General features: G+C 38.0%; 1 long non-coding RNA gene across 1 annotated transcript; it reads left to right on the forward strand.

Annotated features, from left to right (window-relative positions):
• Positions 1–30,606: 30,606 nt before the first annotated feature.
• Positions 30,607–120,548, forward strand: LOC119620824 (uncharacterized). The gene is made up of 3 exons (XR_005237377.2): positions 30,607–30,753; positions 55,674–55,792; positions 119,743–120,548. It is a non-coding gene; the product is annotated as an uncharacterized lncRNA (long non-coding RNA).
• Positions 120,549–144,179: the final 23,631 nt, after the last annotated feature.

Consider the following 144,179-nt stretch of genomic DNA (forward strand, 5'->3'; position numbering starts at 1 on the left):
TGATGGCAAACTTATCTCAAGTTTTGTGGGTTTTTCCTAGGAAGTTGTTATAATGGCTCTAAAAATTAAGTGCTTACTAAATTTATAGCATAACTTAGTATTTTATTTTATATTTTCTTAAAAGTGTTAATTTCTGTAATATTAGGAGGAAGCTTTCCATAAAAGAAACTCTTGATAATGCTTAAAATGTTATCCATTTCCTTTATCTTAGCATTTTTAGCTGTATGCAGGCTAATTACCAGGTGAGAGTATAATAAAAGGAGTGTAATTTGGGGACATTTGTTTTACAAAAACTTCACATGAAGGACAACATGGAGTTCTTAGTTTATCTCCATAATCTTGGAATTGGTCAATTACTTTCACTAGACGGCAAAATCCTTAAGGATAAGAACTGTATCTTCTTTATCTCCATATGATCCGAGAGAACTTAAAGAATGCTTCATGCAAGTAATGAAAACTAGATAAAAATCATAGAAGTAATTAGAAAAATAATTTCCCAACTGTTGGCTATCTTCATTCCTTTTGCATTCAGAAGGAGACCTAGTAGCATTAAATGTGACAGAGAACAAGTGTTTCTGACATTGAAAGTAGAGGTCTTGTCTGTATTATTTACTTAATGATAATGAATGAGTATTATTATTAATAATAGTTATTACACAAGTGACTGACATATGGTAAACTCTTAACAGTTTGATAAACAAATAAAAGACAAAGATTTATTATTGAATAAAAGTGTGAATGAAAACCATTTTCTTCAGGTAAAAGCTAGACGTATTCCCCTTGAGAACTGTAACAAGACAAGGATGCTTACTCTCACCACTCCTATTCAATATAGTACCGGAAGTCCTAACCAGAGCAGTCAGGCAAGACAAAGAAATAAAAGGCATCCGAATAGGAAAAGAAGAAGTCACACTATCTCTCTTCACTAACAATGTGATTCTATATCTAGAAAACTGTAAAGACTCCTCTTAAAGGCTCCTGGAACTGATAAACAACCTCTGTAAAGTTTCAGGATACAAAATCAATGTACAAAAATGAGTAACCTTTCCATAATAACGTTCAAGTTGAAAACCAAGTCAAGAACACAATGCCATTTACAATAGACACACACACAAGTAAAGTGCCTAGGAATACATCTAACCAAGGACGTGCAAGCTGTCTACAAGAAGAACTACAAAACACTGCTGAAAGAGATCATAGATGATCCAGACAAATAGAAAACCATTCCATGATCATAGATAGGAAGAATCAATGTTGTTAAAATGGCCACATTGCCCAAAGCAATCTACAGATTCAATGCTATTTTAATGAAATGACTAATATCATTTTTCACAGAATTAGTAAAAAGCTTTACTAAAATTTATATGGAACCAAAAAAGGAAACTGAATAGCCAAAGCAATCCTAAGCAAAAAGAACAAAGCTGGAGGCATCATACTACGTGACTTCAAACTACACTATATGGTGACAGTAACCAAAACAACATGGTACTGGTACAAAAGGATAATAGAACAATGGAACAAAATAGATTGCAAATAAATTTTGCAAATAAAGCCATACATCTACATCCATCTGATCTTTGATAAAGTCGACAAAAATAAGCAACGGAGAAAGGACTCCCCTATTTAATAAATGGTGCTGGAAAAGCTGATTAGACATATTGCAGAAGAATAAAACTTGCCTCCTACTTTTAATCATATACAAAAATTAACTCAACATGGGTTAAAAATTTAAATGTAAGACCTCAAATTATAAGACTACTAGAAGAAAACCTAGGATACACCATTCAGAACACTGGCCTTGGGAAAGAATTTATGGCTGAATCCTCACAAGTAATTGCAATAGAAAGAAAAACTGAAAAGTGGGACCTAATTAAACTAAAGATCTTCTGCATAGCTAAAGAAACTATCAACAGCATAAACAGACTACTCCCTACAGAATGGGAGAAAATATTTGCAAACTATGCATCTGACAAAGGTCTAATATCCAGAACCTACAAGGAACGTGAACAATTCAACAAGCAAAAAACAAACAACCCCATTAAAAAGTGGGCCAAAGGCATGAACAGACACCTCTAAAAAGAAAACATACAAACAGCTAAGAAACATGAAAAAATGCTCAATATCACTAATCATCAGAGAAATGCAAATCAAAACCACAATGAGATACTGTCTCATTCAATTCAGAATGACTATTATTAAAAGGTGAAAAACAACAGATGTTGGTGGGGCGGCAGAGAAATGGGAACACTTACACACTGTTGATCAGAATGTAAATTAGTCCAGCCAGTGTGGAAAGCAGTTTGGAGATTTCTCAACAAACTTAGAACACAACTACTATTTCACCCAGCAATCCCATTACTGGGTATATATCCAAAGGAATATATATCATTCTACCAAAAAGACACATTCTCTCACATGTTCATCACAGCACTATTCACAGTAGTAAAGACATGGAATAAACCTAGATGCTCATCAATGACAGATTGGATAAAGAAAATATGGTCCATATACCCCATGGAATATCATGCAGCCATAAAAATAATAAAATTGGCTGGACGTGGTGGCTCATGCCTGTAATCCCAGCACTTTGGGAAGCCAAGGTGGGTGGATCATGAGGTCAAGAGATTGAGACCATCCCGGCCAACATCCCGGCCAATAGAGTTGATGAAATCCCAACTCTACTAAAAACACAAAAATTAGCTGGGCATGGTGGTGCACACCTGTAGGCTGTGCTGGAGAATTGCTTAAACCCAGGAGGCGGAGGTTGCAGTGAGCCGAGATTGTGCCACTGCAACTCCAGCCTAGCGACAGAGCAAGACTCCATCCCAAAATAATAATAATAACAATAATAACAGTGAAGTTATGTCCTTTGCAGCAACACGAATGTGACTGGAGGTCGTTATCTTAAGTGCATTAATGCAGGAACAGAAAATCAAATACCACATATTCTCTCTTATAAGTGGGAGCTAAACATTGGGAACTTACGGGCATAAGGATGGCAACAATAGATATCAATAGGGTACTACTAAAGTAGGGATGCAGGAGTGAGGCAAGGACTGAAACTATCAGGTACTATGCTCAGTACCTGGATAACAGAATCAATCATACCCCAGACTTCAGCATCAAGCAATATACCCATGTAACAAACCTGCACACATACCCCTTGAATCAAAAATAAAAGCTGAACTTATAAAAAATAAAAATAAAATTATTTTGTTTTAGTAGAGGATGTACTAATACTGCATCATTGTTTGCATTTCTTTGACTTGTGCTTTACATTGTATTCCTGATCAATATTTATTTAAAAGAAGAAAAATGATGTGCAAGTTTAAAGATTGTATAATTACTCTAAATATATTTTTAGGAAACATCACCATTGATATATGATGTTTCTGCTTCGTTTTTGATTTATATTAAAGGAGAAACTACTTCTGAATTTGTCTGTTTATTTTAGACCTAAAGACACCAGGATGTAAAGCAAAGGTCTTGAGCTTAGTCATCCATTAACAAGAGTAAGAAATCACCTAGTCCTCCTTGCTAGAGTGATAGGGAAAGTTTCCAGGAATCTAATTTAGCGGTCTTTCACAAAGCAGATCTTTCACTTTCAAATCTAGTGTGCCAAATCAAATATCACACACTGTTTTAATCCATTTACATGTGCAAAAAACTAGAGCACAAAAATTTCTGTAACTCAGGCTCTGTTTCCAGGTTTTCAAACTCATTTTGTAACTCTGTCCTGGCAATTCCATACACAAATCATTTGGTCACCTGTTCTGTCTAGCTCAGGAGCTCCCACTGGGCCCTGCATTTTCAGCAGCCTCTAATTGGCGTAGGCACGGTACAGCCCAGCACCCAGCCAGAGCATCACGTGGCATAGAAACTCAATAAATGGATTTTACTGGATTGAATTAAGCTGTTATGATTAGATCATTAATAATTCAAAGTAAATTATATTTTCATTCTTTTTCCTTTTGCCCACACATTACACAAGAAAGAATCAGGGAAGGTCTTTTTATTCTATCCAGACAAATATATATGTGCAAGGATCATATTTTTTTGAAAAAAAAAATAGTGAAAGGGGATTAGTTCCTCTTTCATTATTCAGAGTTTTTAAAAAGTATAATGTTTCATATTATAATGAATAACAGAATTGATCCCAAGTGGGATTAAAATGGTTTAGATTTCAAGGAGACAAAATAGTTCTCAAGTTATTTTTCTTCTAGCTCTGTCAATCAACTGAAGTCTAATTTATCCCTCCATGGTTAATTTTTTAAAGTAGGATGATAAGAAAGTGTAGATCCAGGAGTTATCTTAAACTTCTCCCTCTCCCTAACCCTGTTATCTAATCAGTCCCCAAGTCCTGTAAATCCTACTTCTTAATATCTCTTAAGCCCTTTCCACTGCCACTACCTTATTTCAGAACCTTATCACATCTCAGTTGCTTTCCAACTCTTCTCCCTGAATCCAGTTTCATTTCTGTCCAATTCAGCCTCAACTGTGTTTCCAGAATGATTTTTCTACAATCAGAATCAATCACATTAGCCTTCTGGTTAAAATTTTCCAATATGTCCAGTGAAACTGTACAATACATCACCTGGAGAGATGTTATATCAGATGATATTCCAAGCCTGTAGAATGCCATAAACTGAATAGGGGAGCTGGTTAAAGCTTTCTGGGCAGGAAATGAAAGCCCAAAGCCAGAATAAGTATCCCTGCAAAGATGAACTGCTGGCCTTTCCCACATGGAAAATATTCAGTGTGGTTGACTTGTTATCAAGTAATTGGTTGTTCACTTGAAAAACAGGGCCATCAGGTCTTACCATTGTTCTTTGTTGCTGATAGGTTGGAGGGCCAGTGGTAGCAGGAGGTAGATCAGCCCTGGTAATTGGGAATCCAGGCTGTTGGGCCCATGTATAGCCTCCATCGCTGACCTCATGGCACCTCTATTAATTTTCCTGTCACATTAGTTCTGGTATGGCTGTTGACAAGGATTGGCAAACATCAACCAACCTAGTCATTTTGCCTTCCTGGGTTGTTCAGACACTCTCATGGAGGATGTTCTCTGATGGACCATAATGGGTGCGGTAAACTCTTTTTTGGTGTATCCACTCACTCCCATGTATCCACTGCTTGCCTTTACTCCAGACCTCTTGATCTCATATTCTAAGCCTTCTGCTTTCAGGAAGAAAGCAAGCATTTTTTCTTACCTTCTGGCTCTCTAAACCAAGATTTAGTTCTTCCAAAAAGGGTTTTATGATTATCTCCCCACAAAGTTGACATTCATTCTCCACCTTTTGGCTGCCATAGGATCTGTACTTCCCTAAGTGGTAACATCTACTGCCCTTTACTATAGTAGTAGGTTTCCTTGATTTATCCATTTCTCTGAGTGGGGATGTACCAACACACACACACACACGTGTGCACACACAAACACACACCCTCAGCACACGCACACGTGCACACACACACACCCTCCCATACCTCCTAACATGGTGCTAGAAGGGATGTCCAATAATGTTTGTGGATTGATTATATTTTGCACTATCAAAGTTTCATTAATTATTTATGGGACATACTTGTGAGTTACTTTAGGTTTTCTGCAAGAATTTAATGAGGTGATCCTGAAATATAATGTACTTTGCTTCACAAGATTTTTAATATCAAATATTTTGATAATTCAACTGAAGAAGTAGAGAGAAATTACCTCACATGTATTTCTTAACTTGAATGGAGTTGGAAGTCAGTGCATATTTGTTAATTGCTTATTCTATAGAGAAATATATTTTCATTTATATAGAATTCTACCTAATCCTAATTTGATTATTCATACTTTACTAAATGATAATACAGTAATCATTACTAATATATCCATTGTATTAAAGCCATAGGGAATAACTGTCAAAAATTTTAAGAATTAGATTTAAAAGACTCAATCTCATTGATGTCATGAGTTCCAATTCTGTCATGATTATTCTGATTCTTTATAATGTTTTAATTGACACTTCATATATTTGTAATTGAACTCATTAGACAACGTGTTAATCAGTCCTGGCGGCCATAACAAAATACAATAGACTGGTAGGCTTAAAACAACAAACATGTGTTTCTCATAGTTCTGGAGGCTGAAAGTCCAAGATCAAGGTGCTAGAGGACTCTGTGTCTGGTGAGGACCCCTTTTCTGGTTCATAGATACCATCTTCTCACTGCATCCTCAGATGGTGGAAAGAAGGTGAGGAAGCTCTCTGGAGTCCCATTTATATGAGCACTGATTCCATTCATGAGGGCTCCACCTTCAGGACCTAATTACTTCCCAAAGGCCCCACCTCCAAAGGCCATGACTTTGGAGGTTTGGATTTCAACATATGAATTTTGGGGGACACAAACATTCAATCTATTGTAACAATCTAAAGAAAAATTTTTATTTTCCCGGGTGACTCAATGCTCAGTGATAAAAGACATTATAGTTTATATCACTATGTTTATAACATATTATTATGATATTTCCCAAATAGTAAATCAATGTACAAATAGGGTTTCTGTGTGTCTGTGGAATTTTTAGATGATAAGCAGTACCATCTATGAATGAAAGAATAAAATTAATTTGAGTAGAGTTTTAGTATTAATATCCCACTCACCCCTTGAAGCTCACTTAAATACCAGCTTCTCCACGAAACTTTCCTGAACTCCCCATAATCTCTTCCTTCTCTAAACCAAAGGTCTCTATAATGGGCTATCTGCCCCCTCCCTGGGGGTACTTTACACACCCAAAGATGGTGTTAAGGGAATTATTTTTCAGATTCGCCTTAAAATTCTTGGGAACGCTCTAAGGATGCATCCCCCGTGGGGGTGCAGTTTCACCATTTTTTTTTTTTTTTTTTTTTTTTTTTTTTTTTTTGAGACGTAGTTTCACTCTCGTTGCCCAGGCTGGATTGCAATGGCATGATCTTGGCTCACCACAACCTCCCCCTCCTGGGCTCAAGCGATTCTCCTGCCTCAGCCTCCTGAGTAGCTGGGATTACAGGCATGCACCACCACACCAGGCTAATTTTGTATTTTTAGCAGAGATGGGGTTTCTCCATGTTGGTCAGGCTGATCTCGAACTCCCGACCTCAGGTGATCCGCCTGCCTTGGCCTACCAAAGTGCTGGGATTACAGGCGTGAGCCACCATGCCTGGCGGGTTTACCTGTTTTACTTCCCACTTCGTGATTTACTGTCTCTCACTTTACTCAAGCAGGTACACACCTTAATAAGGAGCTCTGTGCAGATGGTGAAAACCTGGGGTGCCCTAAACAAAGAATTCATTCAAAACAGTGGTGTAGGAGTTCTTTGAGTGGTAGATGGGTTTCCAAGTTAGAAGGAATTCAAGAATTGACGGGCAGGGCAATAATAAAAATACTCTATTTACTCATGAGAACTGTTTTTCATACTTTGCATCTATCTGATTTATAAAAAAGAGTAGAGCTGATGCTACATTTTGTCTCATTTTTTTATTCATGGATCCATTAACTAATTTTTAAAAAGCATTTTCACCTAACTCATCAAAAGATGCATTTCCAGCAAAATTTTACTTCTCAAGTTTTAAAATTGTTTCGCAAAATTTGTAATGTATTTATGTTATGTTGGTAAATTGTAAACTGAAATTGAAAATAAAATTGAAACTCTTAATGGTTTCAATGATAATCTGGAAGATATTCTATTAACTTTAGGTACAGCCACAAGAAATAAAAGCATTCTAGATTTTATATTTATATCTATAATTTTGTTGCAGAGTAGCAGGACAGGGTGACCAAATTCCGAACATAAAATATATTATACTAGAAGGAAATTCTGTAAAAGGTAAAATGATAATGCAAGTTGAAGAAAGAAAAAACATAGAGACTTTAAGGTTTTCTAAGAAGAATTTGTTTATATTTTGTTAAAATGGATGATGTGGGTATCAAATCAATAGATAGTTTAAATTCTTTTAGATACACTTAAAAGAGTGAAATATTTGTTTCTATTTAAAATGTCAATATTTATAATGCATTGGAAATAATATCTTTTGCTAATATTTAATCATTTGGCTGAATTTTTTAGCTTTCATTGTAAACTGTATGTCAGGCGTAAAGTGTTTTACAAAGTTATTTGGGGGATATTGAAATAAAAATATTTCCCCAAAAACCTGTTGATATAATGACTAAAAAATAAAAGAGAAGAAAATTAGAAAGATGAAAGAGCTGCTTCATTCAGGTTTCCTAACAATAACTGGCAATGAGCAGATAGAAAAATGGAGAGCAAGACAGATAAATCCAAAAAGCACTACTTTTAAGGGGCTACTTCGAACAGAAATGTTTTTAAAAAGAAAGAAAACGGTTTAAAATTCCTACTCTAATATTCTATGACATATATTGCTGACACGTACTCTGGATTTCAAATGTCTTGAATTGTCCTGGAAGGCAGGATAGCTTTGTGTCTCCACTGGGGGGCCCTGGTCCGGGAGTTGGCTGGCGGTGGAATAGTGCAGGGATCTGTGTTTTTAGGGGAATCCAAATGCAGGCTGTGGGTCGAGAGAGCTGCCCAAATAAGCCTCCCTTGGTGCTGCATCCTCGCTGGGCCTGTGTGCCTTCCTCTTCTCCTTACGTCTGGTGCCTCCTCCAACTTCCAGGTATACCCTGGGATTTTCATTGCCTGCTCCTCTCTGCTTCCTAGTATTTAAGTCCTTTCAATATCTTTCTCATCTCTCATCCTCTACTGGGTGAATTCATATCATCCCTACCATCATTCTTACTCAGAGGACATCACTAGTCAATGACAAAAACCTTCCCCATACACTCAGGCACAGCCTTAGAATCTATTTTGTCATGTGTTCCGTTCAGCCACTGTCTAATGATAATGATGGAAGTTACCCCTTGAGTTGAAGCTCGTTTGCCTTTCCAGGTTGCACCTTGTGCCTATTCCCCACCCTATAACCCCAGAATTGCCCCATTTCTATATTATTCTATTTCTCTATCTGATTTGGTCGTACTTATGAGTACTCATTGCAAGCATTGTAATAAGCTATTTCCAGCTGGACATATGGCCCTCATTAAGCTTAGAATATTTGGATCTTCTCTTATTTTTAGTGAAGTTTTCTGTTCTGCAAGTTGAAGTATATGATCACTACAGTAATATAGGATAAAATATTTTAATCCTCTGAATCACTGTGTCCTTCAAAAGAATGCAACTTTTCAAGCCTAACTACAGGACAAATGGCATTTGCCTCTGAACTGCTAAAGAGACTCAAAAGACAAAAAGGAGGAGAACAACATGGGACAATAGAAACAATTATTTTTCTATTTTATTTAAAATACCTCATGCCTTAAAGATATAAAGTATATAATGTATATTACTTTTTTAATTGGCAGTAAGGCAGATACATATTAATGGAAAAACAATATTAGAGACTTCATTTTAGAGAAGAAAATTTTCAATATTTTGGAGAATAAACAGTCACTGAAACTAAAGGACCATTTAGCAAAGATGTTTAGGTGACTTACTTCAGTGATAAGAATGATACAAAAAACAGACATTTTTCCTCTTTTTTTTTTGAGACAGAGTCTTGCTCTGTCACCAAAGCTGGACTGCAGTGGCATGATCTTGGCTCAATGCAGCCTCCACCTCCTGGGTTCAAGAGATTCTCCTGTCTCAGCCTCCTGAGTAGCTGGGATTACAGGCACACGCCACCACACCTGGCTAATTTTTGTATTTTTTTTAAATAGAGACGGAGTTCCCCATGTTGACCAGGCTGCGCTCGAACTCCTGACCTCAGGTGACCCGTCTGTCTTGGCTTCCCAAAGTACTGGGATAATAGGCAGGCACGTTTTTGTACTTCTAAGCATTGGAGAATACTCAAAATGTTCCTCAAATGCAGTCATAATTCTGTATAAAATTTTGTGGGTACAAAAAAAAAAATTCTTAGAAAACTCTTTGAGTGTGGTACAAAGGCAGATGTCATTTTAAATTATTAATGGTTAGTAACATAATCATGTCAGAATTAAAGTTCTTTTTCTGAATGTTTAATGGAAACAATTGTCTTTATTAAGGGTATAGAGAGACTGAATACTAGAGCTTGTTATTATTAAAATTCTACCTTGATTTGGACACTTGAAAAAAATATGATGAAATGTTTTCTATTGTTTTTTTCCATTTGAATCTTAATAGTTGAATATAGAGAAATTTTGTTTAGTGCAGCGATGCTGTGTGAGCTGAAGCGTGATTCCTGGAGCTATTGAAGCCTAAACCTGTTGAGTATCTGCTATGGGGCGACTTCCTGAACATTTTTTATAATTGGTCATGGCAGTGATGATTCCCATCTAAAAATGTTGTGAGGATTAAATTAGATGATGCACACAAAGAGCCCAGTGCATTCCAAAATTATCATGACACATGAAACATCAGTGCAACTAAAAACTTGCAGTGCACCAAAATAGAGAATTGGTTAAATAGATTGGCTACTTCTCAAAGATGGGATATTATGCTGACATCAAGTGTTATACTGAAAACGAATATTTAATAATCTATGAAAATGTTCACAGTATTGTTTTATGAGAAAAAAACGGGTTTTTACTTCAGATTATTTTATAATTGAATTTATAGGCATGATACTCCACAACTTTGTAATGGGCTAGGGGTTTTTGGAAAAGAAGAAAGCTAAAATTTCTGAATTGAGCAACGGGTTCATTGGAGGTACTGTTTCACTGAGAAAGGAAAGAGAAGAAGAGCAAGTTTCTAAGGAAAGCATTAAGATGTGTTACAGAACCAGTAACCCTTCCTTCAGTTCTTCAAAGTCGGTCACGGAGGAGACCCAGCTACGATGTTTTCCTTGAAAGCAAGGCTGCAAGGCTGAAACCACTACCACCTTTCAGCTACGGAAGCTGGGGAGAGCTCAGGCAGCCCAGACACAGCTGTCTGGGTCCCTGCCACATGTGCTTGTTCAAGCCCCAGCTCTGTCACTTATCTTGCTGACCTTGGACTGCTTCATTAGCTAATCTGCACCTCATTGTCCTCATCTGGAGGATGCAGGTGATAGTAACAGCACCTACTCAGAGACCTGCCATTGCAATGCACTTAGACCAGTGATTCACAACCGGGACTGATTATCCCTCTGGCGTAATCATTTGGCAATGTCTGGATGCATTTTTGGTCGTCACAACGGGGGCAGGGATGCTACTGGAATTGAGGGAGTGGAGGCCAAGGATGCTACTAGACATCCTACAGTGCACAGGAAAGCCTCCCCTCAACCACTTGTCAATGGTGCCAAGGTTGGGAAATCCTGCGTAGAATCTGTCATAGACTAAACTCAAAGAAAGTTAACTACTATTATGTTATCAGCTTGTGTACCTCTGTATATTCGTTTCCTTGCTGACATGAACACAATTCTTATCTGAGCACTCTGAAACAGTATCCATTTTTGGTTAGCAAATAATTTCACTCTTCTAGATAAACCTAGCACTCTTCTAAATAAACCTAGCACAAACAAACCAAAAAACTTATAAAATTGCTTATTGAGAATGTATTTTGGGAAGACTAATATGGAGAATTACTATGACACTCGTTATGAGTAAAACAGCGGTTTCTGAATAAAACACCTTTATGCTTGAATAAACACTGTGCATGTCAATAAAGTTTTCCACATGAAAAATAAACTTGTCTCTGGTTTGTTCATTTACATAATCTAGACTGGATTGGTGACAGCCCTTCTCAAGGGATAATGTGTATCTAAACTGTTCTTATGTTTTGTGTTAATGATTCTCAATCATAGGGACATTGCAGTCACAGAGGTATCTTTATGTAAGCAGGAGAAGAAATCATAAAGTATTTTCAGCAAGCTCAAAATACTCGTTTTTAACTTTCATGTAAAGTGAAATAAGTAACATATTCTCAAAATTCAACTTCAATTCTTCATCAGTAGTCGGTTTCAATAATTCAACCGGTAAAGATACAGTAAAATTTAAATTATTTTTTAGTAAAAGAAAGGGATTTTCTATTACATATCATCATGCACCATATAACAATTTTTTGGTCAACTACAGACAAGGTATACAGTGGTACCATAAGATTATAATACAGCTGGCCGGGCGCAGTGGCTCACGCCTATAATCCTAGCACTTTGGGAGGCCGAGGCGGGTGGATCACAAGGTCAGGAGATGGAGACCATCCTGGCTAACATGGTGAAACCCTGTCTCTACTAAAAATACAAAAAATCAGCTGGGCATGGTGGCGGGCGCCTGTAGACCCAGCTACTCACCAGGAGGCTGAGGCGGGAGAATGGCGTGAACCCGGGAGGCGGAGCTTGCAGGGAGCCGAGATCACGCCACTGCACTCCAGCCTGGGTGACAGAGCGAGACTCCATCTCAAAAAAAAAAAAAAAAAAAAAAAAAAAAAGATTATAATAGAGCTGCCCTATACAGGTATACCATTTTTTATCTTTTATACCTTATTTTGTCTGTACTTTTATATTTAAATATGTCTAGATACACAGATACTTACCATTGTGTTACACTTGCCTACAATATTCAATACAGTAACACGCTCTACAGGTGTGGAGCCTGGGAGCAATAGGCCACACATTGTAGTCTGGGTGGGTAGTAGGCTATGCCATCTACATTTGTGTAAGTACACTCCTTGATGTCCACACAATGACAGAATCACCTAACAACACGTTTCTTAGAACATACGCCTATTGTTAAATGATGTGTGACTGTATTTTCTTTTGATGGAAAGCAAAACTCAAAATGTTCCATCACTCATGCTATTTTCAACACATGGCCTTCAAAGTCACTGAGAATAGAGAAAAAGAGAGGGATTGTGTATGGAAGGATCATGGGCTAGATTTGCAATGCTGCACATCAGTGACCCACATTTTGGGGTGAGAAGGAACTACGCAGGTCCACCTGGCTAAGCATGATTAGAAACTCAAGTATTCAGGCCCACTGTTATGTGCAGTCTATGATAGAGAAAGATCTAGATTCTCTGGGGTTGCCTCCAGGGACCACGAAACCAAATCAAAATGAGAAGTCAGGAAAGGCTTCCTGAAGGAATTGATTGCTGATTGTTATGAACTAACATTCATGTCCCCCCCATCTCCAAATTCATATACCCTAACCCTCAATGAACGGTAATTAGGAGGTAGAGTCTTCGGGAGGTGATTAGGTTTGCAGGAGGTCATGAGGGTGGAGCCCCATGGTGGGTAGGATTAGTGTCCTTGTAAGAAGAGGAAGAGCCATATGATCTCTGTCTCTACCCTGTGAGGACACAGCAAGAAGGTGGCCATCTGCAAGCTGGGAAGAGAGCTCTCACCACTAACTTAATCTGCTAGCTCCTCAGTCTTGGACTTCTAGCCTCCAGAACCATGAAGAATAAATACCTATTGTGTAAGCCATTTGGTGTACGGTATTTTGTTATAGCAGCCTGAGCTGACTAAGACGCTGATCAGGTAAAGGAAATGGAGTGGGGGAGGAGGGGCAATGTGGGGTGTTGTGTATAAATTATCCCCAGTGACCCTGAGCAAGTGACGTAATCTCCAAAATTCTGTTTCCGTAACCACTCGTGTCCTCTGAGAACCAAATGAGAAAACGTATTCGATAATTCTCAGGAAGTAGAAGGCATAAAAAGGCTTGGATTATTAAGAGAATGATGTGACCTGTATTATTCCACTTACAATCCACATTTTGACACTTGTTGTACCACAAAGCAAACTGTATTTTTTTTCCCTGCAGAATAAAGGTGACTGGCAGCTGCAAAACCGAAAAACCAGTTTTAGAATAAAACCAACTTTTATTCTAAAGTTCAGTACATTCCCCTTGCAAAATAGTAACACATTAAGTCAGATGTTATTAAGCCAGTGTCCTAATTGGGGGGCCTAAATCTGCAGAAAGGATTAAAGCTCTTGCCTTTTATCTAAGATGTTGCTCTAACTTTGCAGGTGCAACTCTTTAAGCTGCCTCTGGTAAGCAGCCTAGAGTTTATTGGGTTATTTGGCAGTTTTTCCTCAAGGAGGGAAGAGCTGGACATTAACTATATCAAGATAAATTCTGTGCCTGTCAACCCTTTTGAAACTTAGTGAGCAATTTCAATAAGTCTAAACTTTATTTGACATTTGTTGCTTTTTCATTTCATTTGAAGTTTCTATTGGCTTTCTCTTCTAACACTATTTCCAACTCTAGAAACCACTTTCTGTTAAGTGAATTTGTAAAAAGAATGATAAAATGCTGCAAGACTGATTTAAACTAGATATAGAGAACCTCATAAATGTTTGAAATAAAAGGTTACTTTGCTCAAATTTTAGAGTTTTCTGTAACTGATAAAATTTTGGTCACTACGTTAAAATTATGTTTACTGCAAAGTGAATAACAAGTTGCAAATTTCCGAAACAACTGACTTCTCAATACTGCATAGACTCAATATTAGGTTTTTTAGTTAAAAGAGAAAGATGTATTTATCTACATATAGATGGTGGAAACTTTTTATGTTTAAGATTTAGGCTTAACTTGTTATTCCCAGTAAGTCATTCACTTTAGACTTGAATCCCCACCCTGCCCCCCTCACCCGAAAAAAAAAAAAAAAAAAAAAAAAAAAAACTGTATTCAATTGAATTTAGATATTAGGTACTTACCACATTCTGATTATATTTCAGATGTGTTGATGAACCTACATATCAAATATAGCTTTCAAGGAGATAAGTCTGAAAGATAATGTTCATGTTGTTTTATTTCCCATTATAAACATGAGAATCTTAATTCTAAGAGATAGAGTCTGCATAGACCAGGAATATTTATATTAGTGATGCCAGTTAGGTTGCCTAAACCTAGCTTTGAGCTTGTAAAACCAGGGCCAGCTTTTCTTGAGTCCCCTGCTTGGTGCAGCAGCTCCCCTTCTGCAAGTGGCAGTGCAGATGCCTACCTGTCTGAGTGAAAGAAGCAGACTGCGAGGAAATACCAGCAATCAGCAATGCTTCGTGAACATTTTAAAGTGTCAGCATGCCTTGAAACTGTATTTTTAATAAACTGGTTATAGTTTCCACAGAAGATGAGTGATGCCAGATAGGCTAACTAAACCTAGAACTTCATTTGAAGTTCATTGAAGAACTTCATTCTCTCACTCAGGCAGGTAGGCATCTGCACCACCACCCGCAGAAGGGGAGCTGCAGCACCAAGCAGGGGACTCAAGAAAAGCTGGCCCTGGTTTTACAAGCTCAAAGCTCAGAGAAAAGGCACAAACAGTAGACTTGGAAGAATGTCTATTAAGGAAAAGCGTATCTGCTCTATGCATCTCCTTTACTACAACTAGGAAAAATTATTCCTAGTCCTTGGGGATAGGAGAGAACCAGAAAGATGACCATGAGATGCTAGAGGATCTCCAGGGAGGAATATAGACTCTGCCGTTTCCCCCCTTGTCCTACTCATCCACAGCAGAGAAGGTCACATGGTCTTTTCCAGAGAGCTCTGAGGAGGTGGCAAGACCCTGCAGTAATAATGCTACAAGCACATGTAAGTAGATGGGGCTCTAGGCAAAGTCAGTGTGGCCATGGCCCTGGGTTGAGCATGATCAATGGAAAAATTCCCAAGGGGCCCTGGAGATAGCTGCAGAGGCTGTTTGATGGGGTAGCATGCTAAGGAATGGCCCTGGAATCATAGAAGAACTGAGATGGGGAAACCTTGTGTTAAGCCTGGGGAGTGAGGCCAGCAGTAACCTTGGATGGCCCTCCAGTGACCAGAAAGGATGACAAAACAGGACAGCCAGATGGGTGGAAAACCAGTTTCTTCCCCCTAGCCTGGTGAAGAGCACAATACAGTCTTCTCAGCATGTAGACATAGATTTGGAGAAAAAGAGGTAGAGGTGGAGACATAAACTTGAGTTGTCTGAGATTAAATTTCTACTGCCTGATGGCGCAGAGGCTCCAAACAGAATTACATTCATTTAAAAAAATAGAAGTCATAGAGCACTTGCATTTGCGATTTGAGATTCCTATGTACCTACTTAAGAATGCATTTCAAATAACGTGATAACAGTCCACAGTCCCTCCTCATGAGGGAGCATAGAATAGCTTTTATTGGGGCTAAAGATGTGGTGTTGGTTGAGTCTGGACCCTGTTCAAAGTGTCCTGGGCTGTTCCCATCAAACATGAGATGGTATGAGATGGCCATCTCCAGCTTTGAGCCTGTGTGATGAAATCTTAGTAAACACATCCTAATATATGCACTCAAAGTCCATCATTTATGGACTGAACCTTTACCAATTGATTTCAACGGAAGGCTTCGCTTTCATCCAAAATCCTCTGTAAACTCCTGGCACTGGCTGTGTTTCCTCATTGCATTTCTCTCTGATCTCAGGGCTCTGTGTCTGCCAGCTGCTTCATTCAGTCTCTTTGTGAGAAGCGGTGCTCACTTGCTCTGACAGCTGTGTTCTCTCTGTAGGATCATCAGTCTGCTGCAGGCTGTGGTGATAGGATGGATTTTTAAACTCTTTTGGCAGAAGAAGTCATTTCCTGCTTGGAGAGAAAGATAAAAGTGAACCCCACATTGTGCAGAAACATGGACACCATGACACTTCCCGCACAGCACTTCAGCCACCCCCAACCCCCACCGTGACTCAGAACCTAACTGCCTCAGCCCTTCTTGACCTGAACCGTGTGAGCTACATCCTCCTCTAAGCCGATGTCACATCCACTCACATCTGGACTTAAAGACTAGGTCCAGATACTTGGATACTCAGCTTCATAGCCTTGAAAGTTCAGATTAGTTACTGCATTTCCCACCGTTATCTGTGGAGATTTTAATACAGGATATCATCAGTAATTGAAATGTGTGCACCATACATTAAAAAAAAAAAAAAAAAAAAAAAAAAAAAAAACCTGCCCTAAAATCACAAGTGAAAATCATTCCCTCCAGCTGTATTATAGAAAAAGGTGGTAAGTTACAGTCACTGATTATTGGAATGCAAAGATCATGCAGGTCTTGATTCCTTTCTGTGGCTTGACTTTAAGTCATGACAAGTTATAGAGACATTTCAGAATTTGTTACTTGTCTCCACAGGTAGAAAAGAGCCATGGGAGATCTTTGGCATATTTTGAATAATCCAAGGAAACAGCTTGTAGCTGTGCAAAGAGTCTTAGGGAGAAATAAGGCTACCTAAGCCTCCTATAGTCATTCATGTAGACCTTTCCTTCTTTCCTGTACGCCCACTGTCCATGGGCGTTTGCGAGTTATTACTAGATATTTTCACTTTTTTTGGTGACTTTATTCCATTCCTCTCTCTCCCCATTGCTCCAAGTTGCCACAATGCCTGGTATATTGGAAGAGTTCAGTAGGCGCTTAGAAATACAATTGAATTGGAGAGGGAGCTCTTGGTAGAGCCTGTGTCTCCCTAGACACGAGTGATGCAACCTTGACCAGTGGATGTGATGCATCTCTCTGATGGTGAGAACATTGCCTGCTCTTGAACAGCAGACCCTCCACCTGTCAGGTAGCTCACCAGACTCTGACCCTCATTCTTTAGTGGGACCCTGTGACAATTTAGGAGGGCCAGGAGGACAGATTCATGCTCCATATAGAAGATCATGGAAGAGCACAAACAGCTGGTTTCCACTGAAGGCAATTCCTCCATTTAGAATCAGTTCATTTCTGAAGCTCCCAGCTTTGGCCAGACTCTAAGATGGGCTGGAAGGATGTCAGCGAAGTCAGAGGCAGAAGAAGCCAGGAAGGCAGGTGCTAGAACCATAAACCTAAAGGAAATGTAGCCACATGGAGGAAGTAACTCCTAACAAGCCTGTCTCAGAGCACTTGAGGTTAAACAAAATCTTTGCTAGTCCTCTACTGTAGCTTTGGCTCACTTCAGAGCTTTTGTCTTGTGGTGTGTGAACCAGGCATAGCTGGACCCGAAGCATAGAAAAGATATTGGGTGCAGCTATGGTTATTCTCCTTCTCCCATGGGGGGTTTGGCCTCTACTAAAGGGGAACCATTTGTTCTTTGCTTAAGTTCTGTTAAAAAGTCCCAAGTTACTAACCTACTGTGGTCAGCCCACCCGGGGCACCCAGGATGGTCATGGCCATCCCTGCTATGACCTCATGGATGTTATCTGTGTTTGTAGTTTCTACATGTTGTTTATAATGAGTTTGGCTTTTCAAACATTAATTTTAATTTTTAAGAAAGATTGCATCAAAATGTTGTTTCTGTTGATTACAGGGTTTTTTGGCACTCTCATATTTTGTACCTATATTAGCTTCTAACGGCTGCCATGACAAGTTATCACAAACAAGTAGGTGGGTTAAAATATTAGAAATTTATCCTCTCATGGTTCTGGGGGGCCGGACATTTGAAATTGTGGTGTTGGCAGGGCCACACTCCCTCTGAAGCCTCCAGGAGAGGATTTTCCCTTGCTTCCTGCAGTTTTTGGTGGCCCTTGGTGTTCATTGGCTTGTGGTGGCATCAGGCCAATCTCTGCCTTCATTTTAATCAAATGGCCGTCCTCCCTGCATCTCTGTGTGTCAGCCTGCCCTCTGCCTTCCTCTGGTAGGACACCTGACATTGGATTTAGGGCCCAGTCTTAATCCAGGATGATGTCATCTGGAGATGCTTAATTCCATTTGCAAAGACTTTGACCAAATAAGGTTACATTCTCAGGTTCCAGGGGTTAGGACTTGGACAGGCTTCTTGGGGACCACTACTCAACCCACTACAGCACAAAGAGCAGCAACCTCACTCTCCTCACCCTAGTCTTAGCCGTGCCCCAGGGATGTGTGTCCCTTGTGGATTCTGTCTCATGACTAGAGAGCCACAGCTGGTCCTTGTAGGTAGTGTGGAATGAGTGGATGGGACAATAGAAAACAGTGAACAACACACACAAAAACAATAGGGACTTTCTGTAGCCCTTTCCACCCCTACAGAGAGAGTATGGCAAGGAGAGAAGGGTGATAGTTTTCTACACTGAAGTTTTCCTTCAAGGTCTTCAAAGTAAGTTGTGCAAAAGTTACCAAAGTTCTGTCATTACATAACACACCTTTGGGTTTTGTTTGACATAATTTTATCTGTCCCTTGACTTGTTTTCTTTCAATATCTGCCTTCTTTATATATATATATATATATACACACACACACACACACACACACACACACAACTATTGATTTTTTTAAACCACAGCTGCATGGCTATTATAAACTGAAATTCTTAAAGCATGATCTTCTTCCTATGATCGTGGGAAAGAGCAAACTACTTTAAAAACACACACATGCACAGCTTCTTGAAGCCATATGGAGATTTTATTCATGCAAATAGAGGCTTGGTTTTCTCCTAGTTTCCCACAAGGCACTCGGCAGCATTGGGAAGATCTTTGCCCCTCAATGGGACCTATCAGAATGACTGCTGCTCACCTTGGCTTTGAGGTGTGTTCTCCCTGATTTCCAGCACAATGGCAGCAAGGTGCTATACAATGTGAATAAGGACTACAATCAGTTCTGTTGAGAACCTGCATTTTTTAACTTAAAATAAAACATCAGATGAATCTGGATGTAAATTCCCACAATATTAGACAAACTGTGTTATCTCAAAAAAAGAGATACAATTTCAGAATGAAGTCGTATATAAATACAGAAATACTATTTCGAATAAATCTGTAGGTGAATTTCCATGACATTAAACAAGTTATGCTATCTCAAAAAAAGTGTACAGATTCATGTGTTTGGGTAAACCTCTCATATTTAGTATGTTTAAAAATTGGCATCGTGTGAGAAAATTGTTTGCAGATTGCTAGACACAGTGAATAATCTGACACCATATGGAGACTATTTATGAACCACAGCAACTTCCACACTGTTGATCATGTGTAATATAAACAATGTAACCAAAGTGAATTATTACTTTTCCATTATTTTCTTTTTCTATTACATTTAATGTTTAATTTGAGAGAAACCGTTTTTGAGATATTCTCTTATACACATCTTACTATTCATTAACTAAGGAGAAATTGTGTTTGCCATTTTTTTACTTTAACACAAAACATGCTTTCCTCTTCCTAAGTATCAACTGATATTTCATAGAGAAGAGGATTAACTATCAGAACATTAAATGAATATGACTTTAACTCACGTAATGTAAGTCTTAGAGAATTCATTCTGAGGGAAGAAGATGTCCAATAGAGACTGTGTAGGAGTGGGTTCAGAGATGGACAAGAGTCAGAGAATATGAGGATCCTGTTTCGGCATGCAGATGCTTCTACTAAGCCACATACTCACAAGTTGTCTGAATCTGGGGAGAAGGTATCAATGAAAACTGAAAGAGCCTTTAGGGTACAACACAGCAAGTGCTAGGTTTTGAGCCTCTTAAATAGGTTTTGAATCTATCCTCTCTTCTTCAGTTTCAATGCCACATTAAAGCCTGAACTTAATTGTTTGAATAGCATATTAGCTGCTCCCTGCTCTGTGTGAACCCCCTCAAACTCAGCTTTCACACACCACCAGAATTATCTTTCCAAAAGGCAAATCTGATCGTGCCATGCCACTGATCAACATTTTCAATAGCTCCCTACAGAATAAAATCCTAAATCCATAGCATGACCCACAGGGTCATTTATGAGCTAATTCAGCCTACATTTCCAGTCTGTGTCCTACTCCTGTGGACAAATCGAATCATTAAAAATTTGGCAGTAAAGAGCAGAGACATAACAGTTTGGAAGTGGCGATGAGAAGTGAGAAGAAACAGCCTTCTTCCCAACCCGGAGGCACCTGGAGTGCAGGAGAATGAGCAACATTTACATAAATGTTTCAGGAGAGTTGCAGGGGAGAGGAGAGGGCAGTCCAGTAGGACCAGGACCTCAACCAAATCTGGAGGGTTTTTTTTTCTCAGCATTTTGTTTTCAGAGAAGGGGTTACTCTAAGTAATTCAATCTACCATTATTAAAAATATAATTCTGGCCGGGCGTGGTGGCTCAAGCCTGTAATCCCTGTACTCTGGGAGGCCGAGACGGGCGGATCACCAGGTCAGGAGATCGAGACCATCCTGGCTAACACAGTGAAACCCCGTCTCTACTAAAAATTACAAAAAACTAGCCGGGCGTGGTGGCGGGCGCCTGTAGTCCCAGCTACTCGGCTACTCTACTCGAGAGGCTGAGGCAGGAGAATGGCGTAAACCCGGGAGGCGGAGCTTGCAGTGAGCTGAGATCTGGCCACTGCACTTCAGCCTGGGAGACAGAGAGAGACTCCATCTCAAAAAAAAGAAAAAAAAATATATATAATTCTATCTTTTTTCTTTTTTTAAATTTAACTCTTATTTGAAGTTCAGGGGTACATGTGCAGGTTTGTTATTTAGGTAAACTTGTGTCATGGGGGTTTGCTGTACAGATTATTTCATCCCCCATGTATTAAGCCTAGTACCCATTAGTTATTTTTCCTAATCCTCTCCCTCCTCCTACCCCCCACCCTCCAATAGGCCCCACAGTCTGTTGTTCCCCTCTTTGTGTCCATGTACTCTCATTATTTAACTCCCCCTTATAAGTGAGAACATGCTGTGTTTGATTTTCTGCTCCTGCATAAGTTTGTTAAGGATAATGGCATCCAGCTCTATCCATGTTCCTGCAAAGGACATGATCTTGTTTTTTTTGTTTGTTTGTTTGTTTGTTTTATGGCTGCATCGTATTCCATGGCAGATAAGTACACATTTTCTTTATCTAGTCTATCATTGATGGGCATTTGGGCTGATTCCATGTCTTTACTATTGTGAATAGTACTGCAATGAACATACATATGCATGTGTCTTTATAAGAAAATAATTTATATTCCTTTGGGTATATACCCATTAATGGGATTGCTGGGTCAAATGATATCTCTGTTTTTAGGTCTTTGAGGAATCATCACACTGTCTTCCACATGGATGAGCTAATTTACACTCCCACCAACAGTGTATAGGTGTTTGTTTTTCTCCACAGCCTCACCAGCATCTGTTATGTTTTGACTTTTTAGTAATAACCATTCTGATTGGTTTGAGATGGTATCTCATTGTGGTTTTGCAAATCTGGAATTTTTAATAACACATACTTAACCCTTCAGAGATTTATCTCAAACTTTATTGCCATGCAAACTTTTTTTTTTTTTTTGCTTTTTTTACAGATATATTTGAAAAATATAGCAGATGTTAAACTCCTCTCCCCATGGGGGAAAAATTTACAGGAGCTGATTGATTAAGTTCCTGTGAATTGCAGAGACTGGTATAAGACTTAAGAACTCAAAGATGAGTTCAGACATAGCCTCTACACTTAAGGAGTTCACGGGACCTTTACAAGCTTTGGAGTTTTCAATGAGAAATTCACCTACTGCCAGAAATCATAGCTCAATATCTCCTGTAAGTTTCATATAACCAAAATCCTGGACAAGAGGAGAGAGAGGTTGGATATGATGAAAAGAAACATGTTCTGAGAGAAAGTATAATGAATGAGGTTTGGAAAGCAGAGGGCAGGCAAGGCTGGTTTTCCAGAATATGGATGAATGACAGAATGGAGCAGGCAATTATTGGAGATCTCAGTATGCAGGCACAGGCAGGCAGCAAGCACTGTCACTTTCACCTCTCTGAATCCTTCTCCACATCAATTTCCACTTTAGAGTAAGAGACAGTTTTTAGCATTTAATTGGCCCTACATCTCTGAAACCCTTACAGTAAGACTATTAGTCCATTGAACTGTTATAAGAAAGTATCATAGACTGAATAAGTTACCAAAAAACAGAAATGTATTTCTCATAGTTCTAGAGGCTTTAAAATCTGGATGCCACCATGGTTAGGTTCTGGCAAGGGGTCTCTTGCAGGTTGCAGGATGCCAACTTCTCCCTGTGTTCTCACATGGTAGAAAGAGCAAGGGAGGTCTCTGGGGTCACTTATTTAAAGTCATTAACCCCATTCATGAGGGCTTTGCCATCGTGATCTAATCACCTTCTGAAAATGCCACCTCCTAATGCCATCATCTTGGAAGTTTAGATTCCAACATACGAATGTTGGGGGAACACAAGCATTCAAACCATAGCTTGATGCTCACTGTATCTGCCCTGAGTCTGCACGAGATAAAAGACTACTTAAAAACTATCACTGGGGGCTTCTGGTTCTCCATGCATGCTCTTAAGCAGATGTTTTTCGTATGTGTAGTGCAATAAGAAGAAGCTAGGTGTGATAGTCAGTTGTCAATGATTGCCCTGTAACAATCCACCCCCGCAAACTCAATGGCTTATAACAGAGCATTTACTTTTGTCAACTACAGGTCTGAGGACTGGCTGAAATGACCTCGGTTTGGGTTGAAGTTGAGCTGTGTTTGGCCTTAGCTTAGGCTCGCGTCTGTCCCAATTGTCTTATCCTGAGAACCAGGCTGAAGAATCAGTAGCTAGCAGGGACAAGCTCTTCTTTTATTTATTTATTTATTTATTTATTTATTTATTTATTTAATATATATATATATTTTTTGAGATGGAGTCTACTCTGTCGCTCAGGCTGGAGTGCAGTGGTGCAATCTCAGCTCACCACAAGCTCTGCCTCCTGGGTTCATGCCATTCTCCTGCCTCAGCATCCCGAGTAGCTGGGACTACAGGCACCCACCACCACGCACAGCTAATTTTTGTATTTTTAGTAGAGGCGGGGTTTTACCGTGTTAGCCAGGATGGTCTTGATCTCCTGACCTCGTGATCTGCCCACCTTAGCCTCCTAAAGTGCTGGGATTACAGGCGTGAGCCACTGCGCCCAGCCCTGGGACAAGCTTTTCTCATAGTAATCTTGGGGGTGCAGATGTGAGTTATACTACACAATTTATTTAATACCTATCTTAGTCTATTTCCTGTTGCTATAACAAAATACAACAGACTGGGTAATTTTTAAAGGAAAGGTCATTTATTTTGGTTCATAATCCTGGAGGCTGGGAAGTCCAAGGGCATGACATCTGCATCTACTTGGCTTCTGGTGAGGGCCTTCTTACTGCTTCATAATGTGGCAGAAGGCATCACATGGTGAGAGGGAACAAGCATGTGTATCAGCTCAGCTCTCCCTTCTTCTTCTTCTTATAAAGCTAGTCCCATCATGGCGATCCCATCCTTGTGACTAATTCTAATTACCTAATTATCTAATTGTAATTACCTCCTACAGGCCCCACCTCCAGTCAACATATGATTTTAGAGATTAAGTTTTCAACACATAAAATTTGAGGACACATTCAAACTATAGAAATATCTCTGTTTACCTCTCATTTGCTCAGTTTCCATTGGCCAAAGCAAGACATGTGGCCAAGTCCAAAGTCAGTGGGGATGGGAAATATGCTTCATCCCAGTGGGAGTTAGTGAAGGGATATGGAACAATGCCATTCTGTCATACCAAGTGTGACTGCAACCTTTGCAATTACTACGGCTGCCATAGTGCCTAAATGCCACAGCCACTTGATCTTCCAATGTCCCACCCCACATGTATATTTCACCCTGTGCTACCACAGGTAATAATTTGAATTATTAACATGGAACTGCGTGCCATGGATTACTGGTGTCCTATTCCCCCCAAAACAAGGTTATTCAAGTCCTCGCCGGATCTTATGAGCAACTCAATCTCAGAAACACATTTTGAGAACTGTTTTCTGAAGCTACTCCTGGCACCAACTTCAGTCAGACACAGAAAATAATGCTTTACATGGTATCTATTTATAATATTTTATGAATGACCACACAGAATATCCATATTTTATACATCCTAGCTAAAGGAGATAATTAATTTCTTTTAAAGAAATGCACTCAAACTCTCTATGAATTCTGCTACTCAAAAATACACAAAAATACTTGGCATTGTTCCCCTCTCAGGATCTTTATAGCAAATATTGAATATCTTCAGAATTGTCAAAAGTTTAAAGACACAGGCTCATACAAACTGCAGACTTAGTGCTGTGTATAAAGCATGTCCACAGAAAACTGAAATGGCATGTAATATAAAAGCAAAGTAATAATCGAGAAAACTAGTCTATTAATGTCAGTCATAGTGGACAGTCACAAATCTCCCAGCAAATATTATCACTATGTCATCTTTATGAAAAGAAACAATAGAAGATGCAGGGCCTTTCCTGGTGAGACTGAAGATTTAGAATAGAGATATGAATGCTGGGCGCAGCGGCTCACGCCTGTAATTCCAGCACTTTGGGAGGCCGAGGTGGGCAGATCATGAGGTCAGGAGATCAAGACCATCCTGGCTAACACAGTGAAACCTCATCTCTACTAAAAATATTTTAAAAATAGCTGGGCATGGTCATGGGCACCTGCAGTCGCAGCTACTCGGGAGGCTGAGGCAGGAGAATGGTGTGAACCCAGGAGGCAGAGCTTGCAGTGAGCCGAGATCGCGCCACTGCACTCCAGCCTGAGTGACAAAGCGAGACTCCATCAAAAACACTAATGGAGATTCTAATTCCTCCTGGTATTAGAATAAAAAGAATAAACTCTAGATTTTAAAAAATCCTTTGGATTTTCAACAAGTTAGTTTATTTTATATCACATCTTGGATTTAAAAATATATATTGGTGCAAAATACAAGTGTCTCACATCTACAAACCGCAAGCATGAAAGTCCCTGAAAAGGATTTTCATATCAAACAACTACTAATCACGAGTATTTGTTTCTTACCCAAAGAAATGTACTGGGAGTGACAACTGAGATGATTTGCTAATGAAATCATGAAATTGTATAAAGCACACACCTGTGTTCACCGTTAACCCGCCATCTGCTCATTCTTACAGACTGGACAGTTTAAAAGTCTTAAACATCCATACATGCAAATGAAAGATGTTATGTTTTTGTCTGTATGGTGATAAACTCAGTGTTTATACCCGATGATGAAATACCTCTCCTTAAGGAAAAGAATTTAGGAGGATTTGTAGCATGATTCTGGTGCTAGCCAGCACTAACCAGCAAGGAGAACCATTTCTGCCTAATACAACTACACTCCCTATATGGCTGGAAGGGTATGCAGACTCCTCAGTGGTCCTGATCTGACCTAACTCTACCTCAGAAGCATTTGTATAACCTAGAGACTACAGAGCTAGAGTGAGAAAGGAGTGGGATGACTCCACACTCAGTCATGGTGGATATAAAGATATTATCTGGCAAGGGAATAGGACTACAGACCATTGCTGGGATGATCAAGTGTGATTATTGTGATTAATGTGATCAAATGTGATATTGGCACATTTGCAACTTCCTCAACGTCTTCTCCCAACAAATATTTCCCAGTAAGGATTAGTAATGAAATCCTTACAAAGGGAAGGATTGCATGGCAGGTATGCTTGCAGTTCAGAACTTTATTTTCCACACATCAACTTAATTTCCATTTTGGACCTCCTTTAGCAGGATAGCAGAAACAAATTTATCTTCTTTCAGGTTAGTCCTGGGATGATCCTAAGTCCTGGTTTGCCTGGGACAGTCCTGGCTTACCCTAGCATAATTATATGGATTAGTCCATTTTCATACTGCTATTAAGAAATACCTAAGACTGGGTAATTTATAAAGAAAAAGAGGTTTAATGGACTCACAGTTCCACATGACTGGGGAGGCCTCACAATCATGGCGGAAGGTGAAGGAGGAGCAAAGGCACGTCTTACCTGGTGGCAGGCAAGAGAGCATGTGCGGGGAACTACCCTTTATGAAACCACCAGATCTCCTGAGACTTATTAACCATGGCGAGAACAGCACAGGAAAAACCCGCCCCCATTATTCGATTAACTCCCACCAGGTCCCTCCCATGACACATGGGGATTACGGAAGCTACAATTCAAGATGAGATTTGGGTGGGAACACAGCCAAACCATATCATTATAAGTACTCTTAAATGTGTCCTGGTGTCCACATTTGGTCACCTTAGTGAATCACCTCCCCAGTCCTCATGCCATCTCAAAGTTCCAAGAGGTTGACATATTTTCGGAGGAAGGGAGAAGGGTCTAATTATTAAGTCACTCAGGTGTTTTCTGAAATATCTATAATTTTGGCTTGTGTGGGCAATCAGGCCTGGGGATTGGGACTTTGTGTCCTATACTTGGGTAGTGGCATCTTTCCAAGTTTGTTTATGTCCTGATGCAGAGAGGCTGTGTGGGATCTACTGCTTCCCTGATACAATGCCAAGAAATTAAACCCTAGTCCACGTGGGAGGCAGTCTGGTATCCATGCTGTCCTTGACTGTGGAAAGGATCTGCTGATACTTCTAATAGACATGATATAGCAAAAGTGATGGGCTGTCACTTCTGACATTGGATTATGGAAAATGCTGGCTTCCATCTTGCTCTCCCTCTCTTGCTCTCTTGCTTGCTCACTGATGGAAACCAGCGGCTATGTTGTGAGCTGACCTAGGGAAAGACCCATACAGCAAGAAAGGAACCCTCAATCCAACAGCTCAGCAGAGCTGAACCCTTCTAGTGATCACGCGAATGAACTTGGCAGCAGATCATCCCCCAGCCAAGATGCGAAATGACTGCAGCCATGACCGACATCTTGATAGGGGCTTTGTAAGAGGCCCTGAACAAAGGATCCAGTTAAATCAAATTTAGATCCTGACCCACTAAAACTGTGATATCATAAATCTTTGTTGGTTTGAGCTGCTAAGTCTTGGGGTAATTTTTGACACAGCAATACGTAACTAATGCAGCTCTTTCTGCTCTGGGGCCTTGCATATCTGTCTTGGGTCTTACTGATATAAAAAATTAGAGAGAAAAACCCTTCTTGAAATAACAGTGGCTTTTACTTTTTGTATCTGATGCTGTCATATCTGGGGTCCTGCTAGCCCTGCTCCTCCCGGGGTTAGCCAATACCTACAGACAGTAAGCAACTTGCCCATAGGTGTGCTTCGTGAAATGCAAATAAACCAATAAGGAGCCCATACCCCAACCACCTTTTTTATTGGGCTGGCCTCTTATACTCTGGGCCACTATCCACTGGTCCTAGTCACCCCAGAGCCAAGTGCTGGACCACCAGGGACAGCCCTTATGCCCCAGAGCCTGCTAAAATTATTCAGACCAGCCATCCTAAATCAGCTGACCCTGCTTAGCCTGTTTCTTCATTAGAAACCATGACAAAACCTCTTGCCCCATTTCCCCCCATCTCTCTGCCCCCGATCAACCCTGCCCTGTTTGGGCCCCTACTTCCCTTTGGGAAAAACTATGAATAACGAACTGTCTTTTCAACAAAAATCATCTCCTGAACTGTTGCCATTACTAGACCTCAAATTTTCTACTAATTCACTATATTTTAAAAGTCTCCCCTTTTCTTCTTTCCTCCAATCAGGAACATCTTTTGTAGTTTTGTAGGTTTAGAGGGAAGCTTCATTTTCCCTCCTGCTTCTGGTCAAATATTTTGTCTTAACCACTAAATGTCGGAGATCAGAGGTCTTTCCTGCTCTTAGTCCTGTCTGTGAGCCTTCTTTAATGTAAAAGGGGAAAAAGGAAATATTGGGTAGAAAATGCAGACGTAAAAACCACAAGATATTCTGCCATAGCTGTGCATCTGCCTTCAAGAATGAATGTGAAGCTTCTCCAAAGACAGTCCTGAAAAAGAGGACCCCAGAAAATAACTGAACAGGAAATAGACACAGAATGAATCTTTACGAAGCAGGCTGGGCCTGAAGACGACCTTAAGCATTTACATGGCAAAGAGGACCGTCAGAAGTTCAGTACACTGATCAAAAATGCACAAACAATGGGGATTCTACATGTAGGCTTTATTTTTAAAAGAACTAGTTTCTTCTGTGCTCCAACGCTAGGAATAAGCCTGTGACTAAAATAAGTTCTGCCAAATAATGTTGACTTTTGAATACCAAAAAGTTTTGAAAAAATGCCCTTGGATATAAAATTAGAAGAAAGAAAACACACAAAGGCCCATTCTAAGTGCGCATGTATTTTTCCATTTCCTCCCACCCCCTGCAGTAAACTTATATTGAGTAGTTCATTTAATAGAAGACTTCTTGAAAACCACAGACCATGTGGTAAGGTTTGTTTTACATGGGTCACTAATGTGGAAGGCTTTGATACCTTGTGTTGAAAGTCGAGCAGTCAATTAATTCCATGAGTGTGAACTTGGCATAGTATCCAATTTACCCTTAGGGGAAAACTGCCAGGATCCAAACACTGGTTTCTAAATAAAATAAAATACTCAGCTCTCGACTTGAAGCAAAAGCATGTTGCTTTAATTCATGAAGCATGAACTGAAAATTCTGTCTTTTCTCTGTTCTCTTGTTTTCCTTAAAGGAATCTTGGGCATAACTTGACTGCAGAAGGATAGGAATTCTGCTTCCTCATTCTCTGTAGAAAAATGCGTGCTCATTTTGCTCGCATTCTGTATTAGTCAGTATATTATGGGTTATGCTTCAGTAACAAACAATTCCAAAATCTTAGTGGCTTGAAGCAGAAATTTATTTCTCCCTCACACTGTATAAATGACAGAGGTTGATAGTCATTTTTGATTCTGTATAATGGCTTGTGATCTGTGCTGATGGAACAGCCACATTTCAAATGTTGCTTATGTCCATGCCAGAAAGGAAAAAAATAAACAAACATTCTGGAGGATCCAAAACCTGCAAATAAATGCTCGAGTTCTCACCCCATTGGCCAGTACTAGTATTATGGCCCCACTAAAGCATAACAGGGCCCCAAATTCAATCTATATAAGCTCAGAAGGAGAGGATAACTGGATTTAGGGGAGTTGTCCCAGCGACTACCACAGGGACATTTGAGAAAACCAACTTGAAGCACACAAATAGACACCAGGCTCTGCTGCCTTGCTTGTTGTCATGCTAGACCCCTGTTGACTTCGGTAGGGATGGTACCACATTCTAGAGGCTGAAGAAGAGACCTGGAGCCAGCAAAGAAGACATAGGGTTCATTGAGGAGACTTACATACAGGGCAGTTCAGTGGCAGCAGGCTGAACAGGAGAACCACAACCACTTGTAAAAAGCATGTGATTTATACAGCATTTTCACTTAGCATCCTCCCCCTAGCAACCTCCACCTGGCCACTTTCATTTAACCCAAAACAACAGGCCTAGACCCCTGTACAGCCTGCATTTCACAAGTTGAGCTAGAGATTCAGATGTTCCTCACAGATAAGGAATGAAACTCTGGGTTGGCCACTCCCAGATTCCTTAGCTGGGAACTCTGAGCACACATTCTTCTTAGACCACAGGGCCACTCTCAGGGTATGCTTCAGTTAAGTTATTTCTGTCAGGTGTGTCTGCTTCATGCCTATGGAGAATTCTACTACTCTGCAAATGCTCCAGGCACTTTTTTTTTTTAATCTCCATCAATTAATCCTTATTTCCTCTTTTGCTCGTTTTAGAATCCTCTTTTTAAGCACTAAACAAGTGGTCCTTACACACGGGTGCACATTATAATCACCTGGGGAAGTTTTAAAACATAGTAATCCCCAGACCCCACCCAAAACCAATTAAATTAGAATCATTTGGGTATGGGAGCAGCACCCAGTCATCAGCACTTTTTACATCTTCCCAGGTGAATCACATGTGTGACAGAGTTGAAAGGCACTGTTTTAATGCCTTAAATTAATAACCTGATTATGGCCTTCATTTCACTATTAACCCTTTGGGGGTGGCCTCAAGGGGAAGACACCAAGTCCCTGGACAAGGGGAAGACACCAAGTCCCTAGACTCAGGCCTCACATGATTGAGCGAGAGGAACTCTGCTGTCAGACCCTACAATGTACTCTTCAGTGGAGGAGGATCACACATTCCAAACATACTCCATCAGGTGACCGCCCTTGCTTTTCTTCCCACTACCATACCAAACTGCCAGAAAATGTCATTTCTAGAGGGGAAAGAAGGAATAGAGTCAATTACTTGACTTTAGAAACAGAGAGTCATCCTATTCCGGTTCATTATTGTTACATAAGAAGCATCTCTGTAATTTAAAAGCTGAAAATATCACTTACTTACTTTCATGACAAATATGGAGACAACAGTGCCCTATGCAACGTTATCCAGGTGGCTCACCTGGCGCTGAATGACTTCACGTAAATAGCTCACTCACCTGGCTGGCAAGTTGGTGCTGTGAGTTCCTCTCCATATGGGCCTCTCCAAGGGGCACGCTTACACCTCCTTACAATACAGTGCCTGGGCTCCAAAAGAGAGAATTCTCAAGAGAATCAGACTGAAGATGTATCTTTTATGACCTAGAAATCACATACTGTCACTTTTGCTGTCAATCGCAAGTCTGCCCATATACAAGTGGAGGGAACAGAGATACCATCTCTCAATGGGAGGAGTTTCCAAAACACGTAAGCAGAGCAAATGGATGGGAAATAGTATTGTGGCCATTTATCAAAATGCATTCTGTCACATATTAAAAGTTATCCTTTAAATAAGAGGTAAAATTCTACTGTGATTTACAACATTAGCTCTAGGATAAAACTTATAGGTTCTTCTTACTGGATGCAGAAACTTGGTTGCGTTTCTTACCCTTTGCACTCAACCCTGCCCATGGCTTAATTTTCAGTTGTAAAATGGATATTCTTATTAGCTAATAAGAACAGTACCCAGCTCACATACAATGTGATCATAGAGCTTTCTTTCCCTGCATTCACTATATACCTATTATCCTGACACCCATACACATTAGCATTTGCCCAGTGTGTGTGTGTTTATATATATGTATGTATATATAGATGTATGTATGTATATAGATGTATATATGTGTGTATATATGCATGTGTGTGTATATATGTGTATATTTGTATATGTATGTGTATATATGTATATATATACACATATGCATATATACGCACACACATATATGTGTATGTATATAAAATACATTTTAATTAAAATATAAAAACTTAGGGCAAATGCTAATGTGTATGAGTGTCAGGATAATAGGTATATAATGAATGCAGGGAAAGAAATATCTATGATAACATTGTATGTGAACTGGGTACTATTCTTATTAGCTAATAAGAATATCCATTTTACAACTGAAAAGTAAGCCATGGGCAGGGTTGAGAGCAAAGGGTAAGAAACTCAACCAAGTTTCTGCATCCAGGATATGCTAAGTAGACATTGATTTCATACTTTCAACTTCTTCTATGGTCTTTTCTAGTATTATATGTGAGATTCACATATGTAATGGATAGAGTATATACTGTAATATGTGTTTAAATCTATGAAATGACCACTGATATCCCATTTTTTTGCTAATCTTTTCCTATAACCAATACATTCCTTTCAAATACAGAATATAGAATAGAATAATGGCCTCCCAAAGCTGTGCATGTCCTAATTCCCAGAACTGGGGAATAGGTCACATTATATAGCAAAGAGGAATTAGGGTTGCAGATATAATTAAGGTTGCTAATCAACTGAACTTAAAATACAGCCCTTAAAATATGGGCCTCTCCATGGGGCAGCCTTGCATTTCCTCACAATACAGTGGCTGTATCATCCGCTAGGGTAATTTGGGCAGGCCAAGTGTAATAACAAATTACTGGGAGGGCTTAGTGTAGTCAGTCATAATGACTGAACTAACCACTATTGGCTTTGAAAATGGAAAGAACCATTAGCCAAAGAATATGGGCAGCCTCTAGAAGCTGGAAAACACAAGGAAATGAATTCTTAAGAGCCTGTGTTGGGCATCTCACCTCCAGAACTCTAAGATAATAGATTTTTGTTTGTTTAAGCCACTAAGTTTGTGGTAATTTGTTACAATAGCAATAAAAAACTAGTACAGTCATTTATGCTATTTAAAGCAGCTTTATTGAGATATAATTACTATGTAAAAAACTGCATATATTTAATGTGTACTGTTTGATGAGTTTGGACTGCTCACCTAAATAACAAACAGAGATAGATTCTTCAAGATAATGAGCTTACTCAGAAGTGCACAGGGGATTTGCAAATCCGGGATATGTGGGTTATGGGAACCATAGACATATCCAAAGAAATTGAGGGAAGGAAAAACTTCAGCAAAAGTTTCTGTTATGGGCTTATGTGTACAACAGTCTTCCAGAGAGGCTTTGTACTAATTCTTATCATAGGCATATGTGTGTGAGGGCCCTCCCTTCTTAAACTCCTGCCTTCACTTATTTTTTTGTTAGGATTTGATACAAGTGACACCATTTCCATCCTGAAAACTTACACAGGTCATATACACATACCTGTATCATCACCACAATCAAGGTAGTAGACATATTCAACCTAACACCCTCCAATGCTTCCTTGCCTCTCTTTGTTTTTGTTTTCTGCATGTGTGTGTCGGGGGGGTGGAGTGGGGTAAGAATTTTATTTATTTATTTATTTATTTTTGAGACAGAGTCTCACTCTGTCACCCAGGCTGGAGTGCAGTGGCGTGATCTCGGCTCACTGCAAGCTCCACCTCCCAGGTTCACACCATTCTCCCATCTCAGCCTCCTGAGTAGCTGGGACTACAGGCACCCACCACCATACCCAGCTAATTTTTTGTATTTTAGTAGAGACGGGTTTCACCATGTTAGCCAGGATGTTCTTGATCTCCCGACCTGATGATCCGCCTGGCTCAGCCTCCCAGAGTGCTGGGATTACAGGCATGAACCACTGTGTCCAGCTTGTGTGTGGTAAGAATTTGAAATGTGAGCTCTACCATCCTGATAAAGTTTGAAGTGCACAATACTGTATTGTAAACTATAGGCACGATGTTCTACAGCAGATCTTTAGAACTTATTCTAGAACTTGTGTAACTATAACTTCATACTCTTCGAATGAGCAACAACTTCTCATTTTCCCCACCTACCTGCCCCTGGCAACCACTATGGTATTCTCTGTTTCTATAAGTTTTATTATTATAGATACCTCATATTAAGTGGACTTGTACACGATTTGTCCTTCTGTGACTAGCTTATTTCACTCAGCATAATGTCCCATACGTTCATCTATATTGTTGCATATAGCAGGATTTCTTTCTTAAGGTTGAATAATATTTCACTGTATTTATGTATCACATTTTCTTTATCCATTGGGTTTTATCCAACGTTATTATCCATTTGGGTTTTCTTTTTGGCTATTGATTTGTAGAAGTTATTTCTATATTTTGGAAATTAATCCCATGTCAGATATATGATTTGCAAATGTTTTTCTCTCATTCCATAGGTTGTATTTGCATTTTGCTTATTTTTTTTCTGTGCAAGCTTTTTGGCTTGATATAATCTCATTTGCTTATTTTTACTTTTGTTGCCTATGTTTTGGTGCCATATTAAAAAAATCATTGTCAAGACCAATGTCAAGATAAGAAGATATATATCTTCCAATATATAAACATAGAATGCCTTTCCATTATTTGTGTCTCTCTTAATTGCTTGTGTTAAGGTTTTATAGTATTTACTGTACAAGTCCAACTTCCTTGGTTATGTTTACTCCACAGTAGTTAATTCTTTTTGATGCTATTCTAAATGGAATCGTTTTCTCACTTATTTTTCTAGATGCTATTCTAAATGGAATTGTTTTCTTAATTTTTTTTCTAAACGGAATTGTTTTCTTAATATTTTCTAGTGGTTTATTGTTAGTGCATAGAAACTTATTTTTGTGTGTTCATTTTGTGGCCTATGATTTTACTGAATTTATTAGTTCTAAAACTTTTTGGTGGAGTCTTTAAGGTTTCCAACAAATAGGATCATGTTATCTGCAAACAGAGATAATTTTACTTCTTCCTTTCTGATTTAGATGCCTTTTATTTCATTTTCTTTTCTAAATGCTCTGGTTAGAACTTCCAGTACTATGTTAACTAGAAGTGGCATGAGTGAATATCCTTGTCTTGCTTCTTATCTTACAAGAAAAGCTTTCAGCTTTTTACCAGTTATTATATATTAGCTTTAAGTTTAATATATATTGCCTTTATTATATTGAGATAAATTGCTTCTATACCTATTTTCTTGAGCATTTTTATCCAAAAAGTGTATTAAATTTTGTTAACTAATTTTTCTGGGTCTATTGAGATAATCAAGTGATTTTTATCCCTTATTCTGTTAATGTGGTATATCACATTTCTTAATTTGTGTATATCAAACCATCCTTGCAGTACAGTGATAAATCCCCCATTATGGTGGTATGTGATCCTTGTGTGTGTTGTTGAATTTGGTTTGCTAGAATTTTCTTGAAAACGTTAGCACTTATGTTCATCAAGAGTGTTGGCCTGTAACTTTCTTTTCCTGCTGTGTCTGTCTGGCTTTGGTGTCAAGGTAATGCTGGTCTCATAAAACAGTTTGAAAGAGTTCCTTCCCTTCAACTTTTTAGAAGATATGTGTTAATTCTGCTTTAAATGTTTGGTTGAATTTATAAATGAAACCATCTGTTCCAGGGCTTTTCTTTGTTGGAAAATTATTGATTATCAACTCAATATCTTTACTCATTGTCGATCTGTTTGGATTTTCTATTTCTTTATGATTCAGTGTTGGTAGGTTGCATATTCCTAGGTACTTATCATTTTCCTTGAGATTATCAAATTTGTTGCATATATAATTATTTATACAAGTCTTATATGACCTTTTCATTTCTGCAGCATCAATTATAATGTCTTCTCTTTCATTTCTGATTTTATTTAATTGAGTTGTCTCCTTTTTTATTAGCCTAGCTAAAGGTGTGTCAATTTTATCTTTTTAAAAAACCTCCTGGTTTTGTTGATTTTTTTCTATTTTTCTGGTCTTTTTTATTTATTATTGCTCTAATCTTTGTTATTTTCTTCCTTTTACTAATGTTAGATTTATTTTGTTTATTATTCTTCCTGTTTTTCTTTTTCCAGTTCCTTGAGGTGAAAAGTTAAATTGTTTATTTCATATTGTTGTTTTTTCTTAAAGAAGTTATTTATCACTATGAACCATCTTAAAACTACTTTTGCTGTGTCCCATAAATTTTAGTATAATTTGTTTTTAGTTTTATTTATCTCAAGATATTTTCCTCACTTTTTATCCCTTTTTGACCTATTTCATAAGTATGTTGACCCATTTCGTAAGCATGTTGTGTAAATTCCATATATTTGTAAATTTTCTAATTTTCCTTCTGTTATTGATTTCTAGTTTGACATTATGGTTAGAAAAGATGCTTAGCTTATTTTAATCTTCTTAAATTTGTTAAGAGTTATTTTGTGGTCTATCATGGTCTATCATGTGATCTGTCCTGGAAAAATTCCTGTGTGCACCTGAGAAGAATATATAGTGTGCTGCTGATGGAATGTTTTGTATATGTCTGTAAGATCCGTTTGGCCTATAGTGTTATTCAAGTCTCCCACTTCCTAATTGATTTTCTGTTGGGATGTTCTATTTGTTATTAAAGTGTTATATTGAAGTTTTCTATTCTTATATTGCTATCAATTTCTTTCTTCAGTTCTGTCAGCATTTACTTTATCTATAGGTACTCTAATGTTGGGTACATATATTTTTACAAATGTTATATTTTCCTGGTGAATTGATGTTATCATTATATTATGTCTTTTTTGTCTCTATGATGGTTTGACTCAATGTTTCTTTAGTCTGATATAAGTACAGCTACCCTGCTTTCTTTTGGTTACCATTTTCATAGAATATCTTTTTCTAACTCTTCATTTTCAGCCTTTGTGTGTCCTTACATATAAAGAGAGTCTCTTATAAATAGCCTATAGTTAGGTCCTGTTTATTATTCATTCAGTCGTTCTATGTTTTTGATTGAGAAGTTTAATCCATTTAAAGTGGTTGATATAAAAAGGCTTACTATTGCCATTTTATTCATTGTTTTCTCTCTATATTGTAATTATTTTCCTCTCTTGTTATCTTCCTTTGTGTTTTATTGATTTATTGTAATGCTGTTGACTTTTTTCTTCCTCTGATGTGTATATTTGTATGTATATTTTTGATTACTCAAAAGCTTACATAAAACATCTTATTATTATAATAGTGTATTTTAAGCTGATTAGTAATTATAATTTCTTCTTATTTTTAAATTTAGTGACCATATACTGTTAATTGGAATTAGTGTGGTACATACATAATTCATAATTGCATCTAAATAAGCTATGATATTTTATCACTCAAAATGGAAGCTGCAGCTGCCAAAAGGTATAGATATTTTGCATATTACAGTTAGAATGACCAAACTACTATGATATTTCCTCTGTGCTCAAAAACTTCAATTATTTTTTTCTTCCTAATTTCAAATTCTTCTGTCACCTGGACCAACATTCTGTCTCTCAATTCCCTGGATTTTAACCTTCCAACTTAGGATGCATCACAATCACCTGCCATGTTTGTAAAAAATGTCCATTCCTGGGCCCTACCCCTGAACTGCTGAATTATGCTTCTAATTCAGTAAGTCTGAGCTGGAACACAGGAATTTGCATTTTGGTAGGCTCTCTGGATGATCCTGATACAGTTTTATTAGTCAAGGACAAGGCATCACAGTTTGAGGAATACAACTTTAGTTTCCCTTCTTCTCCCCATTTCACGTGGCTACTAGAGTGATTCTTTCAAAATCCAAGTGACATTTCACTGCTGTTGGATTGAGTCCAAAGTTTTTAGTGGTGCATAGAAGAATCTTCAATGAAGGGGCCAATGACTGGCTCCCTCCCCTCTACCCTGCACCCCTGTATTCAGGATGCATCTGCCAAGGATGTGTGGCATGGTGGCATGAGCTGCTTTGATCTCTGCTGTGCATGCATATGGCCTGCAGAATCCACCATAGGGCAGAGCTTAGCAAGCCTTTAAAGCTCTCTTACATCCGAGAAATATCTGCTAACTCTCTGCCTGTTCTTCTGAATACTGCTTGCCCCACATGGGTTCACAATCTCATGCAAACAGAGCTGCTGGTCCTCCCTGTTCACTTACCACCAAGTTGCCCCTTTAACTGGTAATGCTCCAAATTAAATGAACCTTTTTGCCAGTAATTGGACTCTTAGGGCCCTGAACCAGGAAGGATGCCATCCTTGATCTTCTCAGCCTCCAGAAATAAATTTCTGTTGTTTATAACCGTCCTAGCCTATTACAGCAGCCAGAAAGGATGAAGACACCCTTTCTGCAGGAACGGTTAAGCTGGAGGATTTTATGAATGCCCTGCCTGCCCTGGTTGAGCTACTACACTGACAGAGTTGGGAGGCTGGAAATAGCCCCTGGGAATACAGTCACAGGTTCATTCTGTTCTTAACCAAGATCTAGTAGTTCTCATGAATAAGCCCTTCTCAGCAAGTTGCACGCTTTTGATCAGATTCTAGAGTGCTGTGAAATGGTTGTGTTTGACCATTTTGTCCACTGTTAGAGTTGCTTTTGGGGGAAAGGATTTGAATTTCCCTAGTAGGAACCACTCCCATAGCAGATCTTAAAGTCCCATGAACTTTTCAGAACAGCTTTTATGGGTGTGCACGCATGCACACACATGTGCGCACATTTGCACACGCATACACACACCCTGTATTCCCTTGGGCATGGCTATATAATACTATTAATCACCAGTGAAGCATGTGTTTGAAATTAATGTTTCCCCGGTAGTGGGGAGGACCACACAGAAATATTCACCCTCTTCTCATCCTTGTGACCACCACAATTCATTTGCATGGTGACTGTTCAAGACAAGAAGCATTGTCTATCCTTTCAGTACAAAATTCAAAGATCCCTCGCCCCTTCACCTCATTATAATTAGCAGGACATTCCAAATGCCTGAGCTAAAGAGTGCCTCCAGCTCACATGAGTTTAAGGGTACTAAAATTGTACCGGCTCAAAGTGTAACAGACCCTCTGCAATACTGCTAGAGCTTCCAGGGTGCTTTGAAATATTTTCCCTTCAAAAAAATTCACGAGCTCACACTGAAAACATTCTGAGAAAGTTTCAACAAAATAAGGATAAAGGATTGTTTAAATATAAAACACTCAAATCTTTTTCATGTATTGTCTAAGCTGATCTGATTAGCTCATGAGAATAACTCCAAACTCTTGCCAGAACATAACAGGTTTTCTACATAGGTCTAGTTGGAAAGAGAAAGAAAAACTATATACAGCTGTTCCAAGGCTGGGAAATGCTGTGCAGATCTGACAGCAGCTGTTTGCATGCCAAATAGTTCCAGCAATTTCTAATTAAATCCAGCTCAGGAGAAATTTTATGATCTGTATCACATGATTTCTGTCTGTATCTGGGATGCTTTTTCTCCCCCTATTTAAAAGCCCCTCCAGTGAAGTCTGCCTATTTTCTTAATCTTAAAGGGCTAACTAATCTAGAGGCAAAAATATTGTTTTATTCACTGACGTTAGCACATCCACAGGAGTCCATTGCCGAAGTTCTGCAGGCAGGGGATCTTCAACCTCTTAACTCCAAACACTGAGCAATTGTGGATGAGTGGGGTGAGAGTTGCTCCCTTCTAATAGCTCCTCCACGATATCTCTATTCAAAAAGTGAATGGCATGCACATTTGTGCTTTTCCAGCTTTGGTTCAAGACTCCTAACTAATAATCCTAAATTAACCATAAGAATAGGCTGATATAACATTTTGCCAAACACATTTATGTATATTAACTTATTTACAATTTAAAGCAATCACATGAAGGAAACTGGCCAGATATTTATTATCCCCATTTCACAAATCAGAACACTGACTCTCTCAAACACTAAGTTATTCCTGATAAATATTAAGGTCACATAACAGTAGTTGTCACGTAAGAACTTGGCAGCAGACTTTTCAGTCCCAAGGCCATTGCTGATTCCACATGGCCCACACCCTCCCTCACCTCATCAGCTGGACAGACATATCCATCGGTTCCTACATTCAAACGGTGTCATTTGAATGTAGGAACCAATGGAACCAGTGTCCCCAAGAATGTCTATTTATTCTGCATGAAAATTATCCATATATTTGAATACCCCTGTGACTCAAATTACATTTTTCTATCACTCAACAGAAATGTAATGTAGCTTAGTTCTATGTGGGGCTGATATGGATTGATATGGAGACACGAGACAGATCTGAGAAAGCACTAGTAGTAAATACTAAGTAGCCATAAATACTTAAAATTAAGTATTCTTGTCTGTAATTGCACAAGATTCTTGTTTCTCTGGGACAGAAGTCCCAGAACTCAGCCTATAATGTACATTTTTAAAAGCCCTGAGGCCAATGGACTAAAAGAATCTAAGCCACACTAAAATAAAAATCTGTCTGTGAATAAGATTTTCATTAAGGTAAACAAAATAACAACCCATCACCCTTTGACATGTTTATTCAGACTATTAATGCTTGTTTCCATGTGATACCACATTCCTAGACTATTGGTAAGTGTATGAGGGGCCTGTGGACACTTTTGCCCCATTATTAATGAGATCAACCAATATAAAAATATTTAATGGGACAAAATTTAATGAAAGTACTTGACTGCCAGCTTATTTGATTGTTTTCTGAGCTTATTACTCAGGATAATTAATGCTAGTTGTTGCAACAGATGAACCCACAAACCAGTGACATAATACCAAAAAGAAGTCCAGTTTTTACCCTCACAAAATGTAATGAAGTTTGGGCAGCTCTGGGTGGGTAATTCAGGGATCCAAACTGCTCCCATGGGATGTTTTAAAGCACCAAATATGGAAGTAGCAAACATCACTTACATGCACATGACAGTGGCCAGTTTCATTGCCCCAACTACACAGCAAGAGATTTAGGAGAATGTGGTCTTCCTGTATTCCCAGGAAAAGGAAGCAGTATGAGATATACAGAGCATTCTATGCAACAGGGCTTTCTCTGTAACCACATCATTCCAGAAGCACCAAATACTCTATTTTGGACAAATATCATAACCTAAGGAGAGGAACTTTGTAACCTTGTCAACAGGAAGGGTCACAAACCTTAGAAGGGCTTCTCTGTTAAAGAGTTACTCTCAAAGCCTTAGACTCCTGCTTATAAAGACTGGGAAGAGACAAGGCCAGGCGCGGTGGCTCATGCCTGTAATCTCAGTACTTTGGGAGGCGGGTGGATCACTTGAGGTCGGGAGTTTGAGACCAGCCTGATCAACATGGGGAAACCCCACCTCTACTAAAAATACAAAATTAGCCTGTTGTGGCGGCACATGCCTGTAATCCCAGCTACTTGGGAGGCTGAGGCAGGAGAATCACTTGAACCTGGGAGGCAGAGGTTACGGTGAACCAAGATGGCGCCATTGCACTCCAGCCTAGGCAACAATGAGGCTGGGTAGGCTTAGCTATCCAGACCTGTCATTTTATTTAATAATCCAATAAAGATTTTCTGCCAAAGATCTTTATATATGTATATACTTAATTATTGTTGAATTGACCAGGGGAAGCTTTTTCTGGATAGTTTGAATAAGCATCTTGGAATCTTAATTGTCCATGGAATTTGGGATTTTCACAAAGGACTACTCATGTTCAACAACGTCCAAAGGCATTGAATGAGCCAAAAAAACTCTCTTCCTTACAGCACTATTTATTCTCTTTGTGTAAAAGAGTGACAGCGGATGTACTCCTGTTCTTATGTCACAAGCAGTTGTTCATTTTTAACAGTTTTTCTCAGAACTGACGAAGAAAAGATATCAATGTGATACTGCCTGATTATACTTATCCTTTGGTCCATGTAGATGCTGTTTCTTATCTATGTAGTTGTCATAGACATTAGAATCATGATCTTCCTGAATTCAATTTTTTTCAAGGCTTAGGAAACCAAGCTGTCTAGGTCAGTTCCAGAGCCTATGCAGTCAAAATGTTTTGTTTTCTAAATTTCTTCTTGCAGAGAGGACACATCCATATCCTGCCCTCTGTTATCCCCATTTCCATGACAAAAAAAGTGAGACCTAAAATAATTTTACCAACCTTCCAGAATACATCGAAGAGTGAAGTATGAATAAAATATGGAATGCTAAATTCCAGTCATACATATTAATCTGTTTTGCAGCTTAGCTGCTCAACTTTTACAATGTGGATGTCTCAGGCTCTTTAGAAATATAGTATGCCTTCGGATTTTAAAACAAATTAAATAAGACCTGTCAGTTCTCAACAGCTCTTATCATATGTTTACTATACGTATTTCTTTCCCCAAGGGTGGAACAATGTATGTAAACCTAATAGAAACTGGATTTCAGTTTCTTATAAAGCACAGTCCATATCATGTTGACATAGACAATATCAAATTTTCTCTCATCTCAAAAACATTTCAGATTCTATGGCATATAAGCATGTCAAGAGACAATTTTCTGCCAATACCAGAGAGCTGAATGTTTCGTGTTCAAAGTAGAATTTATTGTATCTGAAGACAATGCAGTGTAGCCTTGGGAATTTTGAATGTGTTACAGACAAAATGAAAATGGTCAATAACGTGGATAACTGTATCTATTTCTCCACTTTCCAAGGTGCATAGTGTCCTTTTTGGCTTAGAAAATTATACATTAGAAACCAAAGAACACTGTTAGGTCATTTAACTACTTTGCGCACATTTCATATACTTTAAAGTTCACTGTATATTATTTAAAAATAAAGAAAAACCTTACAAGTATCAGAAAGAAAGTGACGTCCAAATTTCTTTTAGTTTTATTTCTTTTTCATGATACATTCAATTTGATTTAGAATATATTAAGAATTAGCACAACTATATAAGTATAGGGCAGGGCAACATTTTGTAAGCCTTTTGTATGGAACACTTAATACCACTAGAAATAGATCCCATGGTCAAAAATATTGAGTGTGCTTGGATAAATAAAACTGAAAAGATTTATTTTATTGAAGGATTTTTCAGACCTCTTAATAAACTAATATATATCAAGGCTCAAATGTCTAGTCCCAAAATGCTGTATTTCCTAAACTTACTTGGCCACCATAAACTTTTTTTTGGCAGACTTCTTTAACATCTTGACTCACATTAGTGTTCTACAGAAGAGAGACTGAAAAAGTTGCAATGGGGACTAAAAACTTCTCTTAAATTTCCTAGAAAATACATCCTTCCTGTATCCGCACAGTGCTGAAGGACTTTAGCAGCTAAGTGGAAAAAATCAGAACAAATTAGTTCAATGTGGAAGAGCTGTGTAGACATACCAAAAATTTATTGAGTTACTACAATGAAGTACCAATGCTATATATTTAAAATAAAAACCTAATAAAGAAAATAATCTAATTGAGGCAAAATTCAAACTTTAAAAAGTAAAGTAACAAAATAGTTATATGCAAACTAAAATATGTATCTCACACATAACTCCCATTTCTTCCTTTTAAAAATGATTAGGGAGCCCTCTGCATAGTCTAGACTTTGAGCTAGTCACCAAGGACACAGCAGTGAGTGCACACCTGCAGTTTCCTCTTGCACAAAGCTTTTGAAGGTCCCTGGTAGTGCCATCCAGCCATTATTTATATCTTTGCTCCTGGCAATATGTGCCATCAGTCTTACTTTAGGTTTACCACAATTATACTTACCTATAGGAAGAGAAATGAACACTTCTCTTATTCCACATTCTACAATAAGAGAAAGCAACATTTTTTACTAAAGAATTATACATATAATTCAGCATGTAATGATTAAGTATTTTCTTCTGAAACCTTTTAAAAATACACATGTGGTACTCTCTAGGCAATTATTGCAGTTAGAGCCAAAAATGACATTTTTTGTCTTAAGTTTCTGTTGAGTTTACAAAACAACTTTTTGCAAGTTTCCTTTAGACATTTACCATCCAAGAAACCACGAAGCTACTATGCTTAGGAAATGTCACAATATCCCCCCACACCATAAAGGAACTGCATTACTCTACTATCTCCAGGCAGACTCATATATTTTCCAAACAAAACATGAGCTAATCTAGAAGTTTGTTTTTTTTTTTTTTTTTTTCAATATGTAAACTTCCATTTTTTCCATGCTTGCCAGGTTAGAGATGGAGCCAAGGAGACTATAATATTAGTGGAATGCAACTTACTCTTGTAATATAGGAAAATGCCATCCTTTCCAACAGGTTTAAGGTCAGGATAAGGTGGGAAAGGGGATGAAATTGGATTGAAAGCTCCTCTGGAGCAGAGGAGAAGTGAAGAATCCCGGTGGTAATAGAGGAAGATGCTTGGATGTGTTTGGAGTGGTCAGGGGAGGTGCACATGCAAGAATGGCTGAGCATACACGTGTCAGTGCAAGGTGGGGATTAAAATATGAAAGCTGTTATTGGCTTTCTTATTATTTTTATTGATGTCTTCCTTCACAGCAACCATTAAACCCACCTTTAGAGTAACAAATGAGTCAGATAGTTCATAGTCTGCTGATCTCTGACAGTGTGCACCGTCTGTGTATTTGCCTTACTAGTTCAGCGACCTATGCTTTCTTGACCAAGGTGATAGGATGTCTGCTTCCTGCTTCATGGTCTGTATCTTCTCCAACACTGCATTCTCTCTTCTCTTGGTAGAAGTTACAAGCTAGTGGCCCATGGGCCAAGTCTAGCACGCAGGTGGGTCTTGTTGGGCTTGGCTTTTTGTTCCCTTTAAATGAGAACCCAAATAAAACCAGGATATTTCACATAAAATCCAAGCTTTTGGCTTCTTTTGAAAAACTGGAATGTCTCACAACTTCGGCCTCAATATTCTTACAAGGTACAACCAGCTGGGACTGAGGAGCCCCAGTGCTCTAATTCTCTCCAAGCCCTACCACTCACATAATGTCTGCAGATGCACTCAGGCAGGCCAGCTCCATTCATAGAAGCCATCTGCTTGACCCCATTAGGCAATAACCACCCACCTCCAGGAAAACTGAAACTCAACACACAGAGATGACCTCATCAAGATAATTTCTCCATCCCTGCTAACTTAGGTCCTCTTCAAAGCTCACCCAGCAGTAAATGCTCCAGTCCTCATGTCTTCAACAGTCTCCGGAACCTCAACCCAAGTATTTTTTCTTTCCTGTTTCTTCACCATTTTCCTTTTTCACAGATTCTCTCTTATCCACATAGAAAACAGTTTTTACCATCTTAGAGGAAAAACAATGCTCTTTCTTTGACACTTCATCTCCCTCAGGCTATCTACCTTCTCTTTCAGCACCAATATTCCTGAAAGAATAATTGTGTCTTGCTCTTTGCAATTCTTTACCTTCCATCCAGCTTCAAACCACTGGCCCCAGAAGACATTAGAAACTACTTTCATTAAAGGCAAAAAACGGCCTTCTATCCCTCAACCCAACAGAAAATTTTTATTCCTCACTATATCAGCCTTGCTGCAATATCTGGCACAGATGACTACTGACTTCTATTTTGAAATTATTTTATTTCCTAGCTTCCAAGACAGGACTGTTTCCCTGTTTTTATTCTCATCTTTAAACTCCAATTTTATTGGAGATTGAAAATATCTTTAAATATTTTAATATAAAATACTACATTTTTCTAGACTTAAACATCATTTCTCTAATTCTTTCCACACGCCTTTGAGTCAGACCTAATAACAATATGTTCATTTTTTAAAAGATAAAATATCCTTAAAGAGGTTGAATAAGTTTTACAAGGTAATCATTCAGAAGAGGCAGAGTTGGGACTCACATCTTAGTCTTTCCTGAAACAACACCCCAGCTGTTAAATACCACTCTGTCCTGCCTCCCCTTTCTCAAGCTTGTTGGTGACTTCTAGGTAGACCTCAGTACTTTTCTCTTCTCATCTTACATGTTTCCCTGTGCAATATCAACAATGCCCATTGGTTCATCAGTTGCCTCTATGTTGATGTTCTTAACCCAATGAACTTCCATTCTAGGTGTTCCTTTTAAGAACCAAATTAATGTACTACCCCTCATGTTCTTTATTTACCTTTATCTTAACATTTACATGGTTTCATTTAGCTTGCAGGAGTATATGGCTGTTGTCCAGTAGAACAATAAAATCCTTGAGGAAACTCTATTCTATCATCTTACATCATCTCTGCCCAGCCTAGTGCCTGACCCATAGATATTTAATGAATATTGAATGAGTGAATTACAGGATATCTAATGGCTGTCTGTACATCGCTACTTAGATCCTCCAAAGCCCCATCTCCTACCTTGTCTATATCTCAAACTCAGGTTGCTTCAAACTTTACTCTCAATCATTTAAGCCACTCTGACTCTGTCCTCTAAATTCCTTATCTCAGAGAATAATAATATCCAGTCAAAAATCTGAGTCTCAATCAGTTTCTTCATTCCCTTCCATATCAAATTGATCAAAACATTCAGTTAATTTATTTCCCAAATAGTCCACAACCCACCTGCCCACTCCCATGTATTCATGGTATCATCCATCATTCCATGTAGGACAGTTGCAACAGCCTACTCACAGGCTTCCAGCCCCTTCCAATCCATTCTAGACAATGTTATTGGGGCGCTTTGTTTGTGTCTCTTTCTCGCTCTCTCTCTCTCTCTTTGTTCTGTACCTTGCTCGAAGTTCTTCAAACTTCCCTATAGCCTACACAACAGAATGTACCTCCTTAATCAGGCATGTACTAAGGCTCTTTATGAGCATCGTTTTTCCTCTAAGGTGATAAAAACTGTTTTCTATGTGACCTTTGCTTTCTTTTCCAGCCTTCTATCCATCACACCTCTCCTAATACATCATGTTCAGTAGTTCTTGGCTCCTCCCCTTCTTCATGAATTCTCTCCCACATCTTATCTCCCTAGAAGATCTTATATGTTCTTAAGAGTCTCCGTACAAGGATTATATTCTCTAAGCAGCCCTTCCTATCTCCTCTACAGAGATTTAGATAATCATTATAACTACTGCTTCACTTGTGTATTATTTATATTTTAGTGATGATTATATTATAAAGTACATAATTACTTGTCTATTTCTCCATGAGATTTGTAGAATGCTGAATGCTAATTTTCCACAATTACAGGAAAGATTGATGAGTAAGTTCTTCAGCAGTGGTTTGTGAGATTGTGGTGCACCCATCACCCAAGCAGTATACACTGAACCCCATTTGTAGTCTTTTATCCCTCATCCCCCTCCTGCCCTTTCCCCTGAGCCTCCAAAGTCCATTGTATCATTCTTACACCTTTGCATCCTCAGAGCTTAGCTCCCACTTGTGAGCCAGAACATAGGATGTTTGGTTTTTCATTCCTGAATCACTTCACTTAGAATAATAGTCTCCAATCTTATCCCAGGTTGCTGCAAATACCATTAAATCATTCTGTTTTATGGCTGAGTAGCATTCCATTGCATATATAGACCACAGTTTTTTTATCCACTCATTGATTGATGGGCATTTGGGCTGGTTCCATATTTTTGCAATTGTGAATTGTGCACTGTAAACATGCATGTGCAAGTATCTTTTTGTATAATGACTCCTGTTCCTCTGGGTAGCTATCCAGTAGTGGGATTGCTGAATCAAGTGAAAGTTCTACTTTTAATTCTTTAAGGAATCTTCACAATGTTTTCCATAGTGGTAGTACTAGTTTACATTCTCACCAGCAGCATAGAAGTGTTCCCTTTTTACCACATCCATACCAACATCTATTATTTTTTGATTTTTGACTATGACCATTCTTGAAGAAGAAAGGTGATATCACATTGTGTTTTTGATTTGCATTTCCCTGATCATTAGTGATGTTGAGCATTTTATCATATGTTTTTTGGCCACTTGTATATATTCTTTTGAGAATTGTCTGTTTATGTCCTTAGCCCACTTTTTGATGGGATTGTTTTATTCTTCCTGATTTGTTTGAGTTCTTTGCAGATTCTGAATATTAGTCCTTTGTCAGATGTATGGATTGTGAAGATTTTCTTCCACTGTGTAGGCTGCCTGTTTACTCTGCCAGCTGTTCCTTTTCCTGTGCAGAAGCTCTTTAATTAAATTATTTGAACATAATATAGAACCCAGAAATAAACCCAAAATACTTACAGCAAACTGATCTTTGACAAAACAAACAAAAACATAAAGTGGGGAAAGGTCACCCTATTCAACAAATGGTTCTGGGATAATTGGCAAGCCACAGGTAGGAGAATGAAACTGGATCCTCATCTCTCACCTTATACAAAAATCAACTCAAGATGGATCAAAGACTTAAATCTAGGATCTGAAATCATAAAAATTCTAGAAGATAACATCAGAAAAACTCTTCTAGACATTAGCTTTGGCAAAGACTTCACGACCAAGAACCCAAAAGCAAATGCAACAAAAACAAATATAAATAGGTGGGACTTAATGGTTATTTTTTTTCTCATTGACTCTTACAACGATCACATGGTGTGGGTACTAATGTTTCCTTTAATGTTTTGACAGATGATAAGATTGGTGAGCTTCAGAGAAGGAAGCACTTGAATCCAGGTCTTGTGATCATTAACCTCATATCATTTCCATTATGTTGCACCATATTTGAAGCATTAAGCAACATTAAGCAGTCAGACTCGTGGTATACCTAAAGCATTAAGCATTGAGAGCCAAGTGTACTAGAGAGGATTCATATCAGCAGGAAAATCAAACAGTATAGAAGATAATTTCTTTAAAGCCACTCTCCTCTATGCAAAGAGCAGTCCACAGAATAAACCCAGTTGATTGACAACATGAATTCCACTGTATATAATTAAAAGCTATGTGATCATCAGCAAGTCAAGGTGGCTTGAGAACATAGAAAGTAACCACATTCAACTCTGTATTGAATAACTCCCTTCTTCCTTTGTCCCTCTGTCTCTGTACTTTAAGATCATCTGTGTGTATATAGAACAAAGGTAATGGAAAGCATCTTGCTTTTGTATCAAGAGAACACGTGGCATGATCAAAATGCAGAGCGAAGGAAACACGATTCCATTCAAAACACACCTTTTCAGTTAATTCTTACTTTCCATCACTGAATTTTGTCTTGTCTGTTTGTGTAATGATTAGATGTTTTCTCCTAGAACATTTCCTTGTATCTGAGTCTTTATGTTTTGTTTTGTTTTTTTAACAAAGGCAAGATGGGTAATGACTTTGTTGATTTAAGTACGTGTTAGCTTTCTTTGTTAGAAATGCGGAAACCTAAAATAGTAAAATTTTCATGGCTATTTATAGATAGTAATAGCCATGTGACACAATTCTGGATAATTAGTCATTCATGGAAGTCAGTGGGAGAATTTCCAAGAAAGCTTTTTAAGAAAGGAATAGACTCAGTTGCTGTGGCCCACTTTGCCTCTTCAGCTTTTTCTCCTTGTCTCTTCTGCTTCCTGAAAGGGAAATGAAAGGCTCGGAGGCATGGCTGCCATCCTGCCACAGTGAGAACCAATGCTTCTTGCTCATTATGACAAAGTAGAAAAGTAGAAGGAGCCTGGGCCCCTTGTGACATATGTAAGCCGCTATATTAATCCTGAAGTCACCTATTTAAGACCTATCATAATATGAAATAATAAATCTAATCTCCCATTTGTTTATCCTTGAAATCAGATTTTCTGTACTCTCAAATGAAGTCATTCCTGATACAAATGCTCTTATGCAAAGAGCACTCTTTCTCTTTACAACTGAATAGGAGAGGATAAATTTCAGGACTTATCCAAGGTGTCTATTTGCTACTGCTTTGGAAAGTAAAGCAATAGAACTAGATGAACTTGAAGAATTATTGAGACTACTTCTTCATTTTAGAATTTAGGAAATTAGTACTCAGAATGGTTTAGGAATTTTTTCAAGACCGCTCAACCATTGAAGCTTGAACAAGGGTACTAGTATCCTAAATTCCACCTTGGTGTGCTTTTTTGTAACTCTGAAATTAAAGAGAACTTTTGACTCTGAGACCATCAAAGTCCTCATTAGAGCCTTGCTTTTCATTAATCTACTTTTGCAAACTCAAGGTTACGAAGTAGGTGTTGAGAAGGCTTACAAGAAAGATAATAATTGTCAGGGGTGGAAAATTGAGCACATAAGGAAAATTGCTAATTAACCCAATATTGTGAAAGCCTATGGAAGAATGAGGTGAGACTTAATTAAAAGTGGAAGATAAGCTCTATTAGAGCACAGGCCTTCTTTGCTTTGTTTTTGCCTCTATTGCTTGCACCTAGAACAACTCCATAAATGTAGAGGATATTCCATAAATGTTAATTAAATGAAACAATTACTAAAGGAACGGCAAATAACCATATAGGATATAGTTTTTGTACGACTAAGAAAAAAATCGTCTTCCTAACACATAAAATATTTTAGGCTAGTTATACAGGAAGGCATTTATGACAGTGAGCAATTACACATATTGACCATGAGAAAACTGCGAAAGGGTCAGAGAGAAAGGGAGATTAATCACAAAGGAATTTAACAGGCAGTAGATTGCTCAACAGTAACAATGGAAGATTGACCGTGGTGAATTGATATCTCTAAAATGCTGTGGGAAAATAGCCATTAACTTAACTATCATTCAAGAATGAAGACCAAAAAACAGATCTTTTCAAACAAGAAACAAAAACAAGAGAATATGCCATAACATACAATGCACTTTTTAAAAAGTGCATTAGAAACAAATGAAATGATTCCAACAGGGAGGGTGGAGATCCACTAAAGAGGAGGAGCAAAGAAAATGGTCAACACATGGTTATATCTAAACAAATACTATTTCAAACAATAATAATACTTGTTCTTAGAACTCTATTGAAATAGTGCACTAGCTAGCAATAACACTTAAGGAGGGACTGGTTAGTTTTAAGCTATTCTAAGGTCCTTACGTTATGTGAAAAGAGAATAAAGATAATGATTAACTTTAGGCTGTGTTAATCAATTACTAATGTTAAGAATTTAAGGGTAGCCACTAACATGATAGAAATACAATGTGTAAACTCCAGGAAAATAAAGAGAAAATTTGAATTTAAAAATACTAATCAATTGAAATGGCAGGAGAAGGGAAAAACAAATTCCAGGTTTGTATGTTATAACAGACAAGGAATTAAAACACAGGCAAGTTGGAGTCAAGGCATGGGGAACAGATATACCAGGCAAAACCAATCAAAATAAACCTAGTATGGCTATTTAGTAACAGACAAATAGGCTTTATGCCCTGAAGCATTCTTAGTGATAAAGATTTACCATGAAGATATATATATATTTTTTTTCTTTTTATCAGTGTGTACATGTATGTACATATCTGAGATGCTATTATGGTCACTTAATGGCATAAGTTCCCCATATGAACATCAAAAATTGAGACTCACAGAGAAAAAATAAGATTCACAAACAAAAAATAACACCAACCCAGTGGAAAAAGAGAGGTTACAAACAAACAGTTCAAATAAAAGAGCAGCAATGAGGCACACAGTTATTTAGCATCTACCAAATTGATAATTCCATGTAAAAGCCCAATTTCATAATCAATTTAAAAATATAAATTTAGCCATAATGTTTCCCACCCTTCAGTCTTCATCTTTACTAATAAATTAAATATATGCCTTATTTTAAAATGCAATGTAAATTTACTTTTATAATTTCTGTTTTTAATATGGAAACTACAGATTTTATATTCTCTTCCTGTTTAGCAATTTTGATTTTGTTATGGTACTTTCCTTTTGTTTTTAACTGTACCTTATGTACCTTGTCTTCTTGTTTTCTAATATTCTGACTTCTTGATACCTGGCATGAGTTATTTTCCTGATGCTAGGCAGCATTTTGTTAATGTTAGAGTCAGGTTACCTGCCTTAGACATAATGGGTATTTCCTGTAGGTTGTGCTATTTTAAAAAAAAATTATAGTCAAAAAAAGAGAAAACATTTTGAATGTTTATTGGCCTTAAATATTTGATAAAATACACACATTCTTGAGAAAATATAACTTATCAAAGCCGAATCAACAAAAACAAAACTCTTAGTATCTTTGTAAACTTTAAGTAAATCAAATCAATAGAAATATAGCTTTCAAAATACCACCAGGTCCAGAAGGAAACAAGTTCTATCAAATATTCCAAAAGGAAATCATTTCAGTCAGTCTTATAAAAACCCTCCCAGAGAACAGAAAATTAGAGAATGCTTCTCAATTTATTTAATGAAATCTGTATTACTTTGATTCCAAAACAAGATAGAAAAGTCTTATCTACAGAATTTTGTAGCTAAACTACAAAATTACAGACTAAAAGTCAAAATCATTAACAAAATACTGGAAGGTGTATCCAACCATGTAAATACAAATAAATCTCGTTACTTGATAGCCCAGATAATCCAGGGGGTAGACAGTGAGGGTTTTCAATGGTGCCTGGACTATGTGGAGTGGAGAGGCCAAGTGAGTAGAGCTCAGACATTCCAAAGTCCCTTCTCTCAGACCACCTTCATGACGGGTTTCCTCCCTCTCACTTTAAAGTTGAGAAAACCGAGACCCAGCCTTGAGAAATGATCTTCCCAAATTAGAGAACTAGTAGGTAGTAGAGCTGGGATTCAAATTTCAGCCTTCTGATTCCATGTTTGGTTGCTTCCTTTACATAGCCACATACTAGTAAAGGTTGAATAGCCAGTTCCTCTAGGAAAAGTGCCCTCACTTGTAGCATTTGCTGATTTCTGTGGTATGAATGCTCTCATGGCTGACTTCAGGTTACCATATGATGTCACTGAACACAGAGTTAAGAAGAGATGCACAGAGTTGGCTCCAGGAGCCAGGGCACAGGCTCCAGGAGCCAGGGCACACTGGCTCCGGCACAGCACTGCCTGTCACACTTAGTCCTGGTGCCTTTACAATCTTTATTAATTCATTCTTGCTTGTTCACTGGAGATGGCTGACTTGCTTCTTTAGCAAGTAATAACCCACAGGCATCATTTATTTCATAGATACTTATCAATTATCTATAATATGTCAGTCATTTTTTTACAACTAAGAGCAGTAAAAACAAAAACAAAAGCAAAATCTTGCCCTTGGGGGCGCATACCTTGTATTGTAGAGAGAAACAGAAACTAAAATAAAAAGTAAATTACATAATGTATCAGAAGGAGATAATTGCTATGGAGAAAATCAAGTGAGAAAGTGGGATAAGAGTGACTGAATACTGTGCTTCGATTTTAACAAGCAGGGAAAGTCTTATTGGGAAGGTAATAAAGAACCCAGGCATGTGGGTATCTGATGAGGGGCCTTCTAGGCATAAAGTGGAGCAGATACAAAGACCTTGGGCATTATTGTACCCTGATGTATTCAGTGACAGCAAGGAAGACAAGCATGGTCAGTGAAGAGTGAGTGCTGCCAAGAATAAATAGATGAAGTCACAGAGGCAATGGACACATGTGTCACCTTGGGCTCTGAGGCAATTGAAGGTCTTCAGATTTTATCTGGAGTGAGGTTTCCATGTAAATTCTTCTTTATCAATTTTTTGGTTATATACCACATGTCATTTCAATATACAGTTTATTCCTTCCTTCCTTTGGGGAAAAGTTTTCTGTAAACTTATTTCTGTTCCATTAGTACAGTTCCCTAATTAAAGGAAACCAATTATTCCTATGTTGTATCATTTCTGCCTTCCATCTTTTTCATCGACTCTGTGATTATTCCTTGTCTCCTTTTTTTCTGAATTCAGAGTAATTATCTCAAGGATTTTCTCTTTGCCATTATTACATTCCTTTCCCTTTATGGTTAACTTGATAACTCTGTAATGTTTTGTCTGGTTCTCAATTTTATCTCTTTATTTGACTTTCCATGTTAACATTATTCTCCCTTTTTTAAAAAAATTCATAGGCCCGTTTTATTGAATGATTCTTATTCAATTTTTTTTTGACACTAGTGGGAAATCTTCTTTTTCTTGGTCTGTGTTTTCTTTCAAACTGAGTCCATTTTGTTATGCCTGCTGCATCTTTTTTTCCTTCCCTTCATCCTTCCTTCCTTTCTCCCCTTTTTCCCATTTAAAACATTTTGCTTTAATATATTTGCATATCTGTCATGACTTTTTTTTACCTTGCTTATTCAAAATATGCAGAGCTTACGAGCTCTAATATGGTATAAGTGAATTATCTTCCATTTCCTTCTCTTCTTATATGGGATTGATTTGTCTTTTCCTACTCAAGCTATAATTTGAGGTCTAGGAGCTGCTGTCTGTTTACTTTTTTGAAGTTTCAGTGTACAAATTGGTGAGTGTAAGAGCCTAGTTGGTTGACTCATCAAAAGGGACATGAACTCTGATTTCCTTTCCAAAATTCCATTAAAAATCCTTCACAGGGACTCATTCCACCCACCATGGATGTAGACTCCTTCCATTCTCCCAGTTCAGCAAGGGACCAGAAAACTGCAAACCCTAACTGTCCTCTCTGCCTTTGCTCTGGTCTTATAGTGACATGTAGGTGTTTCATACTTGAACACTTTTCTAATTTCCCAATATTTCCTACTCATTTCATTGACTCACATCTCTCCACATTAAAGAATAGTGATACATATTCATAAGATTTTATTAATTATCATTCTTTCATTGGTATTGCTTCTGGCTGATGATCTCACTATTGCTTAAACCCACGTAGAAACATTTTGAGATTTTTCCTTGGCTTCACCTTTAGAAATATTTGTCATAAAATTCAGTATTTTTCCTGGTTTGGTTGCTACTAGTAAATTTTTGGCTGCTTTTTTTTTTTTGGTTAACTTTTTAAATTTTATTTTGTTAAATATTGGAAAAATGTGTGTGACCCTGAATTACTTGCTGCCTTTAACCAGATATTTATTACCTTTTACTGAAAGTATTTAGATAAGAAATTATAATATTATTCTATATAATAACTGCTGTCTGTATCACCAGATAACCAGTGATTATTAGAGATGGTGGCTGCACAATTACTTTTATTACCAGTATAGAAGAATTTGAGAGATAAGTAATAAAGGCATTACCCCAAGTGCCTTGCATTCATAAGATAAATACATTCTGGGACTCTAATGTACAGTATGGTGACTATACTTAATAATGCTATAGTGTATATTTGACATTTGTTAAGAGACTAGATCTTCTGTTCTCACTACAAAATAAAAAAGGTTGTTATGTGACATGATTGATGTGTTCATTAACTTGATTGTGGTAAATATTTCATAATGTATATGCATATAAAATCATCATGTTGTACACCCTAAATATGTACATTTTTTTGTCAATTATACCTCAATAAAGCTGCTTAAAAAAAAAAAAAAAAGGAATAGTATCTGCCCACAGGTCTTTCTTTTTTCTTCATGTTTGAGAAGAATCTTGTGCTCAGGACTGGGAATGTGGATATACTGGGCCCTATAATTGACAAAAGGGATAGATAACTGCTCAGCAACAGCTCCCCTTTCTCCTCCCCCTCAATCACAGTGTTTCAAAACAGTCCAAAGGACATTTCTCATTACAGTGACCCTCCTCATTTCCAAGTAGTGTAATAATACAGCAGATATTGCCTATCTATCTAAGCTAGCTGACGGCCTCTAAGGCTCATGGTCTAGTGTATTGGTCTGCTCAACTTCTCAGCAATTTCTCTTAACAGCTTATGAGAAAGGACAAAGAAAATAAGAGTGTGTAACTAGGCTGCACCATGGAAAAGGAACTGTTTATTGAATTCAACTTATTAAATAAATTTTCTCAATATTACTACAAAACTTTGAGGGCTTTTCCATGGGGTGTGGAGTGAATCTCCATTTGTCAGTCTTCCTGGTTTTAATAAGTGGTCTCTAGGTGTCTGGTTCTGAGCACATTCATCTTGAATATGAGTCAATTAAACTTACATTGTTTAGTGATTGATTGGTGAATATCTATTTAGTACTCTTGGCATTATTAGGCATCTTTCTGAAATGAGAGTTGCAATATGGGCAATTTCCTAATCGGAAACATACTGCAATAACTCCAGTTCTCATATCATTTCAGGTCATATGCTAAATGACAGGGCTGAGACCTCTCCACAGCACATCTGATATTGGGATCGATGAAGATCAGATGTGCAAATCACAATGGGCTCCGGAAAGCCCTAGACTGTGTCATTCAAGGTAGGAGGATTTACTTCTCTGGTAAGCTGTGGAAAGATCCTCTGTGGATTAAGACCTTTCGTTTCTCTTAAAGGATGAATGGATATTATAAGTCCCAAGGATTCAATAAAACCTTTATAGCCTTAGTATAGCAGAGTGTCCGTCAGCCAATTCTGTGATTTTACTGTGTTTGTCTTTTGCAAAAATCCATGTGAAACCTCAAATGTTCCTTTTACAAGTTCTTTTGTTACACACACATGTTTTTCGTTAAATTAGTGGTGGTTCAATCTGGAAAAGATATCTGTAATTAGAGTCTTATTTTTGAAGTTTAAAAGGGGTGGGGGGAAGCACATATTCTATCAACTTTTCCTCACAGAAAAACTTACTCTATCTTCAAAAGCTGTGACCCAACACAGCAGTTTCTAGGATCCTCCAGAAGGAAAATATTCACTTACTGCCATATTGTCAGAAAAACAGGAGGCTTCTAAAAGTTTTAAAGGCTTTTCTTTCCCTCCTCAAAACTCAAGTACGTGCTTGTTAAATAATAATTCATGTAATTTGTAAAGTGTGTTAGCTTTCAAAACCCACATGTTATTAAATCTGATCCTCAAACCAGTAGTTTCACTTATGTAGGACAGGTATTATCATCATCATCATTTTTTTAGAGAGGAGTAGAAAACGTATGTGCCCTGCCTTTTGTTGAACTAAAAGAGATAAGGTGAAAACCTCCTAATGTAGAAAACTAATTCCTATTTCTTTTTCTTGTGGATCCAAGCATCAAAAGATATGATATGACAATGTCTCAACAGGCAGATGGCAGAAATATCACAACTTTAGCATTCCCTGAAATACTACCGGACTACAGAATCACACAGTCCACATAAAGAATCAGGCTACTTTACAGGCTGTGCCACATTCTCAGCAACTGAGAAGGAAGATGCTAGAAAAGGGGAACGCAGGGGTGAATTCTTTTTCTACTTTAAACAAGTCTTGCCACAGCTTTTTCTCCAATTCCCAACATAACCATTCTGCCATTACTTCCCTAATACCATAGCTTGCCTAAGATGGATGAAGCAGAAAATGGGTATCTTATGTCTTAAGCAAAGGAAAAGAGTATTATTCTCTCTGTTCTCTGTCTCTGTTTTCTATGTCTTTATCTGTAGCAGGCTCTTTCATGCCCTGTACATTTAATTCTTCAGTTGCAAAATAATACATAATAAAAAACTAAATATACCCATAACATTTTATTCTATGATCACATTTATAAAACTTAAACACATTTGAAAACATTGAAACTACTTTTTAAAAACATATGCAAGGTTGGCATCTGTTTGTCATTTTTATAAAACATTAAACCAAAATTTTTTTTTTTTTTTTTTTTTTTTTGAGACAGAGTCTCACTCTGTCACCCAGGCTGGAGTGCAGTGGCCGGATCTCAGCTCACTGCAAGCTCTGCCTCCTGGGTTTATGCCATTCTCCTGCCTCAGCCTCCCGAGTAGCTGGGACTACAGGTGCCCACCACCTCACCTGGCTAGTTTTTTGTATTTTTTAGTAGAGAGGGTGTTTCACCAGGTTAGCCAGGATGGTCTTGATCTCTTGACCTCGTGATCCGCCCGTCTTGGCCTCCCAAAGTGCTGGGATTACAGGCTTGAGCCACTGCGCCCAGCCATAAACCAAATTTTTAAAGCAGGAGAAATGTTCCTCTATTGAACTTATATCATAAGTTGAGATGAGCTATGAGGTTAATAAAGTTCACACCATGATGGAAAAAAAGCTCTATAAAAACTCTCAAATAAATTTCTAATTTCAGAAATCCCTCAAATAACAGAGTTGCATTTCTCAAAAAATGCTGAACCCTATTTAAGTGATATTTATTTTAAAATTCTGGTTATTATTATTAGTACAAGACTATATTGGACCATAAAGGTATTTTTGTGGATAATATTTTTTGTGTTTAAAGCAGGATTTCTCAACCTCATCACTATCAACATTTGGGTCAGATAATTTTTTGTTTCAGGGAACTATCCTGTGCCTTGTAGAATGTTGAGCAGCATCCCTGAACTCTACTCTCTAAATACCATGGAACCCTAAACATACACAATTGTGAAAATGAAAAACATCTCCAGATATTGCCAAATGCTCCCTTAGGGGCAAAATCATCTCCCATCAAGAATAACTGGCTTAAAGTATACAAGAATGCAATAGTTCTAATATTCACTGAGTCTAATAATCTAACATGGAGCTACATACTCAATTCACCAAATATTAAGTAAACCTCTGGCATATTGAAGGCACTGTGGAAGTTTGCAATGGTGAGTATAACAATGTTTCCTGCTCAGTAGTATATAATCCAAGAGGCAGGAAGAGTCAAGTACAATAGCCCCCCTTACCTGTGGTTTCACTTTCTGCAGTTTGTTACTCATGATCAACCCTGGTCCAAAAATATTAAATGTAAAATTCCAGAAATAAACATTTCATAAATTTTAAACTGCCATTGTTCTGAGTAACATGATTAAATTTCATGTTGTTCTGCTTCATCCCACTTGGGATGTGAATCATCCCTTTGTCTAGTATTTTCATACGGTATATACTACCTACTCATTAGTCACCTAGGAGCCCTCTCAATTATCAGATTTAAAAAAAAAAACAGTATATATAGGGTTTGATGATATCTGCAGTTTCAGGCATCCACTGGAGGTATTGGAATGTTTCACCCATAGATAAGGAGAAATTACAGTATACAAAAAACAAGAACAAAAGCAAAATATGGTAAATGACATAAACATATGCAACTTCATGAAATTAAGTAGCTGTTCATGCCTAGAAAGAAAATTGTTCACATAAAAATTGTTTAGTAATAGTAGGAAGGAGATAGTTATAATAAGTGGTAAATAAGAAAGAGTTTTTAAAGAGTTACTTCCCAGATACAAGGGAATACAGGCATTGGATAAATGCCCTCAGTTCAAATGGGAGAAATTGGCCAAAACAAAGGGACTACAGGCCCCATGCAAGTCTCAAACCCAGCAGGCCAGTCATTAAATCCTAAAACTCCAAAATAATCTCCTTTGACTCTATGTCTCATGTCCAGGGAATGCTGATGCAAGAAGAGGGCTCCTAAGACTTTGGGAAGCTCTGCCCCTGTGGCTCTGAGGGGTACAGTCCCCATGACTGCTTTAATGGGCTGGCATTGAGTGTCTGCAGCTTTTCCAGGTGCCTGGTGCTAGCTGTTCATAGATCTACCATTCTGGGGTCTGGAGAATTATGCCCCTCTTCTCACAGATCCACTAGGCAGCTCCCCAGTGGGGACTCTGTGTGGGGGTTTCAACTCCACATTTCCCCTCCACACTGCCCTAGTAGAGGTTCCATCCTTGCTCCATAAGGGCTCCATCCTTTTCCCAGAGTTCTGCCTAGACATCCAAGTGTTTCCACACATCCTCTGAAATCTAGACAGAGGTTCCCAAATCTCAACTCTTGCCTTCTGCACACCTGCAGGCCCAACACCACATGGAAGCTGCCGAGGCTTGGGGCTCGCACCTTCTAAAGCAATGGCCCAAGCTGTACCTTGGTCCTTTTTATCCACTGCTGGAGCTGGAGTGGCTGGGACACAGGGTGCCATGTCCTGAGGCTGCACAGAGCAAGTGGGTCCTGGGCCTGGCCCAGGAAACCATTTTTTCCTCTGAGTCCTCTGGGCCTGTGATAAGAGAGGCTGCTGTGAAGGTCTCTGAAATTCCCTAGAGAAAATTTCCCCTACATTGTCTTGGCTATTAACATTTGGTACCGCTTTGCTGATGCAAATTTCTGCAGCAGGCTTGAATTTCTCCCCAGAAAAAAAGGTTTTTCTTTTCTGCCACATGGCTGGGCTGCAAATTTTGCAAACTTTTATGCTCTTCTTCCCTTTTAAATATAAGTTCCAGTTTCAGAAAATCCCCTTGTGCACACATGAGTGCACACTTTTAAAAACAGCCAGGTCACATCTTGAATGTTTTGTTGGTTAGAAATTTCTTCTGCCAGATACCCTAAATCAACTCTCTCAAGTTCAAAGATCTCTAGGGCACGGACAAAATGCTGCCAGTCTCTTTGCTAAAGCATAGGAAGAGTGATCTTTATTCTAGTATCCAATAAGTTTCTCATCTTCATCTGAGACCACCTCACCTTGGACTTCATCATCCATATCACTATCAGCATTTTGGGCAAAATCATTGAACAAGTTTCTAGGAAGTTCCAAAGTTTCCCACATCTTCCTCTCTTCTTCTGAGCCCTCCAAACTCTTCCAACCTCTGCCCATTACTCAGTTCCAAAGGCACTTCCACATTTTCAGTTATCTTTATAGCAGCACCCCACTCTCAGTACCAATTCTCTGCATTAGTCCAAGTAGCATTAGGTAGTGCTATAAAACACTACCTAAGACTGGGTAATTTATGAAGAAAAGAGGTTTAATTGACTCACAGTTCTGCAGGCTTAGCAGGAAGCATGACTGGAAGGCTTCATGAAACTGACAATTATGGCAGAAGATGAAGGGGAAGAAAGGACCTTCTTCACATGGCAGCAGGAGAGAGAGAGCAGGGGGAAGCACTACATACTTCTAAATGATCAGATTTTGTGAGAACTCACTCACTGTCCTGAGTACAGCAAGGGGGAAATCCACCCTCATGACCCAATCGCCTCCAACTGGGTCCCTTCCTCAATTTGACCTGAGATTTGGGTGGGGACACAAATCCAAACTATATTACCAGTATAACAGATAAAATCCAGGTTGGTGGACATAGCTTTAGGTCTGCTGACCAAGTGGACAGGTTTTCCTCCACACATTTCATCCTCTACAGAGGGGAAGCAGAAGAAAACTCCTCCTCTCTGTGAAGACAGCTCTCAAAACAAAGAAGGGTGAAGCTAAGCTTAGAATGCCCACCAGCTATTATTCTGATATTTATCTATCAGGTAATTTATTCCATATTCTCAGTTAGAGAAAGTAAAGACATTGAAAGAAACCAAGAAAACCTCTCTTCATAGAAATCAGGAGTGAGGGAAAGACATACCTCTCTAACCATCACTTTTTCTGTTTTCTGATTCTTAAATTGATGTGAACCATCAGATTTATTCCTGATCAACTTTTACGGACAGTGAACAAAAATGTATTTTTATAAAATACTATGATCTGCAAAGTCATTTCATATACTTTTTTCTATTTAACTCTCACAAATTCATCAGGTGGTTTATTATTAAATCTATTTACATGTCCTATCCATGGTCATATAATAAACAGGTAAGCCAGGAATTATGCCAGATCAATGGATTTTAAATCCAGGAAAACTGTAAATATATACAACTACAATTTGTCTATTTATAGTAAACAAATCTAGGCTTCCTTGAGCTGCAGAGGGAACGTACTGAACACCTTCTATACTCTTGTAACAGAGGTATGGACCAATCCCTTTGGAATGAACGAAGATTGAGGGAGGGCATCAACAGGATATACATTCCATCTGCACTTTTGAATAAGTAGTATTTAATTAGGTCTTTCCAAGTAGAAGAACTGACAAGAAATCACAAAAATTCTTGACTGGTGCCAAGGAAGACCCTGTAGAAGATGAAGCTGGCCAACTAGACTGGAGCCAGAGCTTGAAAGTTCTTATATGGCAAGCTAAAAGTTTCCACTTTATTTTAGGATTTGGAGTAATTGAAAGCCACTCTAGAATGTTTAGAGGATGTTTGGAAGAAAAAGAAACTAAGAATAGAGGGCCTAGGCAAGAGACTATTTGAACATGCTGGTGACAGGTGGTGAGTGGTAACAGGTGGTGAATGGATAAGGGAAAAGAGACTGGACAGCTATTTCAGAAGAAGATCTGACAGTGGATTTGGGGGTGACTGGATATGGAGAATGAGAATGTTGACGCAACACAATTCCATTATGTGGGGCAATTTACACAGCAGGAGACACAGGTTTGGACAGGAAAGGTGAAAGGAGTAAAATATTAGTTAGAATCTATTAATATAAAGTCCCTAAAAGATGAGAAAGTTGAGATTTGCATGGAGAAAATGGAAACATAGGTCTTGAGCTCAGAGGAGGGCCCACATCTGGAAAGAGTGCCTGGGGAATAACAACATCTCGACAGTTATTGAGTCAAGAAGGTGACTGAGAAGGAGCAGGTGGAAAACTATAAAATTACATATAAGAAAGTCAGTGCAGGTGAGGATGACTTGGAGAAGTCTACCAGAAATAGTTAGGGACAAGATTGTGGAAAAATGCAGAAATGCCAGGTAAGGTGGGCTCTGGGAATAAGCCATCAGATGATTGCTTTTCACTCTCTTTCTTCTAAGCTTTGCCAAAGAGATCCAAGATTCTCCATAAACTTATGTCATTTATCTGCAGTACCATGGCTGGTTTTCTAAGTCAAAGTCCAAGGCCTGACATTTTCTTCATTCTGCAGAAGCTTCTTTTTTCTTTATTTAATAAATTAAAGAGCCATTTTCTCCTTAAATTGACATCAGTGGATAGGCAATGGTTCAAAATTCAAAACTATTTAAAACTAGTTACTTCCTAAGATGAATTCACCTATCTTAAAGGGAAATAAAAACAATTTTAAAAAAAACTCTTTACTATTTTTTTTTCTAGAAATGAATGTGTGGGTGAAAGTGAAAGCAAAAGGCAGACTATAGTGGATTGAGAGTTAATAGAGGATGATGAAGTAGAGAGTTCTGAGGAATCTTTTGGGTGAAAGGAAGAAGCAATGATACAAGCCAGTAGCTGTAGAGCATGGCAAATGACACTGAGGTACATGCTCCTTTAGACAAGGAGAAAAAGTGGCTGAATGATATAAATGGTCATGACAAAAAAGAGCTTTTTCATAAACAAAAGTCCACAGTTCAGAATGTCCCTCTGTAAGACCATGTTCACAACTCTGGCCCTGTTCCTATTTAACTTGACTATATTTGCTATTCTACTTAGACACTTTTCTTTAATCTTGTAATTCATCCGTTAACAAAAAGACCAGTCACCTTCTATTCTCAATCACTTAGCATTAATAAAATAAAATACTGTGTTTAAGGAATTTTCTCTGGTGTAAAGAACTGTATTTAAACCTTTCAGATTGAGTTCTATGCAGTAGAAATATAATAAAGTCCCTAAGGTCACTCATTACACTAAAAAGAGTTGTTGCTTTTCCTAGAATAAGTCAATTAGGTGGTTTCTTTAAAAGATGAATTTTAACAACCTTCTCCAAAGAGCTGGAGATGATCATTTGCCAAGTTATGAACATAACGGTGTTGAAGAATTAAGTCACTTTGGCTTATACAATTTTTTAAAAATGCCTTTTTGGGGAAATTTGGGTCTAAAATTGGAAGAAACATAATAGATCAGACAAATCCACTGAGAATGGCAGGGGCTGATATCCTCTGCTTACTTACTCATAGATTCCCTAGCTTGCTTACTTTTTTGTTTTTCATTTAAATTTGGGATCCAGCTACCTAAAAGTTTCCACGAAACACATTACTGATGTTTCTCTGTGTGAGAAAGAGATATTTTTCCCTTCTGTTGTACCATCAACTTGGCTCCACGTCTTGAAATTCAAAACCTCATCTACCCATTGTTGCTATGTTTTTCTAGTCCTATAATATAGCAGATTAAAGACTAAACCTGTGGGAAATGTGAAAATTAATCTTACTTGAAAAACAGTGAATTAAAAAGCACTCTGCTGAGCATTTCTAAAGCACAAAAACCTGTCTAGAATAATGAAACAAAAGCAGAAAGAATTGAACTCTTGAGAGATGTGGGTAATGTAATGAAAATAGCTGAAAATAGATGGAGGATGGAAACAGAAGAATCATACAGAGCTTAACCTTCTGTCAAAACATTCTGAATTTAATATGTCCCAACAACAAGCATATGAGACAGCAGTTTACGGCCTGCTGCCTTTTAACGTTTTATTGTGTTGAATTAATTCAACAAGCATCAGTTGAATACCCACCAAACATACTCCAGTTGCACTGGGGAATTCAAAATAAGAATTTTTTGGGGGGCTTCAAAAATCTTCCAAGCTAGTTGCACATGCTTTAGGATTAATTTGTATTTTCATTTCACTCTTGATTTGCTGTGTTAATTTTTCTGGTATTAAATGTGTACTTCAAACCCTTTTATCAGCAAACATACTGCACATTGGGTTCCTCAAAAGCCCAATGGTCTAGGATGGCCTTTATTCTATCCAAGGGAACAGAGTGATAGGCATGCTTGAGGAAAACGTGAAAAAGAAAGAATGAATGAATGAATGAACAACTGAAGAGAACTCAATTCAAAATTAATGTTAGAAAATCTAAGACAAGCTAAACACTTAAACATTGTTTATTGCCAGTGGAAACAAAACTTCAATCAACTTGGTACATAAAATCCTACTTCTAACAAACTTTCCAGAAACTGAAAAATATGTATTTAACAAACAGCTTTGCATTCTTCTTCCCATATTACATTATGTAACCAGAGGTTTCCAAGATCCCCTTCAAACACATTTTCTTGTGTGAATAAATTTCCAGAATTGCAAAGTCAGCAGAGCCATGAATGTGTTCGAAATATAGCTAACCGAAGCTGTGGTTTCTAGAAATCACTGCAGCGGTATATGACATTATTTTGAAAATCATTCTGAAAATAATGTATTAACAACTTACACAAATGAAGCCAAAGAGAAACCACCTTCTCTCTGCCTCCAAGAAACCATTCATCTTCACGTGAGGTGACCATCTTACCTTCCATTCTCCGGTTTTCATAACTCTTCCTGGGCACTGGAAGTAATTAAGAAATCTCCCCTTTCCTCTTGGGCAGGATTTCTTTCTCCATTTGGCCCTTATTAACTGCCCCAGGTTGCAACACTGAGAAAACTCACTCCAAGTTAACCATGTATAAACAAGAGCTGAAGGTATTACTTAACTATAAAAAAAGATTTCCTGTCATGATTTTGTGTGAGTTCATCTAGCTCTATTTATTGCATTTCAGTGATATTCTTAAGACAGATTTGAGTCTTACAAATGGATAGATAGATGTACAAGTGGACATATAGGTATTCTAAAATATTTTCAAAGGCTTGATTGAGTAGTTTAATTTAAATAAATTTAATTATTCATTATTATTTAAATACATTGAATCTACTATTCTACTGTATTGAGCTGTGGGGCTTTGCTTACAATGGTCTGAATTTTCTGCAGGAGACAGACTCCTGGATAGAAGTATTGAAAGCTTGTTTCTGATATTTATTGACTTTCAGACTTCACTTCTGACTTCACTTCTAGACTTCACATCCCAATCTCATACCTCAAGCAAAACTCTTAGGTCGGCCTCCTGCTCCTTCACCCTTCCCACCAGCAAACACATGATCTCACGAGAACAAGAAAACCACAGGTATCAAAATAGTACTATGGCTGAGAACATAGCTGGGTCAGCAGGAGCTGGGAGCAGCCTCTCCCCATGCTGAGCAGTGAGGAAAGAGATCAAAGTCCATGCAACATCCAAGTAAAAGTTCCCACTAGGGGGTTTCCTGCACATAACCTTCTTAGTTTAAAATAACTCACCTGGGGCCTGTAAAACAGCATTGGCTTTCCTACACTGCTTCCCTGAATATGAGGAGCAAAACACTGAGCTTCAAAGAAAGAAATAAGAAAAATTCTCAGGGTGCTTGGATCTGAGTATTAGTAGAAAACTACAAAGATTTATTAATTAAAGATAAATTTTCTTTAACAGAAACTACAATCAACAGAGCTTGGGAATCTTGTTATAAAAACTTTTTGGGGAAGCAAATATGTGTTTGGATTACAAGTCTTCCTCATTCCCAACCCCAGGAATCTGCCTGGAGAGGGGAGGTGGGAAAGATTGAATCTACCAGTACTCGAACATGTTTGCTCATGCTGCTATGGAAAATTCACTTCTTAGTCTTCTGATGTCCCTGGGTTTCAAGACACTAGCAGACTTTCAAAGCAGTTTCATTTTTACAAATGTTGCCTTTTTCAAACCTCATAGTTTAGGATGTAAGATTTAACGAAAGAAGTAGTTATAATCATGCATGAAACACTCCTAAAGGTCACTGACTTCCCTTTACAAAATGGAATAGACAGACTTACTGATTTTAACAAGGAAATCGATGTTTATTTTTCCACTCTGATGTGTTCCCTGTATGTTTAGCTATTGCAGTGATGACTGTGTTCATCAGCGAAAATGGCTTGTTCTCCGTGATAGTAAAATAATTTTTCAAGAGGTGGGTGGGGTTAATACAGCTTGTCCTGAAACTGACACCCCCAACGCTTTCTATCTGCCAACATCAGCATGTGTTCAGGGCTCCTTTCAAACAAAGAGATTTCTGATTATAATCCTGAATTGTTATTGCCATGACTGACGCAAACGGACATTTATTTTTATCCATGTGGTAGTTTTTTAAAAAAAGATTTCCAATGAAAATTCTGTTTGTGATTCAGAATGTACCTCACTGTGACAAATATATAGCACTTTGAAATTTCAATTTTACAAGCTCATTAAAAATAAAGAAATTACTTGGTATACTTCCTTCATTCTTTATTCTATCTACTTCTTCCTTATCTGAGAAAATAAGCATTAGTGAGAAGAAAAAAATCATATTTCAATTAGAAGGGTGTCAAAGCAAGATCATACCCATTTATATTTACACATAGTACCTCCTTGTTTGTTTAATGAGCATATTTATCAATTGTTTCATTTAGTAGGCAGTTCTTATGCCAATTTGTGTGATTCTTTACTTTCTTTAAGTTACATAGGGGTTAGTATAAGAACATAATTAGAATTTAAGTAATCCTTTATCTTAAGTGAAACAACAGATACGGAAAGATAAATACTACATGTTCTCTTAAGTGGGAGCAAAATAATGTGTAGACATGGACATAGAGTGTGGAATGAGAAAGAAACACTGGAGACTCAGAAGAGATGTGTGTGGGAGGGAGGGTGGGAGGAGTGGATGATGAGAAATTACTTAATGGGTACAAGGTATGTTCTGCCTGTGATGAATACCTTAAAAATCCTGACTTCACCACTACATAATGTATGCATGTTTGTACCCCATAACTTTACATAAATTTAAAAGAATTTAAATAATCTTATTATCATTTGTCTAGACTGTTCCACATGTAATAAGCCTTCCTCTTCTTCCTTAAACGTGAGCAGTCATCATTTGATGGTCTCACTACATGCATGGCACCTATAAAATAGTGGGAAAGAATTCCTTAAATCATACAAGAAAATAGTTCCTTGACTTCATTGAAATGACGCATTCTTACTAAGTACCCTAGAAAAATAGAAGATAGATTGAGAAATATATAAACAATTTTTAAAATTTACTTATCAATTTTTAAATAAACCACTCTATGGGTGTCAGTTTTTGCAAAATCCGCAAACGCAAGTGGGAGAGACCAACTGTCCAAAAACAAGAGAAACATAAGCATATAACAATTATAATCAGTGGTTATCATTTCTAATGAACCTGTGTCCACAGTCATTTTATGAGCTCTAGCGATAGAAGCTATTCTGTATTAAGGGAACTTCAAGGTCAAGAGCTTAATTGCTTAAATGTTCTATTATTTAACAACACACAATGTTTTCTTCCCTTTCTGACATTCTTCAGCAGACTTATGACATTCTCAGTTCCCTGTCACAAAAGCAAACTTAATTAGTGTTTATCCTCTCTCCTGAGTTTACTCTCCAGCATCAGAGGTGAGTAAAAGATTCCGGAACCTAACAATTTCTAGTAAATTGACATGAAAGGAAATTGGTCATTAAAAGCCAATATTTTGGGGCAGAGGTCTCTGCTGAAACAGCTTCCCTTTTTGGGTCACCTCAATTAAAAGTTAATTCCTCTGCAATACACCTAGTAAGCAGTAATCCACTCTGGTTTATAAATTGACGTAAATCTGAACTGATGGTCCTACTTCCTGTGTTTAGAGAAAGGTCAGGGGGACAATTACAACGTCAGCCAACTTTGTCTAATCTTCGCATTTTTAACAGGAAGTCTGCAGGAAATGTTAATTGGGAAAATACAATGCCTGACAAAGAAAGTCTTCTTCAGACTATTTGCCCTTGCCCTTCCAGTTCTCAGAGGCTCCTATGGAAATACATAGTAACAATTCAAAATGGGAATTTCAGTGTCCCACTGATGTGCTGAGCATCCATTTTAGTTCCTAGACCAGCTGAGAGTTCACTTAGACAAGAACATCATGTTTCAGATACCACATGTTTTGGTCCAAGTTTCCATTGTATTAAAAAAAAAAAAAGAGGGAGGCTGATATTAGCAAGATGGCAAATGAGGAACTTCCAGGCCATTGTTCCTTCATGAAAACATTAAGCAAACAACTAGAAATTGATTAAAATAATTTTATAGGAGCTCTGGAAATTTAGTCAAAGATCTATGGCAACCAAGCAAATGCTCAATCAAGAAAAAGCCACTTCAAAATGCTAGGACATTTTGTGGTATTCTACTTGTCCTTGTTCCACCTCTCAGCTGGCACGGCACAGCACAGTTCGGGGGGAAGTGGTGGCTTGATCTCCAGTTACCTTCCACCAGCAAGAGCAGAACTGAGCAAATTTGCAATGTTCTAACCTGTCTATAAGCTAACTGAGAGATTTGTGTCTATGTCACCTCACTTGGAGTTCAGCCACCCAAAATTGGCTGGGATGTCAAGCTACGGAAAGTCATGTTAAGCAGAAGACATAGCTTATGAAAACTACAAACAAAGGAAAAAACAAAAACAAAAACAAAAACTACAGACCCTTAGATGCCTGAAGTAAAAGATTGCTGATTGAAGGATTAAACAGAACAGCTAAGGCTCCAAGAAGAAGCACAGGTGAGACTCTTAAGGAAATTAAGACATTTAAAAGCAGCCATGTATAGAGAGGAACTGGAAAAAGCACAAACACAAGTTCAGGGACATAAGCCTGAAAAGGGCTAAGAAGACTTTAAGTTTTTGTTGGAATGATTTGTGAAAGGTTTCCCCTGCACAGAGCTAGCGTGCAAAGATTGGAATAGGTGGCTGTTTTTAACAAATGCCTCCTTTTCAACAAAAGCTCAAAGGTATGCAGCAAAACAAAAAAGGGACCATTTTATGAAACAAAATAAATCTACAGAAGCCGTCCCTGAAGAAACACAGGCATTAGATTTACTTGAAAAAGACATTTAAGGGCGGAGCAAGATGGCCAAATAGGAACAGCTCCAGTCTCCAACTCCCAGCGCGAGCGACACAGAAGACCGGTGATTTCTGCATTTTCAACTGAGGTACTGGGTTCATCTCACTGGGGAGTGCCAGACGATCGGTGCTGGTCAGCTGCTGCAGCCCGACCAGCAAGAGCTGAAGCAGGGCGAGGCATTGCCTCACCTGGGAAGCGCAAGGGGGAAGGGAATCCCTTTTCCTAGCCAGGGGAACTGAGACACACAACATCTGGAAAATCGGGTAACTCCCACCCCAATACTGCGCTTTAAGCAAACAGGCACACCAGGAGATCATATCCCACACCTGGCCGGGAGGGTCCTACACCCACGGAGCCTCCCTCATTGCTAGCACAGCAGTCTGTGATCTACCGGCAAGGCAGCAGCGAGGCTGGGGGAGGGGCGCCCGCCATTGCTGAGGCTTAAGTAGGTAAACAAAGCTGCTGGGAAGCTCGAACTGGGTGGAGCTCACAGCAGCTCAAGGAAACCTGCCTGTCTCTGTAGACTCCACCTCTGGGGACAGGGCACAGTAAACAATAACAAACGCAGCAGAAAGCTCTGCAGACGCAAACGACTCTGTCTGACAGCTTTGAAGAGAGCAGTGGATCTCCCAACACGGAGGTTGAGATCTGAGAAGGGACAGACTCCCTGCTCAAGTGGGTCCCTGACCCCTGAGTAGCCTAACTGGAAGACATCCCCCACTAGGGGCAGTCTGACACCCCACACCTCACAGGGTGGAGTACACCCCTGAGAGGAAGCTTCCAAAGCAAGAATCAAACAGGTACACTCGCTGTTCAGAAATATTCTAGCTTCTGCAGCCTCTGCTGCTGATACCCAGGCAAACAGGGTCTGGAGTGGACCTCAAGCAATCTCCAACAGACCTACAGCTGAGGGTCCTGACTGTTAGAAGGAAAACTATCAAACAGGAAGGACACCTACACCAAAACCCCATCAGTACATCACCATCATCAAAGACCAGAGGCAGATAAAACCACAAAGATGGGGAAAAAGCAGGGCAGAAAAGCTGGAAATTCAAAAAATAAGAGCGCATCTCCCCCGGCAAAGGAGCGCAGCTCATCGCCAGCAACGGATCAAAGCTGGACGGAGAATGACTTCGACGAGATGAGAGAAGAAGGCTTCAGTCCATCAAATTTCTCAGAGCTAAAGGAGGAATTACGTACCCAGCACAAAGAAACTAAAAATCTTGAAAAAAAAGTGGAAGAATTGATGGCTAGAGTAATTAATGCAGAGAAGGTCATAAACGAAATGAAAGAGACGAAAACCATGACACGAGAAATACGTGACAAATGCACAAGCTTCGGTAACCGACTCGATCAACTGGAAGAAAGAATGTCAGCGATTGAGGATCAAATGAATGAAATGAAGCGAGAAGAGAAACCAAAAGAAAAAAGAAGAAAAAGAAATGAACAAAGCCTGCAAGAAGTATGGGATTATGTAAAAAGACCAAATCTACGTCTGATTGGGGTGCCTGAAAGTGAGGGGGAAAATGGAACCAAGTTGGAAAACACTCTTCAGGATATCATCCAGGAGAACTTCCCCAACCTAGTAGGGCAGGCCAACATTCAAATCCAGGAAATACAGAGAACGCCACAAAGATACTCCTCGAGAAGAGCAACTCCAAGACACATAATTGCCAGATTCACCAAAGTTGAAATGAAGGAAAAAATCTTAAGGGCAGCCAGAGAGAAAGGTCGGGTTACCCACAAAGGGAAGCCCATCAGACTAACAGCAGATCTCTCGGCAGAAACTCTTCAGGCCGGAAGAGAGTGGGGGCCAATATTCAACATTCTTAAAGAAAAGAATTTTAAACCCAGAATTTTATATCCAGCCAAACTAAGTTTCATAAGTGAAGGAGAAATAAAATCCTTTACAGATAAGCAAATGCTTAGAGATTTTGTCACCACTAGGCCTGCCTTACAAGAGACCCTGAAGGAAGCACTAAACATGGAAAGGAACAACCGGTACCAGCCATTGCAAAAACATGCCAAAATGTAAAGACCATCAAGGCTAGGAAGAAACTGCATCAACTAACGAGCAAAATAACCAGTTAATATCATAATGGCAGGATCAAGTTCACACATAACAATCTTAACCTTAAATGTAAATGGACTAAATGCTCCAATTAAAAGACACAGACTGGCAAACTGGATAAAGAGTCAAGACCCATCAGTCTGCTGTATTCAGGAGACCCATCTCACACGCAGAGACATACATAGGCTCAAAATAAAGGGATGGAGGAAGATTTACCAAGCAAATGGAGAACACAAAAAAGCGGGGGTTGCAATACTAGTCTCTGATAAAACAGACTTTAAACCATCAAAGATCAAAAGAGACAAAGAAGGCCATTACATAATGGTAAAGGGATCAATTCAACAGGAAGAGCTAACTATCCTAAATATATATGCACCCAATACAGGAGCACCCAGATTCATAAAGCAAGTCCTTAGAGACTTACAAAGAGACTTAGACTCCCATACAATAATAATGGGAGACTTCAACACTCCACTGTCAACATTAGACAGATCAACGAGACAGAAAGTTAACAAGGATATCCAGGAATTGAACTCATCTCTGCAGCAAGCAGACCTAATAGACATCTATAGAACTCTCCACCCCAAATCAACAGAATATACATTCTTCTCAGCACCACATTGTACTTACTCCAAAATTGACCACGTAATTGGAAGTAAAGCACTCCTCAGCAAATGTACAAGAACAGAAATTATAACAAACTGTCTCTCAGACCACAGTGCAATCAAACTAGAACTCAGGACTAAGAAACTCAATCAAAACCGCTCAACTACATGGAAACTGAACAACCTGCTCCTGAATGACTACTGGGTACATAACGAAATGAAGGCAGAAATAAAGATGTTCTTTGAAACCAATGAGAACAAAGATACAACATACCAGAATCTCTGGGACACATTTAAAGCAGTGTGTAGAGGGAAATTTATAGCACTAAATGCCCACAAGAGAAAGCAGGAAAGATCTAAAATTGACACTCTAACATCGCAATTAAAAGAACTAGAGAAGCAAGAGCAAACACATTCGAAAGCTAGCAGAAGGCAAGAAATAACTAAGATCAGAGCAGAACTGAAGGAGATAGAGACACAAAAAACCCTCCAAAAAATCAATGAATCCAGGAGTTGGTTTTTTGAAAAGATCAACAAAATTGACAGACCACTAGCAAGACTAATAAAGAAGAAAAGAGAGAAGAATCAAATCGACGCAATTAAAAATGATAAAGGGGATATCACCACCGACCCCACAGAAATACAAACTACCATCAGAGAATACTATAAACACCTCTACGCAAATAAACTGGAAAATCTAGAAGAAATGGATAATTTCCTGGACACTTACACTCTTCCAAGACTAAACCAGGAAGAAGTTGAATCCCTGAATAGACCAATAGCAGGCTCTGAAATTGAGGCAATAATTAATAGCCTACCAACCAAAAAAAGTCCAGGACCAGATGGATTCACAGCTGAATTCTACCAGAGGTACAAGGAGGAGTTGGTACCATTCCTTCTGAAACTATTCCAATCAATAGAAAAAGAGGGAATCCTCCCTAACTCATTTTATGAGGCCAACATCATCCTGATACCAAAGCCTGGCAGAGACACAACAAAAAAAGAGAATTTTAGACCAATATCCCTGATGAACATCGATGCAAAAATCCTCAATAAAATACTGGCAAACCGGATTCAGCAACACATCAAAAAGCTTATCCACCATGATCAAGTGGGCTTCATCCCTGGGATGCAAGGCTGGTTCAACATTCGCAAATCAATAAACATAATCCAGCATATAAACAGAACCAAAGACAAGAACCACATCATTATCTCAATAGATGCAGAAAAGGCTTTTGACAAAATTCAACAGCCCTTCATGCTAAAAATGCTCAATAAATTCGGTATTGATGGAACGTACCTCAAAATCATAAGAGCTATTTATGACAAACCCACAGACAATATCATACTGAATGGGCAAAAACTGGAAAAATTCCTTTGAAAACTGGCACAAGACAGGGATGCCCTCTCTCACCACTCCTATTCAACATAGTGTTGGAAGTTCTGGCTAGGGCAATCAGGCAAGAGAAAGAAATCAAGGGGATTCAGTTAGGAAAAGAAGAAGTCAAATTGTCCCTGTTTGCAGATGACATGATTGTATATTTAGAAAACCCCATTGTCTCAGCCCAAAATCTCCTTAAGCTGATCAGCAACTTCAGCAAAGTCTCAGGATACAAAATTAATGTGTAAAAATCACAAGCATTCTTATACACCAGTAACAGACAAACAGAGAGCCAAATCATGAATGAACTTCCATTCACAATTGCTTCAAAGAGAATAAAATACCTAGGAATCCAACTTACAAGGGATGTAAAGGACCTCTTCAAGGAGAACTACAAACCACTGCTCAGTGAAATCAAAGAGGACACAAACAAATGGAAGAACATACCATGCTCATGGATAGGAAGAATCAATATCGTGAAAATGGCCATACTGCCCAAGGTAATTTATAGATTCAATGCCATCCCCATCAAGCTACCAATGAGCTTCTTCACAGAATTGGAAAAAACTGCTTTAAAGTTCATATGGAATCAAAAAAGAGCCCGCATCTCCAAGACAATCTTAAGTCAAAAGAACAAAGCTGGAGGCATCACGCTACCTGACTTCAAACTATACTACAAGGCTACAGTAACCAAAACAGCATGGTACTGGTACCAAAACAGAGATATAGACCAATGGAACAGAACAGAGTCCTCAGAAATAATACCACACATCTACAGCCATCTGATCTTTGACAAACCTGAGAGAAACAAGAAATGGGGAAAGGATTCCCTATTTAATAAATGGTGCTGGGAATATTGGCTAGCCATAAGTAGAAAGCTGAAACTGGATCCTTTCCTTACTCCTTATACGAAAATTAATTCAAGATGGATTAGAGACTTAAATGTTAGACCTAATACCATAAAAATCCTAGAGGAAAACCTAGGTAGTACCATTCAGGACATAGGCATGGGCAAAGACTTCATGTCTAAAACACCAAAAGCAAAGGCAGCAAAAGCCAAAATTGACAAATGGGATCTCATTAAACTAAAGAGCTTCTGCACAGCAAAAGAAACTACCATCAGAGTGAACAGGCAACCTACAGAATGGGAGAAAATTTTTGCAATCTACTCATCTGACAAAGGGCTAATATCCAGAACCTACAAAGAACTCAAACAAATTTATGAGAAAAAAACAAACAACCCCATCAAAAAGTGGGCAAAGGATATGAACAGACATTTCTCAAAAGAAGACATTCATACAGCCAACAGACACATGAAAAAATGCTCATCATCACTGGCCATCAGAGAAATGCAAATCAAAACCACAATGAGATACCATCTCACACCAGTTAGAATGGCGATCATTCAAAAGTCAGGAAACAACAGGTGCTGGAGAGGATGTGGAGAAATAGGAACACTTTTACACTGTTGGTGGGATTGTAAACTAGTTCAACCATTATGGAAAACAGTATGGCGATTCCTCAAGGATCTAGAACTAGATGTACCATATGACCCAGCCATCCCATTACTGGGTATATACCCAAAGGATTATAAATTATGCTGCTATAAAGACACATGCACACGTATGTTTATCGCAGCACTATTCACAATAGCAAAGACTTGGAATCAACCCAAATGTCCATCAGTGACAGATTGGATTAAGAAAATGTGGCACATATACACCATGGAATACTATGCAGCCATAAAAAAGGATGATTTTGTGTCCTTTGTAGGGACATGGATGCAGCTGGAAACCATCATTCTTAGCAAACTATCACAAGAACAGAAAACCAAACACCGCATGTTCTCACTCATAGGTGGGAACTGAACAATGAGATCACTTGGACTCGGGAAGGGGAACATCACACACTGGGGCCTATCATGGGGAGGGGGAAGGGGGGAGGGATTGCATTGGGAGTTATACCTGATGTAAATGACGAGTTGATGGGTGCAGCACACCAACATGGCACAAGTATACATATGTAGCAAACCTGCACGTTGTGCACATGTACCCTACAACTTAAAGTATAATAATAATAAATAAATTTAAAAAATAAAAATAAAAATAAAAACTTAAAATAAAAAAAGAAAAAGACATTTAAATACTTACCTTAAATATGCTCAAAGAGTTAAAGGAAAACGTGGACAAAGAATTAAAGGAAACTATGAAATGATTTATAAAAAAAGAGTATATCAGCAAAGAGAAATTATAAAGAGCCAAATAGAAATTCTACAGCTGGAAAATATAATAACTGAATTTTAAAAGTCACTAGAGGTGTTCAACATCAGACTCTAACAGGCAAAAGAAAGAAGCAATTATCTTGAAGACAGTTTATTTGAAATTATTTAGTCTGAGAAATAAAAGGAAAACAAATTTTAAAAAGTGATGGGAGCCTAAAGGACTTATGGGACACCATCAAGTGGACCTAGTACATGTTGTAGGGATCAAAAAAGAAGAGAGAAAAAGAGAAGCAGATAATTTATTTGAAGCAATAATGATGAAAAACTTCCAAATGTGAAGAAATACAAGGATATTCAAATACAAGAAGCTCAGCAAACCCCAAGGAAGACAAACCCTATCCTAAGGCACATTATAATCAAACTATTGAATACCAAACAAAAGATAGAATTATGAAAGCAGGAAGAGAAAAGCAACAAAACAAATGATCTTCGATGACCTCAGCAGTTGATATTTCAGCAGAAATCTTGCAGACAAGAAGGCAGTGAAATGATATAAAATGCTGAAAGAAAAACAATCTGTCAACTGAGAATTCCATATCTGGCAAAACTATTGTTCAAAAATGTGAGACAAAGATATCCCAGATAAACAAACATTGAGGGAGTTCATTACAATTAGAACTGTCTTGCAAGAAATATCAAAGAGAGTCCTTCAAGTTGAAATTAAGGGACATTAGAGAGCATTTCAAAGCGATATGAATGTATAAAGTTCTGGTAAAGATTAATACATGGACAAATGTTAAACCAGTATTAATGTAATCTTGGCTAATAACTCTACTCTTTATGCTTCTGCAAGATTTAAAAAGCAAAGGCATAAAAATCTTTATAAATCTATGTTAATAAGTTCAGTATATACTGTAATCAGTGACAACGTAAAGGGAAGCATGAAGCTATGAAGGAGTACTTTTTGTATGTGATTGAAATCAAGTTGGTATCAGCTTAAAATAGATTTGTATAACTTTCTGATGTTACTTGTAATGTCCATGGTTACCACAAAGAAAATATCTATAAAATATATGCAAAAGAAAATGAGAAGGAAATCAAAAGTGTCATTATAAAAATCAACTAAACACAAAGGAAGGCAGTCAAGAAGAAATGAAGGACTAAAAAGCTATAAGACATGCAGGAAACAAATAATAAAATGGCAATAGTCAGTTCTTCCCTATCATAATTACTTTAAATGTAAATAAATTAAGCTCTCCAATCAAGAGACATAGATTGACAGAACGGATTTTTTTAAAATTCAACTATATTCTGTCTGCAAGACACTCACTTAAGAGATAAGGACAAGCATGTATTGAAAGTGAAAGGATATAAAAAGATATTTTGTGCAAATACAAACCAAAGACAACAGGAGTGGCTATACTAATATCAGGTAAAATAGACTTTAAGTAAATAATTGTAATTAGTCAGACATGGTGGCTCATGCCTATAATCCCAACACTTTGGGAGTCTGGGGTGGGCAGATCACTTGAACCCAGGAGTTCAAGAGCAGCCTGGGCAACATGGTGAAACCCCATCTTTACAAAAAATACAAAAATTAGCCGGGCATGGTGGCATGCACCTAGAGTCCCAGCTACTCAGGAGGCTAAGGTGGGAGAATCCCCTGAACCTGGGAGGTCAAGGTTGCAGTGAGCTGTGATTGTGCCACTGAACTCCAGCCTGGCTAGGTGACAGATGAGACTCTGTCTCAAAAAAAAAAAAAAAAAAAGATAAAAAAGAAAAGGAAAAGAAAAATAAAAAAATGTTACCAAACCCAATAGACAAATAGAAAACTAAAGAAAATCAATGAAACAAAAAATTAGGTTCTTTGAAAAGATTGACAAAATTGACAAATCTTTAGCTAAATTGGCTAAGAAAAAAAAAGAACAGTCTTAGATTACTAAAATTCAAAATAAACGATGAAACATAAGAGAATATTATAAGACTAAGATATTGAATGACTTGGATGAAATGGACAAATTTCTAGAAACACACAATCTACCAAGACTGAATCATGAAGAAATAAAAGTCTGAATAAACATAATTAGTAAGAAGATTAAATTAATTAATTAATCTTCAAACAAAGAAAAGCCCATGACCAAATGGCTTTTCTAGTGAATTCTACCAAATATTTAAAGCAGAATTAACACCAATTCTTCTTAAACTCTTGCAAAAATATTAGAGGAGGGAACATTTCCTGACTCGTTATATGAGGGCAGTTATCCTGATACCAAAAAGCAGAAAGAAAACTACAGACCAGTATCCTAAATAAATATTGATACAAAATTACTCAACAAAATACTAGCAAACCAAGTACTTTAGTACAGTAAAAAGATTATACCGTGACCAACTGTGTTTTATCCTTGGAATACAAGGAGGCTTTTTACCATATGAAAATCAATCAAGTAACACACCACATTAACAGAATACAGGGAAAAAAATATGTGATCATCTCAATTGATACAGGAAAAAGCATTTGATGAAGTTCTCTACCCTTTCATGGTTAAAAAAAATACTCAACAAACAGAATATAAGAAAACTACCTCAATGTTATAAAGGTTACATATGAAAATCCCACAGCTACCCTCATAAACATTGGTGAAAATCTGAAACTTTTCCCTAAGATCAGAGACAAGGCAAGATACCCAATTCTACCACTTCTGTTCAACATACTATTGGAAATTCTAGCCAAAGTAACTTGACAAAAAAAAAAGAAATAAAAGGCATCCAAATTGAAAAGGAATAAATAAAATAATCCCTGTTCACAGATAACATCATCTTATAAGTGAAAAACCCTAAAGACTTCACAACACAACTGTTAGAGCTAATAAATAAAATCAGGAAAGTTCCAGGGTATAAAACACACAAAAATCAGTTGCATTTTTATACACTAACAACAAACAATTCAAAGAAATTTAAAAAGCAATTTCATTACAATAGCATCAAAAGATGATGAAATATTTAGGACTAAAATTATTTAAGGAGACAAAAGATTTCTACACTGAAAACTGTAAAATACTGCTGAAAAATGTAAAGAACACACAAATAAATGGGAAGACATTCATGTTTATGAATTGGAAGACTTAATATTGTTAAGGTGGCAATACTACTCAAATAATTCTACACATTTAATGCAATACCTATCAAAACTCCAATTATATTTTTGCAGAAATAGGAAAACCTATTCTAAAATTTATACGAAAACTCAAGGTACCTCAAATAACCAAAATAATCTTGACAAAAAGGAGCAAAATTGGAGATCTTACACTTCCTGATTTCACAACTTACAACATAACTACAGTAATCAAAACTGTGTGTTACTGTCATAAAGGCATATAAACCAATGGAATACAATAGAAAGCCTACACATAAACCCTCATGAATGTGGCCAAACGGTTTTCAGCAAGGGTGCTTCCCCATTCAACAGTCTTTTCAACTAATGGCTGTGGGAAAATTGGATATCCATAAACAAAATAGTGAAGTATTATTTTTACATAACACCTTACATAAAAATTAACTCAAAATGAATTAAATACTTTAATGTAAGACCTGCAACTATACAGCTCACAAAAGAAAACACAGGGCAATGATTTCTTGAATCTGATATCCAAAAGCACGGGCAACAAAACAAAAAAGAAAGAAACCGGACTTACCAAAATTAAAATTTTCGTGCACCAAAGCACACGATGAACAGAGTAAAAAGACAAGCCACAGAATAGAAGGAAATATTTGCAAATTACATATCTCATAAAGAGTTAATATCCAGAATATATAGAAAACTTATACAATTCAGCAACAAAAAACAATTCATTTTGAAAATGGACCAAAGATGTGAACAGACATTTCTCCAAAGAAGATATGTAAAGAGCCAATGAAAAGATGCTCAACGTTGCTATTTATAAGAGAAATATAAATCAAAACCACAATGAAATACTACTTCACACCTGTTAAGATGGCTATTAATAAAAACAAAATGAGAAAATAGTGTTAGCTAAGACATGGAGAACTTGGAATCCTCATGCACTGTTGGTGAAAATGTGCAATGGCACAGCCACTATGGAAAACAGTTGAGTGGTTCCTCAAAAAACTTAAAATAGAATTACCATATAATCTAGCAATTCCACTTGTGGGTATATACCCAAAAGAATTGGAAGTAGGGTCTCAAAGAAATATCTGTACACGTGTTTGTAGCAACATTATTCACAATAGTCGAAAGGTGGAAGCAACCCAGGTGTTCATCAATGGATTGACGGTTAAACAAAATGTGATATATACAAACAATGGAATATTATTCAGGTGTAACAAATGAAGTTCTGATATATGCTGCGACATGGATGAACTCTGAGAACATTATGTTGAGTAAAATAGGCCAGACACAAAAGGGAAAATACTATCATGATTCCGCTTATAGGAGTATTTAGAATATGTAAACTCATAGAGGCAGAAAATAAACAGATATTACCAGGGGCCAGGGGAAAGGAGAATGGGAATCATTGCTTAATGGTTAAAGGGTTCCTGTTTAGGGTAATAAAAGTTTTGGAAATAAATAGTAGTGATGGTTTCACAACATTATGAATGTAATTAATGCCACATAAATTACATGCTTAAAAATTATTAAAATGGTAAATGTATGTTAATATATTTTACCATGATTAAATATAACCCCCCAAAAAATCCACCAAAATGTCCGCACTAGTTCTGGCTAAGGGTTGGGCAGCATACGTGTGCTCAACTCTGTGAGAATTACTGGAGATTGGCTGCTACAAGGTCAAAAGAGAAAGATACTGAAGATGACCACTACTGGAAGACATTTGAATTTTCAGCCCAGCCAGCGTGGAAAGATCTGTTTACCCCATAATTAATTTAAAAATCATCTGGCTGATGGAGTGCAGTTGTACGATCACAGCTTACTGCCTCCTTCAACTCCTGGGCTCAAGAGATCCTCCCAACTCAGCTTCCCACGTAGCTGGGACTAAAGTCACCACATCCTGCTAATTTTTTGCTTGTTTGTTTGTTTGTTTGTTTGTTTGTGGAGACAAGGTCTCACTATGTTACCCAGGCTTTTCTCGAACTTCCAACCTCAAGCAATCTTCCTTCCTCAGCTTCCCAGTGTTCTGAGATTACAGCCATGAGCCACTGTGCGAGGTCCCAGTTCTATTTTTTTTTAACAGGGAAAAACTCTCCTTTTGTAGGGCCATGAATAGCTTTTACAATTCCATCTACTCAATGATGGAGACTATTCAACAGGTTTATTGAATGCCTAATAGGAGCCAGGTACTGTGCTCAGCAATGACAATACCATCATCACAAGACAGGCATGATCCCTGTGTCCATGGAGCTTATGGTCTGGTGTCGAAATCAAGCCTAAGCAGGTAGTTTTAAATGTGGTGGATGTAATGAGAGGGGACATTCAAGCTGCTGTGATGGGGCACTCACTTGCCTTGCCGGATGAACATTAAAGCCAAGGTTTGAAAGATAGATGTGAGTTCACCGGATTAAATCTCAGGGTAGAGAAAAGTCTTCAGAACTTAAAGAACAACAAATACAAACAGCCTGAGGCAAAAGCATTGGAACCCAAAAGAAGACCAGTATGGGTCTTCTGGAATGAGACAAAACATGAAACAGAAACAAAGACAGAAGTTACGCAGAGTGGCAGAGCAATCCTTACAATCAAATTTCATAATTTCATTTATCTGCTGATTTAACGATTGTTTTCTCTGAACCAGTTGAAATTTCACCCCAGATAGAATGAATATAGAGATGTTAGGATTCAAATTGATAGAGTGCCCTAGGATTACCCATTGGAGCAATTCTTGTTTTGAAGGACATTAGAGTGAATGAGATGGAAGTGTCAGTCTTTACATGGGGACACCCCTTCTCAGATTTCTCAGCAGACTAAAATCCTGCAAGTTTCTGCAGTGGTTGCTAGACCACAAACAAGCCTCCACACTCTTCTAAGCCGTGGGGAACATTGTGGATGAAGTACCAAATGTCAACCCCCTTGGCAATGGATACAATCAATTTCACTAGCTGCTTAAACAATTTATGTGAATTGAGGATTACTCAAGTGGAAAACAATCCAACAATGATTACACTTAAGCCTCTTTCCTTAAGATTTATTTGTTCCAATTTTCTTTTCTTCATTTAAATTCAATTTTGCCATGCTTCATTGAATGAATTATCTAGAAATACTTGAACTCTGATTGTACTATATTGCCTTTTGTCACCATTGTATCGCCATGTCTTTATTCTTTTAAAATAACTTTTTCATATGTGTAGTATGTGGTATGTGTTTGGACAACATAGACTATGTCAGGATGGATATACAAGAAACTAGGCACAGCCGTGCCTTTGAGGAAAAGAGAAGGGCAGCCACTTTGGTGCGTAATGCTTTTGTGTGGTAGAGATAAAAAGGATTCTTTTTCTCGGAGCCATGAGTTATAGCTTAGGCAGCAGTGCTCTGGCTAGATTACAACCACCACTCACTGCCTCAGCCAGGTGCCGTTGTGCAGCAAATGACTTGAACAATCTTACATGGCAGCCTTGGAAATGAGGAACTGAGGAACAAGGATGTGAGGGAGGCTTACGTTTAATTACTGAATAGGCTTTTGTATGATTGCATGTGCATTTCAAATTAGAAACCAAAAAGTAATATGTGCAAAATTATGGCTAGATAAGAGAAATAAATTCTGGTGTTCTATATCACTGTAGGATAACTGTTGTTAACAATAATATATAGGTTCGAATAGCTAAAAGGATAATACTGAATATCCCCAACATAAAGAAATAATAAATGTTTGAGATAACAGATATGCTAATCATCCTGATCTGATTGTTATACATTATATGTGTTGAAACATCACTATGTACCCCACAAATATGTATAATTATTATGTGTCAATTACAAAAATAAATAAAATAGTTTTAAAATTATCCAGTTGAGACAAGGAAAGGACCATCCTCAGGAAGGAGGACCATGTTCCAGAGGATGTCAACTTTAAATCCACTCTAACGAAGCCTAACATCAAACCCTAATATAATCTGCAAAGAAAGAGTTTCAAGGTTGAGTCCAACCAACCTAGAGGACCTTGGAAAATACTTCTGTCTTGTTATAGATCTTCTCTAATAACACATAATGCTAAGCCTACCCAAATTCAAATTTAGTCAATCACTAACTGATCCATGCAACAGAACTAACATCAGTGTTCTTCAAAAAGGACAAATGGACTCTGATGTCCTACAAAGTAGCATCCACAGTCTACTATACAATAAAAAAAACTTGATATGCAAAAAGAGAGGATTAAGTGTTAACCCTAGTGAAGAAAAAAATCAGTCATTAGAAGCAAACCTAAAAAATGGACCAGATATTGAACTTTGTGGTAAAAACTTGGAAACACCTATTTTAGCATACTTAAAGAATTAAAGGAAAATATGCTTGAAAATTTGAAGAAAATATGGTCTCAAATGAGTCAGCAAATAAAAAATCTCAACAAAAACCAGGATTTTTTAAAATGGTAATTCTAAAACACAGAAAGTAAAAGGAATAAAAATTTTAAATTTACAACATGGCCTCAACAGCAGATTGTAGGTAGCACAAGAGCCAATGAACTCAAGAACCAATAGACAGAAACAATGCAAGATTAAAGAAGAGGAACAGCCTGTATTTCCAGCTACTTGGGAGGCTGAGGCAGGAGAATCACTTGAACATGGGAGGTGGAGGCTGCAGTGAGCCGAGATCATGCCACTGCAGTCCAACCTGAGTGACAAAGTGAGAGACTTTGTCTAAGAAGGAAGGAAGGAAGGAAGGAAGGAAGGAAGGAAGGAAGGAAGGAAGGAAAGGCAAAGAAAGAAAGAAAAGGAACAGTATCTTGGGACCCATGAGACAATATCTGTAATAGACACAAAGATGCACTGCCCAGTTCCCCTTTCAAGGAAGGACTTCAACTATAGCTGCAGGAAATAGGATTGGCACACAGCCTCCAGCTATCAGTTCCTTCAAGATCTGCCTTATCTATAGAGAGCTGCTTTGCCTAATTCTGTTTTAAGCAGCTTGCATCTGGTGACTGAATAAGGCAGAGGTACAAAGTCCAGTTATTTCAGCCCAGCTGGGCAATATTAACTCCAGAGTTCCCTGCTATTTGGGCCAATGTTTTGTCTGCCTGGATCTCGGTTCAACTTCTTCCTCTACCTTATTGAACTTCTTCTCCCTTATTTTCCCATGGATTAATTCCTATTAAATATTTTGTATCACACACTCTGTCTCAACATCTGCTTTCAGAGAGCTCGACCTCAAAGAGTTAGTACTGACAGTGTTCTGAAAAAGCAAGTGATAAGATGAAGTTTTGGAGATGAATCATTCATTGCTCAGATGACAATGAGAATCCTAAGCTGGTTTTGGTGGAAGACCACGTGCCCTGGGCACGTGGAAGTGGATCAAATGTTGAACCTTCACCAGTAATAAATTAGAAGGGTCTGCTATTGGAAGGCAATGGATGAGAGGATGCAATGGATCAGGATTTTCAGACTCATGGATAAAACAGTAGATATAAACATAACAAGATAGGAGGGCTATTGCTAAGTGGCATTAATGCCCTACTGGAATACAACTAACAACTGACTTATCATAATGGGAAATGAAAACTTATTACAAAGAAGCTTTCATCTCCTGCAGCAGCAGAGCAGAAGATTATCAAGCCCAGAAATTAAGAATCCAAAAGGCTGAACTTCAAAGAATTTTCAATGCTCAACTAAGGTAGATCTGATAAGCCTAGATCTGAAACCCTGTTTGTAAAAATCTTGGATCCTGACACATGGGATGGGCACATCTGTTTGATACTCCAAAGATTTTGACTCTCTACACTCACTTGAATAATCTGAGTATGCATAAATTATCCACTCTTCTCTAGTAAGAGTTAGCACTCCATCCCATGCTGGAAGACAATGCAGAGTCCTCCCCCTCACAGCAGGTGCTCCACTCAAAATCTTCCTCCACCTCAAATTTGGGCCATTAAGTCTATAGGGGTAAATCACAGCATAGCTTAGCTGTGGATGAGCTGATTCTGCTAAAGGAGGAAATGGGCTATACTTTAAGGGAGCTGAAAGATTTAGCCAGCATGTACTGGCAAGATCTAGAAGGCATGTCTGTGGAAATAGACTCTGAGAATGTTAGATTAAGATATTCAGAATATGAAACTGGGTAGGAAAGAGTGTACTGACATGGGAGTGCTCTCATGAGATGCTATGCTTTAAAACCAGGCAAAGACCAAGGGAGATAGTGCAAACTGTAAGAAAGTTGACTCGTAGAATTCTGAAAGAAGCCATCGCCCTCTGATGAAGTTTAAATGCCATAATTGTCATGGAAGGTGGTAGAAAGTGATTAAAAGGCTTAGGAAAGTAAGTGTGCTGGGATGGATACATACATGTAATGGGAAAATCCACCAGATGATTAAGTTCCATGGAAAAGATCAGAGGATACACTATTCCCCAGGATCATAAGGAATGCACTGGTGAGAGAGTCACCAGTATGAATTTTAAAAAGTTCAGCAGCCACTCTCCTTTGTAGACCAGGGTTCATGGTAAGAGGTACAGTTATGGAAGAACTCTACTCACTGATAGTAAAGGGGAAAACAAGACCTGGTAATAATAGAGGCCAGGTGGTGACATTTAATCACGCAGAAATCATGAGGTCGCATTTATTGCAATAGCAGGCAAAGTCAGAGTGGCAGCCATAGACAGTTGTGGAGATCATTAATAGAATATGACATTCTGAGGGACAAAAATCAATGGACATCTGTCCAGGGCATTACTCAATGAAAAAAAAACAAAACAAAACAAAGGATGGGCCAGGCGCGGTGGCTCACACCTGTGATCCCAGCCCTTTGGGGCTGAGCTGGGCCAATCACGAGGTCAGGAGATCAAGACCATCCTGGCTAACACAGTGAAACCCTGTCTCTACTAAAAATACAAAAAAATTAGCCAGGCGAGGTGGCAGGCGCCTGTAGTCCCAGCTATTCAGGAGGCTGAGGCAGGAGAATGGTGTGAACCCAGAGGGTGGAGCTTGCAGTGAGCTGAGATTGTGCCACTGCACTCCAGCCTGGGTGACAGAGCGAGACTCCATCTCAAAAAAAAAAAAAAAAAAAAAAAAAAAAAAAAAAAAAAAAAAAAAAAACGGTGAATGATTAGGAGACTAATGGTAGGGTAGTGACCCCAATAAAATACTATGAGACTATGAGCCCTTGCCCAGTGCTCCAGCCTGTCAGCACTTTCAGTCTCAAAACCCACTGGCTAAATAGGTGCTCAGGTGTCCAGAATGAAGGACCCTGAAAATTCATGGAAATATACATGGTAATTGATTCCCCGGTCCTTCCCCCAAAGGGACCTATAGCCATTTTTAAGTAATTGGGCAATAGAGAAATTATTGTAAATTGAAAAATACAGTAGCCTCAACCTAAGAAAGGAACAGTCACTAGCTACTTTAAGGGCAATTAGTATGAATGTGAATTTTATTGAGGATTTCTTAGGATTAAACAAGAGGCAAGTTATTTTGTACTTTACCCAAAAAAAACTTTATAAAAATCTGTTTGAATATGTCTTTCACCACGTTGTTGCTGGTCTCACCCCCCATCTCCTTGTATTTACTCCTCCTTGCTTTTTGGGTAGGGTCTATGTGTGGCTAGCAAAACAGTTTCGATAAGATGAAACCCCCAGATGTAGGCAAACCCTGAGAACTTGGTGCCCCTCCCTTAGGTTTCTAGGTGGTGGATAGGAAAGCACTGATTCTTAATTTCTTTTTTTAAATTGTTGTTGATGAATATAATATTCATGTATTAATGTATGTATTAATACAACAGATTTCATTTTTGACCTTGCATTTTGTGACCTTGCTAAATTAGCTAGGATTTTTTGTTGTTTGTTTGTTTTAAAATTCCTTAGGAGTTTTAAATCCATGGGATTCAGGCATCACCAGGAAGGACGTAAATGTAGGCAAGCCAGTTCTTTCAACAGCAGCAGAGTCTGCGGGAGCTGACTGCTGGAGGCCACCTGGTGACCCCATTCCCTACAGCTAGAAGCAAATTCTTCTTTGAAGGGGGATGTGAGGAGCACATTTCTATGCCTGCCACAGTCCAGCCCTTGTGCAGGTTGGATCCAGTGCTTCATATACATTTGGGGAGCAGCTACTCAAGTATTCTGGTGGGCCCCTCTCTCTGAGAAGAAATTTAGGAGGAGGTTAGTGAAAAAGAATTATTGTTCCCTCCACTGCAGTCATTCTTAGGGCCTCCATTGACATTCATCTTCTCCTTCTTCCACTTTTAATAATAGAATGCCACCAAAGAATGCTGACCTCAGTGGTGGCTATTCCCTACTCCATGAAAGAGAATCAACAAAGCAAGCCCTAGGAAATACAAACCCTGGCCTGAGAAGGTAGATGAACACTGAGATGAGAAGTCAGAAGCTTGAAGACTGTATCCCAGATGTCAGAAGACTGTATCCCAGTCTTACCTTTTCATTACAGCTGTGTAGGGTTTCCATTCAAGGAATCAGAGCTCTGCCCATGTGTGGGTTGGGATACCCTTCCTTACACTGACCACACTATTCAGTGTCCTCTGAAAGAAGCACCTGAATGATCTGAGAAAGAATTCCCCATGTCTTATCACTTGGTATCTGGAGCACCCTTCTGCTGCCTCTTCTCGTGGTTTTCATTCCCCAAGGTTTATTAAGGCTGCAGTGGAGACAGGATTCTGCCTGACTAGCCTTCCTTTTGAAAAATCAGCAGCTGTTATAGACTGAATTGTGTCTCTCCCTTACACCACCAAGTTCACATTTGACATGTTGGAGCCCTAAAGTCCAATGTCACCGTATGTGGAGATGGGGTCTTGAGAGGGGTAATTAAAGTGAAATGAAGCCATAAAGGAGACCTGATTCAATAGGACTGGTGTCCTTACAAGAGGAGAAAGAGACACTGGAGAAATAGCCATGTGAGGACACTGCAAGAAGGTGGACATCTGTAAGCAAGGAGAGAGGCCTCAGGAGAAGCCAAACCTGCAGACACCTTGATCTTGGACTTCTAGCCTCCAGGACTGAACAAAACACATTTCTATTTTTCAAGCCTCTCAATCTATAATATCTGATTTTAGCAGTCCTAGCAAACTGTAATATAATACCCAGTCTCCTCCTATGGTGCAGGTGCTAATAATCCTCATTTTAATGCTGCAGTTCCAACTGTGGGCGTGTGATCATTGCTTACTCCATCACAAAATTCCATCCTGGGCCGCAGAGACTGGTTCAGGATTGAGTATTCAACCCAAGCCAGGCCAATCAGAACAGTCCTGGGTTTTGCCCTAGGACACTGGGAAAGGGGCACTCCATTTTCCTCTTAGATTGCTTAGCCGATGGACTATAAGCCTGCAGCTGCTGGGTTTCGTCTTTTCTACCATGAAGGAAGGGGCTGTCTGAGAATAAAGCCAAGACAGAATGCACAGAGCCAGAAGACGGGGAGAGACAGGTTCCAGACATTGCTGTGGAAGCACCTGGCTCCGTCCTCACCTCCTGTTACCTACCCTAGACTTGATGTTGTGTGAGCCAACAAACTCCCTCCATGCCTCAGACACTGAGTTTCTTTCTCTCACAACTAAAAAAAATTCCTGACTAAAGCAGGTGCCTGCGTCTTGTCCTACAGTGTGAGTGTTTGAATATGATTTGCTATTCTCTAGATAAATGCCAATATGTTATTTAAATATTTGTAGCAATTACCAGCCTCTAAGTAAAAAAAAAAAAAAAAAAAAAAAAAAAAAAAATCTTAAAAAATATTGCAAACTTAGTTTATCTTCATCCCTCATAAACTACTAAGCTTTTGCATAAACCCACAGGATATAACCATTCTATTCAGAAAAACATGCCACATTCCAAAGGTGAGATGTCCAATTTCCCTCAAACTCCTCTGATCACAAGTGAGGGTTCATCTGCCTCCAATACCAGTTCTGTTGCAGCTGCTTCGTCAGTGAGGTATGTGAAAGGTTGCAGACACTCCATTTTCTGAAAGGAAATGTCAAAGATGAGCTAAGCCTGCAAAGTAAAACCATCATCATTTCTCTCTTACTATTGACTTAACCAGCCAGATGTACTTCATAGTAAAACCATGATCCCCTTTTTTTCCCTCATTTTAAGAAAGATTTCACTTTGGATTGACTTGAAACAAAGTTGGGACACATTTTCAATAAAGTGCTTCAGGATGGCAATTAGGTTCTTTTTCTCCTGCTTCCCATGGTAGAATGAACACATTTCTTGAATGAGGTAAATCTTAGTAAACAACTTTAAATACATTTTTTAACCTGAAACATTATAAGGAATGCTCCTTGGGTACAGGATCACTCCATCTGAAAGAAAGCCTATAGAAGTATAGACTTTTTTCCAAACAAAAATAAAAATAAAATTTTCTTTATACCAGCATATGTCACTCTTAAATACATCAAGGATACTGACATGACCACAAAATGCATTTATCAATTAAAGGTTGAATCCCATAGGGCCTAAGTATATACAATTATATTTAAATTCTCTTATATAAGCCCAAACAAAACTCCAAACACAACCAAGTTATAACCATGCCATTAGGCAAAAGAAAAACTTGAATAAAATAATGGAGCATATCCAATTCATTTATATACAAAACCTATTAAATAACTCCATTTGTATGTCTAATATCCATTTCAAACTTAATATGTCAAAAATTGTACTCCTGATTCAACCCAGCCAAGAACAAAAGAAATAGAAAGAAAATTAAAAACAGAAAACAAAAATAATCCTGCATTCTTACATTCTTTCTCATCTCAGTAAATGAAAAAACAAAAATTCTATTTTACCAGTTGTTTAGACTAAAAAAATGGGTTGGCATCTACTTCAACTCCTCTATCTCACAGACCATAACCAAGCCAACCCACTCAACAGGCCTATGCAGAACACACGAGAAACGCAGATCCCAAATCTGATAGTTTCTCTTCAGTTTCACCACACCCAGCCTTAGCTAAGCTGCCATGATGTGACATCTTGGTTGTTTTTCCCAGCTGCCTATCAGGTCTTCTTGCCTTAACCTACTCTCTTACAGTCTACCCTTAACATAGAGCCATAATAAAGTTTCTTTTGAAACTTTTGTTGGATTACACCACTACTATACTCAAAATTCCACAGTGATTTTCCATCTGAGAGTAAAATCCAAATTTTTTATCTCAGCTGCATGATCATACATAATCTATACCCACTTCAACTCTTTGATCTTTTTTTCTGCACCTCCTACATATCTCTGATCTCATTTTTTGCTACTGTCTCTATGAAAGCCACCATATGGTGGCCTTCACGTGGGTTGTATAACACCATGGGGTGGCAGCCCTGCTGTTCACTTCATTCCAGCTACACTAACCTCTTGGTGGTTCCCCAAACATACCAAGTGATGCCCTGCCCACAACCTTTTCATGTGCTATTCCCTGTGCCTCACATAATTTCCCCTAGATAGGTACATGGATTACTCATCACCATATGAAGATAGACTGTCAAATATCACCTTTGCAGAGAGATTGTCCATGACCATCCTAAAACAAACAAACAAACAAACAAACAAATAGCAGCTCCCTGCCTCAGCACTCTGTAACCTCCAAGTTCTTCTCATTAACATTTATCTTATATATCATATCAAATGGAACAGAGAATATCTGTATTTTTTACTGCCCTATTAGGCATACTGAAGACCATTCTCAGCCCTTAGTGGATGCTCCATATTTTCTGTTGAATTAGTAAATATAAAGAAGCTTCCACAAAATTATTATTAAAATATTTAAAACTCAAAATACATATGCTAGTGGCCCTAACATATACTTCCACTTTATCGAAGACTGCATTTCATTCATTCGTAACCCAAAAGGTGTGGCTATGTAAGGATAATTAGGTTTTCAGAATGCAGCATTATACATGGGATGTCTATGGCCCAAGACTGATTTCCCTCCCTCCTTTCCTTCCTTCTTTCCTTCCTTCCTTCCTTCCTTCCTTCCTTCCTTCCTTCCTTCCTTCTTTCCCTTCTCTACTTACTTCCTCTATGCTCTTTTTTGCTTATGATAAATCACTACATATTTATTATAGAAAATGTAAGTAAATATTTCAAAGGTTGAATTGTTGGACTTGTATGCTTTTAATTTTCTTGATACTATTGCTAAATTGCTTTCCAATTTATGTTCCACTTTACACTCTCACCAGCGATACTTGAGGGTCTTTTTTTCTGCACTCAATACAGCCCAGACAATCATTTATTTTACTTTATCTTGATGACCAAAAGTTGAAATGACATGGATTTTAAATTTTTATTTTCTTGATTGCCAGTGGGGCACAATTTTCCTTGTTAAGAGGGTCAGGAGACAAACTGCTCTCTCCTCTTGGAATTCTGTTTTATGGTTCACAGGGTTTTAGAACTGGAAAGGGCTCAATTCCTTTATTTTACAGATGAGAAGACAAAGCCAGCAAAGCAAAGTGTCTTTCTTCTAAGTCATTCACCTAATTTGTAGCAGGACCGAGACCAGAATGACGAATAACTTGACTCTAAACTAACTCTGCCCATTTGCACCCATTAAAAAGAGGTTATTATTTTCAAGCTTCTATAATGAGGGAAGAATTTAGAAAATACTTAAAGTGACAGTCAGGGTTCTTACAAATTGCAGCTGTTTGAGATATTGAACAAATCTGATGGGTCCTTTCAGTAATAGCACCAGGAACTCAAGGACAGAATGTCAAGAATACACTGAGTTGAAGGACGTGGTCTTTTCAACATGCACAACAATAGAAGACTTTTCTATCCTGTGAAACTACAGAAGGCAAACAGTTCACCCAGTTCTGCCACTTGGCCATGTGCCCCAGGACTGTGTGATTAGCAGTGCACTTGGACTGTGTCTAAGCAATCACAGCAAAGGAACTTCAGTTTTCAAAATCAGCTCCTGGGCCTTTGTAATTTCCTCTCCATTACCATTTCTTTCAGTCTCCCAGACAGAGGAAGGAATTCTCCACCCAAAGATATCTTCCTGGCTGACTTGGTCTCTGCTGTTTAAATGCATTCTCTCACCGATTCTTGTTGGTCTTGAGCAAAGAATGATTTATCACGGCCACCTCTACAGCATGTAACACAGATACAATCTCTGTCTGGAAGACATTAAGATCTAAGTAAAATGGGCTAAAGAGTTTCTTCACAGAGAGGATCTCTATGAGAGTGATATTTCACAGGGGATTCTGGAGGGAGATTGTGTCAGTATGCCCTACAAGAGGGACCTGGGCATACACTGTATAGAGACCTGAAGAGAGTGAAACTGCTGAGGTTCATTATTTCCCAAGATTTGTCAATAACCTTTATTACTTGGCATTCTGGAATCATGCAAAGGGAGAGGAGATTAAAGGTCATTTGAAAGTCATTTACTTCAGCCAAAACAGGTGATCCATGGTCTGCTGTACTACTTTTCTGCAGGAGACAAGAGACCCCGACTGTCTCATACTTTTTGCTGCCTAAAAGATCAGTGAAGGAAGACTTGCAGCCATCTCCCAGGCTGTCCTGGCACACAACAGAAGCTTGCAGTCATTAAGGCCTTGGACCCAGACCTCCCAGGTTAAATTGATTATCTGCCTACTCTCAAGGTCTCTGGACTGACCCAACCCTGATGTCATCCATCAGAGAAGCCTAAACCTCCCACATCATCCTTGGCCTCTGTACTCCCCTGAACCTGACCCATCTTTTCAATCCTCTTCACTTTTGGCCCTTGAGCCATGACTGGTGCTCTGTTACCTGAAAATTTCTATATATCCTCAACCTCTCTGAAAATTTCGTTCATCTTCTGTCCTATCCTCTGGCAATACTAAAATTCCTTTGCTGTCCTATTTAGTGGATGCTGTTCAGTGACTGTTCACGTCTTTCAACATTGACTTTTGGACATGGCTATTCATGTCTTTCATGGAGTTGGGATAAGTTGCTTCATGCTATTCACTGCTGTTTCCAAGTCATCGTATTTCTCTTTATTTCAAACCTTGCTCTACCTGGGGAGTTTATGTCATTTGACTTTGCCACTCAGCAAACCTTCTGTCATCATCTACCAACATCCCAACCACATCTCTTATTCTTTGATAATGACTCCAGTAACACTGTATTCATTTTCACTGCTAATTCTTTCCAAAAAAAATATAAAATCCACTAAGCATATGACCTTTCTGTATCCATGTTTATCTGCATAGCTTTATGTCTTTTTTTTACCCAATTTAAATTACATGGTCCATCATTATAATCTTTTCATGAACACTCTTAATTCCTTGACTCCGCTTCTTCCATTCATAATCAAAAGATAGAAAAAGAACTCCCCCAATTCATTCCCTGAAATGGAGTGGCTGTTACTGGATAAAGCTATAAAACTATGCTGTATGGTTGCACTTTAAATTTATGATCACATATTTCAGAGGACAATTTACCATGACTCATCATTCCTACTGGACTTGCCTAATATATTTCCTTTCTCACTTTCCAAATGGCTATTTCTTATTTTCTTCTTCTTTCAAAACACTCTTTGCCACTTCTCCCTACACATACATCTCAGCTGATGAACATAATTCATATTGCATAAACTATTAAAAAATGAACTTTCTCATTTCTACTTCTGAATTAACTAATCTTCCATGGTATGTACCTGACATGTTGTCTTCTCTCTTATTACATTTAAAAGAATGTCTCCACTCTAAAGTCAGTTCCTCCACCAGCACTGTGGATACCATCATCTCTCACCTTTTCAAGGACTTTAATCCTATGGCAATTTAGTCTTCTACCCCATCGATTTCTCCTTTGTTTTTAAGTAAGTCACACTAGTATACAAATAAGCCTTGGCATATATAATTTAAAAAACAAATCTCTTCTTTGCCCTTTTATCTCTTTCCACCTACCTCCCCATTTATCTCTTCCCTTTCAAACAAAATTTCATGGAAGGATCTGTACATTGTCACCATCTCTAATTCTTTGTCTTGTGTTAACCCCTCAATGCACTACAATAACCTACCATCTGCACTACTCCAGTGACATTGCTTTTACCAGTGTCAGCAATAACTTCAATGCTGCAAATCCAAGAGTTGCTTATGTGTTCCTATTTTACTTTTTTTAACTGATTTTTTTTTTATCTGAATAGTTTTGGGGGTACAGGTAGTGTTTGGTTATATGGATAAGTGCTTTAGTAATGATTTCTGAGACTTATGCTCCCATCATGCAAGCAATGTACACCATACCCAGTGCATATTCTTTTATTCCTCACCTCCCTTCCAGACTTCCCCTCAAGTTCCCAAAGTCCACTGTATCATTCTTAAGCCTTTGCATCCTCATAGCTTAGCTCCCACTTATAAGTGAGATTAAACTATGTTTGGTTCTCCATTCCTGAGTTACTTTACTTAGAATAATTGTCTCCAATTCCATCCAGGTTGCTGCAAGTGCCATTATTTCATTTCTTTTTATAGCTGAGTAGTATTCCATGTGGTATACTCCAATGTGGTATATATTCACTACATTTTCTCATTTATTTTGCTATTATATTTATTGTTTCATTCCTTCTGCTAGCTTTGAGCTTAATTTTTTCTTTTTCTAATTCCTTGAGGTGTAGCATTATGTTATTTATTTGGGATCGTTTTTCTTTTTTAATGTAGATGTTTATTGCTATGAAATTTCCTAGAACTGCTTTTGCTACATCCTGTAAGTTTTATTATGTGGTGCTCATTTTCATTTGTCTCAAGTTATTTTTACATTTCTCATTTAATTTATTCTTTGGCCCATTGGTTGCTCAGGAGCATATTAATTTCCATGAATGCATAAATTTTCTGAGATTCTTCCTGTTAATGACCTCTAGTCTCATACCACTGTGATCAGAAAATATTTATGTTATAATTTTAATCTTCTTAAATTTGCTAAAACTGGTTTTGTGGCCTAATATATGACCTATCCTGTAGAATGTTCTGTGTGCATTTGAAAATAATGTGTATTCTACTGCTGCTAGATGGAATTCTCTGTATGTATCTATTAGGTCCATTTGGTCTAAGGTGTAGTTTAAGTCCATTGTTTTCTTACTGATTTTCTGCCTCAATGATCTGTCTATTGTCAAAATTAATGGATTGAAGTCTCCTAGAGTTATTGTATTGCAGTCTATGTCTTTTTCCAGGTCTATTAATATTTGCTTTATATATTTAGATGCTTTGGTGTTAGGTACATATATATTTATAATTGTTATATCCTCTTGATGAATTGACCTCTTTATCATTGTATAATTATCTTCTTTGTCTCATTTTACCATTTTTTATTAAAGTCTGTTTTATCTAAGTGTAGCTACCCTTACCATCTTTTGGATTTATTTGCATGAATTTTTTGTGTCCTTTCACTTTCAATGTGTATGCATCCTTAAAGGTAAATGAGTCTTTTGTAAGCAGCATATAGTTGGGTTTTGTTTTTCCTTCTTTTTTATTTAATCCATTCAGCCACTCTGCTTCTTGATATGAGATACTGGTTCATTTACTTTAAAGGTAATTATTAGTAAACAAGGACTTACTATTGCTATTTTGTTCATTATTTTCAGGTTGTTTTGGAGATCTTTTATTTCTTTTTTTCTGTTTCTATATTTCTTTGTGACTAGATAGTTTTCTCTAGTGGTATGCTTTGATTACTTACTTCTTATCTTTTGGGTATCTACTATAGGCTTTTGCTTTGTGGTTACCATGAAGCTTACATAAAACATTTTCTAGTTATAACAAGCTATTTTAGCTGATAACACCTGAACTTGGATCACATAAAAATATCTAACAACTTTACTCCATCCCCTCACACACATTTTATGTTTTAGTGCCACAATGTATGTCTTTTTGTATCGTTTATCCATTACATTATTGTGGTATTATTACTTTAAATACGTTTGTCTTTTAACCTTCATACTAAAAAAAAAGTGATTTATTTAACATCTCAGCTACATTTATCATAGTTGACCACTTCGTTGGTCTTAAATGCTTTCTTCTTTTAGCTTCATGACATCACAATCCCTAATATCCTGGTTTTCCTTGTACCAAAGAAACTTTCCTCTTTTTAGGTCTTCTTTTATGAGTTCTCATACTCTGAAAGATCTAGATATTCCGGAGTGACTGAAGAACTGGTTCTGAGAACTCTTTTCTTGCGATCTACTTCTTTCTCCCTTTAATGATTTAAAAATGCTATCTACATGTTAGGGACTCACAAACTAAGCATTATATATTACATACATTTAAAATAGCCTTACTTGGTCATAAACGAATGCACAAGTTTCAAATATGTACAGGAGTGCTGTGAACCTGGAGAGAAATAATGCCATCACCCGGGAATGTCTTTTTCTCACTTCTCAGGAATACCAAATGGAATAATAAGAATAATTAACTATCTAGTGCACATATTTTCTACCAACTTAGGGTTTTTATTCAGTGAAATCTCTGATACTATATGTGATAAAGTATATAAAGTTGTGTACATGCATGTGTTTATATGTGTATATGTGTGTCTGTGTGTGTGCGTTTCCTCAGAGAGTGTTCATAGTTTTTACCAGATTCTCTCTGGAATTAGGTATGGGTTTGTTTTCTGAAGCAGATAGTTTAAGATTTTACTGATCTGAGCTATTGCCATTGTGAGTTTATCTTTCTGGCCACTGTCTATCTCAAGCAAACACTTCCAGAGTTAAATTCATCAGGTGTAAATTTTACTGTGTGTGGAATAGTGCCTATATTTCATTTTTGTATGTCTATGTTTACTAATTCTTACTTATATAAGTTGAATAAAAGACAAATAGTTTTATTACTGCTTTGCTAATACCATCCCACTAAATTTAAAACCACTGATCATTGATTTTGCATATTGATCTTATATCCAGACACCTTAAAAATTATTTTATCTGTTCTTATACATTTTCAACAATAGAAAATCATTATTATTTTAACAAAAAAAGTTTCTTGATGATATTTTTGCCCATACTAATTTTTACACTTTAAATAAACTTGTTAAAACACTTGCAAGAATATTTTCAAACTAAAATCAGGAAAATATTAAAACAATAAGATCATTTTTGCTGATAACTTGCATTTATTTTTAAGTTCAATAATAGCTAATGTTGGCAATGGTGTAAACAACTAGCTTTATATAGCAAATTGGCCTAAACTTTTGTGAGGCAATATGGCAGAGCAAATAAATATTTAAGTACCAAACATGTTTGCCCAAAGAGTTATACCTTGAGGTATATATAATATAGAATTTCTGGGAGATATACATGAAATGATATACAGATCTTCATGGAAGACATGACACTTGAGCTGAGACTGGAAGGAAAATTAATAAAATTTTGTATGAGAAGAAGGTCAAAATAAATTTAAAAATAAATGTTGTTTTACTTTGTTTTTTGTTAAAAATCAACCTGGGCAAAAGCAGGAATTGGTTGACTCACATCACTGGAAAAGATCAGACAGGGCTGCAGAAAGCTGAAATCAGGGGCTTGAGGTTACAGGGTGTCTCAGAGCTGGTTTCTGCTTCATACCAGCTGTCAGCTTCATTATCTACTGCAGCACGTGAGCTTTCTCCTTAAGACTGGGAGCAGCTCCTAGACACATATCTTCCTGGTTTGCCACCTGACAGTAAAGACCACTCTTCTCCAAGTTAGAAGTGGAAAATTCTAAGGGAAAGACTGATCAGCCTGGTTTGTGTTTTGTTACCTCTGTCAGGTCTCTGGCAGAAGATAGGTAAATTGGCAGAGTGTTATCACTGGTCAAGGAATAAGCAGTTCCTTGAAAAGAGCTGAGTCATCCTCAAAAAGAAAGGGGTGTTCGACAATCCAACAACAAGTGCATACTTCAAAAGGAAAAAGCCAAGAGAGGTACCTTAGTCATATGGCGCTCCTTCAGTCTCACTTACAGAGGAGATACCATAATCTGCTTCCACAAAATTCCTTGTTAAGTGCTTTGGGACTTTGTATTTGAAAGTTTCCCCTTTGCTGCTTATCCTAGAGGCATGCCAGAAGACTTTCAAAAGTGAGCTAAGCATTTTTTGCTACAAATGGATCTTTTCATTGAAAACAAAATATTTGCATAGAGCATAGCATATAATAATAGCACAGCAGCATTGGAACTTATGGGTGACAAAGAGCTTGGCAGCTGTTTGTGTCTGCTATGGCATTAATTAAATATTGTAGCTCTGGTGTTTATTGGTATGTGGACAGTGTTTCAAACCTTGCAGAGTTTGAACCACCAATTTTTGCTGTAATATGCTTTTAATGTCATGAGAATTGTATCTGGTCTCTTTTGCTCTTGTACCAGACTCATACAGATTTCATTCTAAGGTACCATAATTTTGCTCAATGTATGCATTGTCAATACATAATCTTTAAACAACCAAAATATTGGCTTATCGGGATATACTAATTTTAATATTCTACATAAGAGAATGTTTTCTATGATTTTATTTAAATACAATTAACACTATTTTTTGTCACTGACAATTCATGAAATATTACTTCATGACAACAAGTGAGTGTCTTGTCAAGGACCAAAATTGGTAGAAACATTAGCAAAGAGCATAGGGTGCACAATCTGCTCAACAGACTTTGTTGGCCAATGCTAAGTGAGGTGCACATTTGATCCTACAGCAAAGGTAGATTTCACAGGCATCATTCAAGTACTTGAGAACACCTGTTTAGCATAAGGCAATGTGGGATTGTATTTCATTTACCAAAGTTAACTCAATGTCATCCATCAGCCATTTCTTGAATATCTGCTATGTGTTCTGAAGTCATTTCCTTTTCATTTTATTGAATCATCCACTCTTTTTATATTGACTTGTTCATGCCAATTTTTCTCAGAGGGATGTCTCTGTTTCTTCATCAGGCAATTGTGCCTGTATAGACTCAGCCAGAGCTCAGCTTTCAGTAGCCACTCTCCTATTCAGGAGCTCATGTCTAAAACCAAAGGAAAGACTCAAGTAGCTAGAATCAATTTGATAAGAACCCCTGCATACTTTGTCTGAGGTTTATAATCTTTTTGAATCACCACTAAAGTATGTCCTTGGAAAAATAAAGAAAAGACACCAATCAGGCAAAATTGTTCCAATTATCCATTTTACATTAGCTTTGGAGGTTTGGTCATGGTGGTTATGATGGCCTTCTTCTTCTGTATCATGGGATATAATTTCTGTCCCAGCCAAACAGCCTACTTTCCTTTTCTTAATTTTTATTTTGGACACTTGTTTCATTTCCCGGTCAGTGTCAGTGCTCCACAATAGGCTCACTTCTCCAGCATCCTCCCTCCAAGCACATGACTCTGCTTTAGGTGGTATTTAAAAATCTCTGCCTCTTCCAATGTTTAGCGTTTCCCCAGCACTACCTCTGATTACTTTCCCTGCCAATGTGTCTATTTGTTCTCTAAAGGAATGCAAGTAGTGACACAATTCTAGTTATTTTCAGATTATCTTTAATGATGTCATTTTATTTTGGTACGTAACAAAGAATAAAAGTGAACTACATGAATCATGTAACCCTACTTGAAATAAGGACCCAATGTGAATTAACTCCTAAATCCTTTTAACAACTAATTATATGTTATATTTATTGCTGTTTTTGATAGTATAAACTTCCTAGTATGCCACTCCCCCAAAGGAGACATTTTTAATAGTAGTAGAGATACATTTGACTTGGTCAAAAGTTATCTGGAAATAAACCATTCAACAATATTTTATGTAATAATAGATATTTCAGGTACCGAGATCTCGTCTCTTGAAGACATTAGCATCCTATGGAATTCAACTATCTCCCATTCATAATGAGTTTCCTCTTAAAGAAGTGATTGGCCTTGGAATTATGGTTTTGGGAACAAACGACAGCCCTTTATTCAACAAACCTAATCAAAAACAGTAAATTGAGGTATTGCATCACTAATAGTTTAGATTTCATCAGACTTATGCCACTTGCTATAAAAGTTTTTCTTTTAACATTATTATTTAACATTGTCTGTGTGTTTAGTCAATGTGCTAAAGCAAGGCAAGATAAGTATTACTCTTAGAAAATAATTATTATTTTAAAATAATATAATTTCCCTATCTAGAAAACTCAGAAAAAAAACAGGAAAAACTTTTGGAACCCATAAAATATATTCAGTATTATGGGGTTAAATATGACATTAATTTAACAAATTAATAGCTTTGTTTTATATTAGCAATAATCAGATAATATAATGAAATTAAACCCATTTATAGTAGCATCAGTTATTATTAAAGGTACAGAAATTTACTTTATGAGAAATGTGCAAGCTTGATATAAAGAAAAAATTTAAACATTATAGAAAGTCATCAAAGAAGAATTGAAAAGGTAGGAAATTATATCATGTTCCAACACAGATAATCTCAATAATATAGATCTGCCATCTCATCTAAAACGCATTCTGTAAATGTAATACGATTGCAATCGAAGTTCCAAAGGATTTGTTCCATTGGCAAATTAATCTTGAAGTTCATCAGAAAGATTTAATCTCAGATTCAATGGTAATTATAAGTGAATTAGTCTGAAAGCATGATGATAAGATTATTAGATTTTAACTGCTCCATGCAGCCGTTTATGTGATAATTATGTAAGGAAAAACTTAAATATTTTAATGAAACAGATGGGGGTATAAGGAGAACAGATGTTGAAATCTTATGCTATCTTTATCTCTTCTCAACTTTCTTCTTCTGTTCCTTTCAGTAATCAATGAATCATCTCGGGTGACATCTTCTAGTTTTGATGCTCCTAACCTCATCTGTGCATTGCTGAACCAATTTCTTTAAAATTTTCCACATCTCCATTCCCTGCATGCTTCAAAACATTCAAAAGACTGCTTTCTTAACCTTGCGCAAGTGCTTCAAAATTTGCAAAATTTTCAATGAAATTTAAATGACCACATACATAGTCTTTAGGTGTTACATCATAAAGTTAGACATACTTCACACTAACAAACAATGAAATCTTAGGTGTATTTTTAAAACCTCACTAAGCCTCAATTTCCTTAATGAGCTTTATAATATTGTCTCATAGAGTTGTGGCGATTATAAAACAATCTATTGAATATCAGTTAAAGTTTTTGTATTTATAGATGTAGAACACTGAATGGAATGAAAGATAGCCCTTCTCTCTTATGCTGAGAAGCTGGATGGACATTGTGCTATGAGTTCTGCATCTCTTCCCTTGGCAGTTTAGATCTTTGAAGTGAAAACAGAAACTTTCGAGCACCCCTAAAACCCAGGATGTCTCAGCATCTCAGTGGGCAGAAATAGATGAGCATAGAAGTAAGAGATTTTGAGAATTCTTCCTTAGGCTTAAAGGGCAGTGTATCAGTTTGTTCTCACACTTCTATAAAGATATTACCTGAGACTGGGTAATTTATAAACAAAAGAAGTTTAATTGACTCATAGTTCTACATGGTTGGGGAGGCCCTGGAAACTTACAATCATGGTGGAAGGCTAAGGGGAAGCAAAGCACGTCTTACATGCAGGCAGGAGAGAGACAGAAAGCGCAGCAGATACCGCCACTTATAAAACCATCAGATATCATGAGAACTCATGCACTACCATGAGAACAGCATGGGGGAAACCACCCCCATGATCCAATCACCTCCCACTAAGTCCCTCCCTTGACACAAGGGGATTACAATCTGAGATGAGATTTGGGTGGGGACACAGAGTTAAACCATATCAGGTGGTGGATGGGACATTTCAGGTCCACGAATAGTGGGAGCAGTACCTGGTTTCCACAAGGAAATCTTCAGAACCTTAAATGGGAAAAGCCACAAAGTACTTTTTCCTTGACAAAGATTCTTTTGCTGGGGTTTGACACAGAATATCAGAGTTACCTGTCTTCAAGGAGCCCCGTGAGCTTGGAAATTGAGCACAGCAAAGTGAACTCAAGGCCAGCAGACTCATCTCTAGATGTTCTGTTCTGGGACTCAGACATGGTCTGAGAAAGGGGAAGAGTTCCCATAAAACACAACCAAGAGAGAATTTTCCATCACCTGAGCGAGTAGGATTGGGGAGTAGATTTAAATTATATTAAAAAATTGCTTACGCCTGAAAGTCATGGAATAAAGTTTCATGCATACTACATAAAACATAATGAAAATAAGGCATTCAGCAGTAGCAGGCATAAATAAATGCCCACTCCATGGACATGGTAGTAGCAGAAACATATAAACGCCCACTCCATGTCAGCAATTATTATCATTTTTTATTTATATTTCATTCATGACACATTTTTAACCGATACCATGCAAGCCACACATGTTCCCCCATTGTGGCACCTCTACTCCAGGCAATATGGTACATCTAGGTAGGCTGTTCCTTTGTAGCTCTCACGGCTATTTACTTACTACCATCTTTGTCCTTGTTTTCACTATCTGCATTCCCAGTGCTAGGCCTTTCTGTCTCTGACATTCTGTTTGTATCCATTCTTTATAGCCACATTCAAAGTAAAGTTCCCCCAAGAAAACTTTCTTGAATAACCCTTGATAGTCTCCACTGTCCGTAGGCTTTATTTATAGAACACATGGCATCAGCAGATGCTGACCACGCCCACTCATGTCCCTTCACTCCTCACCATTTCTACAGGAAGCTGTGACTCGGCCTGAAGGATTTCTGTGGTCAATTGAACATGCCCAGCTCATGTGTAGAGGAGGAGGAAGTACTCCTCCTCCAGAATTCCCCAGAAACAGGCGGAGCAAGATGGCCGAATAGGAACAGCTCCAGTCTCCAACTCCCAGCGCGAGCAACACAGAAGACCGGCGATTTCTGCATTTTCAACTGAGGTACTGGGTTCATCTCACTGGGGAGTGCCAGACGATCGGTGCTGGTCAGCTGCTGCAGCCCGACCAGCGAGAGCTGAAGCAGGGCGAGGCATTGCCTCAACTGGAAAGCACAAGGGGGAAGGGAATCCCTTTTCCTAGCCAGGGGAACTGAGACACACAACACCTGGAAAATCGGGTAACTCCCACTCCAATACTGCGCTTTAAGCAGACAGGCACACCAGGAGATCATATCCCACACCTGGCCGGGAGTGTCCCACACCCACGGAGCCTCCCTCATTGCTAGCACAGCAGTCTGTGATCTACCGGCAAGGCAGCAGCGAGGCTGGGGGAGGGGCGCCCACCATTGCTGAGGCTTAAGTAGGTAAACAAAGCTGCTGGGAAGCTCGAACTGGGTGGAGCTCACAGCAGCTCAAGGAAACCTGCCTGTCTCTGTAGACTCCACCTCTGGGGACAGGGCACAGTAAATAATAACAAACGCAGCAGCTCTGCAGATGCAAACGACTCTGTCTGACAGCTTTGAAGAGAGCAGTGGATCTCCCAACACGGAGGTTGAGATCTGAGAAGGGACAGACTCCCTGCTCAAGTGGGTCCCTGACCCCTGAGTAGCCTAACAGGGAGACATCCCCCACTAGGGGCAGTCTGACACCCCACACCTCACAGGGTGGAGTACACCCCTGAGGGGAAGATTCCAAAGCAAGAATCAGACAGGTACACTCGCTGTTCAGAAATATTCTATCTTCTGCAGCCTCTGCTGCTGATACCCAGGCAAACAGGGTCTGGAGTGGACCTCAAGCAATCTCCTACAGCTACAACCTACAGCTGAGGATCCTGACTGTTAGAAGGAAAGCTATCAAACAGGAAGGACACCTACACCAAAACCCCATCAGTACATCACCATCATCAAAGACCAGAGGCAGATAAAACCACAAAGATGGGGAAAAAGCAGGGCAGAAAAGCTGGAAATTCAAAAAATAAGAGCGCATCTCCCCCGGCAAAGGAGCGCAGCTCATCGCCAGCAACGGATCAAAGCTGGACGGAGAATGACTTTGACGACATGAGAGAAGAAGGCTTCAGTCCATCAAATTTCTCAGAGCTAAAGGAGGAATTACGTACCCAGCACAAAGAAACTAAAAATCTTGAAAAAAAAGTGGAAGAATTGATGGCTAGAGTAATTAATGCAGAGAAGCTCACAAACGAAATGAAAGAGACGAAAACCATGGCACGAGAAATACGTGACAAATGCACAAGCTTCAGTAACCGTCTCAATCAACTGGAAGAAAGAATGTCAGCGATTGAGGATCAAATGAATGAAATGAAGCGAGAAGAGAAACCAAAAGAAAAAAGAAGAAAAAGAAATGAACAAAGCCTGCAAGAAGTATGGGATTATGTAAAAAGACCAAATCTACGTCTGATTGGGGTGCCTGAAAGTGAGGGGGAAAATGGAACCAAGTTGGAAAACACTCTTCAGGATATCATCCAGGAGAACTTCCCCAACCTAGTAGGGCAGGCCAACATTCAAATCCAGGAAATACAGAGAACGCCACAAAGATACTCCTCGAGAAGAGCAACTCCAAGACACATAATTGCCAGATTCACCAAAGTTGAAATGAAGGAAAAAATCTTAAGGGCAGCCAGAGAGAAAGGTCGGGTTACCCACAAAGGGAAGCCCATCAGACTAACAGCAGATCTCTCGGCAGAAACTCTTCAAGCCAGAAGAGAGTGGGGGCCAATATTCAACATTCTTAAAGAAAAGAATTTTAAACCCAGAATTTTATATCCAGCCAAACTAAGTTTCATAAATGAAGGAGAAATAAAATCCTTTACAGATAAGCAAATGCTTAGAGATTTTGTCACCACTAGGCCTGCCTTACAAGAGACCCTGAAGGAAGCACTAAACATGGAAAGGAACAACCGGTACCAGCCATTGCAAAAACATGCCAAAATGTAAAGACCATCAAGGCTAGGAAGAAACTGCATCAACTAACGAGCAAAATAACCAGTTAATATCATAATGGCAGGATCAAGTTCACACATAACAATCTTAACCTTAAATGTAAATGGACTAAATGCTCCAATTAAAAGACACAGACTGGCAAACTGGATAAAGAGTCAAGACCCATCAGTCTGCTGTATTCAGGAGACCCATCTCACACGCAGAGACATACATAGGCTCAAAATAAAGGGATGGAGGAAGATTTACCAAGCAAATGGAGAACACAAAAAAGTGGGGGTTGCAATACTAGTCTCTGATAAAACAGACTTTAAACCATCAAAGATCAAAAGAGACAAAGAAGGCCATTACATAATGGTAAAGGGATCAATTCAACAGGAAGAGCTAACTATCCTAAATATATATGCACCCAATACAGGAGCACCCAGATTCATAAAGCAAGTCCTTAGAGACTTACAAAGAGACTTAGACTCCCATACAATAATAATGGGAGACTTCAGCACTCCACTGTCAACATTAGACAGATCAACGAGACAGAAAGTTAACAAGGATATCCAGGAATTGAACTCATCTCTGCAGCAAGCAGACCTAATAGACATCTATAGAACTCTCCACCCCAAATCAACAGAATATACATTCTTCTCAGCACCACATCATACTTACTCCAAAATTGACCACGTAATTGGAAGTAAAGCACTCCTCAGCAAATGTACAAGAACAGAAATTATAACAAACTGTCTCTCAGACCACAGTGCAATCAAATTAGAACTCAGGACTAAGAAACTCAATCAAAACCGCTCAACTACATGGAAACTGAACAACCTGCTCCTGAATGACTACTGGGTACATAACGAAATGAAGGCAGAAATAAAGATGTTCTTTGAAACCAATGAGAACAAAGATACAACATACCAGAATCTCTGGGACACATTTAAAGCAGTGTGTAGAGGGAAATTTATAGCACTAAATGCCCACAAGAGAAAGCAGGAAAGATCTAAAATTGACACTCTAACATCGCAATTAAAAGAACTAGAGAAGCAAGAGCAAACACATTCGAAAGCTAGCAGAAGGCAAGAAATAACTAAGATCAGAGCAGAACTGAAGGAGGTAGAGACACAAAAAACCCTCCAAAAAATCAATGAATCCAGGAGTTGGTTTTTTGAAAAGATCAACAAAATTGACAGACCACTAGCAAGACTAATAAAGAAGAAAAGAGAGAAGAATCAAATCGACGCAATTAAAAATGATAAAGGGGATATCACCACCGACCCCACAGAAATACAAACTACCATCAGAGAATACTATAAACACCTCTACGCAAATAAACTGGAAAATCTAGAAGAAATGGATAATTTCCTGGACACTTACACTCTTCCAAGACTAAACCAGGAAGAAGTTGAATCCCTGAATAGACCAATAGTAGGCTCTGAAATTGAGGCAATAATTAATAGCCTACCAACCAAAAAAAGTCCAGGACCAGATGGATTCACAGCTGAATTCTACCAGAGGTACAAGGAGGAGCTGGTACCATTCCTTCTGAAACTATTCCAATCAATAGAAAAAGAGGGAATCCTCCCTAACTCATTTTATGAGGCCAACATCATCCTGATACCAAAGCCTGGCAGAGACACAACAAAAAAAGAGAATTTTAGACCAATATCCCTGATGAACATCGATGCAAAAATCCTCAATAAAATACTGGCAAACCGGATTCAGCAACACATCAAAAAGCTTATCCACCATGATCAAGTGGGCTTCATCCCTGGGATGCAAGGCTGGTTCAACATTTGCAAATCAATAAACATAATCCAGCATATAAACAGAACCAAAGACAAGAACCACATCATTATCTCAATAGATGCAGAAAAGGCTTTTGACAAAATTCAACAGCCCTTCATGCTAAAAACGCTCAATAAATTCGGTATTGATGGAACGTACCTTAAAATCATAAGAGCTATTTATGACAAACCCACAGCCAACATCATACTGAATGGGCAAAAACTGGAAAAATTCCCTTTGAAAACTGGCACAAGACAGGGATGCCCTCTCTCACCACTCCTATTCAACATAGTGTTGGAAGTTCTGGCTAGGGCAATCAGGCAAGAGAAAGAAATCAAGGGGATTCAGTTAGGAAAAGAAGAAGTCAAATTGTCCCTGTTTGCAGACGACATGATTGTATATTTAGAAAACCCCATTGTCTCAGCCCAAAATCTCCTTAAGCTGATCAGCAACTTCAGCAAAGTCTCAGGATACAAAATTAATGTGCAAAAATCGCAAGCATTCTTATACACCAGTGACAGTCAAACAGAGAGCCAAATCAGGAATGAACTTCCATTCACAATTGCTTCAAAGAGAATAAAATACCTAGGAATCCAACTTACAAGGGATGTAAAGGACCTCTTCAAGGAGAACTACAAACCACTGCTCAGTGAAATCAAAGAGGACACAAACAAATGGAAGAACATACCATGCTCATGGATAGGAAGAATCAATATCGTGAAAATGGCCATACTGCCCAAGGTAATTTATAGATTCAATGCCATCCCCATCAAGCTACCAATGAGCTTCTTCACAGAATTGGAAAAAACTGCTTTAAAGTTCATATGGAACCAAAAAAGAGCCCGCATCTCCAAGACAATCCTAAGTCAAAAGAACAAAGCTGGAGGCATCACGCTACCTGACTTCAAACTATACTACAAGGCTACAGTAACCAAAACAGCATGGTACTGGTACCAAAACAGAGATATAGACCAATGGAACAGAACAGAGTCCTCAGAAATAATACCACACATCTACAGCCATCTGATCTTTGACAAACCTGAGAGAAACAAGAAATGGGGAAAGGATTCCCTATTTAATAAATGGTGCTGGGAAAACTGGCTAGCCATAAGTAGAAAGCTGAAACTGGATCCTTTCCTTACTCCTTATACGAAAATTAATTCAAGATGGATTAGAGACTTAAATGTTAGACCTAATACCATAAAAATCCTAGAGGAAAACCTAGGTAGTACCATTCAGGACATAGGCATGGGCAAAGACTTCATGTCTAAAACACCAAAAGCAACGGCAGCAAAAGCCAAAATTGACAAATGGGATCTCATCAAACTAAAGAGCTTCTGCACAGCAAAAGAAACTACCATCAGAGTGAACAGGCAACCTACAGAATGGGAGAAAATTTTTGCAATCTACTCATCTGACAAAGGGCTAATATCCAGAACCTACAAAGAACTCAAACAAATTTACAAGAAAAAAACAAACAACCCCATCCAAAAGTGGGCAAAGGATATGAACAGACATTTCTCAAAAGAAGACATTCATACAGCCAACAGACACATGAAAAAATGCTCATCATCACTGGCCATCAGAGAAATGCAAATCAAAACCACAATGAGATACCATCTCACACCAGTTAGAATGGCGATCATTCAAAAGTCAGGAAACAACAGGTGCTGGAGAGGATGTGGAGAAATAGGAACACTTTTACACTGTTGGTGGGATTGTAAACTAGTTCAACCATTATGGAAAACAGTATGGCGATTCCTCAAGGATCTAGAACTAGATGTACCATATGACCCAGCCATCCCATTACTGGGTATATACCCAAAGGATTATAAATTATGCTGCTATAAAGACACATGCACACGTATGTTTATCGCAGCACTATTCACAATAGCAAAGACTTGGAATCAACCCAAATGTCCATCAGTGACAGATTGGATTAAGAAAATGTGGCACATATACACCATGGAATACTATGCAGCCATAAAAAAGGATGAGTTTGTGTCCTTTGTAGGGACATGGATGCAGCTGGAAACCATCATTCTTAGCAAACTATCACAAGAACAGAAAACCAAACACCGCATGTTCTCACTCGTAGGTGGGAACTGAACAATGAGATCACTTGGACTCGGGAAGGGGAACATCACACACCGGGGCCTATCATGGGGAGGGGGGAGGGTGGAGGGATTGCATTGGGAGTTATACCTGATGTAAATGACGAGTTGATGGGTGCAGCACACCAACATGGCACAAGTATACATATGTAGCAAACCTGCACGTTGTGCACATGTACCCTACAACTTGAAGTTTAATAATAAAAAATAAATTAAAAAAAAAAAAAAAAAAAGAATTCCCCAGAAACAAAGCAATCTTCAAGCAATGACATCTGAAAGTTGAAGGACAGATACTTCAGTTCTGTCAGTACGTTGTATGGGACAACTCAGTCCCTACATAGTCTAAGGGGTCCGGCATGACTCATCTCCTACAGCAATAAATAACCTGCTAATAGACGCACTCTGATTGGCATCCTTCCTTTCTCTCCCTCGCATTCCCACATCCCTAAAGATACTTTCTGGTAGGTACTTTCTAGCATCTTCCCACGCACTCTCTCCACCCAAATTCTTGGTTTATAGGTCTGCTTGTTGGGGACAGAACAGAAACAACATCACCTCCCACTTTCTTACTTGCTGCCTTAAAAATAATGATTTCCCTTCCTTAATTATTATCTTCCCAACAAGATTATAAGCTCCCCTGGTGCAGAGCATACTGCTGGTCTGTGAGCTATTTGTTGGTCTGTGAGCCGTTTGTCACTGTAATGAGATAAGTACATAAATCAAGAGTAAGTGTTTAGAAATTCTTATAGCAATTTTCCATTGCCAGAACATCCAACCATGTGATCAGTGGGCTTCCCCAGTGAACAGGCAGGGACCAGTCAGATGAGTCCCATGGTGCACGTTGTCTGCTAGTCACATGCAGGATAACCATGTAGCAGACACGAAGAGGCGCAAAATTTTATAAAAGGGTCCTTCCCCACAGATAACTTCAAAATCACCGCTCTAAAGCGTCTCTAATAGTTCTGGGCACCAACTGACCTGCACAGTAATTTAACATTCTGTTTTTGTGGACACCTTAGAATAAATATGTAGTCAGCTCAGTAGATAGGTTTATTTTTATTTGCCATTGATTCTTACACAGATTTATCCCAGGATGGACCATTTTCATAATTGTCACCATCATGCACCAGGCTTTCCAAGTGTAAGTTTTACATGGTGGGAACTAAAACAGAAACTGACAAAATTCTGAAGTGCTAAAAGAATCTGGAAACCTTGACAATTTCCCCCACATCTTCCATTCTCATTTAAACTATTGATACTAAGGTAGTCTTATTCACATTAGTGTTTGATCTCAGGGTAGGGATTTCAAAACAATGCTCCTGCCATTTGCCCTCCTCCTTCACTAGGAAGTCTCAGAAGGATATAAAGCATTTGAAAGCCAATCAGCTTTCACAGTTGTATCTCCAGGGCAAGTGTGAGGACAAATGGAAACAAAGCCAAACAAGGAATCACAACATTCATTTTCAAGTCATATATGGCCTGGCACAGTGGTTCATACCTGTAATTCTAGCACTTTGGGAAGCCATGATGGGAGGATCACTTGAGGCCAGGAATTTGAGGCTACAATAAACTGTGATCATGCCATTGCACTCCAGCCTGAGTGACAGTGAGATGCTTTCTCTATTAAAAATAATGATAGGCTGCTCTGTCTATGGAGTAGCCATTCTTTTATTCCTTTACTTCCTTAATAAACTTGCTTTTACTTTGCACTGTGGACTTGCCCTGAATTCTTTCTTGTTCGAGATCCAAGAACCCTTTCTTGGGGTTTGGATTGGGACCCCTTTCCCCTAACGTATTTCTGGTAACCAGAGAAGGGACTACGGTGCAGAAACCCTGACCCAATGGCTACCTTTGGGTAAGCGTTGGTGTCCTGTAACTTTATTCTGGTGAACACGGAAGCGGCTATAGCGTGGAAACCCCCGACCCAAAGGCTAACTTTGGGTAAGTGGTGGGTTCCGGTAACATCTTTCTCACAAACCACAAAAGGGACAATATTGAGAAGACCCCTCTGACCCAAAGGAAATAGACTGCAGCACTGATTGGATGACTTTGGGTAAGTGGTGGGGTACCCGGGTAAAGAATGAGATTGGGTTAGAGACCCAACTTAGGGGAGTTAGAGTCTCTTCTACCACTGAGTGGGTTAGAGGCCCCTCTTAATAAAAGGCGAGGACACTTGACCAATCTTGGGTTAGAGGCCCCACATAGGATGGTTAGGGTCCCTTCTAAGATTTAGGGGGTTAGAGGCCCCTCTCGGTAAAGTCCCTCTGGGCTAAGAACAGGTTTGGCATTATGGATGTCAACTGCTATTCTTTTTGGAGTAATCTGTCTTGTACGCTTTGCTGATGGCTGTGGGTGACTGGGGTAGGCAGGTACAGGATCGTGGTACATGGGGAGCTTTTTCCTCCCTAAAAGGGGAAACATGAGAGCTGATGGGACTGCTGGGAAAAAATCCCTTCACAACAGCAGCCTCAGCCGCCTGAAATTTTCAGTGTCACCGCAATGGTTGGGTCTTTCTCTGGCCTCCCTAGGCATTTCACCTTCCCCACCCTGCCACAGACAATGCTTTTCTCTCTCTCCTTTTCCTTTCTTTTCTCTTAGGGCAACCACCTTGCCCAGAGACCACGTGTTGAAACTCCAAGTCAGAGGTTGGATTAAAGATGAAGGGGCCTATCTGGGGGCAAATTTAGGCCTTGCCAGTTTGATATTGGGTGCTAAGCAGAGTAGCTAATGTCTATGTTTTATCACATGTATTTTGCTCTGGCCAGAACGAAAAAATAATAATATTCCTTATGGTGCGCCTTGGTCCCCAGGGCGATGATGCCACAAGTTGGCAAGGCAGATCAGTAGGGCTGCTCAGGGAAAGAGAATCCAGAAGCCTGGCATGCTGGCAAAAGGATAAGAATTTCTCAGCAGTCAGATTTCTGGCTTCTCTCTCTCTGTGCAAACAGTTGAATGAATGGGAAAAAAAAATCAGTGTGTATCTCCTCTGTAAAGTTTTGATTAATATGAGAAAGAATTCAAAGGCTAGCCTTAAACTGGTGTATTTTGTTCTATGAATTCGTTTTTTCATGTCGAGGGGTACTTCAGGATAAAAAACGGGCTTAGAACCCCGTCAGCCCACTTTTCAAGATGACCCAGCAAGCTGGTCAGTAACAAACTTAGCTACAGATCCCTAGAACAAACAGAAAAACTGAATGAAGTCTCCACATTGTTTTATTACCTTGGGAGCTTCACCTTTTAACCACATGGCAGTAGTTTCTTTTGGTCTCTGCCTTCAGGGAACAAGAATTTTAGGGTTCATGTCATAGTTAGCTCTAAAAATTGTATTAAATAGTTAAAAGCCTTTGCAAGCTCAAAATTAACTACTTTGACTCATGCTGGGAAAAGAAGTGGGGACTGCCCCTTGCTATGGCTCACTAGCTAAGGTTTTGCATTTTCACGGTGGCTGTCCAGGTTCGATTCCCCACCTAGGAAGTAAGTAGTTATTGGCTTAATAACTACATGACCTTGTCTAGTCTCCTCTCTGTGGACTGTCTTAAATTTTCCTTTCTCTAAGCACCTAGGAGGCGACCTTTGGTGAAGTTCAAAAGCCAGAAATATTGGCCATTTGGCATATTAAATTCTAAAAGGACTTTATTAAAGAGTGTTATGGTTAAAATCAGCTTAATTAAAAGTGGATAAACAAGCTATTGATACATTTTAAAGGCCTTTATGTTTTTCTCTTCTTGGAACTTGTCTTTCTGGAAAAAGGTTTTTTCTTCTCAGTCGACTGAATTATTTTTCTCCATTTTTTTTTCTGTCTTACCACTCTTAATGCACAAATAAGAGGCCCTAAGGTAACTTCTCGTAGCCTGGGAGTCCTTGGGAAAACAGAGGAGGTGCCACAGACCCCGTTTGGGGGAAAAAACAACAACAATGAAACAAGCTGTTTTCTTCATGAAACCCAGGGAATTAAAAGCAGATAGATCCCTCTCAAAACCAAAGGCTCTGTTCTGTTTTGCATTGTGTTATCTGATGGTTTTGAGTTTTGGGGGTATCAGAAATTATTTCACATTATGAGAGAGCTTTGGTGTGTAATAACTGACTAAGAAGGAAATATATTTTAAGGGATGGCTAATAGTAGTTATGAAGGGATACTTAACTCTTTGCATACTTGGATCAGAGAAGCATGCTTTTGGCCACCTGGAAGATAAGGAAACATTCCCACCCCCCACTGGGAGACGAGACTCCCATGAGGGATGGCTGATACAAAATGGGCTGATTGACTTTGTGTTGCCTTGTAATGAAATGCAGAGTAGAAGCACTGCACTGTCTTCTCCTGTATTATTTCCCTCCTTTTGGGAATTCAGGAACCAGTCTAAAATGGCATCCTTAATTTTGGGGATCTGTCTTTGCCTTCAGCTGCTTATTTAGCCCCAGAAATGCATGCTTTCCTGGCCCTGTTTTTCCAAGGGCTCCACCCTGAAGTCTGTAATCCAATTAAGAAACTGGCAAATGAAAAATCTTACAAGTGCTGAATCTTCTGACTGTATATGTGCTGTATGTTTATATATAAAAGAGCTCTCATTAATTGGCTTAGAAAAATAAGCACTTAAACCAAATATTTTGTTAGAACAATAGAAACCTTAATGCTTTCTGTTCACATAACTTTAGTAGTCTTTTGGAAATAAAGACAGTTTTAATGATTATTGGTAAAATAAAATGTCTTGAAAATGTAGACATTTGGTCTAAATTAAGGTCAGATATCACATTTGTTAAATGCTTTAAGGTCAAACTGTTTCTTTGACTTTTGAAAATTGTTCAATTTACCTATCTTAAAGCCCTTAGATTCTAGATAAGGCCTAGGGACATGTGGAGTTAGCCACACCCCCTAGCTATGCTGGAGAGTCAACTCTTATCTGCACTTCTGCTTGGTGTGTCCTAGGCTAGACTCCACACCTAGTGAATAATTAAAATTTCAAATTTACTAAGGTTTCTGCCAAAAATAAAAGTTTCTAAGAGTTAACATTATAACATGTAATTAAAACTACTAAAGAAACAATTTTGCATGGAAGGTGTGTAAAGAAAGTAAAATGTGTTTTGGTGAAAGATGATAAGAAGTCATGGGAATGTGGACTTTTTTTTCTGCCTAGATTAAGGTGTTAAAGGATTGTTTTAATAAGAAAATAATCTAAATATTTAAACAAGTTGTGGAAGGTTCATAAAAATTAATTGTAAGAGATTTTGTGTGTGAACATGTTGGCTAAAGTCAAAGGGGGTATTATTCAGTTTTTCCATAAATTAAACATTGGAATAAAAGCATGACAGGTTTTTTTGATCAGCTCTTTCCAAAAAAAAAAAAAAAAAAAAAAAAGTAAAGGGTTATACAAGGTTTATAAGACTCTTACCTTATGGTTACACATTAGAATTGGGTAAATATGTATATAAGGTTTTATTAAATATTGAGTTTAACATTCATAGTACATTAATGTAAAAGTGAAATTTGGCTTATTTGGTATAAAAGTCACACAGGAAGCATTATCAAATGTGAAATTATCAAATTTCTTGGAACTATATTTGCATAAATGTGTTATTGGTATATGTTCTAAAGTTATGGGAAACTCCTGTAATTCTAATATGACTTAGTATATGTTGCTAATAATTAAAATTATATAAAATTTTGTGTGCCACAGAAGTTACCCTATTTCCTTATCAACTGTGACTTTAATAGTGACTGTCCTAAAACATTTTGTCATCCACAGACAACTATCTTGTTTTAATCCGCTTTAGAAGGTGGCTTATAATCAACTATAGAAGTCTAGCAGGTGTTCTTAAATGCAGGTTTCTAATTCAAAATTATAACACTAGAATAGAGGAAACAACTTTCAGAATTCTCATGAAGATCTAGAATGTTCACGAATATCAAACAGAACAGGAATTAACTGAATTAACTGAACCAATAGAAAACTGAAGTAATCTTTTTAACTCTGCTTAAAACGTTGCTGACCCTTTATTTTGTTTCTCAGAGTCAAGGAAACTTTTTTGGAGCTATTTACAGCTTTCAGCAATTGAGTAAAGTATACTCCTGTGAACAAAATTTAGAGCATATTTGTTTCTCTATACCTGATTTCTCTGGAATTTGGAAACTAGTTGTGAGTATCCTTTTAACCTATGGCCATAAAGTTATTAGCATAGGTGCAATAAGAATCTGTTTTCTTTTTAAACAGGACACAATTTGGAGAAATTGGTTATTTTACCAAGGTTTTGACTGAAATGGTGTGTTTTCCTTTAAGGAATCAAATTTGACTTGTAGAGCCAATAAGAGACCCTTCGGAAACTGACCTCATACCTTGCCTATACAGTCCCTGTATGGGGTTTCTGACCTGTGGTAAGTATAGAATGTCACTTTCTATCAGGTCCAGGAGCCCCAAGTTATCTTGGGACCTCAAACGAGAGAAATTTACCCAACTCATAGGTATTTGAAGGTACAAACCCATAGCAGGACTCAGCTTTAAAAAAGTCTTATCTGAGATTCCTTATGAAACAGAGTTCCTTCAAAGCCAATTAAAAAGCCTATGTGAAAAATAATTATTCTTGCTGCACTTTATACAAATAATCAGACCAAATATAATAAAGAAAGTCAGTCTTACCATGATTTGTCTTTAGTTAAAATGGGAAACTGGAGACAGAAATATTATGTTCAAGAACTGTGGTACACTTGTTATTTATTAAATTCTAGTCTCATTAGTTGTTCTTAAGTTTATTTCTGCAATTTAAGATAACCCTGCTTATTCCTGTGAACCAATCAGTGATCTCTGACTGCTACTCAGAAGAAACAAGAGGGATGGGCAATGTAAAAATCTGGATCAGTATTCTAATTCTGGGCACATTACAATCAGTTAACAACCGCATATAAGCTTAGTTCCAACAGTTGCCCAGTTCATAAAAAGCCTTCTAATTTAGTTTACTTGGAATAACTTTACTTATTTTGCTTTACTTTTGTGGAATATATTGCTGTTTTACTCTTTGTATAGGAATACAGAAAAAGCTTACTGAATGTTTTCTTAAACTAAACACTTATTAATCTTCCAGATATCACCTCTTGTTGAAACTCAAGAGTCACGAATGGCCCTCGCCATACTGATGCTTTCTGAATGAGCTCCTCTCTACTCTGACTGCAAGAGACCCTCATAAGTAGGTGGGAATATCATCGCCCCTATTCAGCCTGAAGAAGTTACAGAAGATGGATCTTTGTCCCTCTGCAACCCTTAGGATTAAGACTCTCTTATAAAAGAAAGGGGGGAAATGTCAGAGGTATGCGAACCAAAGCAACTCCATCTTCAATAGGAGCCGAGTAAAATGAGGCTGAAACCTGGGCTGCACTCCCAGATAGTTAAGGCATTCTGAGTCACAGGATAAGATAGGAGGTCAGCACAAAATACAGGTCATAAAGACCTTACTGATAAAACAGGTTGCAGTAAAGGAGCTGGCCCTAAAACCCACCCAAACCAAAATGGCAATGAGAGTGATCTCTGGTCTTCCTCACTGCTAAACTCCACCAATGCCATGACAGTTTACAAAGGCCATGACAACATCAGAAAGTTATCCTATATGGTCTAAAAAGGGGATGTATGAATAATCCACCCCTTGTTTAGCATATCATCAAGAAATAACCATAAAAATGGGCAACCGGCAGCCCTCGGGGCTGCTCTGTCTATGGAGGAGCCATTCTTTTATTCCTTTAATTTCTTAATAAACTTGCTTTCACTTTGCAAAAAGAAAAATGATAATAAGATAAAGGCATATATGAGGACTCCATCCTAGTTATGACACAGGAATTCTATGTAATAGAATAAGAGTCATTGATCAACAGACTCAAAGTTAAGCTATCCTAAAATCCCAGAGGGTTCATGACAATAATGTAGTAACATTGCTAACTGCTAAGTGATATTCACTTTTCTTTTTTTTCCTCAATGACAGAACTCCTATGTGAAGGTTTGGTTGCAATGTGCCCAGCTATCAAACTTATGCTTCTCAATTTTATTTGGAAATAGGCATATCTAAGGAGACATATAAAGGAAACATTGGGTGGTGTTCTTAAGCAAGCTCCTTTAATAGAGGCCACTTTTCACGTGGAAGGCTCCTCTTGCCTTTCTCCTCTTCCTCCAGTCTGGAATACAAATGTAATGGTTAGCACTCCAGCAGCCTCTTTGTGAATATCAGAATACAGCTGATACTTTTGGAATGGCAGAACAGTGAACTGGAAGGGCCTTGAACCCTGATGAACTACAATATTTTATCAAGACTGATTGCATAACAAACTACTCCTAAAACTTGGATTAAAATAAACTCACTTGTTTAGCTCCACTTCTGCATTTTGGCAGTCTGGGTTGGGCTAAACTAGATGATTGTTTCCAACCTGGGATAGTGTTGATTGATCTTGGCTGCATTCACTCATAGGTCTTTAGTCAACTAGTAAGTCAGCTGGAGTTAGCAAGTTTTTGATGGCCTCAGTTGGGATAGCTAGGACAATAGAAGCCTCTCTGCTTATAGTCTCTTTCCAGCAAGCAGCAGAAAGAAACAGTTTTCATGTATTAGTCCGTTCTTATGTTGCTATGAAGAAATACCCGAGACTGGGTAATTTATAAAGGAAAGAGGTTTAATTGACTCAGTTCTGCATGGCTGGGGAGGCCTCAGGAAACTTACAATCAGAAGGCACCTCTTCACAGGGCAGCAGGAGAGAGAATGAGTGCTGAATGAAGGGTAAAGCCCTTATAAAACCATCAGATCTCATGAGAACTGACTCACTATAATGAGAATAGCATGGGGGAAACCACACCCATGATTCAATTATGTTCAAGAGAAGAGGTATGCAAAGCCTTTGAGGCTCACACTTGGGACTTGCTTATTGTCACTTCTGTCACAGACTATTGGTCACAAGGCCACTCTGGAATTGTAGGGTGAAGAAATAAACCTCTGATATGGTTTGACTGTGTCCCCACCCAAATTCTCATCTTGAATTGTAGCTCCCACAATTCCCACATGTTGTGGGAGGAAGCCAGTGGGAGATAATTGAATCATGGGGGCAGTTTCACCCATACTCTTCTCATGGTAGTGAATAAATCTCACCAGATCTGATTATTTTATAAGGGGTTTCCCCTTTAACTTGGCTCTCATTCTGTCTTTGCCTGCCACCATGTAAGACATAACATTCCTCCTCCTTCATCTGCCATGATTGTGAGGCCTCCACAGCCATGTGGAACTGTGAGTCGATTAAACCTCTTTCCTTTATAAATTACCCAGTCTTGGGTATGTCTTTATTAGCAGTGTGAGAATGGACTAATACAACCTCTCCTTTGATGGGGAATGTTGTAACAAGTTGTGACCAATTTTGCAATCCACAACACACACCAATCTTGAACTAAAATCTGTGCTTCTCACTACTTAGAAAATAAACCCCTTGTCTGGTTTATGATTTTCTTTGTACTTTATCAGCAGGATTAGCATAATTCCTACCTGATACAAACACTGTGAGAAGCAGTCAGACACTTGCTCTTTTTTTAAAGACAGAATGGTAGGTAGCTCTTGACCCATGAAATTAGCCTGGTCTGGCTTGAAGAAATGTTTTATTCCAGGCTGAAAATAGGTGTACATGCAGAAGTATACACAAAGGGAAGGCAAAACAAGAAATGCTAAGTTATCACTTGATGTGCTGCAATTCCAAGAAAGAAACAAATACTAATATTGTATGCATACCCCACCACCACAGGGGATATTTAGTAGGGAAAAAATGATTTCTTCTGTGGAATAGATTGATAGTCTTTGTGTTGTATCCCTCAGAGTCCAGGCAAGGGAGTAATGGGACAATCACAAAAGGATAATTTGAAGAGAATTTAATAAAATAACTAATTTAAAAGGCCTGGGCAGCAGGGAGGGAAACAACAATGGTTCATGCTGTACTTTGGGCCCTGGGACTTGAAAGAAACAGCTTTCATGTATTAGTCCATTCTTACGTTGCTATGAAGAAATACCCGAGACTGGGTAATTTATAAAGGAAAGAGGTTTAATTGACTCAGTTACACATGGCTGGGGAGGCCTCAGGAAACTTACAATCAGAAGGCACCTCTTCACAGGGCAGCAGGAGAGAGAATGAGTGCCGAATGAAGGGTAAAGCCCTTATAAAACCATCAGATTTCATGAGAACTGACTCACTATAATGAGAATAGCATGGGGGAAACCACCCGCATGATTCAATTATGTCCACCTGGTCCTGCCCTTGACATGTGGGGATTATTACAATTCCAGATGAGAGCTGGGTGGGGACACAGAGCCAAATCATATCCCTTCTCTACCAGCTTTAGGTTTGAAGAGATGAAGGGAGCTGGCAGCTACCAGAACCCAAAGGCAGGTAGAAGTCTGGGTGGAGAAGACTTTCCTTTAGGAGATGCAACCAACTCATAGTGACCCTGCAGGCAAGTTTCTGGGCAAATCAGTGCCCTGATCACCCTCTTGTCTCTCTCCCATCACCTGCTGGTGCTCCCTGATAGCCAACACAATAGAAGTCAGAGGGCGGACAAGCTGATTGGTGTGGTCTATATAGGTCAGTGTCTGAGGGCAAGAACGGGATGGAGACGCAGAGAGAGATTTTGGAAAAACAATCAGAAGACATCCAGGGGGTAAAAAAAAGAGCCATCACCTCTTAACGGAAGGAGCTGCAAAAAAAGTGTAGCCATTATTGCAAACAACCAGTGGGCCTCATATTGAAATAACTACTATTTCCTATGTTTTTGTTAATGTTTTATTACTACTTATATTAGTTAGCTAGGGCTGCCACAACAAAATACCACAGACTGGATGACTCAAACAAAATGCACTGTTGCACAGTTCTGGAGGTGGAAAGTCCCCAGTCAAGGTGTCAGCAGAGTTGGCTTCTGAGCCCTCTCTCCCTGTCTTGCAGATGACTGCCTTCTTGCTGTGCCCTCACATGGTCTTTCCTCTGTAGCCACATCCCTGGTGTTTCTTTCCCTTCTTATAAGGACACCACTGCTGTTGGATTAGGATATCACTCTAATGACCTCGTTTAACTTCACCAGTTTAAAGGGCCTATCCCTAAATACAGTCACACTGGGGTGAGAGCTTCAACCTATAAATGTTGGAGGACACCATTCAGTCCGTAACATTACTCTATGTCCTCGATTTCTGGTTCAATCTGAGCAAAAGGGTTCCTCTCTGAAGCTTTTAAACTGTAAGCCGTCCCAAACTGCTGTGGCTGGTAAATGCAATTCTGAGAAGATAAGAAGAGGCTGTTTATGAAGGAGCAAGAAGGGTGTGAAATTCCAAATAGTAAATTCATTTCAAACATCCTGTCAAAGTTGAAACCCAAAAATCTTTTAAGAATAAAATTCTGCTTGGCATTTGGTACCAGGAAAATTTCCTCGCTAGGATGTCTTGGAAGTTCCCTTAGAACTCTGTGGGCTTGAATGACTTAATGTTATCTCCTTTGGAATGAGACCACTACACACGCACACACACACACACGCACACACACACACACACACGCACACACACACACACACTCCACCTCAAAGCATTGCATGGTAATTAAATGCTGTTTTCAAACTAGCATCTGTAACTCTAAAAGCATAGAAAATCAGAGTTTTTTGTTTAACACAAGAGCCCCAAATTCTCTCTCTTCTTCCTGTGCATAAAGGAAAATATGATAAATGGAAGACAATGTAAGATTACTTATCTTAAAATATTGAGTATAAAAGATTTTGTATCTTCCCTTGCAGATGTGTGACATGGACAAAAGCTCCCCATGGTGGAAAGTGGAGTCAGAAAACACCTAGACAATGAGAGCAAGATGGGGGACCCAAAACGGTGCCCTGGCATAGGCAGGTGGTGAAACCAGCCATCTGGCCCTGTGCCCTGTCCTCAGATGTACCCCTGCCACCCCAGCAGGTACATTTGCAGGTGAAGATTTTCTCTCATTTTAGTGTCCTGGAAACCAAGTATTTTCTGTTGGTGGTATCTCTCTTGCACCAGGTGAATATTTGCCTGGCTTACCTGAGACTTAGACCATCCTAATTCCAACCTCCACTGACACAAACTAGGTTGGTTCACAACAGGCTGCCATAAAATTTCTCATTTTTTTCTGTGTTTGAAATGCGTAACTTTTGATTTACTTGCTAAGACCTCCTGAGTTGGGAGCTCTAAAAACTTCCATTAAAAAATAATGGATTTGTCAAACTTTTGAGCAAAGTATCAATGTCACTTCTAAATCTTTGAATTTAATTTCTTCTTTTAGGGGACTCTTGGAAAGGGAAAATATGATCTTACTACATTGACCATGCAAATTCTGAGGTTCATATTGAATCTAAAGTCATTAGAAAATGTAAATCTCAATAAAATCCCTAATACTAAATACTCATATATATGTATATATTGCCCATAGACATGTAGTATGTATTCATGTATCATATATGTATAGGTATATATATGTTCATATGTCATATATTAAAACATATATGAATTTATAAGACAAAGCTAGAAATTATTGACACATGTTATAACTAAATAAAGAAAATCTTTGACAACCTAAAACATGCCAATATAAACTCTCAGAATTTCTGGAAAAGTTAAATTTTCATTAACCCTGTCTCCTCTCATAGCCAAACTGTGATGATCTTCATGGATCTTACAGATAAGGAATTTTCTCCAAAGAAGGTTGTTATTTAAACTTACAAATTGGCATAAATATATTCATTACATTAGTAATCAAAGTACCCAATGCAAAAATGATTTTCTACTTGGAAACTGTGCCTTCCAAATGGAAAAATTAAAGAACTCAATTGAAGGATAAAATATTTATTTAAAAAGCAAATATTGCAAATGCATGAAGTTGCCAAATATACTAACCATAGTTTTGATGAGCTGGAAATCTTCAGCAAATAAAAGTTTGGGTTTCTCCCCACATAAAATATTAATGGCTAGATTGTTGAGACTTTTGTTATTACCTAGGGCCCTCCAGTGGCAGGACACTTGTGTGTTGCCTAATGTTGGTTTATGATTATTTTAAGCATTATTGAAGTATACCAAGGACCACGTTCACTCCTTCCATTAATTCATTCATTTAAAAGATATTTTTGCACACCAACTACATAAACGTTCCTTGAGTGTCAGCACTGTAAAAAAAAACAATGATCCTTGCCCTTTTGGATCTTATCATCAAGACACAATTTTAAAAACACAAAATATATAATTAAATGATATAGTACATTAAATGATAATAAGAACTATGGAAAAGAGAAAAAGGAATGTAGCATTGGAGGCCTCTGGAGTGTGAAGGGGGTGGAGATATGCTACAATTTTAAATAAAGAACCATTACAAGGTGAAACTTAAGCAAAAACTTGAAGGAGTTAAGACAGTCATGTGGATGTCTGTGAGATAAGCATTTACGGAGTTTGTCAAAGAAAGATGTCACTTGAACCCCACAGCCAGAGACCTTACCTAAATCCACTGATCTATAGTACTAATGTCCTCAACTGTCAAGGCCATCCATTCTGAGTCCAGGCTCCCTACTGTGGAATGACATCATCCACAGCCATTTAACAACAACTTAGCTCTCAGATCCAAGAGATAATAATCCACTGTTGTGCCAGTTTTCAGAAACTCCTTATAGACCCCAAACTACACAAACCTGGTTGAAATACCTTAAACTTCACCTAGAGTTTGTAGACAGTCAACTCTAAGCCCAACTTCAAGAGTTATCCATCAACGTCCTTGACTATTCTAAGGGGACTTTTGCCACTTAGGTGATATAGAAAATAATTTCCAAAGGATCAGCCCTCCACCTGGCTTATGTTAATGAGAAAACTTTATAACTTTGTTTTGTTTGTATCTAGGTTTGAATTTGTCTGAGGTTGATCATTGTTCTCTTAAAGTAATTTTCAGTTGGCCGGGCATGGTGGCTCACACCTGGAATCTCAGCACTTTGGGAGGCCAAGGCAGGTGGATCACATCATGTCAAAAGTTTGAGACCAGCCTGGCCAACATGATGAAACCTCGTCTCTACTAAAAATACAAAAATTAGCCGAGTGTGGTGGTGGGCGCCTGTAGTCCCAGCTACTTGAGAAGCTGAGGCAGGAAAATCTCTTGAACCCAGGAGGTGGAGGTTGCAGTGAGCCGAGATTGTGCCATTGCACTCCAGCCTGGGCAACAGAGCAAAAGCTCTGACTCAAAAAAGCACTCCAGCCTGGGCAACAGAGCAAAAGCTCCGACTCAAAAAAAAAAAAAAAAACAGTGATTTTCAGTTTTAGCCACCTTTAAAGAAAATCAAGGAACAACAAATTTGGAAACAGAATGAATGTACCAATAATCCATTATCTAAAGGAGCTGATCTAATCACTTTTCTCAATGGATAATCCATCACTACTCCTGGCCTGCCACATCGCCCGTTGCCATCCTTTGTCAAAGGGCCCTTGCTAGTTGTCTTTCATCCATTAAAGAAGGTTGATTATTCGCAATGTGTGGAGCTGTGAGCAAATGCCCCAGCAGAAGAACAACAATCCTCCATTCCTCCTCATCTCTCTGGAGTGGTCCAAAGTTTCAGTTGCAGTGTGAAGAAGATCCACTGTCATGGACTTATTAAAAATGATTCCTTCTGAAAATTAGGGGCCCATATTTTTTCTGCTACCACATTTTGTCCATTAGAGCTCAAGGACCTAAGAATGACATAGTCCTTCATTCCTCATCTCATGATACAGAGTGATATATAGGTTTCTACATGCTAATCTTCTTTCATGTGCCAACCAATGCTGAAGGGACACTATTTCACCTGAATTGAAATGAATAAAAATTAAGCCCCAAGGGGTAAAAAATTTCCCTGGTAGTTCTTCAATATTGCAATAACCTTACCTGATGCACTATTATTTTCCCACACCACTGTGGGAAACATGTAGAGTTATCCATCCTTCAATAAGCAACTCCCTAAATTGTTATGTTTTGCCAACAATGATACTGGTATCTTAGAAACTAATTGTGTCTTGGGTTGTACTTAGAAAGTAACGTTTGCAAGGTGTTTGGGGAAAAGAAAAATGTAGCTGTACAAAAGAAGTTCTGATAGGTATGGTACCTGGTGTTAAACCAAGAGACATACGTTACTTAAGGTATTGTGCTAATACTGAGAATAAAAAACTTGTTGGGTATAAGAGCAATGTTGATAAGTGATATTAAACTTATACCTATAAAAAATTGCAGATGCCTCTCATAAGATGGTAAACAAAATGTATGAATGTGTATTTAGAAGAAAAGATGTAAAAATCATAAAGTATATACTTCAGAACCAACTTTGAAATAACATCATACCAAAAAAGGCATCAAAAGGGATAACTATATAAAAACACGAAATCTTCTTACTATTTTCTTAAAGACATTAATTCCTAAATTATTTTAAGTGATACGTTCCTTTAACCCTTTTTTCCATTTTTAATCAAATGAAATCTTATATATAGCCATGAATATGCAAGACTTTGTAGTTAGCCATACTAGTATAGAGAATTCTAAAAATATGAGGTGAGGTGTTTAAATAGGTACAAGAAAGGGACAGAATTCCAAAGAGTAACAATATTAAGAAGAAATTTGTTAAAGTTGAAGACTGGAAATATTCACAAGCATTAAATTCTTTTCAGAGTTTGACGACCATGCAAGCATTCTTTTCAGGTGGTCTAAAAAATTTCCCTTGAATTCAGATGGATTTCAAAGGTTCATTGTTATTTCCCATGGAATATAAAAATATTAAATGCTAATTGACTGTCATTAGAATTGGTATCTGTGACTCCAAGAAGTTTTGATTGGCAGAAAAGCCCAGACACATTTCATCTCTTCTTTATGTGGCCACAGGAAAAGTTAACAAATGAATGACCCTTGAAGATAATGTGTAGAGGATTTGTATCACCAATTCCAAACCAGAATCACTCTTCATGCAGTAACAAGGCTAGCTAATACTCCGTATTTGTGCCTCAGGTAAGGCAACAGCTAGACTTTTGTGGTCTTATCTTTAAAATGAACTTCATCACACTTCATATTCCTGAAGGCACAGGATGGGGTCAGGACTTCCCCTAAGATGCTATAAAGCTCCAGGAACTTTGATTCCACACTTTAAAAACTTCGAAATACTCCCATTGACCAGAAAAGTCAAAAAAAAACTGCTGTGCCTGGAAAGCAATATTCCTGATTACCTGGCTGCCCACTGAAACACCCCTTGGCTGATTCATTCACTCATTACCTCCCAGTGTGAGACTCTAAACCAGTAGAAAGCTTCCTCATTGTAATGAAAGCATACTCATTTTTTTATGATCTAAAAGGTGCTTCCTCTCTAGCTATCCTAATTCTATCCAGATATGATAATCAGAAATAAGGACCCCAATTTCTGGAGCCTGTGACTACATCACTAGACAGCAAAAGGGCCTTTTCAGATATGGTTGTTAACTATCTTGAGATGGGGAGGTTATCCTGGATTAACTGGGTGGGCCCCATGTAATCACAATGATCCCTATTAGTGAAAGAAGGAAGCAGGAGAAGCAGTCAGAGAAGGACATTTACAGATGGAAATAGAGGACAAAGCTATGTGATTGCTGACTTTGAGGTTAGGAAGATGAGCCAGGAATACTGCAGCCTCCAGAAGGAACCAGATCCTCCCCTAGAGCCTCAGGAGAAATGCAGCCCTGCTGACACCTTGATGTTAGCTGATTTTGGACTTCTGACTCCCAGAACTTTAAGAATAAATCTGTGTTTTAAACCACTAAGTTCGTGGTAATTTGTTACAGCAGCAATAGGAAACTGATAAACCAGCCTTCAAGGTTCAAGTCTCACTTCCTTGGAAGTTTGACCAAAGCACTCTCACTCACTCTGCTTTTCCTTAAAAATTACCTTGAATATCTATTTGAGTGTTACCATTACACCTCCAATGTAATATGTCTGGTAGCAGTAAAATTGCATTTTGTTATATAAGTGAGAAGCTTGTGCTGAAGATCCACATAATGCTGGGAACAGGTAAGCCATTAAAATGGATAAAAGCACTTACAGTTTGTAACATAAATAGGAAAAAAGACATGTCTGTCTCTTTTTACCCTGTTTAGGAATACTTTGCCTACTCTAAAGTCAAAATGATATTCTGCTATGTTTTCTTCTAGACAATTTTTGTTTTACTTTGTAATTAATTTTAATTAATTTTATATATTACATGAGGCAGGAATTGAAGTTTATTGTTTTTCCTTACAGATACCCACTGCTCCAGAGCTTTTTGTTGAAAGGTTCCTTTTCCACATTGGATTAATTTGGTGTCTTTATCAAAAAAGAAATTTATATATGATCAATCTATTTCTGAAGTCTCTATTAATTAATTTACATGCCTATCTTTAGACCAAGATCACACTGTCTTGATTATTATATCCACATAGTAAGTGTTAAATCAGGTAGGGTAAGTCCTCCAAATTTGTTCTTTATTTTCATTCTTCCTGCTTTTTTTGTGTGTGTACATGTGTTTCTAAATATACTTTAGAAACAGTTTCTTAAAAAAGACAAACACCCTGCCAGTATTTTTAATAGGATTACATTGCATCTATAGATCAATTAAGGATAATTATATTTTTATAATATTGTACATAATAATGTCTCAACAGTTTTTTTTCCCAACAGTGTATTTGAAAATACTTGAAATAGGCCAGGCATAGTGGCTCATGCCTGTAATCCCAGCACTTTGGCAGGCCAAGGCAGATGGATTGCCTGAGCTCAGAAATTCAAGACCAGCCCAGGCAACATGGTAAAACCCCGTTTCTACCAAAAAGATACAAAAAATTAGCTAAGTGTGGTGGCATGCAACTGTGGTCCCAGGTACTTGGGAGGCTGGATGGGAGGATCACTTGAGCCTGGGAGGCAGAGATTTCAGTGAGCTGAGATTCCATCACTGCGCTCCAACCTGGGTGACAAAGTGAAAAAATAAATAAATAAATCCATCTCAAAAATTAAAAATAAAATAAAAAGTAAAAATAAAAATATTTAAAATATACAGAAAAATTGAAAGAATTCTTTTCAATCATTAATGTGTGCTGAGTTTTGTCATACTTTCATTGTACATATAAACATGGTTATGTTTTCCTTTCCTTTTATGATTAGTGTGGCAAATTCCATTGAAAGATTTTTGACATGTTAAGCCAACCTTGCACTCCGGGGATAAACCCCACTTAGCCATGATGAATTATTCATTTATTTGTATTCTTGGATTTAATTTGTAAATTTTTGAGAATTGTTGAATCTAAGTTCAAGAGAGATAATGGTCTATAAGTTCCTTTCCCTGTAATGCCCTTTTTAGGTTTTGGTATCAAGGATATATGTCCTGATGAAAGGAATTGAGGAGTGTTTTGTTTGAAGGAATTAATCTGTGAAGCCTATGGGCCAGGCAATTTTTTGAAAGATAATTTTTAACTAAAAATTCAAATGTATAAATAGACACAGGTATATAGATTTTTAATTTCTTCTTGTGCTTGTTGTGGAAATTTTTCCATCACATCTAAATTGTTGAATTTATTGGCACAAAATTATTCATGATACTCCTCTGTCATCTGTATTGCTTGCAGGATTGGTAGTGAAGTGTTATCTTTCATTCCTGATATTAGTAGTTTGTGTTTTTTCTTTGTATTTTGTTTTGTTTTGTTTTCCTTGCAGGGGAGAACAAATTTAGATAGGGTATTCTTACTTTTATTATTTTTATATCAAATTTATTGATTTATGTTTTACTCTTTTATTTATCTCTACTCATATTTATTACTTCTTATTTTTGTAATTCTGTGTTTAATTTTTTATTTTTAATTTTTGTTTCTTTTTTATGGCTTATTTTTATAGCTTCTTACTCTACATATTTATAGCCATAATTTTGCCTTTAAGTAGTGCTCTGGCTGCATCTTACAAATTTTGATATATTGTGTCTTCATATTATTTAATTCATACTTAATGAATGTTTATTTCATACTTAATGAACTATTTAATTCATAAAGAATGGTTGCTTGTTTCCCAATATTTTGTTATTTTGTAGATTTATTTTATTATTAATTGCTAATTTAATTTTCTTATGTTCAGGATACTATATTGTGTATTTCAATTCTTACATACTTATCAAAACATGTTTTATGATCTGTCATGTATTCTATCTTGATGAATGTTCCACATGTATTAGAAAAGAATGTGTACTCTATGTGATTGAGTACAATGTTCTAGATGGTATTGTTGTTGGTCATTATAGTTGTTCATCAATCTGAATGCTTTTATTTTCATATATGTCTTCTAATTATTATTGACAGTAGAGTGCTAAAATCTCCAACTATTACTGTGAACTCCTCTGTTTCTCTTTAAGTTCTGCCTTTTTTAATATCATAGTGTCTCTGTTGTAATATGTGTATACATTTCATGTTTTTATGTTCCGGATGAATTGATCCTTTTATCACTCTGAAATGACCCTCATTACCTCTACGCAATAATGTGTGAATTTGAAGTCTAGTTTGTGCAATAATGTGTGAATTTGCCGGTGTATTGTATTTTATACTTCTCCATTGGCTTTGTTTTATATTTATTGGGACTCTTTCATAAACAACATATACTTATGTGTTGCTTTTCTTACCTAGTCTGACAACCTACCTTCTACATTAAGTTTTTAGCCTATTTAAATTGAACACAATTATTAATGGAATCTTGTTTAATTCTATCAGCTTGCTATGTTTTCTTGTTATTCCTTCTGGGTTTTTTAAAATTCTTTTAGTCCTCACCACTACTTTCTTTTGGATTAATCAAATACTTTTTTAGTATTCCATTCTATCTCCTCTATTGGTTTTTTATTGGCTATATGTGTATTAAGGGATCACATTATACATCTTTAAGTTATCATAGTGAGTCTTAAATTAACATATCACTTCACTATAACAGAGTCTTACAGCCGACTAATTCTATTTGCAGCCTCTTCCATCTTTGGCTACTATTGTTGTTTTCTTTCTACATATATCAGAAACCCTTCAGTACACTGTTAAGGTTTTTGCTATAAAAAGTCAGTTCGCTTCCAAAGTTAATTGAGTACTTCAGAGTCCACTTTAATGAGTACTTAAGAGTTGTTTGGTATTTAAAGCACTGTAGTAAATGTATTAGAATAAAACATATAATCTTTTGTTAGAATTTTAACTCAAAATGTTTTCTCTTTTAGCAAGTAGAGTCATACTTGAGAATATTATAGAGGTAAGACAGGGAATTATACCAAAAATCACCTGGGTATAGATTCATATGTCTTATCTTTTCACCCATTGGTCTGTTGCAGCACAAGTTGTTCCTGAGGATATCATTTTCACTGTAGAGTGTAAAGTTTATACAAATTTTAGGGAGATGTTCTATTCCTAAATATAATTTAATGTAGTTTATTATTTTCCCACAGAATGTTTATCAAATTATTTAATGAATACCTTATAAAATTATTCTATAAGATACAGAAATTGTAAATGATTTTTCCGGAGATTTTAATCAAATCCTTTAAGGAAAGACACTGGACTTGCCTTGTCTTCTAGGAAGCTTATTGGCCCCATCTCAATGCATCCTGTGCGCACAAGGGGGCAGAGTTAAACTAGTGGTGAGAGCACAGATCTTGAGCTTTCTGGTTTGCGAATAATTCAGATTTCATATTTGATTTTCCAACAATCATTTTCTAGGTAGAGTGTTTTACCTTTCCATTGAAATGTATTTGCCTATCAGAGACAGTCTAGTTAACGAGATGACAACTGTATGTCAGAAACAAATGGTCCATATTTACATGGTCATTCTTCTTAAATGTTTCTTATTTAAATATTATATAACTCTAACTCACCATTCTTTGTCTCTGAGAAGAGTGAGCATGTAAATAAAACTTAATGACATATTCAATGAAATAAGCAACTAAAGAGGATACAGATCGTGGTTCTCTTCCATTTCAGTACCTGGGTTACAAAATCATCTGTACAACAAACCCCCAAGACACAAGTTTACCTACATAACAAACCTGCACATGTACCCCTGAACTGAAAATAAAAGTTTAAAAAGTAATAAATAAAATAAAAAGCTTTATCATCTTTTAAAAAAAGATAAAATTCAAGAGAACAAGATCTGAAAGTAAGCTTGAGAGTTTCAATCAGAACTAAATATGCTGATTTCTCAAAAAAAATCCCAACGATTTCTCAAATATGCCTCTGTTTCTCAAAGGCAAAATTCTTCATGTATCTCCTCTCTTTATCCCACCAGCATTTTGAATAGGAGTGCTCACTATGATGCTGGTCATCATTACCCATTTTAAGCATTAAATGCGTGATCATGGAGGCACTAAGGGAGACTTGATTTTCTGCTTAAAAATATGCTTCCTTTACCTATTAAGGATGTAAATGTAGATTACAAAGAAGAAAGTATTTTCTTCAATATTTGTTGCTAAGACTTCAAATGTAAGTAACCATGGGAAAAATAATTCACTGGCTTCAATTCACACAGAGTAAAATGGACTGAAATCAAAGCCCTTCTTTAGTCCATGTTTTGATAAAACTGAGAGGAAAGACAGGCTGAGAGGAAAGAAGTTCCTACCTGCCAAAGGAGAATTGAGGCAGAGACCAAGAAAATGGGAAACAAGCCCAGAAATAGAAACAAGCAGATGCCAAGACCTACTTATATCACAGTTTTGCCTTGGGAACAACCTACCGAGCAGCCTGCTTTATCCCTCATTCATTACAGGCCTCCTTTTAGGAGGAGATATTTCATTGGAAATCAGTATGGAAATCTGATATGTCTGATTTTTGACATGATAGAAAGAACTAGTATTTACTCCTTTTAACTCAAACTTTTATGTGAAATTTTTCATTAGGCACCAGTAACCTGAGTGATAAAGTGACTAATTTTTAAAACTGTGAAGAAAATTACACATAAAAATGTAATGAATATGTCACTAAAAAGTAAGACTATAAATATATAAAAGTATGCCATACTCCACCACCCTGTGTTTTGTAATTTTAATCTTGTTTCCTTTGTTCAATTAAAACAGTATTTTCACAAGGGTAACTATCTCAAACAATAGTTAATATTCTGTTACTAACTCAGGGGAGAATTTATAATGCAAGCCTCATACTTTAGTGTCATGAGCAGAAGAGCTAAAAATCAACAGTACCTTCAAAGATGAAATAAATGAAGCATAAATGAAGAAAGTGCCTACAGAAAATTCAAATGGAACTCATAAACAAGCATCACGGCTTCTGATTCTTAATTATCCACTGGTTAATAAAAATTATTTCCTGTCCCATTTTCATATTCCAAAATGTATTCATATGGAAAAGTTTCACAATTACCATACTCTTTCAGTAATTTTAACATTTTATAAATCCCATCCAACTGCTTTAAAGCAAGCTAATTAGACTTGTCCCTGTGCCAGGAAAACTAGATTAATGAGTACTTTTCACTAATTACTTTAGGAAGATCTCATTTGATATAAAATAATTTATTAGATTACATTCTTTAAACTTCTAACATTTGGTCTTTAATAGTGTCCTGTATCTTTTTCTTCAATAACAAAACAAGCTGCTCTCTTAATTCTTCCAACTAATATAGTAATAATCATGTCAACACTATGACTAAAAATGTATTCAGACAAGGTATTTACAAAGAGAATACCACACACAGGGCATGGAAATAAGAATTATTAAAATGATATTCTCCCTTTCAGGACCCTTGTTCTTACCATTGTCATTTTTGTCCTCGTGCTTGACATCACCATACGATCAGCAGGCAAACTACTATGATGCCATTGTACAGCATGAAACGGAAGCTCAGAAACATTCAGTTATGCATCTGAAATTACAGGGCTAGTGGAAGAGCTAGGGCATCAGCCTAGGTTCTCTGTTATTTGAAAATACAACTAATAATAACTAGCATTAACTAAGCTCTTACTGTGTGTCAAGCATTATTTAAATGTTTTGTGGATCTCACTACATTCAATCCTCAAAACAACCCAATTATCTTTATCTCCATCTTACAGAACAGGAAATGGAGGCATAAGGAATGGAGATGTCCTAGTAAGTGAATGATGAAGATAGGGTTTGCTTCCTATGCTTTGGCTATGGTGCTCCTTGAAACAGTTTTTAGTCCCAAATACTGCAGAAAATTTGCCTTTTTCATTTCTTTCCTGATTTTCTGTTCTCCTCTAAATCTATACTATAATGAAATGTTTGAGGGTGCCAGTCAAATGCATTAATTTACCTTCTTCTTTTTTCTCTCATATGGGGATGGGGCCCCAGCACTTGACATCAGAAGGCTGGAATTCCAGTCCCAGCTGGCCTGTACCCAGACTCCTCTAGGCCTCAGTTTCCTCCAGTGTAAAGCTCTACTTAGCTCTAAACTGAAGCAGTTAAAATCAGTGATTTATAAAGTCTCTTTCCATTCTAATGTTCTAGGAGTTATGCTTCTAGAATTTATTTCTTCCTTTTTGGAAGACAGGTGTTTTTGTTGTTGCTGTTAATTTAATCATGCTGTGGTGGTGTGTAACTTTTAAATTACACAATTACTGTACTAAGCAGTAAAGTGAAATGTATTTGATTCAACAAAACTTCATAGAGAACATAGCATCTGAAATTACAGGGCTAGTGGAAGAGCTAGGGCATCAGCCTAGGTTCTCTGTTATTTGAAAATACTACTAATAACAACTAGCATTAACTAAGCTCTTACTGTGTGCCAAAACTGTATTAGAATCACAGCTGCATAAGACAATATACAATAAACCAACCATAAGCTATCCATTCCCAAAATGGGAATGAGAAGAACATCAATAAGATACCATCAGATAAGATTTTCAGAGCATAACTTCATTTTAATGAAATCCAGATTTAGGTTTGGAACTGATGAAGTTTACTTAGATTGTCTCAAATGCAAACTCATTTCTGATGTAAACGTATGGATAAATGTGACAATTTAGGCTATTATACTAGGTCAGAGAAAAAATCATGTGTCCATAAAATAACTAAAATTTCAATTTTTTAGTTATTACATCTTTTAATCAGGAACAGTAAGAAAGAGAACAGGTTAGAATCCATTTGTACTGATCAAACTTTTCCTATTGCAGAAAGGTTTATAAAAAAGACACTGCATTATTAAAAACAAGAAAGATATTGGAAGCCAAAGAACTAATTTGAAATCCTGGCATCTTCCTAATTGCTGTCCTTTAAGCAAATTCTTTAAATTTTCTAAATCTGTTTTCTTGTTTGTAATATGCAATAACTGTCCTGTCCACTTTACCGCGTTCAATTCTGGCTCACTTTTATTTTCTTTATATATTTGGCACCTGAGAGATCTGAGTATCATGCTTTTAAATGCCATCTGTACACTAACTTGAAGCTTTATTTCCCAGCTGTACTTCTCGCTGTCTTCCAAGTACTTATAGCTGATTCTATGGCTGACATCTCCATTTTGATATCTACTGGACATCTCAGACTTAACGAATTTCCAAATCAAACCCTTTGCCTTTCCTGGAATATTTCTTATTTTTAGTAAATATTAACTCCATTTGCTCAGACCAAAAACCTTTGAAGCATCCTTGACTCCTGTCTTCTCACACCTCAAATCCATTGGCAAATCATTTTATTTCTACCTTCAAAACATATGTGAAATCTGACAACTTCTCACCAACTTCATTTCTAAAGTTGGTTTTGTTACTAAGAAAAAAAGAAGTCTCAATCTAGGCCTCAAGAGAGGTTTCTTGGATCTTAGGCAGGAAGGAATTTAAGGCAAGTTACAAAGTGCCGTGAGAAGAGAGAGTTTACTGAAAGCTACTCCATTACAGAGTAGGGTGTCCTCAGAAAGCAAAAGGAGGAGTGCACCGTTTTAAGTTTTTCTTATAAAGACAAAACTAAGCTGTCCCTATGTGCACATGGGCTGACAGCATGTCAAAATTTATTATTCTATTGATTTAAAGAAAATTATCCTTGGCATTCTACTGTTTGAATACATCAAAGCATAACTACAATTATCTTGAAAGCATATATTGTTACGGGTATTGGGACATCTGGACTTTTTGCTTTTGTAGGGGTGTGTTTTCTCAGGTATCTTAGGCTGTTTCCTCAGCTATAAACATCTTATGACCATGGGTCATGATTGGCAAGGAATGTGCCTTGTTAGTCTTTTTTTCCTTTTTTTTTTTTTTTTTTTCTTTTTTTTTTGAGATAGAGGTTTGCTTTTATTGCCCAGGCTGGAATGCAATGGTGCGATCTCAGCTCACTGCAACCTGTGCCTCCCAGGTTCAAGTGATTCTCCTGCTTCAGTCTTCCCAATAGCTGGGATTACAGGTACACACCACTACGCCTGGCTAATTTTTTATGTTTTTAGTAGAGACAGGGTTTCTTTCACCATATTGGCCAGGCTGGTCTTGAACTCCTGACCTCAGATGATCCACCTGCCTCGGCCTCCCATTGGTATTTTGATAGCGATTGCATTGAATCTGTAGATTGCTTTGGGTAGTATGGATATTTTAACAATATTGATTCTTCCAATTCATGAACATGGAATATCTTTCCATGTTTTTGTGTTTTCTTTGATTTCTTGCCTCAATGTTTTCTAGTTTCCATTATAAAGATCTTTCACTTCTTTGGTCAAGTGAATTTCTAAGTATTTTATTTTGTTTTCAGCTATTGTAAATGTGATGACTATCTTGATTTCTTTTTCAGATTGTTTACTGTTATCATATAGGAATGCTAATGATATTTGTACGTTGATTTTGTATACTGAAACTTTACTAAATGTATCAGTTCTAATAGTTTTTGGTGGAATCTTAAGGTTTTTGCAAATATAAGATTATATCATTGCAAACAAGGATAATTTGACTTCTCCTTCTCCAATTTGGATGCACTTTATTTATTTCTCTTATCTGATTTCTCTAACTAGGACTCTCAGTACTATGTTGAATAACAGTGGTGAAAGTAGGCATCTTTGCATGTTCCAGATATTAGAGAAAAGGCTTTCAGTATTTTCCAATTTTGTATGATACTAGCTATGGGTCTGCCATACATAGCTTTGATTATGTTGAGTTTTATATTCAGTTTTTTTAGGGTTTTTATCATGAAGGGAGGTTAAATTTTATCATTCTTTTTCAGTATTCATTGAAATGTGCATATAAATTTTGTCCTTCATTCTGTTGGTATGATGTATTACATTGGTTGATTTGCATATGTTGAACCATCCTTACATACCAGGGATAAATCCCACTTGGTGATGATGAATGACCTTTTTAATGTGTTGTCAAATTTGGGTTGTTAGTATTTTGTTGAGGATTTTTGCATCAATATTCATCAGTTATATTAGTCTGTAGTTTTCTTTTTTGATGTGTCTTTGTCTGGTTTTGGTATCAGGGTAATATTGTCTTTGGAGAATGAGTTTGAAAGTATTCCTGCTTCCTCTGTCTTTTTTTGGAATAGTTTGAGTAGAATTGACATCAGTTTTTCTTTAAATGGTTGGTAGGATTCAGCAGGGAAGCCATCAAATACTGGGCTTTTCCTTGGGCCTTTTTTTTTTTTTTTTTCCTTAAAAGACTTTATTACAGTTTCAATGTTGTTACTTGTTGTTGATCTATTTAGGTTTTGAAGTTTCTCATGGTTAAATCTTGGTAGGTTTTGTCTAGGATATCCGTTTCTTCTAGATTTTCCAATTTATTGACATATAGTTGCTCAAAGTAGCCACTAATGATGCTTTGAATTTCTGCAGTATCAGTTGTCATGTCATTTTTTCATCTCTGATTTCACTTATTTAGGTCTTCTCTCTTTTTTTCCTTAGTCTGACAAAAGGTTTGCCAATTTTGTTTATCTTTTCAAAAAACCAGCTTTTTGTTTCATTGATCTTTGCATTGTTTTCTTCATTTCAATTTCATTTATCTCTGCTCTAATCTTTATTATTTCTTCTAATTTTGGGTTTGGTTTGCACTCACTTTCTTAGATCTTAATTGACATGTGTTTGTATAGTTTTCACAGTTTCTCTTGTTATTGATTTCCAGTTTTATTCCATTGTAGCAGAGAAGGTGCTTGATATTAATTCAAATTTTTGAATGTTTTAAGATTGGTTTTTTGATATGGTTTATCCTTGAGAATGATCCACGTGCTGAGGAGAAGAATGTGTATGCTACATCCATTGAATGAAATGTTCTATAAATATCTGTTGGGACCATTTGGTCTATAGTGCAAATTAATTTCAATATTTCTTTGTTGATTTTCTATCTGGAAAATCTGTCCAATGCTGAAAGTGGGGTGGTGAAATCTCCAGCTATTATTGTTTGGAGTCTATCACTCTCTTTAACTCTAATAATATTTGCTTCATATTAGGGTGCTTTTATTATTTTATAGTGACAATCTTTGTCCCTTCTTATAGCTTTTGTCTTGAAATCTATTCTGTCTGATGTAAGTATAGCTGCTCCAGCTGTTTTTTGCTTTCCATTGGCATGGAATATCCTTTTCCATCCCTTTATTTTCAGTCTATATGTGTCTTTTAGGTGAAGTGTGTTTCTTATAAGTAACAGGTCATTGCGTCTTGTTTCTTTTTCATCCATTCAACCAATCTATGTCTTTCAGTTGGAAAGTTTAGTCCATTTACATTCAGTGTTATTCTTGATAAGTTAGTATTTACTTCTGCCATTTTGTTATTTGTTTTCTGGTTGTTTTGTGGTCTTCTCTTCCTTTATTTCTTTCTTCCTATTTTCCTTTTAGGGAAGGTGATTTTCTCTGGTGGTATGATTTAATTTCTTGCTTTTTTAATTTTGTGTACCTCTTGTATGTTTTTTTATTTGAGGTCACCGTGAGGCTTTCAAATGCTATCTTATAACCCATTATTTTAAGCTGATAAAAACTTAACACTGCTTGCATAAACAAACTAACAAGAAAAAATAAAACTAACAAAAATTGTACACTTTAATTCATACCTCTGCTTTTTAACTTTTTGTTGCTTCTATTTATGTCTTCTTGGACAGTCTATATCTTGAAAAGTAGTTGTAGTTACTATTTTTGATTGGTTCATTATTTAGTTTTTCTACTTAAAAGTATTTTACACATCACAGTTATAGTGTTATAATATTCTGTGTTTTTCTGTATACTTACTACTGCCAGTGAGTTTTGTAGCTACAGATGATGTCTTATTGCCTATTCATGTTCTTTTTTTTCTGATTGAAGTACTCACTTTAGCATTTCTTGTAGGACAGGTCTGGTGTTGATGATATCCCTCAGCTTTCATTTGTCTGGGAAAGTCTTTATTTCTTCTTCATGTTCAAAGGATATTTTCACTGACTATATTATTCTAAGGTAAAAGATTTTTTCCTTCAGCTCTTTAAATATGTCATATCAGTCTCTCTTGGCCTGTAAGGTTTCCACTGAAAAGGCTGCTACCAGAAATGTTGGAGCTTCATTATACATTCCTTCTTCTCTTTTGCTGCTTTTAGGATCCTTTCTTTATCTTTGACCTTTGGGAGTTTGACTATTAAATGCCTTGGAGGTTGTCTTCTTTGTGAAGACAAAAGATGCTTCATATTGGTGTTCTTGGTGTTCTATACCTTCTTGTACTTGGAAATTGATACCTTTTCTAAGTTTGGGAAGTTGTCTATTATTATCCCTTTGAATAAACTTTCTATCCCTATTTTTTCTCTACCTTCTCTTTAAGGACAATGCCTCTTATATTTGCCCTTTAGAGGCTATTTTCTAAATCCTGTAAGCATACTTCATCGATATTTTTTCCTTTGTCTCCTCTGACTGTGTATGTTTGAATAGCTTATCTTCAAGCTCACTAATTCTTCTGCTTGATCAGTTCTCCAAGTAGGAGATTCTGATGCATTCTTCAGTATTTCAGTTGCGTTTTTCAACTCCAGAATTTTTGTTTGATTCTTTTTAATTATTTCAATCTGTTAAATTTATCAGATAGAATTCTGAATTCCTTCCCTGTGTTATCTTAAATTTCTTTGTGTTTCCTTAACACAGCTATTTTGAATTCTGTCTGAAAGTTCACATATCTGTTTCTCCAGGATTGGTCCCCGTTGCCTTAGTTTGTTTTGTGAGATCATGTTTTTTCTGGATGGCAATGATGTTTGATGTTTATCAGTGTCCAGGCATCAAAGAGTTGGGTATTTACTGTAGTTTCACAGTCTGGGCTTGTTTGTACCCATCCTTCTTGGCAAGGCTTTTCAGGTATTTGAAAGGAATTGGGTGTTGTGATATAAGTTGTATCTGCATTAGGGGGTATCCCATTCCCAGTAATGCTGTGGTTCTTGCAGACTTGTAGAGGTATCACCTTGGTGGTCTTGCATAAGTTCCAGAATAACCATCTGTATTTCCAGGCAGAGGCTGATTATTTTCAAAAACCAGGAAAAGAACAAAGACAGTTATTTTCCCTAGCTTTCTCCCAAAGAAATGGGGTCGGTCTGTGCTGAGCCTCTTTGGGCTTGAGATGGGGTGACACAATAACCTTGTTTCCACCACTGAGACTGTGCTGCATCAGAACTGAAGCCAGCATAGCACTGCCTCACCCAAGGCCTGCTATTACCACTATCCCACTACCTGATTACTACCTATGTTCGCTGAAGGTCCTGGCACTCTGCAATCAGCAGGTGGCAAAGCCAACCAGGCTTATGTCCTTCCCTACAAAGTGGTGAGTTCCCCCAGGCCCTAGGCAGGTCCAGAGATGTCTTGGAGCGACACACTGGAGTCAAAACCTTAGAAGTGTACCTGGCGTTCTAGTCTACTGTGGCTGAGCTGGCCCTCAAACCATGAGATACAGTTCTTCCCCCTCTTCCCTCCCGTTTCCACAGGAAGAGGAGCCTCACTCCGTGGCCACCTCCACCACAGGTCTACCAGGAGTACTGCCAGGCTACCACTGATACTCATTTAAGGCACAAGGGCTCTTCAGTCAGCTCATGGTGAATGCTGCCAGGCCTGAAACATACCCTTCAGTGCAGTGGGCTCCCCTTTGGGCCTAGGGAAGGTACAGAAATGCCATTCAGTATCCAAGGCCTGGGATTGGGGACCCTAAAAGTCTGCCTAGTGCTCTACCCTCTTTGGTCAAGCTGGAACCTGAAAACAGCACATCTGAGCCTCACTCAAGGTCAACCATGTACTACCTGGTAATTACCATTGGTTATTCAGGGCCCAAGGGCTCTTCAGTCAGCAGGTGATGGATCCTACCAAGACAGGATCTTCCCTTCAAGGCCATGGGTTCCCTTCTGGCCCACAGTGTGTCTAGCAATGTTAGTTCTGGAACTAAGGCCTAGAATAGGGGCCTAACGACTCTGACCTCTGCCCTATCCTACTATGGCTGAGCTGATATCCAAGATGTAAGACAAAAGTCTCTTTACTCTTTCCTCTCCCCTCCTCAAATGGAAGGAGGGGGTCTTTTTTGGAGCTGTGAGCTATGTTACCCTGGGTTGGGGGAAGGGTGGTACCAGCACTCCCTTAGCTGCTCCAGCTGGTGTGTCAGTAAGTCTCATTCTCCCCAAATCCGCTAGCTCTGAACCCAGCTCAGCACTAGGACTGGTAGCCCTTGTGGCCTAGAGTGCCTTTCAAGTTTATTTAGAGCCCCAGAGCACTTTATCCTGTAGTGGTGAGACTTGCCAGAACTCACATTCTGACCACTGGGATGTGTGATTCCCCTCTGGCTAGGGCTGGTCAGAATGCTCGCTCCATGAGTGGGCATCTGCTGAGTTCAGCCCAGCTTTGCTTTCTGCTGTAACAGGGCAGCACTGAGTTCAATGCAAAGCCTCACAATCACTGTTCTCTCCCTCTCTCAAAAGCACACATTATCTTTCTCCTGCTGTACGGGAATGAGAAAGAGTGGCATCAGTGATTCAAGACTATCTTTCCTACTCCCTTCAGTGCTTATTTCAGTGATATGAAGTGAAACCAGCTACTGTGAGTGCTCGCCTGATTTCTGGCTCTTATGAAGATACTTTTTTTGCGTAGATACTTGTTGAATTTGGTGTTCCCATAGAATGGATGATTGGTAGGGCCTTCTAGCCCACCATTTGCTCCACTTCTCTCCTCTAAGGGTATCTCCTTTAATTACTTTTCATCAGTAATGGAAATGGGACCTCTTTTAATGATCAACCACTTACCCTCTCTCTCTCTCTCTTTCACCTGTGCTCTCTTTTCCTGCCTCCTTTCTCCCTTCCTCCCTCCTTCTCTTCCTTTTTCTTTCTTTTTCTATTTCCCTTTCTTGCTCTTTCCTTCCTTCTACTTCTTGCCTGCTAGAGGAATCCAAGTCCCATGACACTGTCCAGTTGAAATATTCAGAGCTCCAGTTTGAAACAGCTGAGTCCTCCAAAGTTTTGAGATTGGGTGTCATAGAGATTTCTTGGAAAGGATGCCACAGCCATTATTTTCCATTTTTGCTTTGGAAGTTTTGGCTGCACAATGTCACTGAACACCAAGTTTAACCTTTCAGTGATATTTGATATCAGGATAAACTAAATTGTCTATACAGCTTAGGCTTCCCTAAAATAAACATGTTAAATAAATCTACCTAATATGTTAGATCTATTCAAGAAGTTTCATGGCTAACATAATGGGTTGGACGCAAAGTGTTCAATGTTCCAACCACACAATTTACTGTTATGATACAGTTGTTAAATAGGAGGATAGAATAAATCTGGCTAAATTGTGGTCAGAACAAGCTTTAAGTGGCTTTAAATTGACCTGTGACCTAAAGTGAACCAGCATAACCTAGCCTGTGAACTCTTACACTTCACCAACTCAAGTGTGACTCCTCTTCTAGGAGCCTTATTGACCTCAGCTCATTCCCTCCTAGGCATGAGTTTGGGTCTCCTGTAAGAGTTACCTGCCCACCATGCTCATCGTGTTGTGTGTTGAAATGTTCTGTTCTTTGGTCTGTCTTCCTTAAAGCTCTTCAACTTTCAAGAAATGGATGTGTCCACATGTTTATATCCCTCATGCCTAACCCAGTATCACTGTGTGTCTTTCTTACAGGTGTGTTTTTTACGCACCTCCTAAACTTATGCACCTCCTAAACTCCATTGACTGGACCTGACATCCACGTAACCATAGTAGAGCACTCTTTGAAATGAATAAAAAGGCCCAATGGTGTGCACCAAATGCTTTCACAATCCTTCTCCACTTAGAGAGGATGAAATGGAAAAAGTGAAGATTGGAGAAAAAGAAAAATGAAAACAAAGGTCAGAGTAAACAACCTGAAGAGCAATGACTTTTAAGACCTCCTGAACTTGCATTTAATGCTGACTCTGACCAATGATCCTTTTGGCTTTGAAAATGCCACAGGGTCTTTTCTTCCTGAGAACAGAGTGTTCTGAAATATTCTGCTGCTCACCACAGACAGGAGCACTAGAGTTGCTGCTTTGAACCCAAACTGAAATCTGAGTTAGAGAAGCCCCAGTAAGTAAGCTGACCCTGAGAATGCATTTCCATAGGAAGTCTGATTTTTCAGAAAAGAAAGTGCTAAATATACCAAGTTACTAGAGTTCTCTGCCATCATAACAAACTAAAAGTTTCTTCTCTCTCTCCTTTTTCCTGTCTCTCTCTTGTTCGTGTGTGTGTGTGTGTGTGTGTGTGTGTGTGTGTGTGTGTGTGTTGAAACTCCAATTGGACACTCAATAGTTGTTGTATTAATCAGGGTTCTCTAGAGAAACAAAAGCAATAGTATATAGGGTGGAGGGCACATATTGGCATATTTTGAAAGACTGGGTCACAGGATTATGGAGCTGGCAAGTCTCACCAGGAGTCTGGAGGCACAGGTAAGAGTTGATGTTGCAGTCTTGATTCTAAATTGCCATCTTCTGTTCAGCTTGAGTAGGTGCTTGTTTGCTCTTTTGTCTTTTTTTCTCTTTGGCTCTGAGCTCACCCTTCTCTATCCAGCAGTTTTCCATTTGCCTCCATCCAGTTGCCCAAGGCTCTGTCCCATTAGGCCATTATTGCTCCTGACCCTGAGCCAGTAAAAGTTGGCCACATCCTGCGGATGAGACAGAGTCTGCCTCTTCCTCATCCCCTAAGAAGTGGGTCTGGGGCAGAAAATGGGCACAGCTTTCACCTCCCTTTCATACACTGTAAAGCAGCAACGCCAGTCGTAGCCACCCAGCTCACACAGAGCACTTTTATTTTCTTTGAACAAACAGGAATGGAACACATAGTCTTCTTGCCCATTTCTTCATCTGGACCTCTGCCTTGTTGGTTCTATGCTCCTGTGTCAGTTATATTTAGCTCAGCTTCAGTTCAAGACACCTCCAACTTGGTTTTCTTTTTTTTCTTTCTTTCTTTTTTCTTTTTGAGACAGGGTCTCACTCTGTCAGCCAGGCTGCAGTACCGTGTCACGATCTCAGTTCATTGCACCTTCTGCCTCCAAAGTTCAAGTGATTCTCATGCCTCAGCCTCCTGAGTAGCTGGGACCACAAGTGTGTGCCACCATTCCTGGCTAATTTTTGTATTTGTAATAGAGAAGGGGTTTTTCCATCTTGGGCAAGCTAGTCTCGAACTCCTGACCTCATGTGATCTGCCCCCTTCTGCCTCCCAAATACAACTTTATTTTCATTATGGCCATGACTTTAAATTTTTTCTCTTTGTAAATTTTATATATATATATATATATTTTATATATGTAATTTTTTTAAATTTATTATTGCTTTGGTTTGAAAAGGAGGAAGGGGTCTGTCTCAAAATATATACCTACTGTACCACCTTGACTAATCAGCTCATGAAAAATTTATTAAAATGCCCATTTGGTCATTGTTTATTGTCCATCAGAGTTGATTTGATTAATATCTTCCACTTATTAAGAAACAGAAGCCAGGTGCAGTGGCACATGTCTATAGCCCTAGACACTTGGGAGTCTAAGGTGGGAGGACCACTTAAGCCCAGGAGTTAGAGACCAGCCTAGGCAATATAGCCAGACCATGTCAAAAGGAAAGAGAGAGAGGGAGAAAGAGACAGAGAGAGAGAGTGACAGAGAGAGAAGGGAGGGAGGGAGGGAGGGAGGGAGGGAGGGAGGAAGGAAGGAAGGAAGGAAGGAAGGAAGGAAGGGAGGGAAACACATTTCTTGAAGTACTGAGAGTTTATTGGAATGATACATGAGTAATTTAAGATAAAAAAAACAGATGTAGTAATCAAATAGTCTTCCTGGAGAGCTGGATGCTGTTCCTGAAACTAAGCAAGATGAGCATCCCAATGATAGCACTGTTATCCAACAGCTTTCTTCTCAGCTTCCTCCTTCCCATTTTCTCTGGCCACTCAAAATTGCCTCTCTCTGCTTGCTGCCCTACCTCATGGGTTCTGCCAATTCATAGCTTCTACTGCATCATTGCTTTCTGGTGATAGCCTCTTCTCCCTGTTTTATTCTACTATCTATTTTGGTCTTTCTTATCTTACATTTAAACTTCCCAAAAAATAAGATCTAATTGGTTTGTTAAAGTTAGCACCAAGAAGAACAGACTGCCCCTATTATACAGAGCTCCTTATGCAGGATAACATCCTAAGTCACTCAGCTTCCTTAAGTCCAGACATCATCCCCAAACCCATCAATAGTAGCTAAATCTACAGGGTTTTATGACCCATCTCTTAGAATTCTAGATGCAAAAAACTTTTTTCAAAAATTTTTTTTCTAAGAAGTGGAGAATGGATGTGGCAGGCACTTGGAAAAGAATAAGCTATGCAGTGCAGAGCTGGTGTTAGTTCTTTCTGTCCCTAGCCCCAAGCATCTACAATTATGTTCATGGTAATTGATAGTTCTTCTCAAATGTCATTATAGGATTCCTTTTATCTATTAGTAAATCCTAATTTTGTGGGTAGTATTTTTTCTTGTGAAATTATACCCTTGGGAACTGCTGTGTGTTTCTTAAGACTGCAAAACATACATAAGCATTTCTCAAAATCATGAATACTTACTCCAGAGTGAGATGTAAGATTTGGAGAAAAATTGAGGGGGAAATTAAGGTAAAATTGTGCCTGGATATTTCTTCAAATACTCTGAACACTGATATTTTAAAGCAAATCTCATTTTCTTTATGCTATTTTACGTTATCATCTCATTTTCTTATCTACTGAAAACTGCTTCTAGTCTTAAACTTAATAAAGCCCATCTCACAGCCATCTGTATTTTTAATGGACCTTCCCACCACAAGTGAACAGTTGCCCTAAATGTCATTGAGAAACTCTATGCTAGCAAATAAACAAATAGCCACAGCTGGGGGACTGTTTTCAATCCCTAATCAAAAGCCAAAGACTATTGAAGGCCATGCATGTGACATTTAAATTCTGTTTTCTGATTAAATATGCCATGTGTGTAAAAGAAGGCAACATAATGTTGGTTACTCTGCTAGGAACTCCCTCTGTTTCCAAAATTATTTCTTTCCATTGTGGGGTAGTGATGGAAGCAAGTCCCATCTGTTCTCTCTAATGGGCTTCGGGAATCTTTAGTCTATATTCCATATCTGGCCATTGGCTTAAATTCATGTTTGTAAAATCCACATGGAACAAGGCCCAAAGGACCTGGGAAGCACTTAGAAGGCCTGACTATGCCACACAGGGAGAGAAACATTTCTAGTAATATGGTGGGGAGGTATTAGGCTTGATTTTCCCATGAAAAATGACTAAAAGTTCTAGCGAAAACAAACAAAAAAACACATCATCTTAAAAGCATTGATGAGCTGCAAGATAATAAGACCATCTGCGGCCAACGGCCAAAATCTAAGCAAAGCTGAAAGCTATAATAGGAAGCCATGTGGTTTAGTCCTTTTGGCCTGAGGGCATTTGCCAGAGTGGGAACTGGAGTGGTGATTTTCATGTTCCAATTAGAACATGCAGAACACAGACAACGTGGGTGGTCTAATAATAGGCCTTCCCCCCATAAAGCTGGGACCCCAAAAGGTTCTACTTTCAGCTTAAGGATTAACTGGAAGAAAAAGTAACACCTCCCCATTACTAAAGAGAGCAAGAAAATTGCTTAGTTGCTTTGGCAATAAGCAAAGCAGAAGAAAAGAAAAATAAAGAAGAAAGATAAATGGTAATGACAAGCTAATTTTTGTACTGAGTTTTTGCCCAAATTCAGATCAGCAAATTCATGCAGTGCATTCAGTATAAAGAGTGTCCAGACTAGGATGGCTCCCAAGAACCTGGCAACAGCAAACTCAAATCTTACCTGGAGGAATTTGCCTGCATT

The sequence above is a fragment of the Chlorocebus sabaeus genome, chromosome 4 (assembly GCF_047675955.1).
Source record: "Chlorocebus sabaeus isolate Y175 chromosome 4, mChlSab1.0.hap1, whole genome shotgun sequence".
NCBI classification, from domain to species: Eukaryota; Metazoa; Chordata; class Mammalia; order Primates; family Cercopithecidae; genus Chlorocebus; species Chlorocebus sabaeus.